Source organism: Leucopleurus acutus (genome assembly GCF_964270905.1).
Source record: "Leucopleurus acutus genome assembly, chromosome: 5".
NCBI classification, from domain to species: domain Eukaryota; kingdom Metazoa; phylum Chordata; class Mammalia; order Artiodactyla; family Delphinidae; genus Leucopleurus; species Leucopleurus acutus.
Window position 1 is genome coordinate 87,911,240 of NC_139147.1, and position 144,179 is coordinate 88,055,418.

The 144,179-nt window shown below is 36.0% G+C and overlaps 1 protein-coding gene across 1 annotated transcript; it reads right to left on the bottom strand.

Annotated features, from left to right (window-relative positions):
- Positions 1-6,134: 6,134 nt before the first annotated feature.
- PIK3CA (phosphatidylinositol-4,5-bisphosphate 3-kinase catalytic subunit alpha) lies at positions 6,135-116,823 on the bottom strand. Its single transcript, XM_082839010.1, has 21 exons — positions 116,504-116,823; positions 40,743-41,170; positions 39,997-40,206; positions 36,769-37,019; positions 34,797-35,042; positions 33,980-34,065; positions 29,051-29,156; positions 28,416-28,568; positions 28,185-28,319; positions 22,831-22,955; positions 21,972-22,053; positions 20,971-21,135; positions 20,650-20,753; positions 19,057-19,228; positions 16,768-16,874; positions 16,130-16,251; positions 15,213-15,291; positions 11,723-11,893; positions 11,001-11,118; positions 10,492-10,643; positions 6,135-9,682 (listed from the first exon to the last, which is right to left on the bottom strand). The coding sequence occupies exons 2-21, from the start codon at positions 41,092-41,094 to the stop codon at positions 9,412-9,414; spliced, it is 3,207 nt and encodes a 1,068-aa protein (XP_082695136.1). The 5' UTR covers positions 41,095-41,170; positions 116,504-116,823; the 3' UTR covers positions 6,135-9,411.
- Positions 116,824-144,179: the final 27,356 nt, after the last annotated feature.

The window sequence follows — 144,179 nt, forward strand, 5'->3', positions numbered from 1 at the left end:
CAGAGACAGTGCCCTCACCTTTCTTCCTCCTCCATATTCCTAGTGCTTCTATACACCTAAGTGCTACTGGGATAGAAATGATTTGCTCGACAGTGCTCTGAACATAAAGGAATTCTTTGATCACAAAATGGGACCCCCTTTTCATGCTTCCACACTCCAGACAGCCGATCCGAAGATGTCATTCTCATAAATAATATGACCAAATGGTTATCTTCCACTGTTTATTTTGGCCTTCATGACTGATAAATGGCGCCCTGATAGTTGGCATGGTGAGATTAACACAATACCTGTCCCTCTTATGTGAAAAATATAGCACTGCACTCAGAGACGAGGTAAGTGCAAAGTTCCTTACATGGCACAGCATCAATTTAAACTGTGGAGTGTTGGGAGGAGCAAAGGAAGGAGCAGAGAAATCTTAAGATGGCCAAAGTCCGGGCCTTCAGATACCTGCAATTTCTGCACTTGAGGACCTAATTATGCCTGCTTGCAAACTAACTGCGTAGAAGCAAGGTATGACATTTCATGTGGGAAAGAAAAATCTCATTAAAAAGTCTCATTAGGTATGTATTTATTCTATAAATACATATAAATTCACCATCTTTTTTTTACTCCAAATCTCTCCACATCAGCCGGGAAGCATTTTTTGTTTCCACAGGGCAAAATGAGCTCACAGTCATTGTGCTTCATCTAATATCAGCTCTAGCTAGAACTTGTCGTTGTGTAAATAAATGAGGAGGGTTTCTAAGCTATTGAGCACTGAACAGCCAGTCTAGTTCTATGCAACATAGTTCACATTAAAACATTTCTCAAGTCTTAGTGAAGAGCAGTTCATTCACTATAGAAGATAATAATCTGATAATTTCAGAAAATGTGGACCTACTGTTTTACCTCACCATCCATGAGAAAGGAGGAAAGCCACTGCCTAGGAAGTTCACTAAGCTTAGCCTTATTTGTACTTAACCTTGCCGTGTACCATGTGACTTTTCTTTGAGCGACAAGTTTTTCTAATTATGCTTTCCGTAAGCGCATTTTGTTCTTTGTGTACATTCTGGAGGGAGTGAGAGATAGCTAGAAATGTGTTATGAAGTAGGGAGAAGCTGTACTGGATGGAATTTAACATTCATCTCAGGTAATCCGCATCATAGAAAAGTCCCACATGGATAGTCAACAGTTGTCCGTACTTTAATTAATGAATCAACCATGGTTATTAAATACTGTCACAAGACTCTCCGAACAAGTGCTTTCCAGGTTAAGGTGAATATGAGTTGAAAACAGAGTTCGTTTTGAAACCAGTGTTCCTCAAAGTATCTTTACAATTTTACTAAAAATGTTGTACATCATGGACAATAGAAAGAATGACTTTTGAAACAACTTTTATACGTAGATGTAATCAAAACAGAAACTTTGACTCTAAGCCAATTTAATTCTTTTTAGCAAATAAGTGCAAGTCACACATTATTAAATAAAATGAATAATAGAGCACTATTGACTTCACCAGCAATGAACAATTTTGGTGTTTTCTCCTCTTTCTAGTGTGGAATAGTGGCGAGAACATGTATCTCAGAGTACAATTTTTTTGAATTTGTAGGCCATAATTACAACTTTTCAGATATGTATCCTTGGGCAATTCAGCTGAACTGTTTGAGCCACTCTTATCTATAAAATGGGGATGATCTCTTCTTTCATGAGGTTATCTTTAGAGAAGAAACAAGGAAGAGTATGTAAAACACCTAGCTTAGTTTCTGGTACGTAGCAGAGGTGCTCAAAAATGTTTGTTAGTAGAAAACAAAACTTTTGCTAAGTTTCAGTTTTCAGTCAGCCTTATCCCTCTTCTGGGTATATACCCAAAGGAAATGAAATCAGGATCTCCAAGAAATATCTGCATTCCCATGTTCACTGCAGCTCTATTCACAAGAGCCAAGATATGGAAACAACCTAAGTGTCCATCAACAGATGAATAAATTGTGATATATATATATATATGTATATATGTGTGTGTGTGTATATATATATATATATATATATGTGTGTGTGTGTGTGTGTATAAATACATGCAATGGAATATTTTTCAGCCTTAAAAAAAAGGAGATCCTGCCATTTGCAACAACATGGATGAACCTGGAGGGCATTGTGCTAAGTAAAATAATTCAGACACAGAAAAGAAAAAACTGCATTTCACTTATATGTAGAATCTAAAAAAGTCAAATACATAGAAAGCAGAGAGCAGAATGCTGGTTACCAGGGGTGGGGAGGTGGGGGAAATTGGGAGATGTTGGTTAAAGGGTACGAACTTTGTTATAAGATGAATACATCTCGAGATCTAATGTACAGCATGATGACTATAGTTAATAATACTGTATTGAATACTGGAAATTTGCTAAGAGAATAGAGTTTAGGTGCTCTCATCACGCACACACACAAAAGGTAACTATGTGAGGAGATGATACGTTAATTGGCTTGACTGTAGCAATCATTTCACTATGTATATCAAATCATCATATTGTAAAGCTTAAGTATACACAATTCTTATTAAAAATAAATTCAAGCGGTCTTGGTACCTTTTGTTGGACAGCTGGGTATAGGGGCTGGGGTAGGGAGCTGCAGGAAAGGATTCCTCCCCACCTTCTCTTGGATAAATATCATAGGCATTTAAGGTCCAGAACATGATGTTTAAAAAGGTCGTAATAAATTATTTTGTATGCCAAAGACTTCCCCATAATAAAATATAGGTATGCATACACACTTTAAATCATTCTGCAAATTGAGATTCTCTAGATTTCTTAAATTAAGGGCACATATCTATTCCATTTCTTAGTAAGTTTGACAACCATCTAACAATATGCAGTTCTTTGGATTTTTCTTCTAACAAATTCAAAACAGTCTGAAACCTGAAGTGCATGAAAGTGTGAAACCTAAAGTGTTTCAAATACTACAATTTTCCATTTATTTAGTGGCTACTTGGTCCATCTCAGGAAAGAGAGACATTATGCTTGAAGAACAAAGTCAGTTTACAACAATGTTAACTCAAAGTCACTCTAACCATTTGGAAAATAAACAAAATTTTAGCAATTATTTGCTGTGAATTGCTTAGAAGTACTAAATATCAATGCCCATGTGAATTACTGGTCCAAGAAAAGCCCAGACTTACCTTTTGCAAGGTTTATGATAGCTGAATGCAAAACCAGTTTGCTTCTAGCTGAACTTCACTTTTAGGTTCTAGTCATCAACTGACTTGGGAAAAAGTCTGTCCACACATACAAACACATTCATACATGTATGTGTACACATATATTTCTGCTTAAAATACAAGCACATAATTCTTCATGCTTAAAGGAAGTTAATATTTAAACAGGTATTTCTCTAATATTCATCACTTTACTGGGACAGAAAAATTGGCTTTTAAGGCATAATAGTTTCAGGTTTTTAGTCAACTATACTTAGTCATTATTGACAAGAACTCAAATTCAGCTAAATTTTGATTATTAGCAACACTGGTGTGCTGTTAAGTATTAAAAAGAAATGGCAAAATATAATTATCACAGTTTTTTGTTTAACATATAGTACACTAAGGACTGTTTGGACACAAGTCAAAGTAATATTTTTTTTAATAAACAGCGTGACGTTACAGACTGCAAAGTTAAAGTAAAGCAGACATTGACAGTTTCTGATGAGCATAAACAGTAAGTGCAGTCACAGGCCAAACTTCTTGCCAGGAACAGCAAGACTGGGGAGAGGTCTTAAATTTAGTGACACTGTATTATTCTATATTCTCAGTACAATAACACATGCACTTGCTGTGTCAAATACTTTTTGGGCCATCATTAAAAGAACATTTAAAAACATTTTCCTCGTAACTAATGCAGTATACCACAGGACTCCAACTCACTGAATGACAAAATGTAGTGAAATAGATTTGCTACAATAAATCGGGCCAAAGAGGGTGATGGGAACTCCTTTCTGAAGCTTCCAAAGTCAACAGTTGATGTATCAGTACTCTAATTTGGGTAGTGCCACATTCCCAAGATGTTACGTTCTAAAAGCATACATTCCTTTAGATTTTATTCAATCCAATAAAGTCTGAGGACTGAGTCACATTGAAACCATTAACTGCATTAGAAACTTTGGTTCCATAGCCAAAAACATTTCTACAAATCAGATGAAGGCCAAGCTGTCCAGTACTCTTAGGAACATAAATCTGATAAGAGGATTTTTCTTATGAAATCAGTGGATAGTGACCACATTTGGAAATTTATACTAGAATTAAGGAGTTTAGCCTTATTAAAGATATTCTGAGAAAATAATAAAACAGTGAAGGTTTTCTGCCTCCTTGCTATTCTAGGATTAACAAAAGAATGAATCACCTAAAAGTATACATGGCTCTTAGCATAACCACAAAATTATTGTAGTGAGAGATTAAATAATGTTTTAGATAGATTCATAAACTTAATTTAATGCTTACAAAATGCATTACCCTCCCCATACTTACCAACATGAGGACTGGAGTCTACTGTTGGTAGTGAAAATCAGCTACCAAACTACACTAATATGTACAGTGGACTGATTTTACTTTTTTCTTCCCTGCTAAAACTCTTAAATGTAGTTGTGTAAAAATTAAGTCGTTAAGATTTTCTTATGGCTCGTAACTATCACTTTATGCTACCTAGCATGGCTGAAATATGAACATATCTAAAACCAAGCAAAAGGAATGGCGCTGCATTGATAAAAAGTGCAAAACCTTACTCAAGTGGAGTACTTGAAGGAAATAAGCTTGTTTAAAAACTAACATCCCAACTTGGGAAACTCCTAATCAATTTTAAACTCTTCTGAGTTTTAGAACCTTGATGTTTACACCTTTTATAAAGGATGCCTCTTGACTAGGGCTAGCAAGCACTGTGTATACAAATAGAAATGTCTGCAAATATACACACACCAATTTCACTAATAATAAAGAAAACAAAACTAATTTCAAATGCCGAATTCAAGAAGCCAGTACCATGAACCTCCTGGCACTACTGCCTTTTCCTAATGGTTGGAGCAAAGATTAAATTTTAACACAAATTTTTTCTTAATGTCTCCAATGCCATTAAAAACAAGGCATGCCAACTCTGACTTTATAAATCTAAAATACAGTGCCCTGCAAATTTCTGTCGTATCAGAGCCGGAAGTACTGAATTATTGACTCATCTATTTTTTTTCCTTATTAACCTTCTGAGGTAGAGTTACCCATCCAATTTTATCAGGACCATAGTTATCGTAAGCTAAACACTATATTCTTTTCAGAAAGTGAAAATAACTTTGAAGAGAAAAGAAAAAAGGCTTCCCAGGCCATGGCACATAAGATACATTTACAATTTTTAATGTAATAATTAAAAAATAAAAATGGTTTGTCTTTATATTTTAAAAAACAGCCCAGCTGTATTATTCTCTGTCACCAAGAATTATTGATATTGTCTGAGGATTCTATCAGTGCTAAATTATATAGTTCAGCCTTCACAATCCCATCCTTGATGAAGAGTTAATTCCCTCATGTACGCACAATATACTCTCACAACTTGCAGCCATCTCTTAGTGCCCGATCTGAGCAGGATGGATATGAAGGATGTAATTCATTCAAGCAACTCCTCCCTCCACATTCCCCTCTTCTCAAAAACATCTGAAGTATGAAAGTTGTTTTTGAATGGTAGAAGCACCACAATCCATAACACCACATATGGTCTTTAAACTGAAGTATTTTAGTGATGTCTTGGACATCAAAATCAATTTTTAAGGTGGATTTTGAATGTGTGGGTCCAGCCCAGGTCTGCAGTTTGTGCAGATACAGAAACAAAAGGAACTTATAACATTCAGAAAAAGTTAACTTGCTGATTTTAAAATAATGCTGGAAATTAAATTTCTTCAAAAGTTGGCAAGCATGAGCTACTGGTCATGATATGAATTAAATGGATTTACAAATCATTAAGAAACCCAAGTTTATGTACTGTGAAATTTCCATGGTGCCTTTAAAATAGGCTGCTCATAATTTTTTTAATAAATGCCAAATCACTAGATTTTTGATGGAAAAAAAATACAGATGGACTGTGTTTTACCTATTTGAAAATCACCAATCCATTTAAAATAAAATCCAAGAGGGTATATACATTCTAATCAAGTAATTGATTATTTTCCTGATTAATAAGAACTACACTTTACACAAAATACTTTATCAGCAGCTGTTTTCTTCAAAAAACCAATAGTCATAGTTTCACAGTTGAAAAAGTTACACATTAAAATATTTTACAATTCATTGTATATTCACCAGGTTCCCATTTCCTAAAGGGCTTGTAATATAAAGCAGATTAGAAGGGAAAAACCTCAAAGTTGATTACTTTGACACTAAGTTTTACAGAGGACACTAAGAACCACAAAAAGCTTAGGTTCTATCGTAAAATAGTGACCAAATTCCATTCTTCTTTAAAAAACCCAATTAGAAACATCTTTTTAAAAAACCAAATTCCACAACATGAGTAACAGATTTTAAATTAACAGCATTCTAAAAATCTTCAAAATAAATGATTTTATATAGCTGAGAATGATAAAAAGTTAAAGCATGATTTTCAAATAGTTGATTATTTCTTGCTAGAATGTGTTTAAATTAGTTTTATTTTCTTTAAACCTGATTTTCTTCTTTTCTCCAAAATAGTCATTGAAGGAAATATTGCTCAAGTGACCAAATGAAATTGTTGAGCCAATACTCAGTTATACCACATTCAATGACAAGGATGGTCAGCCATAGAAACTGACCAACTGGAATTGATCTCTGATACTCAAGTACCTGGAAGTAGCTATATTATCACTGACTTGAAACATATCCTAGTCACCCCATGTAGCATTTAATTCAATTTCTGGTTCCTTGCCTTCTGGGTACTACCTATCCATTTTCCCTTATTTTTAAGGTTGTTTACATAAACTCTGCTTGGATTTGTTTGAAATGTACTTTGCATTTAGCTAGTTCATTTAATGTATATTCTTTATAGAATTTGTCTACATTTCTTCAAACGGAATTAATTTGGTTGTAATAACTTAAAAATAAACGTAAATGATAAAAGTTATGTGGCTTGTGTTTTAATGGTGGAGAGGTCCTAGGGGAAGGGGAACTATCTGGACTGATGTGAAAAATGCAAAAATTGTATAAACTTTGTGCAAGGAAGCTCAAAGCTTTTTTGGCACTCAGTAAAACACAGTTCTCTGTTAAAAACTTCAGATTCCACCATCAAAGCTTCAGATTTGTACCATTTCACTGAGTTTTCCTGTAATTAATCCCTGATATAGAAAATACTGGGATGTTAGTATGTATTAACTGAATAACTCTAAAAGACACTAATTGTTAATCATGAAATTTTAATGTTATGAAATCTGTATCTGCAAAAGAATCTATCTGGTCTCCTGCTTAAAACAAAGTTTAAATTCTTCTTAACTATTCTAAGACAGTTTAGGGAAGTAAGTTCCCTAAATAAGTTCCCAAATTTATTTTTCTTGCTGGCAATATTATGTACATGCTTTAGTGAGGTACCTAAATCTCCAGTAATTATGCCCTTTAGGGTTCTAAAATAGTCAAATATTAAGAGTATTTGTATTAGAGTCCCGTTCACTATTCAAGACTTCTACTATAGGTAACTAATTTCATAAATGAATATTTTTTAAGTGATGCTGTATAAAATGTGCAGTCTTCATAAAGTTGTACTCCAATAATATGCCTAGTCTAGAAAACTGTCAGTAAATTATTGCACTTTTTCTGGTGTGGCACCTGGACATTTGCTAAAGCTATGTCCTAGGGCATTAATCATTCATTTGAAATACTGAGTAAAATATCAGATTGTAGAGTGATAACTAGCCTTAGCCCCTACATCTTGGGTTAATGTTTTTCAAAATGTTTAAGAATGTATCCTGTGCTCAAATGCAATTTAATAAAGTTGGAGAGTGAGTCCTGACAACTCGGAAATGGGACATGATCTTAAAATGGTTTAAGGCCCTAATTTTCTTATGGAGATACTGAATAAATAGGCTAAAAAGGTAAAAAGTTCATGGTTTCTATTCCCCCTATTATAAAGTATTATTCATGAACATACCTTGGTAGAGGGGTTAAGCAATCAGGAAGATAGTCTAAATTGTGTTAATTTTGGTAACTAATTTCATATGGTTGAGGCATTCTCAACTATAAAAGAGGATGGAAGATGGGGGATTCAAGTGAAAACAGAAGAAAATAAAAGGAAAGAGGAGGAACTTTCATCTGTTTTCCTTAAGTAGTTATACACTAGTCATTGGTATAAATGGGATAGTGCCTGAGCCTCACCCACAGATCAAGAGAAACGCTGACCATGCTGCTACAAACAATAAAAAATTTGGGGTGCAAAACAATGCATGACTATGGGACAGATCATGTAAATAAAGAATATATATTAATGATAGTTTCTATAATATAAATAGCCTTTAATAAAAAAAATAATCTTTTTAATAACATTAATACTCACTTCTATTTTCTGGAAAACATGCATGAAAAATGTATTCAATTCATTGCAAAAGGAGAAAAAAAAATCTAAGGTGAATACTGTACAATTCTGGAGCAAGAATTATTCCTGCTCATTCTTTCTCTATGATGATTATTTACTTTGTGGGAGCCCAGAATTTCCCTGGGAAATAAGAATCAGATTCTTGTAAATACTGTCCAGAAAAAAAACCCCAAAACACCACCTTATAACAGGTCTCATTTGTGACTGCTTCCCAAACTTTGCAGATAAGACCCCAAATCATCAAAAGGTTTGATTTATTAAAAAGGAAAAGTCTCTGATGAAATCTCAAGAGTCCCTTACACCCCAAGCATTTTTCTTCATCAAACAAGGAGTCAAAAACCCACTTCAAACTATAAATTGAACAGCAATGGAAAAATAAAAATTTTCATTATTTTCCAATCTTAGTGTAATTTAACATCAAACTCCAGTTTACTTGGACCTAATGCAATAATAGATTTTGTTGTGTCCACATTTCAAAACATAAAACATTTGCAAGACAAAAAAAGAACATCATTCTTTTTCCTTCTCCATCATTTCTATATATTTTGGGTTTTTTTTTGTTTTGTTTTGTTTTTTAAAAAAAGATACAAACAATCTTTAAAGTTTACCTTTTTTGGACTTAAGGCATAACATGAAATTGCGCATTATTCTAAAGCTTAATTTTGAAATAAACTATTTTAGTGCTATCGAACCCTGTTTGCGTTTACATTATTTAAATTATATAGTATTTTATTTCTGTTCCTGTTGTAAATTCTAATGCTGTTCATGGATTGTGCAATTCCTATGCAATCAGTCTTTGCCTGTTGACAGTTATTAACAGTGCAGTATAGAATCCAGATACTGAGCTTTCAGTTTCTTAATCATTTCAGTTCAAAGCATGCTGCTTAATTGTGTGGAAGATCCAATCCATTTTTGTTGTCCAGCCACCATGATGTGCATCATTCATTTGTTTCATGAAATATTCCAAAGCCTCCTGCTCAGTTTTATCTAAAGCTAGGGTCTTTCGAATGTATGCAATATCATCAAAAGACTGTAGTTCTGGCATTCCAGAGCCAAGCATCATTGAGAAAAGATTTATGAAGAGATTGGCATGCTGCCGAATAGCTAGATAAGCCTTGTAACACATCTCCTGAAACCTACAAGTAATAAGAACAGTTTGGTTAGTATGGAGTAAAACGTGTTAATACCTTCGGGTCTCTGCTCAAATGTCACAAAGTTAGAGAGGCCTTCTTGGACAAAACTATAAAATACAGCATTCTTCTCCCTACTCCTCTTACCAACACTTTCTGTTCCCTTTACCTGACACCAGAATGTGAACTCTGAGTCCATAAGCACTTTGTTTACTGCTCTATCATCAGCCCCTAAAAGAATGCCTGGCACATTAGCAATTTAATAAGGATTTATTAAATGTATGAACTGGTCCATACTAAAGCCTCTAGGGATTAGGTTAGGGCCAGGACTGAGTTATAGATAAAAGAGAATTTTATAAAAGGTTTTTAAAAGTACTTTAAGGTTTAAGATAGACTAATGATACCCCATATGGTGGTTAAGAAAAATTATGAATAAACATGGTATTGATGGTTGACTGAATTCCTCAGATTGTATGACTAAAAAGTGTTGTTTGAAGCACTATACATGATTTGTTAATAAAGAGAAGGTGGAATCCAATTTTTAAACGGCAGTGAACAAAAACTTTTAATGTACTATGAAGTTTAAGGATCACTTTCTTTTTAGGCCTTAACTAAATCAATAAATTAAACTGGTTTTTCTTTCCATTTCCTTCACAGCATTACACAATAAATAAATAAAAATAAACACAATAAAATATCCAGTTTATGCTACAATGTTAATAAAACATTTATTTTTAAATTGCTTGAAAAATATCGATTGTTTTGGTAGAGCAGCAAGAATTCTTTATTTTGTGCTTTTGATGTCTTGAACTTACCTCTCAAATTCTCTTGTCTTTGTGCATTCTTGGGCTCCTTTACTAATCACTATTAAGAAATCTTGTGTCAAAACAAATGGCACACGCTCTCGTTTATAACCAAATTTTTTCTTCTTGTGATCCAAAAAGTGTCCAAAATCTATATGAAACAGCTTTCAAAAATAAGAAATTATGTTATAGTTTGACAAATGCAGAAATACAATGTCCTGAATTAGTAAATTTAAGAATGTCGAGGGACTTCCCTGGTGGTCCAGTGGCTAAGACTCCGTGCTCCTAATGCAGGGGACTCGGGTTTGATCCCTGGTCAAGGAACTAGATCCCACATGCCACAACTAAAAGATCCCTCATGCTGCAACTAAAGATCCTGCATGCCACAACTAAAAGATCCCACATGCCGCAACGAAGATCCCGCATGCCACAACTAAGACCCAGTGCAGCCAAATAAATAAGTAAAAAAATAAATATTAAAAAAAAAGAATGTTGACACATTTAAAAGAGGAAGCTATTACTTGTCCATCATCTTTAACCATGATGTTACTATTGTGACGATCTCCAATTCCCAAAATGAAGGTAGCAACACAATATCCAGCACATGAACGTGTAAATAGATCGATGGCTGCATCATATCTACAAAGAAGAAATAAACACCTTTGAGTTAGTATGGAAATACAGAATGATCCAGTCCAAACTGGGAAAAGATGGTCAAAGTTTTTAGTAAAGTCTGTATTAAAACAATGAAAACAATCACTGACATTAGGGGGAGGAAGTAATTATGTTTGAAGATCTGAGGAACTCTGGGATTCTCAAGTGTTCAAAGGTTTCTAAGAAAATTTCTAGATATTCTCTGACCAAAGCATAATTCTTATTATAGTGAAAAAATACTTATGTCATTAAAATAAATTTTTTCTAATCATTTTAACAATGAATTAGGAGTAAAATTTTTAATTTTAATTAATTTAACCTTAGCTTTTAAAAAAAGAATAAGCACTAAGAAAAACACATTTTAGATTCTTAAGGTGAATGTACAGGATTTCACCAAATTATAAGCAATTCTGATCATTTAAACTCAATAACCTCAAATATTTCAAAGGTTGAACATATCTTTTTCCAATGTAAATACAGTTTTTTTTTTTCTTTTCTGGTCTAACTCAAAGAAATATACACAACCATTAAAAATCTTGTCTATCAGATACAAACTTCTACTAGCATAGAAAGAAAAGAATAAACTCACATTTCTCCCTTGTTCTTGTCTTTGAGCCACTGATGTAGTGTGTGGCTGTTGAACTGCAGGGCACCTTTCAGGCCTCCTTTACACTGAATTTGCATAATAGTGTGAGAATTTCTCACCACCTCAATAAGTCCCACACAGTCACCAATGGACAGACAACCATAAGGTAACATTCTGAAAAAGGAACAAGACTGCAGTTAAATGATGGGATTTTAAAACAGCAAATATTTTATCTTTTTTTTAATGTGAAGATCTAATTGGTTTTATTAGGAGATTGATGAATCGAGCATCATTCCATCTAGCAACTCGAAGGGCGTTCCCTAAAATAGCAAGGCTAATACAGGAATATTCTATTTGCAAATTTTTCATGCATGACCTTTACTCCTTTAACCTAGTTTTACTTTTCTTTTATTACAACATGACAGATATTCCTAGAAAAATCAAATTATCTGCCATCATTTATTATAACCTCCAACTGTGAAAGCATTTAATTGTATATGAGAAAAGCATGAAGAAAATTATTGTGGCTATTCAAAGTTTATAAACATTTATGACTTTAAAAATAATGGGTGAATTTAAAGATGTTTAACTGACATCTAAACAATACCTTAGGGTAGCAGTTCTCAAGTTTTTGGTTTCAGGACTCCTTTAAACTCTTAAAAATTATCAAGGATACCAAAAAGCTTTTATTTATTTGGGTTATATCTATTGACATTAGACATTAAAATGGAGAAAATTTTAAAATTAAAATATTCATTAATTCATTTAAAGTAATATTTATACTTAGTTATATAAAAAATACTATCTTTTACAAAACAAAAACCCTAAAAACAAACAAAAAAAACTTAGAAGAGTGACATTGTTTCCCATGTTTTCAAATTTCTTTAATGTCTGGCTTAATAGTATGCAGCTGGCTTCTCATGAATGCTTTTGTATCCAATCTAATGCAATGTTTTGACTGAAGCATATGAAGAAAATCTGGCCTCGCACAGATATGTATTTGGAAAAGGGAGTAATAGCCTTTTTCAGATAATTGTACATATTTTTCTTTCCTACTGTTCCAAAACTTGACAAGAGATAGTTTCTTAAGTTGCAATGTGGAATGTGAAACCATAACAGTAAACTTTTCATACTCTGTTACATGAAGACCCATTTGTTTATCTTGCCTCTGAATGGAATTTCTACCCATATATGACTTTATAATATCCTATATTGGTCATTTGGAAGATATTAGTTCACTGAGTTATGGAGATCTTCCAAATGTTGATCTCCTTTTCATTATACCAACTAAAAAAAATCACAATTGTTAACATTATCACTGATCTCATCAGAAAAGTCTTTAATTTTGGGGAAGCTCATAGCAATAGATACAAGGTTTTCAAAATTCTAATTTTTACTTGAAAGCTTAAATTTGATTTTTGACAACAAATACTGTCAGTTGTTCTCCCTGAAGAGTCTCATATTGTTCATTTTCAAGAAAATGTTTACCAAATATCCATGTCTGAATAATCATAGCTTGTCTGTTAGTTATTCTTTAAGTAAAAATGATGTTCCATGATAAAAGCAGTTAGTTTAGCCCACAACTCAAATAACCCACCAATGATTTTTCCTTGATACAACCATACTTTGGTGTGCAGTTGAAGTGCTTTATGGGTATTTCCCATTCATCACATGTAATATTAAAAAGGACATGTAATCAAGGGTAGAGATGTGAGGATTTAAAGAGACAATGGAAAAAAAGCACCTAATATGCCCATTGGCACATAAGTACTGAAGTATGGTTTTTCTTGCTCTCCTGTTCTCATATGCTACTGTCCATTCTTTCCACCTTTCCTGTACTTCCTAAATTCCTAAAAGAGTAACAGTCTAAACTTATTTTTCTTTTCTCACTTAATTCCTTGTAGCTTAATTTCTATCACTCTACTGACTCAACTCTTCTTAAAGCTAACCATGAATCATCAAATCTAAGGCCTTTTTCATAGTTCTTATAACTCCTGAAGCACCTGATACTGTAAACTGTTTGTGAATCTCTCCCCTTTTCTGGGTTCTGTGAATCACTTACTCTGGTCTTCCTACCCTTTTGACCATTTTCCTTGTGGAATCTTTTCTTCTATCTGCTCTGGTAAATAAAGGAATTTCTTAAGGTGGTACTCCTGAGCATTTTCTCTTAATTTTATTACTGTTGAACATGCTCATAGTTTAAAGCGTTACATAGTCCTACAAGCTTATTATTAAAGATATTAAACTTTATAAAAATTTTAAATTTACTTAAGTTAAATTTACTTAAGTTTAAATTTAAATTTACTTAAGTTAAAATTTAATTTTTAAATTTATATTTAAATTTATATTAAATTTATATTTAATATTTATATTAAATATAAATTTAAATTTACTTAAGTTAAAAAACGTAACAACTTTCCAAAGATACAACTTACTTTCCAACGATCTAGCTCATTTAACTTTAGATACTTTTTTGTATAGCTCATTTAACTTTAGATACTTTTTTGTATAGCTACTAATTTACAATTAAATATTGTAATTACCAGAGTTACAGACAAAAGTACTTTTGAAGAGGGTGGACTTTGCCTGAATTTGCAAAGGGACAAGTAAAAGAAGGATAAAATATTAGACACAAAAATGACTAGGAGAAGATGTGGCAGGATAGAAAACTTGGAGATGATGCTGATAACTGGGAAGGTTGGGCAGAAACCAACAAAATGGCAGAAACTTTAAGATTAGTTGCTTTCATAAATTTTGCTGAAAAACTGACTCAAGATTAGAGAATTTATAAAGTTTTAGAATTAGAAAACTTATATAATGAAAGAAACCTTCTTTTAAACTCTTTATCTTCTGAATAAAAAATGGGGCCTTTTGTGTCTCTTGTCTCCTATGTCCTGTTCCTAAATACAGTTGGCCCTCTATAACTGAGGATTCTGGATACTTGGATTCAACCAACTGCAGATGGAAAACATTTGGGGAAAAAAATCCAGAAAGTTCCAAAAAGAAAAACTTGAATTTGCTGTGCCCTGGCAACTATTTCCATAGCCTTTACATTGCACTAGGCATTATAAGTAACCTAGAGATGACAAAGTATACAGGAGGATGTGCACAGCTTATATGCAAATACTACGCCATTTTATATAAGGGACTTGAGCATCCGTGGACTCTGGCATTGGCGGTGGTCCTGGAACCAATCTCCTGCAGATACCAAGGAAAGATTGTTAGTGACCAGTTGCAGAGTCTTTATCAGCTTATTGGAAATAGCTCTTCTTACCTAGCTGAATCTCATTAGCTATTCTAAGCCAAGGAAGAAGAGGACAAATAGAAAGTACCACAGTGTAATCAACTAGTGTTAATTATCACTCCATACATTTATTTATAGATATATGCCTCTATATTGTTTATAATTAATATATTTTACAATTAAAATTTACTAATGGTTTACTTTTTCAGGATAACTTTCAGCATACATGTTGTCTTATTGGTTACCTACCGAAGATCAAGACCTTGATTTTGCCATATATTTTCCATAATGCGAATAATCTGAAGTGTTAGCATATCTTGCCGTAAATCTGAAATTCAAAGAATATGTATACCAACACTTAATGCCACAAGCACAAATTTGAGTATCACTTCATCACAATGTTTTCAAACAGAAAATATACAGAACTATGTTTGCTCTTCAAAATAATCTGTAAGGAAGCAATAATCTTAGTCTTTAACCCATTTCTAAAGTATCTGCATAAACACATCTGTATAACAATGTAGGATAACGTGGCATGTATTTCATAAAAAAATTAAATTAAAATATTTAAATTACTTATTTTTCTGAATCCTTAAACTTGAACATGTTTATATTAAAATATTTGGATTAACAGAATTCAGCGCTGAAAGGTCATTTCCTAATGAAAACCCATCAATGATACATTTGTTTAGTATATAAAAATGTATTCCCCCACAGCCTGTTCTCCAAATAAATTAGGACCTTCTTTTATGATTCCTCAGCAGACTACACTTTTCCTTTGTACCAGGGTTGTAATTTTGTTTTTGTAGTTATTTGTTTAATGTCTCTTTTCCCTGCTAGACTGTAAACTCTATAAGAGGGCAGGGATTCTGTTTTGTGTATTCTTACAACTTCAGGGCCTAGCATGTCAAATATTTATGGAGTGAATGGATACACAGCTGAACAAAATGATTTTCAGGCCTTCTGATTCTAAACCTAGTACTTCTTTCCTTTTCAATAATTATAAATACATATTCTAAAGGTTAAGACATTTGCTTAATATTATATATTTTACCACATGCATATTCCTTAAATGGCTTTCAATAATCTTCAGGGTTCATAAATATCCTGTATATAAAAATATAACTAAATTCATGCATCATAAGTCCATTAATATTCTTCCTTACCATCCCCATTTTTAAAGATGATCTCATTGTTCTGAAAGAGTAATTCTGACATGATGTCTGGGTTCTCCCAATTCAACCACAGTGGCCTTTTTGCAGAGGACATAATTCGACACTCTTCAAGCCTTTAAAATAGTTGAAAAATTTACTAGGCACCTTAGCTTTGTTATTCTTTGTAGCCTCAATTTATTTTAAAATATATATACTATACAGCTTTTTGAAGTGTTATAACAATTTTAAACTTTCTCCTCAGTTTTATTTATGAATTAATTTCTGAGGTAGTATAAAGAAAAAATACATATTAAGCTTAAAAATTTCTTATAAATGGAATATGAATTTTCCACAAATATAGGGACATCTCATTTGTTTTACAGCTATTACATTCCATTTCTTATCCAATGATACCAGAAATTCTGGCCATAAAAAGTTTTAAATTCTATTATTAAAGTAGTAAAAACTCATTCTGAATAAATGCAGGTCTGAACTTAAGAAAATTTTACTACCCTTATTTTGCAGGGTAGGAAAAGGAGAGAGACAAGCATATATTATTGAACACAATGACATTCTGACTTTTTCAAGACGTTCTCCAGAGAAAGTACTTGTTTAAATGTATCAATAAAACTTCCAATAAAGTACCTTACCTGAGATTTCCCAGCTGATGAGCAGGGTTTAGAGGCGACAGAAAGCCCTGTAGAGCATCCATGAAATCTGGTCGCCGCATTTGCTCAACTAAAAATTTCATCTGTACCTGATAAATGAGCATAATCATGGTTAGAAGTTGATTTGATAAAGGTAAAACTAATTGCTAATCTCTTTTATACACTGGAACCTCATTATTGTGTAGTCTTTGAATCCATATCCTGGATTGGCTGCATTCTAATTAGAAGGGTTTCTATAACACAGAGCTGCACAACTCAGAGAGGTGAGAGTGACAGTACTGTGCACTTTCCTGTGACAAAAGCTCTGCATGCTGACCGAGGCAGTGTTCTGGCTCTAGAGCAGGGCTTGGTCAACTATGGCTTGTAAGTCAGTTGCCAGTTTTTGTAAGTCAAATTGCCTTAGAATATAGTCATGCCCATTCACTTAAATATTGGTGCTTTCACACTAGAATAGCAGAGCTGAGTAGTTACAACAAACTGCATGGTCTACCAAGTCTAAAATATTTACTATCTAGCTTTTTAAGAAAAAGTTTGCTGACCTTTGTTCTAGAGGAAAAACTGTGGAGATATCACATTAGCTTAATAACCTTACTTTTAAGCTTTGCAGAAAACACCACATTCTCTGTTCAATAAAAAAGGTCTAGTGAGTCTAAAAGAAATTGTTGGGAAAAGTCTCATTCTATACTCAAGGTTCTAGTGCATAAGTGGAAAGAAACATCCTTTTTTAATCACTTTTTTAATCCACTGTATCACAGCCAATCTGTGATATGAAAACTTCACTTTAGAAGAAATGCTTATATTTACAAATTTAACTAATATCTAATTTCTTTTTTCTTACCTTAGTTACAATATAATAAATTTTATTATTTCAAAGCAGTCTAATTTCTTCTTGCTCACAATTCCAGCAGCAGAAACAATACAATTATTTTCTAATAACCTGTATTTGAACTTACATACCACAATTTCAATAAAATCAACTCAGTCACATACTGTATGACATTTAGATTAATACAGTAACTTTCTTTTAAAGTTGTTTTTTTCTTCAAGCAACATTAATGAAAATGTTGAAAAAATGTATTCAGTACTACTAATTTACATTGTCTGTCCTTTGGGGACTCACTAATAAACTGGGATTTTCTTTTTTCATTTCACTAGAGGTGAGGAATGATCTCACTTTTTACTGTAGGGTGTGTTGGACTGAATAAAGGATAAGGAGTAGGAAAAGGTCATGAAAACCTTTACATTTCATGTTCCTCAGGTACACTAAGCAAGACTGCAGGTGACTCAAGTGTGTGATATATTTACTGTGTGACTAAGAGTCCATTTTAAACTTAGAAATATAGAAACTAATTTCTTTCCACTCATTTTCAGGGTCATTAGTAAAAGAAAAGAAATGACACAGAGTAAGAAAAAATCATTTTTAAGACTTAGGGCTGGGACTTCCCTGGTAGCGCAGTGGTTAAGAATCTGCCTGCCAATGCAAGGGTCACAGGTTCGAGCCCTGGTCCAGAAAGATCCCACATGCCACGGTAAAACTAAGCCCACGTGCCACGACTACTGAGCCTGCGTGCCTAGAACCCATGCTTCACAACAAGAGAAGCCACAGCAATGAGAAGCCCACACACCACAACGAAGAGTAGCCCCTGCTCGCCACAACTAGAGAAAGCCCGTGCGCAGCAACGAAGACCCAACACAGCCAAAAAAAAGACTTAGGGCTAAACAACAAGGTCCTAATGTATAGCACGGGAACTATATTCAATATCCTGTGATAAACCATAATGGAAAAGAATATAAAAAAAGAATATATATATGTATATAACTGAGTCACTTTGCTATACAGCAGAGATTAGCACAATATTGTAAATCAACTATACTTCAATAAAAAAAATAAAAAAAAAAGACTTAGGGCTATATAAAAGAGAAATGAAGGGAAAGAGGAGGGAACTAACATTTACTGGGCACCTCCCATGTTCTAGGGACTATGAGAGGTGCTTTGCATATCTTGTATGATTTAATTCTCACATCAACCCTATGAGGAAAGTATTATTCCCATTTTACAGATGAGGAAAATGAATCTCAAGAGACTAAATAATGTGTCTAACATTACATTGCTTGGATCCAAATCTTAATCTGCCTAATTCTAAGGCCCTGCATATATACTGGGCATATATACTGGGCTCTCATATACTGGGCTCATATATACTGGGCTCTCAAATAACCCTGCCCCACTGCAATGAAGGAGTCTGAAAAACAAACTGAAGAGTCACATACCTTTTGTGTTTCATCCTTCTTCTCTTGTTTGAGAATGTCAGTTAAGTTAATGAGCTTTTCCATAGCCTCAACCTGCCTATTCAGGTGCTTCAAATACATCCCACATGCACGGCAATAGGACTCCAAAAGCAGGCCAAACCTCTGACTAACTGTTTTATTGTGCATCTCAGATCTAAAAGGTCAGTGGGAGGGGGAGAGAGAGAGAGAGAGAGAGAGAGAGAGAGAGAGATTTTAATGAGTATACACATAACCTTTTTTAAGAAACCCATTTTCTAAATTCAAAAAATGTTATAATCATGTAACTAATACTAACTAATACAATCATACTAACGAATGACAGGTTTTAAATCATTTAAAACCTATCATTTAGAAGCAAAACAATTAAGAGTTTCAGGTAGTTCCTGGAAATATAAATTTTAAAAAAACTAGATTTTAGGTTTATTTCAACTACTTTTCATTTACTAATCTTAGCACAAAATACATAAACATGAAAAAAGGAAATTAGGCACAAAAATAATACAATGAATAGAGAGGGAGTGAAGAGCTCAGTGAACACTATTTGACTCTTCTGGCGTACATGTCCCTTTTCTGTACTGTGTCTGAATTTAAGTTATTCTTAAATTTATATTATTTATTTATTTTTGGCTGCATTGGGTCTTTGTTGCTGTGCACAGGCTTTCTCTAGTTGTGGAGAGCGGGGGCTACTCTTCATTGCAGTAGGCATGCTTCTCGTTGAGGTGGCTTCTCTTGTTGCAGAGCACGGGCTCTAGACGCATGGGTTTCAGTAGTTGTGGCACGAGAGCTCAGTAGTTGTGGCACGAGGACTCAGCAGTTGTGGCACGAGGGCTCTCGGGCTCTAGAGCGCAGGCTCAGTAGTTGTGGCACACGGGCTTAGTTGCTGCATGGCATGTGGGATCTTCCCGGAGCAGGGATCGAACTGGTGTCCCCTGCATTGGCAGGTGGATTCTTAATCACTGTGCCACCAGGGAAGTCCCTGAATTTAAGTTATTTTAAACCTAGTTTCTAGATTCCATTTTAAATTTATTTTAACATTTAAAAAATCATGTTAATTACAAATCTGTTTCTAAATTTATAAAAAAGTGCATGGTTTATGACCTCTCACTTTGTGTATTAGATATAGCATATTCTGCAAAATATTTTTTATTCTTAATTAGCTTATTTTCTAGTAAGAAACTTGGGATATTTGTCATTATTGTTCTGAATTCCAAGGCAAGATTTTTTGGGGGTGGGGGGATATCTTAATCCACACATATGGTGAAATCAATTGCAACATTAATCTGGACCTAGCAAATTTTACTTTGCTTAAAGTAGAATCAAAATCTTTAAAAATATTTCAGCTCTCATTCTTGTATAAAATTTAGTTTTAATTTTACTGCTTACTTAATGTTAAAGAGAAAAGGCTGAGGGAAGTTCATCACTGGTACAATATACTTTCAGTATGGAAAACTCTTCTAGACAAACAAAAACAACAGTATATAAGTAATACATATTTATACATCAACTGAGAATACAAGTTATATATATATATATATATATATATAAAGAATTAAATGGGAAAATAATTTGACTTACTTTAAATGCCAAAAGAAAAAGTGCCCAATCCTTTGATTAGTCAATGCTTTTTTGAGTAAAAACCTCACAAGTAGGTTATCCAAATACTGTTCATATTTTAGGACCTATGTGATTAAAAACAAACAAACAAACAAAAATAAAAACAACTCTACATCAATCAAGGTCAGTTTCTGCATGGTTGGATTTAAAGAAAAATTTTTTAGGAAGAAAACAGATACTACTGGTAATAAAACTGACTTTTAAAAATGCATAAACCCAGCTAATACAGTAGGTGTTGGAAGGTGCATGGATTTAGAATAAAACATTATTTTTCTATTTTACCTGTACTAGCTGAATTAGGTACTGAGAAAGTTTGTCATCTGTTAAATATTTTTCTAAGCATCGAACAGCAAAACCTCGAACCATAGGATCTGGGTAATTGCAGTCCAGAAGCTCCATAGCCTGTTCAGGTTTGATTGGAGGCCAATCTTTTACCAAGCAGTACATCTGTGTATGAGTGAGACAATAGATCATATTTAAAAACCAAAGATAGTTGTGAATGAACCCTCTTAAGACATTGTCTTAATTTCTTATTTTAAAATTAGATAAAAGCCCCCCTTATGAATTCAGTGCTTAAAATGTTTAGTTCTAATTGATTTTATCAGTGGAAGTTATGTAAACAGTATTTTTCTCTACTATACAGATCTTCCTCGACTTACAATGGGCTTATGTCTTGATAAGCCTATCATAAGTTGAAAATATTTCAAGTCAAAAATGCACTTAATACACATAATCTACTGAACATCATAGCTTAGCCTAGACTACTTTAAACATGCTCAGAACACTTACTTTAGTCCACAGCTGGGCAAAATCATTTAACACAAACCCTATTTTATAATAAAGTGTTGAATATCCCATGCAATTTGTTGAACACTGTACTGAAAGTGAAAAGGAGAATGGCTGTATGGGTACAGAATAGTTGTAAGGATACTGGTTGTTTACCCTCATGATCATCCGGCTGACTGGGAGCTCTGGCTCGCTACTGCTGCCCAGTATCAGGAGAGACTATTTTACCACATATTGCTAGCCTGAGAAAAGATCAAAATTCGAAATTTGAAGTATAGTTTCTACTGAATGCATCTCACTTTCTCACCATTGTAAAGTAATAATATCTTAAGGTGAACCATGGTAAGTCGAGGACCATCTGTATTATCATTATTAATTAATTTAAAACATAGTCTATTTAATTTCTTATACTTATGCAGACTTTCTGAGAAAAAACAATTTGAATGACATACCAAATTTGTGCAACAGTTATTCAGTAATCTCAAACATGCATTTACCTGAGCTACTTCATCTCTAGAATTCCATTTAACAGACAGAAGCAATTTGGGTAGAATTTCAGGGATAGTTACACAATAGTGTCTGTGTGGAAAAGACAAAACAAAACAAAACAAACATTCTTACATGTTATTCAAAAGGCCTAGATGTCTAAATTTGTGACTATGCAATCTTTAAGAAGTTCCAAACACTTTTAAAACTTCTTACCATTACTAGCCTTCTTTAAAATCAAAACAAACCTGTGTTTAACACTATAGCTGCACATATATGTACATAGATACAGTTATAATGGCATGGAAGACTAAAGGAAAACCCAAATGGAGGACAGGTATTTAGGGAAAATTATGAATTTATGTTATAACACTATATAGCCCCTATTATTCATCTACTTATTCGGCATGAACCATGAGAAGAGTTACCACTTCTACTGTGGTCACTGGACAAAATTTATGTTTAAATGAACTTTCTACAGAAATGCACTGCAACTGCCTTATTTAAATAAACCAGGGTACACTTACCAAGTTGCAGGATAATTTCTTCAGAAGTGAAAATAAGTATTACTTTAAGGAAGTGTAAGAAAAATGGAAGGAACTCCTAAAAATGAAAATATCTAGACCAATTAAATCACAACTAAATTGATCTAAAACTAAGGATTCAGAATTTTAAAAAAGCCTTCAATCTGCAAGGTTATTACCAATGCAGCATGATTTTCTAGAAATACTGATCGATACCCACAGTTCAAAAAAGGATAATGTTTGTAATTAAAAATCATGTAAATTATGCTTTATTTACTCTAATAGGTAATGGCAGAAGTTCTTTCTTCTGAAATAGAAGGAACAGAGACTCTATCTTAACACTTACCTGTGGCTCCACAGAAAATCTTTCTCTTGCTCAGTGATTTCAGATAGAGGATCTCGTGTACAAATTGCTCGGAGCTGTTCTTTATCATTTTCTCTTAATTCATTGTCTCTAGCTAGTCTGTTACTCTGTAAAATAAAGTAATATCTTATATAATTTTCTTTGCCATACCCCCCCTCGATTCATGAGTGATCTGCAAAAAAAGAAAACTAATTTTCAATAAACTTTACATTGCTTATTAACTGTTAAAAAACAGTTTATTCTCATTGCAAGACTTTATTTTCAGGGATGGGGAGAACAAACTTAAGACAGTTATTTGTGGAACAAATCCAATAATTTACTTGGTTAACATTACCACCAATCAAAGAACAGTTAAATGCCAAAATCAATCAGGGATAAGGCTAGATTTGGATACTAGGGGGTGGTAGTGAACAATTTACTTCTCTTCCTGATGAGGACCCTTCCTAGTATCCTATTAACTAATCTGCTAATGTTTCTGGAATAAGAGAGAAAATTAAAAAGTAAAATAATAAAATAAAAATATAAATTCTTTCATAATCCTTCCCTGAAAATATCCTTATAATCACTTGCAAGGCTTTCTAATTTTAAAAGTAAAAATAAGGGAAAAAAGGAGAAAAAAAAAACATTCACATTAAAACACTGCACATTGAATGTTTGGAAACGAAAAAGAAAATACCATAACTTTTGGTGTAATTCCAATATTCCAGGTAATGTATTTATTCCCTTTAAATATAAATTTATTAACTGCATAGTGAATAATTATGAATGCATATTAATGTATCATGCAAAACACACACCCCTTAGGATGAGTTACACATATTCCGATTGGCGAAAAATGAAAGCAGACATCCATGCTACTTGGTTTTTATACATTTAAATATTGTTAATTTATCCAACAGCATAAAGAAATATTACTGGCACATATTCACTCAACAAATCTTTATTAATACATGTACTGTGAACCTTGTCCTGTTCTTACTGTTGGGCTCAGAAAATAGTAAAACACCCTGTATTAACAGAGCCTCTATTATAGTGGGAAATTAAATGAACAAATAAAAATACTGGAGTAGATATAGATAAGATACTCTGGGTGTTGTGACAGAGAAGGACTGAGTGGCTACTTTAGACTGGGTGTTCAGGAATGGCCTTTGAGAAGGTAATATTAATTTGCGATCCAAATGACAAGAAAGAACCATCCACACTAAGACCAGGGAAAGACTACTGCAGATGAAGGAAACAGTGAAAGTGCCCCAAGGAAAGAATGAGTTTGGTGTGAAGGAGGAACAGGAAGAAGACCAGGGCATCTGAAGTCCAGTAGATGTGGGAGAGGAGTGACAGGAGGTCATGTTCAGAGAATGTAAAATTTGCAGGTCAGGGTAAAAGGTCTGGATTTTACTTTTAGCAAAGCTATTTCAAGGATGAATACTATTACTTGATTTACCTTTTATAAATATTATTCTGATTGCTTTGGGGAAAGCAGGAGACCAGTTAGGAGGCTAATGCAATAGTCCAGCTAAGAGAATACTTAACCCTCAACTCATCAGAAAAAGTAGTCATTAAAACTTATCATCTGGGTTCCAATGGACTCTTAGTTCTTTTACTTACTGATTTTTGTTTATATTTTTAATACAAAATAATTTAAAGAAGAATAAAGTGATGGTGAAAAACAATTTTATTAGACATCCTAATAAGAATATAAACACAGTAAAACCAAATTTATAATCCAAAATGGGCAACATACGTTGAATGCAACAAACTTGCTCATCAACTGTCATGTGTGAGCCTGAATATATCCATCTTGTGAATACTGATTCCAGATTTCAAATACATATCTAATAACTTCTAGTTTATCATTACTTCTGGTATTTCTTCTCACATTTGCATTGTCAAAATACTTTTGAAAACTTTGATGACTCATAATTTTATTGAAGAAAGGACAACCATCTTCTTTGCTTCATAACTGCAAAACATTTCTATTTTTTGTACTTACAGATATCAGAATAATCAATCCAAGGATTTAAAAAATTTCTACATCACCTTTTTCCTTCCAGTCATTTTTATACATAACTGCCTGCAGCATTTATCTACTTACTAAGTAAATTCTGATGCACATCATAAAAGATGGAAAGAATACTGCAAAAGATGAGGTGTGGGCTGGGTTCTTGCTAAGAAATACTGTGTGATAAAGTCATTCCTGCAGAATGACTAACTGATGTTAGTCATTTTTTGTCCTTGGAGATATACTGTTCACTCATCGTTTCCTGAGTTTGAGAAAAATTCATCTAGGATATTGTCATCTGATATTTCACTTACATGATCAATTTTAACATCATCATTCAAGCCTGGAATAGTGTGGTTCTCAACTGGGGTGATTCTGTCTCCTCTAAGAGGAACCTTTGATACTGTTTGGACACATTTTTGATCATCACAGCTTGTGGCGGTGGTGGTGCTGGCATCTAGAGGGTGGAGGCCAGGGACGCTGCTAAACATCCTGTAATGCACACAACAGGCCCTACAACAAAGGAGTTTTTGGCCCCAAATGTCAGCAATGTCAAGGCTGAGAAACTTTGCTTTAAAGTGCTATTATCTGTCTCTTTGTATTCATACTCTGATTTGCTAAGAATTATGAAATATTTTCCTCTGTCAATTTTCTTCTCTTTGGCATTATCAGTGGAAAGGGAAAAATTCTGAATTATTAACAGTATTCAATTATTTACCTAAAAAATAACAGCAACAAAACACTACAAAGATGGTGTTTGTAGACTTCTTTATACATCTGGAAAGATGATGCAAAACACTGGGCTATGCAATAAGAAGACTGAAGGATGATGTACTAGTGATGATTTATCTCACTACTGTATCATCCTTCTAGACTATTTTATCCTTTTATATTTTTATATTATTTTAGTCTTTTTTTTAGCATAGTTGGAATTAATGAATAATGATGAAATAGTAAAATGTTTTAAGATATTGGAAAACTAAGATCCTATTATTGTTTCTAAGAGTTATAAAAGTTTTCAATAGATCCAAAGGTAACTGAAAGATAGAGTCAGTTTTATTCTATTATAAAAATAAACAGGGACTTCCCTGGTGGTGCAGTGGTTATGAATCTGCCTGCCAATGCAGGGGACACGGGTTCGAGCCCTGGTCCGGGAGGATCCCACATGCCGTGGAGCAACTAAGCCTGTGTGCCACAACTACTGAGCCCGCATGCCACATCTACTGAAACCCACGTGCCTAGAGCCCGTGCTCCACAAGAGAAGCCACTGCAATGAGAAGCCCACGCACCGCAATGAAGAGTAGCCCCCGCTCACCGCAACTAGAGAAAGCCAGCACGCAGCAACAAAGACCCAACGCAGCCTAAATATAAATAAAATTAAAAAAAACAAAAACAATGGATAAGGGTTCCAATTTCTCCACATCCTCACCAACACTTGTTATTAAAAAAAAAAAAAGTTTTTCATTTTTCTTTTTGAAATAAAAAAAATTCTTCTAAGGAAGAAAAAGTCATAAAGTATCAATCCTTACAGAGTTAGAACTGCTCAAAAAGGAAACTCAAAAGCTAAAATTGGCTCCAACAAGCCCTGATGGCAAACTGAGTTCAATGGCTGAATGTATGAATAAAATAGGAAATAAATGAGTTTCCAAGTATGTGACTTGACTCTTGTAATTCAGTTAGTTTAAAGGTATAACTAATTGGATAGGGTTATGGACATTTTATGGAAATGCTCATCAGTATTTTACCCCCAATTTCAAAAGTAAGGAATTCCTGTCTAGTTAGAATGGTTAAGAGTAAAAGACTTAATACTAATTAAACAGTGACACTGGATAACTTATTTAAACTCCTTAAGCCTTTTCCTTACTGGTAAAATACGAATTATAATAGCACCTACCCTCATAGAGACTGCTTTTAAGATTAAATGAGGTAATACGTGAAAAGTAATTGGTATGGCATTTGGTATATGGTAAGCACTTAATAAATGTTAGGTATATTCAAAGAATTAAACTTACAGAGTAGGGTTTTTCAAGAAAGAGAATCCCTTTTTAACGTCAAAAAAGCTAATTGTTCCTTCCGTAAATGACAGAATTCAGTAATGATTTTAAATTAATTTCTACTTAACAAAATATCTTCTACATAGTTCTGAAAGTACACAAGCAGGAAGATTATTATTACTATTATTATTATTCTGTTTACAAAAGGGATTGGTAAACTCCTTACTGAGAATACAACTAATAAAGTTAAACTAATAAAGTTCCTAAGCATAGGATTCCAGGCTACCCCAGGGTGCTACTATTACTGTTACTGGGGGTAGGCCTATCTCAAGACCCACATTCATTGAATGGTCTATCTATAACCTTTAATTAGGCCAAAGAAAATGGTGATAAATTAGAAAACTGGGGAAAGAGACAGCAAAGAACAAAAATACCTCTTCTCTCAGTACTGACACTTTTGCCCTTGAGAAATAAGGGAGAGTTTATGATCTTATTTATTTTTTTAACATCTTTATTGGAGTAGCATTGCTTTACAATGGTGTGTTAGTTTCTGCTATATAACAAAGTGAATCAGCTATACATAAACATATATCCCCATATCTCCTCCCTCTTGTGTCTCCCTCCCACCGTCCCTATCCCAGCCCTCTAGGTGGACACAAAGCACCGAGGAGAGTTTATGATCTTTGAACGCAGTTATACTGCGGTTCAAAAGTTACAGCCAAGATCAGACAAATAGATCAATATTTAAACTCCATTTTATATATATTCTTTTCTAGCATGTCTGGACTATACTGGTATGCTATTTCCTCTGCTCCCTTGCTCAACTAACAACATACTTATACCTTGATTTCAAGTTCAAGGTTATTATCCCAGAGAGGTCTTTCCTGAACCCAAAATACATTAGCCTTTCTCCCCAAAGCCCTATGTTAGTCATTCTTGACACACTATTGTTTCCTTCATGGCACTCACCATGATTTATGATCTTATATTTCTGCTTTTACCAGTTTCAGGCCTATTTTCACCATTAGACTGTATAATCAGTGGAGGTCTCTTTAGGTCACAACTTTATTACCTGGTACCTATCGTATAATAAATATATACATATAGTCAGTATTCAATAAATATTTGTCAAATGAGGCAGGCTAAACTAAGAAATGGCAGAGCTGCAGTAAAAATATTAGCATACAGTATTTTATTTTATTGCAATACTGTTCTAGAGCCTGAAGTATCTATTCGAGTGTGACTAAAACACATGAAACCTTCTCTATACAAAGAGTAACAGTATGTAGCCAAAAGCACTGATTATGACTGATACTTAAGGAAGACTCAGTGATTTGCCTTACCAGTCCTGCATGGGAATAACTAAATCCTGCTTCTCGGGATACAGACCAATTGGCATGCTCTTCAATCACTGACATATCTGGAAACTTTACCACACTGCTGAACCAGTCAAACTCCAACTCTAAACATGGAGTTTCCTAAGAGATGGAATAAAAGTTATTATACATATTACATTTGACTGTCACACACACAAAAAAGAAAACAAATCTTATTTATGATAATAAAAAGCTTACTTTATTTGGATTTGATCCAGTAACACCAATAGGGTTCAGCAAATCTTCTAGTCCATGAGGTACTGGCCAAAGATTCAAAGCCATTTTTCCAGATACTAGAGTATCTGTGTAATCAAACAAGTTTATATTTCCCCAGGCCAATGGACAATGTTCCTTAACAAAACAGAAAAATGTTCACTACTCTGTAGATTAAATTATAAAATGCATTTCAAAATATTGGTACTCTTCTTTCCCAGAAAGGAGAAATCAACAACTGTCTTTTTCCTGGTATCTATAACAAGTCACATTAATTTTTTCAAAGTATAAATAGTTTCTTTCCTTTTTCCCATTTGAAATTACATGTATTTTTTAATTATAAATAGGAAATATGAACCAAAGCAAGCAAGACAGATATTTGTATGTAGTCACTCAGCAAGTTTAAAAATTTTATCAGTATGAACTCAGGACATATTCATCATAAAATAAATTCTGGAAGCTCTATCAAGCTATTCTTCTTTAAATAAATATATTATTTTAAAATGCTTATTAATTTTTTAAACAAAGAAAAAATAATATCCATTTCTTGAAAAAGTTCAATCAGCAGTATAATTAGGAGTTTTTAGAGGTGAATGATTGTTCCTTTTGAAATACTTTACCTCTTTAGCACCCTTTCGGCCTTTAACAGAACAAATAGAAAGGCAAAGTCGAGCAGCACGAGGAAGATCAGGAATGTATATATCGTAATTCAGCCATTCATTCCACCTATGAAAAATTAAGAAAAAAATAATTTACCAAAAAAGACTTTATCTAGAGTATATAAATGACCCCTACAAATCATCAAGAAAAAGATAAATCAAATGAAAACCAAGCCAGAGATTGACTGGAACAAAGACTTCACAAGGTCATATTTAAATGGCTAATACACATGAAAAAGTAGCCAGTATCAGGACTTCCCTGGTGATCCAGTGGTAAAGAATCTGCCTTACAATGCAGGGGACGTGGGTTTGAACCCTGGTCAGGGAACTAAGATCCCACATGCCGCAGGGCAACTAAGCCCGCAGCCACAACTACTGAACTCACGTGCCCTGAAGCCTGCGCGCCACAACTAGAGAAGAGAAAACCCTCACAACACAACTAGAGAGAAGCCTGTGCGCTACAACTAAGACCTGCAGCCAAAAATAAGTAAGTAAATAAATAAATGTTTTAAAAAAAGAAAGTAGTCAATATGTCATTCAAAAAATGCAAAATAAAAGATATCACTATAAAAAAGAATGGCTAAAACTATAAAGACTGATGATACTAAGGGGTGGTAAGGAGGTGCAGTAACAGGAAATCTCATACATGCTAGGGGAGGTGTAATTTGTACAACCAATTTGGAAAGCATAATCTATTAAAACTGAACCATGACTCAGCTCCACCTCTAGGTATAAAACCACAGAAATGTATGCATTTTTGCACAGAATGTTAATAGAATTAATTACAGTATCCCCAAACTTCAAAAAAATTCAAATGACCAACAGTAGAATAAATGGTAGTATATTCATATAATATATATGCCATATATAATGGCACACTATATTTCAACAGAAATGAACACCAGTTATTTACAATATGGATGAAATCTTACAAACATAATATTGAGTGAAAGAAGCTAGACACAAAAGAATATCTACTCCTTCAGTCCATTTATATAAAATTCAGGAACAACCAAAACTAACCAATAGTGTTAGAAATCAAGATAGTAGTTATCTTTGGGGAGGAGAGAAGATTAATGGATTGGGAAGTAGTGTGAGGAGGGGTTTTTGGAATGCTGGTAAATGTTCTAATTCTTGACCAGCACAGTGGCTATATAGGTATTCTCACCTTGTGATAATTCACTGAACTGTGCAATTATGATTTATGCATTTGTGCTATATTTCAGTAAAAATAAAAAACAAATTAGCTTATAGAAGAGGCAAAGAGAAAAGGGAAACTAAGTAAGATAAAATTAGATTTCCTATTATGATTAAAATTATATTTAATTACTTTTATATATGATGTAGTTTCATCCAGAAAAGCCCATTAATTTAAATAAGTCAGTATGTAAATAAAATAAAGGATACGTAAGGAGAAAGTATGTAAATTTTAGAGTAACTAACTACTTCACAAGAGGTAATAAAACTTGACATTCATAATAAGGAAAGCATAAGAAGCTACTACAACAAGTGATGATAAAAATTATTCAAATTTTTATGATAAATTCCCTTCAATTTATTGGATGTTACATGCGAAATTATGTCTATATTTGGTAAACATACTGGTAAAGAGCGAAGTATAATAAGTAGTAGTTTGTTTTTTTTTTAATTAAAATCATTATAGTAATGGCTAAAAGCTTGGACTCAGAAGTTAGACTACCTGGAGTAAAGTCTTGTTTCTACTATTTTACTATATGTGTAACCCTCACTTTGTGTAACCCTCGCTTTGTCTGTTTTTTCATGTGTGAAATGGGACTAATAATATTACTTACTCTCAAAGAGTTGTTTTGAAGATTAAATGAGATAACATAAGTAAAGCACTTAGAACAGTAACTGGTCCATGTTAAAAGCTCAAGTGCTAGATATTAACTTTGAAAACTTTTCAAATGGCTTCTTTATAATTCTGTTCTGTTTTCTGATTATAAATAAAACAAGACTTAATTAACAAAACAGTATAAGAATTCTACTTTTAATTAGTCAGACTAAGTTATAAAACCATCAGTAAAATAAGTTCTATTTATTCTAGTATCTTTGCTTGAGTGTGGTCAAAGATAAAAAGAAATATGTTGTCCTTTTATACAGAGAAGACATTTAAAATGCGGGAACTTAGCTAGAAGGAAATCGAAAGGGAAAGGAGACAACAAATGCAGGGAAAAGAAATACTGTGAGATTTGATAAGTCCACAGTAATTCAAGAAAAATTAGAAGATGTATCTCAAATGTACCTAGTACTTTTTACTACTCTGAAATTTTTAGAATTGCTCATAATTAGTGAGAAATTTTCTACACACTTTCTAAGAGAACTGTGTCTTATTAATGTAGTTCAGTATTATGTTAACCGAATAAAGCATGCTCCTTTCACACACACACCCCACCCATACCCAATTAGGTTCTTTATTTTGGCAATGGTTTTATATATATATTTCAAATTGATTTTGACATTGGGAGATAACTGGTAACATTTATAAGAAATTTATTTAGTATATAGAAAGAACAGATTTAGAACAATCACTTAATCTCAGTAAGAATTTTAAAGATTCTAATAACTTAATACACTTTTACCTCTGATCTTTTCTGTGAATGCAGAAAAGTTTTAAAATTTTTTTTTTGATTTTTGATTTTTTGATTTTTTTTTCATTTTAACATCTTTATTGGAGTATAATTGCTTTACAATGGTATGTTAGTTTCAGCTTCACAACAAAATGAATCAGTTATATATATACATATGTTCCCATATCTCTTCCCGCTTGCGTCTCCCTCCCTCCCACCCTCCCTATCCCACCCCTCCAGGCAGTCACAAAGCACCGAGCTGATCTCCCTGTGCTATGCGGCTGCTTCCGACTAGCTATCTACCTTACGTTTGGTAGTGTATATATGTCCATGCCTCTCTCTCGCTTTGTCACAGTTTACCCTTCCCCATCCCCATATCCTCAAGTCCATTCTCTAGTAAGTCTGTCTTTATTCCTGGTTCACCCCTAGGTTCTTCATGACATTTTTTTTTCTTAAATTCCATATATATGTGTTAGCATACGGTATTTGTCTCTCTCTTTCTGACTTACTTCACTCTGTATGACAGACTCTAGGTCTATCCACCTCATTACAAATAGCTCAATTTCGTTTCTTTTTATGACTGAGTAATATTCCATTGTATATATGTGCCACATCTTCTTTATCCATTCATCCGATGATGGACACTTAGGTTGTTTCCATCTCCAGGCTATTGTAAATAGAGCTGCAATGAACATTTTGGTACATGACTCTTTTGGAATTATGGTTTTCTCAGGGTATATGCCCAGTAATGGGATTGCTGGGTCATATGGTAGTTCTATTTGTAGTTTTTTAAGGAACCTCCATACTGTTCTATATAGCGGCTGTACCAACTCACATTCCCACCAGCAGTGCAAGAGTGTTCCCTTTTCTCCACATTCTCTCCAGTATTTATTGTTTCTAGATTTTTTGATGATGGCCATTCTGACTGGTAAAATTTACTTAAATCTTTATACTACTACCACAGGGATTTTACCTTACAGATATTCTTAAAGGAAAGACAATAAAATATAAGTCCTTTATGAATAGCTATTTTAAGATATTAAAATTTTAACAGTTTAATCTTATATTATTAAATAAATTTACCTTTTACTTTTCTAAAGCCTGTTTATTCTTGGTACTTGAAAGAACTAGGATAAATCTACCCAACTGTATTTTGTGGTCTTTGCTTGGGGCTTGTTGAATTCCTTAGATTGTTGGTTTTATAGTTTTCACCAAATTTGGAAAATTTTGGCTATAATTTCCTCAAATATTGTTTTTCTGCTCCTTGCACAACCACCCACCTAACCTGTGACAGATATGCTGTGTGAGTGGGAAATAAACATTTGTTGTTCTAACAAAAAATTCAGAAGATTCTGGTATGGTCTGTTGCCACAGCATAACTTCTAACCCGAATGATGTATTGATACTTTCTGACCTATAATGGTTCAGGCAGGGCAGGGAACTATTTCCCTTCCTCCTGGTAGAGAAGGCTACCATCTCTTTGAACTTTACGTAGGCTCTCTCACCTCTATCAATTTAATTACAACACCATAACTTTTTCTTGACTCTCCTAGAACTCAATCTGAATTGATTATGAAATTTACTTCTGGAAGATCCACTAGTTAGCTCTATTGCTAGTCTAAAAAATCCATCTTTAACATTTAATTCCAATTTGAGTTCTCTTAAAATATTACTATTAATTTCAAGAATAAACTTTTATCCCCAAATGATTCTATACAGAGAAGCAAAGAAATGGCAGGATGTCAAGCTGTTGAATTATACTACCTTTTATTTCTTCATTTTATCTAGGCAGTAATCATTTAAAAATGTTCCCAATAACATCCCCTCCCACTAAGAAACTGGTTTGTGCTCCAAGATTCTTTATTTGAATGTCATAAATATGTATTCTTGGGAGTACTGTAAAGAAAACTGCCTCAGAGTAGTCCAGCTCTAAAGTTGTTTGCCAACTCTCACTTCTTAATGGAAATGCAAATGGAGATAAAAAAGGAATAAAATGCTAGGTTTATGGATCTAATGTAAGGAATAATCAGCACAAAACTATAACCACATTCTGTTCTCTCCTTGACACAATGAGAAGAGAGGATCAGAAAAACCCTTCCGATAACGTTTTAGGGAGAATCAATAAAGTGATCCTGTGATTGATACTCATTAGACGGAATGTCCTCATGTTCTATATGTAAATGTCTGGTAATTATATATGACTTGTATAAAACTAATGATGTAAACTATACTACTTTTATTTATTATACTGCTAAACACTAATATGACTTTTGGAAATATAAACTCATATATACTTCCTTACCTGGGATTGGAACAAGGTACTCTTTGAGTGTTCACATTATCACATAAGGGTTCTCCTCCATGGTAGATACCTGTTCGAACATAGATCTAAGGAAAATAAAAAGTTATGTGTATACACATACATATATATATATATATATATATATATGTATATATACACACGCACACATACATACTAGACCAGACCAATATTAAACATTATCAAAACAATGTAACTGATATGAATGAGAGAATCAACTAAAGTTTCTGTTCAGATGTAGCTTTTCTTTTCTCTTTTTCTTCACATGTATAGTAAATTAATACTGATGCAGATTCTTCACCAAAATGTACTGCTGCCTTCAGGTGGACTTACACTATTAAAAATCAAGATAGGCCCACAATCCCTTTAGGCTAGGTATGTAATTCAGAGTTTTTCATATTTTAGAAAGATAAATTGGTACATATACTAAATATTACTTAGTACTCTTAGCAGTTAAAGCAGCACTCCATAAGGAAATTAATATTTCTGCAATAAAACATTTGGATATTTACACTAAGTGGGATAAATAAAGACTGTAAAAAACCTCGCTTCAGGTTAGGTCAGGTTTTCTTGCCAAATGAATTCTGTAAAAGTTTGGTTTTAAGAGCTTAGAATTATGGGTATTAGAATTATTAGAATTAGGGATATTAGAATTACAGAAAATGATTATAAGCTGAGGTAGATGTTTTCTAGCCAGCTGAAAACATACTGCAGGTCAACAGATTATTATATACTTCAATAAAAAAGATTTATATAAAATAATTTATATACAATAATAAACATCAACACTTGACCTTACCTTGTCAATGTCTCGAATATTTACATTCACATAGGTTGCACAAAGAATTTTTATCCTAAGTGCACTATTTATAACCCAAAGGGATTTTGTAGATGTTTCTCCATTCATATATGGTGTAGCTGTGGAGATGCGTCTGGAATAAGATGGCATTGTAAAACAGTCCATTGGCAGTTGAGAGTAGAGGCTTTCTTTAGCCATCAGCATCAAATTGGGCATCCTCCCAAGCATTATACAGCTTCTTATATACTGTAAGAGATTAAGGTGGGAGGAGAGAAGGCATTTCTTGTAAGGTTTTTCATTTTAAAGGCAACATATAAGAGTACTATGAGAATTTACATACTAATCTGCAAAGGTAATTAAAAAAATCAAACATTATAGACACATTTCTTAGCAGTTGCTATATTTATAACATTTTAAAAACTAACATTTGGGAGTTAGGTTTTAGCACAGATAAACCAAACACATCTTGGAATATAAATTGTATAAAAGAAAAGAAAAACAAAGGTCAGCTTTTTAGACTGTAGTTCTACCTTTAACTGGAAGGAAAAAGAAAGAAAAGAAAAAAGGAATTAAAAATAAGGATAAGAAGATACTCATTATGAAAACACTAGATATTAGAATTACAGAAAAGGACTATAAGCTGAGGTAGATGTTTTCTAGCCAACTGAAAACATACTGCAGGTGCTTGTTAAAGGAAAAGCAACATCATTTAGGAAGCCTCTGCCATTCAATCTATTAAGTCATACTGATGTCAAATCCAAGAGCTGCTGCCCACTTGTTCTTCTGTCCCAACATTTCTTGAGAAATATTTGTTTTGTTAAAAAAAAAAAACAGAACAAAAAAACCCAAAAACCACAAAGAGAGGAGACTAATAAAATTATGGAATATGTTTTAAAAAATATTAAAATGCATTGGTTTGAACTCTGAAATGGTAGTTAGGATAGATTTTCAAGCAACTGTACACATATTACAAAAACCTATTTTCTTACCCATAAGCCCTACTATACTGTAAGCAACCTAAAAGCCAGAACCATGTCTTGCTTGGTATTGTAAACCAGCACTTGACATATGCTTGGTACAAATACAGTTGCTTCTTATAGGTATTTATTTAATGAATAGAAATAGAGAGTAGGGAAGTATTTATAGTACACCTTAATTAACTATAGATCATGGATTTTTTGAAATGTTTATTTTAATTCCTTCTAGTGCCACTGCTTGGGAGGGGATAAAAATCATTAAATACCCCATATTTGGGGATTACTATAACTGCCAACTTTTTTTTTTTTTGACAAAGAACACATTTACCTTATTGCTTACACTGCCTATTCAAATGAACACAACAAACCCTTTTTAAAAAAAGTAAGGCACATGAAAAGCCTTTCGGGCAAGTTCCATGTTATTTAAAATTCCTATTGGCTATAAAAGTATTTCCACTATAGAACTGGACCTATCCAGAAAAGCACACGATGCATTTTTTGCATGTAGAATACCTGAAGCATTATTATATCTTACCTCATGGCACAATTAAACAGTCACCAAATCAAATGTTTGTATCTGAATAATGATATATCTATTGTTACAATTGTAAAACATTAATCAGCTTACCCATATATGTAGTCAGGTCCCCAAATATTAATTATATAAAATCTAAAAGAATAGCATCTGTCGTCTCAAATTCATCAGTCTCTCAAATTAAATATAGTGTAAAAAATAAACTTATTAATCTATTTACTAATATTAATTATTTAATTTTGGGAATTCCCTGGCAGTCCAGCGGTTAGGACTTGGCACTTTCACTGCTGGAGTGCGGGTTCAGTCCCTGATGGGGGAACTAAGATCCCGTAAGCTGTGCAGCACAGCCAAAAAAAATTTGTTTTTAATTTTCAAAAACTATGTCCTAAATACAGATACCAGTTCCCAATGTGATTACCTTTTAAATTTAAAAGTAAGATCTTTGAAACTTGTTACTCACCTTATACTGACTCAGAGGATATTTTTCTAGGAAGTATTCGTCACATCCACACACTTTTAAAATATACTTGCCCTGATATTCTAAAACACAGAGTTTTAGTTGTTCAGATGATAGCAACATACTTCGAGTTTTTTTCCTGATTGCTTCAGCAATTACTTGTTCTGGCACACAGTCATGGTTGATTTTCAGAGTATACTTCTGCTTGTCATTATTTGGAGAAACTATTACCCAAATCACCACTATTATTTGCCCTATAATAGGAAAATAATATTAGATGCAGTCACCACATATATTTCATTTTTCAAGAGACAAATTTCCAAAAGTATGCACTAACCATAATGACTTATAATCAACCTTAATTAAATACAGGTAAATATCAGGTAGAATGACCAAATCTTCAAATCTGATAGGGCTGCCAAACCATGCCCAAACCTCATGTTTTAAGGCAAGCACACAAAACTGTGACTACTGTGTGTCTCAATTACCTGAGACCAAGGTAATTTCCATTCTAAACTACATGACATACTTCACAGATACAACCCCTGTGAAGAGTGACTCATGATGGCATCAAAGGTTCAATAGTACCTTAAGTAGAAGAGTTTCTGGGAACTGTGGGAAAGAATCATGGAGACTTAAAGAAAGATGCTGAATCAGAATGAGAGAAAAGATGGGGGAGGAAGGGGAAAAAAATAAATTTTCTATTTTTTTTCCTTTTAAGAAGAATAATTAAGCTTTAAGCTGGGGGACCAAAAAAAAAAATGAAAATGAAAAGATTAAAACTATGTTAGAGTCGTGTAGGTATCCAGAGTAAAATTCTTTCAAACTTTCTATATGTTGGGAAATATTTCATAAATAGTGGGGAAAAATAAAAAGAGCATTCCATTTTAAAAAGTATGCTAAAGTAGAAATGAATTTTTAAAAAATTTCTTTATTTTCTTTATTTATTTTTGGCTGTGTTGGGTCTTTGCTCTGTGCACAGGCTTTCTCTAGTTGCGGCGAGTGGGGGCCACTCTTCGTTGTGGTGCGCGGGCCTCTCACTGCAGTGGCCCCTCTCATGGAGCACAGACTCCAGGCACACAGGCTTCAGCACTTGCAGCCTGTGGGGCTCAGCAGTTGTGGCCTGTGGGCTCCAGAGCACAGACTCAGCAGTTGTGGCACGTGGGCCCAGCCACTCTGCAGCATGTGGGATCTTCCCGGACCAGGGCTTGAACCCGTGTCCCCTGCATTGGCAGGCGGATTCTCAACCACGGCACCACCAAGGAAGCCCAGAAATGAACTTTTAATGAAGACCTTATGTTATACAAGCATTAAACTACTTTGAAAAATATGTCTAAAATAGTGATAAGATGTCTTAATTTATTCTGAGAGAATATTATATTTAATAGTGTATTAAGTTAACCTATTCTATAACTTTCAATTAAAAACTTCACTTTGTTATTCTGAAAAATACAAATATTTATCTGACACAATGATATTTTTATTTCTAAAACAATTAGTTTATATATTCTCATGTACACTTAATTCTAGAAATTGATATATTGTCAAAAGTCAACTTATATATTATCATTCACTATGATCAGAGTTAAATACTGCATCTAACATTAAGATTAGGAAATTTACTTTTTCTTTGCATATAGTAAGAATGTGTGACGTTTCCCCAAAATTTCATAAAATATTTCTATTTATACTTATTTTTATTTGTAAAAAGATAATCAGCTATAATTCTGTAACAGTGAATTTCAAACTCAATGCTTTTTTTTTTTTCAGTTTTATTCTGAGATAAACAATTCACCAAGGGATCAGCACCATATGCACACATTCATTCAATCAATCACTACTTACTGCACACAAGTTGTGTACCTGAAAAAAAAGACAACCCTCAGAATGGGAGAAAATATTTGCAAATGAATCAACGGACAAAGGATTAATCTCCAAAATATACAAACAGCTCATGTAGCTCAATATCAAAAAAGCAAACAACCCAATCTAAAAATGGGTGGAAGACCTAAATAGACATTTCACCAAAGAAGACATACAGATGGCCAAGAGGCACATGAAAAGATGCTCAACATCACTAATTATTAGAGAAATGCAAATCAAAACTACAATGAGCTATCACCTCACACTGGTTAGAATGGGCATCATCAGAAAATCAACAAACAATAAATGCTGGAGAGGGTGCAGAGAAAAGGGAATCCTCTTGCACTGTTGATACAGCTACTATGGAGAACAGTAGGAAGGTTCCTCAAAAAACTAAAGAAAGAATTACCATATGACCCAGCAATCCCACTACTGGACATATACCCAGAGAAAACAATAATTCAAAAAGACACACGTGCCCCAATGTTCATAGCAGCACTATTTACAATAGCCAGGTCATGGAAGCAACCTAAATGTCCATCGACAGACGAATGGATAAAGAAGATGTGGTATATATATACAATGGAATATTACTCAGCCATAAAAAGGAATGAAACTGGGTCATTTGTAGAGACCTGGATGGACCTAGAGACTGTCATACAGGGTGAAGTAAGTCAGAAAGAGAAAAACAAATATTGTATATTAATGCATATATGCAGAATCTAGAAAAATGGTACCGAAGAACCAGTTTGCAAGGCAGAAATAGAGACACAGATGTAGAGAACAAATGTATGGATGCCAAGGGGGGAAAGTGGGGGATGAGGGTGGGATGAACTGGGAGATTGGGATTGACATATATCCACTAATATGTATAAAATAGATAACTAATAAGAACCTGCTGTATAGCACAGGGAACTCCACTTCGCTGTACAGCAGAAACTAACACAACATTGTAAAACAACTATACCCCAATAAAAAATAAGTAAATAAATTCAATTATAAAGAAAATACAGCACACAAAGTATTACACATTTCATAAGGACACACACAAATAAAATAATTCAAGATTTAAAAAAAAAAAGTTGTGTACTTAGCACTCAGCTATATGTTGTCAGTAAAGCATTCCCTGCCTTCAAGAAGCTTATCATCTAGCTAGGATAAAAAGACTGTACAGGGATTCCCTGGTGGCGCAGTGGTTGAGAGTCCGCCTGCCCAAGCATGGGACATGGGTTCGTGCCCTGGTCCGGGAGGATCCCACATGCTGCGGAGCAGCTGGGCCCCCCCCAAAAAAAGACTGTACAAAGATATACGCACAGATAAAAGTTTTCACTACAGTGACCAATTATGGTAGATTTACAATTTTCTTACCTTTATCCAATTTATTATATATGTGCTTTGGCAGTTCTGGTGAAGATTCTACATTTGGAGGATAGACATACATTGCTCTACTATGCGGTGAATTGAGATCCCTAAGATCCACAGCTTCTTTACAAACATTGAGAATATTTCTTCGGAAGTCCTGTACTTCTGGATCTTTAACCATATCGAATTCACACACTGGCATGCCAATAGCAAAACCTTAAAAAAATTATATAGAGAATATAACATTCTGTTAAACACACAGTAAGACCATGTTTATTGTAAATAGGGAACTTGGTAGGTATGGAAGATCACAATAAAGAAGTTTCTCTTTGTTAATAAAATTTTTGATGAATACATATAGTAAGAATTGACAAGATCGCAAATACTTTTAATATATAAAATATGATCTGTTTGGCAATTTGGAGCAAAGGTTGCAAACATTATTCATATCAATTATTTTTTAAAAGACAAAACAAAACTGGGATATAACAAATATAAATCATCCCTACAAATGATACTTCTTAAAGAAAACTTTACAGAATAATACCAAGGTGTTAAAAACAGTTCCTCAGCCTAACAGTCAAAAAAACTTTAGATTTGTAATGATTTTTATTTTGAAATCTATTTATTTAAGATTACAAAGGTAATTAACCAGTTCAGACAAAATATTTTACTAATGAGAAAATAGTTAAGCTTCATAGTTATTTGCATTTAGAATAGAATGACAAGGCCATTTCAAAATTTTATCATACCAATTTCTCGATTGAGGATCTTTTCTTCACGGTTGCCTACTGGTTCAATTACTTTTAAAAAGGGTTGAAAAAGCCGAAGGTCACAAAGTCGTCTTGTTTCATCAAAAAATTCTTCCCTTTCTGCTTCTTGGGTAACACTTACGAAAATGTAAGAAGATTCATCTTGAAGAAGTTGATGGAGAGGGTATTTTCTCGCTTCTTTAAATAGTTCATGCTTTATAGTTATTAATGTAGCCTCACGGAGGCATTCTAAAGTCACTATCATCCCATTTGGTAGTAAACATTCTACTAGGATTCTTGGGGGCATCAAGTGGATGCCCCACAGTTCACCTGATGATGGTCTTGGAGGCATTGTTCTGATCCTTTACAAGTTTTACATATAAAAGTACTTTAAGGAATTAGATGGGTGGCTGTCCCAAAGCAGAAATCTAAACCAAAGAAAGAAAACATATGTTAAAAGAGAAACAACCATCAAAGAATACATTTATGGTATTACTAAATGCAAAAATTCATTTTCTGTAGTTTGAAATGATTAGGGTAAGTAATTACAATTCATCTTAGATTGCTGCTCCTAATTAGGCTAGAAGAACTGATTCCAAAGCAGAAATTAGAAAAAAAAATCACTTGTATTTAATAAATTCATTCAATAAGAAAAAGTTTTATTTGAATGGACTTTTAAAGTCAGTTCTTAACAAGACAGAGCTGGGGCTATGGAGAGAATAAATAGTAAGTTGCAACTGAAACCAAAATTCCCGTAATATATCATTCTTTTCTATTTTATGGAGCAACAGAATTTGGGCTGGAAAGGCTCTTTTAGATCATGGGTCCATTGTTTTTATTTTACAGATGAGTAAAGTAAAGGCTAGAGAAGTCAAATCCTTTTGCTTTTACACCCCTACTTCCACCCTATGGTAACTAGAATTTACATAGCTTAGTCTTTTTTTCTTTCTTAAGAAAGAAAAATCATTGTAATTTCCTTTTTTGTATTGATTATTGTCTAAGTGATATCTTAGACCATATCTAAGTTTTTTTTTTTGTTTTGGTTTTTTTCGGTACGCGGGCCTCTCACTGTTGTGGCCTCTACCGTTGCAGAGCATAGGTTCTGGACGCGCAGGTTCAGCGGCCATGGCTCACGGGCCCAGCCGCTCCGCGGCATGTGGGATCCTTCTGGACCGGGGCACGAACTGGTGTCCCCTGCATCGGCAGGCGGACTCCCAACCACTGCGCCACCAGGGAAGCCCTAAGTATTTTAAGTATAATTAAATTTACTTAAGTATAAAGCTTAAGTATAATAAGCTTTTAAGTATAATTTAGTTATATATTCACTATAAGGTAAAGTGTCATCAATGCATTTTCCTTGAGATATAATGATGAATTTGCAATGATCCATCCCTTTTATCAAATAACCCAGTCCTAATACTTCTGATTGAAATGAACTGATCTACATATCCAATGACTCTTTTTGTCAGTATAATGTTCCAACACACTGTGTTAAGCACTTATATTATTTGGAAAAATATTAAGTATTATTACAATCTGAAGCCCTCATTTATTTTAGATGTCAACAACCTTAGGGGTTCCTTTGGAAGATACTGTCAAAACCCACAAAACAAAATTTTATTTCTTGCTGTTTATATTTTCTTTTATTCAGTAAGCTAAACTGTAAAGATATAAGAAAAAATAAGGTCTGAAATATTAAGAAAATAAAGAAGAAATAAAAGTTAAGCAAGAGGAATGAATCAAAAAAGAGCCCAGATAACTTACGTATTCAATTACTCTATCAGGCACTGTAGACAATAGCTATAAATGACACTTTGTTTATTCACCAAAAATGTATTGATGTTGTCCCCAGGACCATGTTAGGTGCTGGGAATATGATGATAAGTAAGACAGGCATGGCCCTTGCCCTCACAAGACAAAGTCAAGAGTGTGAAGGTTATGTGTATATGGGTGTGGGGTAATAAATTCACAGGTACAAAACAGAAAAAAAATGTTCTCATGAAGTGCCAGGTGCTATAAAAGCACATAGCGTGGTCACCTAACTTAATGGAAGTTGGAGTGGGAAAGTTTTCCATAGGAGCTAACATATAAACTAAATTCTTTAGGGATAAGCTGGAGCTGAACAAACACAGTGAGAAAGAGGTGAGGAGCACGATATATCTAATCCAGAAACCTATCTCTGACTCCTTTATGTCATGCTCGCCAACAGCTAATCCATCAACCAATTCTGTTAATTCTATATCCTGAATCTCTTAGTACCTTGGGTCGGGCCACTACTATTTCTTGTCTGGACCACTGCAAAGGCCTAAATGTAAGTCTTACTACATCTACATTTGCCCCCTACAATCCATCTTTCTCCTCACAGCCAGTGCAACCTAGAGACAACAACAGAACCTATTTTGATCAGACATTTCTGCTGTACCCATTCTCAGTTGCAAACAAGTGTTTATGCTTCAGAGTTATAACATATGAAGGAGGTGAGGAGTGGAAATAGGAGAAATTTCAAGCCCTCTCCCTACCTCTGGAAATACAGAAATCAATTGAAAGACAATAAGAAATAAAAAATTATTTTTTAATACCTGAAAATATTTTCTTCAAATTTATAAAAGGGACTCACTGAAGTTATAGGATTTAAAATATAATTATCCTATTTTCTATACTTTTAAAAGAAAATTCATTGGCTAGCAAAAAGACCAGATGGATCAATCTGAGTGCATAATTATAAACTGACTTAAGCTAAGCTTTTTAAAAACATACAAAAAAATCTGAAGAATGCAAGGGAAAATGCCAAATGACTACTTTTAAATGATGATCTGCCTGCACAAAAAAGTTCAAACAAAAACAAAACCAAACCACAAACCACACTAAAACAGCAGCTGTGTTTATAGTTTTCTTTGTTGAATGGCACTAACTGATCTATGTTACGGAATCATGCGGGCAACTATTTTATATATAATAAATAACAACCCCCAGAGTCCCATATGTTTCCTAAGAATTAGCAAAAGAGAAGTCTAGTACAACAGGAGATCACTGATTCTAATCCTTATTCTACTATAGTATATTTATGGGCAATTAACAACTAGTAAATACTCAAGACATGCCGTTCTCATTAAGAGAATAAATGCAATCACAGCTATAAAACACTTGGCGATCCTGGAAGGCAGGCACTGGTCGACACTCTGGTAGTACTATACAGAAGAGAGAGGAAGCTAACTTTGTCTTCTTCTGCCAGGCCTTATTCTGTTCAAACCACTACCTCAGAGCTCACAAGAGCAGAAGTGTAGAAGAGGCAAATGGAGCTAACACTTAGTATTTAGTATGCATCTTGCACTTATGCAGGCAATAACCCTTTTGGTGTAGGTAATAACCATTTTACATATGAGAAAACCGAAGATCAGAGAAGTAAAGTTATTCACCACCAGTAAATGTTAGATACGGATTTTGAATCCAGGTCTAGATGATTTCAAAGTGTACATTATAACCATGCTGCTATTTGGGCTTCAGTTATGGCAGGAATATTCACTGGTGGTAAATAAGAGAATGGGCTCTGAAGTTACACTGGATTCACATTCTGTCTGCCTTAGTTAATAGTTGTATGGCCTTGAGCAGTTTAATTCATCTCATGGCACCTTATATCACTCCCCACCCCTGCCACCCACTGCCCCAATTTGTTATGTTGGGATAATGGCATATACTTCATCAGACTGTGGTATTAGATGAGGTAATATATGAAAAACATGTAAGCAAAGAGACTGGCACACTGTAAGCACTCAAAAATGTTAAATATTATTAATAAACCTGTTAAGTATACCCATATTATCTTTTCAAGCTATTATGAATTATTCAGGACGAGCATCAGTTAGGGATGGGAAAAAGGAGCTTGGGTTCTTTTACAGAGGGAAGCAAGTAAATAAGGAGCTTCAGCTTCATAAAGCAGCGCCAGTGTCAAGTGCTGAAACTTGAAGGTAGCACTGGTATTGCAAGGCTCACAGATGAGTTTAGAATGTGGCTCAGATGCTGGTACTTTTGCAGCTGCTTCTAGTTCCCCAAACCCCTAGTATCCCCATTTAATTGGTACAGCTATTTATGGCTTAGGTGTGAGGAATCCTCCTTTTTGGAGAAATACTTGCTTGTGCCAGGTTCTAGGTTAAATAGTATGAAAACAATGGTAAATAGATGCTTTCTCTTTGGCTGTTTAGTTTACTGGGGAAAGACAAGACACAGGAACAACTTTAACAATGGAAAATTGTTATAAGACAGAATATGAACTTTGGAAAAGTCACAGGAAATCTCCAACTGCCTGAGGAGGCTAGGGAAGGCATCACAGAGGTAAAGTCTGAGTATTACAGATTAGTAGGGATTTTGCAGAGAAGAGGTGGCTTGGACCTGGGAGAGCTAGACGAGGAGGGTGTTTTAGATTGCCACAAGAGTATGTGTGCAAAGTCACAGACCATGAAAGAATGCACCTTTTACCAGCAATACAAGCTGTTTTTATTACTTGAGTATGAAGTGCATGAGAATAGGTAGGATATGCGATAAAGAAGGAGGGGTGAGAGGTAGGCAGGGGCCAGAAAGGTGAGCAGACTCCATTTTAAGGAGTTTGAATTTTATGTAGTACACTCTAAGTAAAACGGAGTCTCTGAAGTATTTTGAACACAAGAATGACATGACATTTTTTTTCATGATTTTTAAATTCAGATTTCTTAAAAAAATTGTTTTTAAATATAGGATATAACCAAATAAACATTAAACCAAGGTGTAAAAACTTTATCTTCTCAATTTCCCAAATTTGGAGGAAAATCCCTAAAGTTAAGAAATCAGAGTACGTAACGTTTTAAATAAATGGCCTTTACACTACAGAAAAAATTAAATGTTGATAAAGAAGGTGGAATTATCCAAACTTAAGGGCATAACCTATTTACAAAGAAAAACTTATTTGAAAAGCAGTAGAGGGGGATAAATCACTCTAAGATTAATATTTAAAATATGAATCTATGCAATTTGGAGGTCTGAGGTGACAAAAATGTATTTGTTAAAAAGAAAACACTTTAAGAGTCAAGGAACTACTCTATTGGGCTTTGGAGTTCAGAATGCCAGGACTAAATAGTCACATATTGACAAATCACAATTATTCAGAACTGTTAGGAAATAAATTGGTTTTGCTTATCCTAATTATTTTTTAAATGTTATTTATTTATTTATTTTTGGCTGTGTTGGGTCTTCGTTTCTGTGCGTGGATTTTCTGTAGTTGCGGCAAGCGGGGGCCACCCTTCATCGCGGTGCACAGGCCTCTCACTGTCGCGGCCTCTCTTGTTGCAGAGCACAAGCTCCAGACGCGCAGGCTCAGCAGTTGTGGCTCAGGGGCCTAGTTGCTCCGCGGCACGTGGAATCCTCCCAGACCAGGGCTCGAACCCGTGTCCCCTGCATTGGCAGGCAGATTCTCAACCACTGCGCCACCAGAGAGGCCCTATCCTAATTTTTAAATATATCTAATAATGAGTTATTTCAACTGGGGCAGTTCTGTTTTCCTAAAAGAGTATATATAAATATATTTCACAACTTACCCTTTTCTTGATGAATTACAGTCCTCATTATAAAATGAACTACTGTGCTATACGAAAATACAAGATAGCAAAGCTTTTCAGTATTACTGAGGAGTCTGAGGGTATTTCTGACCCTAAAACCAATGATCCCAGGGTGGAGACTGATTTAAAAACGCTCTCATCCCCTGGTTTTCTGGCAGTCAATGGTCACTTCTCAGCTGTGGCCAGACTGCCTTATGAGAGTAGCCTCCTGTTCTTCTGTTATTCATTTCTACTCAGCATCCACATTTGACCATCGTTTTCTAACAGTCTATTAGCTAAAGGCCAACAGACCAAATGATGATATGAGAACCTCTGCTTTATGAGGTTAGAACAAAACATGTAACAGATACCTTGCTGATCAGGGACTTCTGTTTACTTCCTTGTTCTGGTATTAAAATTACTGTTAAAAATTACTGTGCTTGGGCAGGAGGCACTGAAAGTCTTTTTTGTTCTTAGAAGGACTGAACCTGCATTTATGTCTTGGTAGGGGTTGGGTCTGTCTGCATTAGCAGTCCATGCGGGAGGGATGATATTGCTCAGCAGGAGTAAACACACCTTTAAGGACAAAATATGCAGCAGAAATGAACAGTAGAAAATAGTCTCAGACTCTCCACTGTCACTTGACTTTTATAGTGAAAGGCTTCTTACTTCAATGGGCAATTCAGTATTTTGAACACTTAGTGTGCACTTTCAGCCCAAAAAGACAATGACATTTTGACAATTTGTTTTTAACTCCTAAATTGAAAGCCTTTCTCCATTTATATTAAAATGTTATTTCCAGATTTCATCATTTAAGGCAAGGGTTGTCAAACTATGGCCCACAGGCCAAATCCAACTCACCACCTGCTTTTGTAAATAAAGTTTAATTGGAACACAGCCAATAAACCATGTTTACGTATTGTCAACGATGCTTTTGCACTACAACAGTAGAGTTGAGCAGGTGCTACAGAGACCATGTGGCCTGCAAAACCTAAGATATTTACTATCTGGCTTTTTACAGAAAAAGTTTGCTACCTCTGAAAAGGTATCAGAATTACTTGATAGCAACTGGAGAATTTTCTAAATGCACAATGGCTAATAAGTCATCCCAACCCTACCTTTACAACCACAACCCTATACTTTCAATCTAAGTACTTTGAAAACAAAAACAAAGACATTAATTTTAAGCCAGTGAAGTTAAAATCTTGAAATGCTGAAGTATCTCATAAGTCACTTAAATATTTTCAGTGTTAGGAGCTCACTAACTGATGTAGAAGTTTTTGTGAAGCACTTCTAAAGTTATTCCTAAAGGTTGTTATTCCTAAACTTCTTTATTCCAACAGTTCTGCTTTCTCTATCTCTGAACATATTGACAGAGATTAGAATTTTCCCTAGGTCTTTTAATCCCAATCCCTTTAACCATAATTCAGGTGAGACAGTTTGTTGTCATCTTCTTTGCCATCACTGGATGTGTTCTTTTGCTAATAATATTCATCTCAAAATGCAGCAACCAAAATCTAGTACAATACTCTAGAGTCAATATCACCAAGGCAGAGTACAGAAAACTATTAGTTGACTGTGGATTATGAGTCTCTATAAACACTGGCTAAGACAGCAGAGACCTTTTCTAACTTGATTACTTTAAAATATACATAAAGCATATCTTATATATCTTTAATTCAGATTTTAATTTCAGAAGTATATTATGTTTAAAATAGTTGTTTCTAAAATATCAATATTACATCTGCATCAGAAAGTCATTAAAAATAAGAAAGCTATTTTTAAGCGTACACTTGCAAACTTAGGGGATATCTATATGGACTCGATTGCAGCTTAATCACCCCAAACAGCCACAATTTGCTAAAATAAGCACCTTGTATTTTCTAGATATATATGTCCCACAAATATAGAAGCTGCATAAATGTTGAATGACCAAAGGTTTTACAAACACCATTTTTTTATTTAACTGATACATTTAGCAAATGTTATCTGATTTCACTGACACATTTACAAATGTGTATCTGTTTAGACATATGTTGACAAGATATTTTCTACCCTCATTCTCAGATAGGTCAACAGGAAAACATTAAAGTAGTTTTGTGGCTAACTCAGTTGCCACCGCTGCATCCCAGCTGCATCTATTTGCTCATTAAAACTTTTCTGTTTTTTTAAAAACTTACAAATGAACCTTTAGTTTATTTAGAACAAGAGAACAAAAACTTGCCTCTACACTTACTACAGAAATAACATGATTTAAATCTCAATAATTCCATGGTTTGATTAATCTCTTTAATATTTGTTTCCAGAGTTAATTACTTCCTTTCTTAATGTTACCCAGCCTCTTATGTATTTCTATAACTGTACCTTAATACATTATTATTATATTATCTACATCCATGTTTGACTTCCTGATAGACTGTGAACTTTTCCAGGATAGGGTCTTTATTTGGGTCACTATAATCCTACAGCATAAATGAGTAAGTAGGAAAACTAATTTGTTGAAATTATCCCAGGGAAAATGTAACAAGGCCCTGAACAAAAGAGTGGTAGCAACAGTAATAAGCAAGAAAAGAGATAGACGAAGAAACCTTGTAAAGGAAAATCAAAAGCACTGAGAGATCAATTGGATTTAAGGGATAAGAAACCATTTTAAACAAATTTCACTGCAGTGGTTATGCATGGGAAGCAAGTGTCTTTCAGTACAATTATTCTGAGCCCCAGTTAGGGCCTCTAAAATTCTCTTCCTCTAAGAGTCACTGAGCTGTTGTTGGAGTGAGTCCAAACAGACAGCTGTAATATACACGAGCTCTGGAAGGATGCGTATTATCCATTTCTTTCAAAGTGCTGTCCTTCACTAACCTTTACAAGCAGATCATGAGAAAACAGATTTAACTCATTATTTTAGTGATTCAGACAGACCTTAACAACTTCGGGTTGGAAAATCAAGTTCTCATGACCAGGATATAGAAAATTTAAATTCCTTTAGAAGGTGATGCAATTCATTTTCACTATTAAATTTGTAGTGCTATAAAAAAGGTGTTATGAAAATACATTTCAGAGATTTAATGCATTATATAACATAAGCGTTCCCTAACATGAGGTCCATAGATGGGCTTAGGAAGGGTCTTGCTAATGGATTTTTAAAATAATGACAATTAAGGTCTAGGTCAGCAATGTTTATACTGATGGTTTTTTTAAAAAAATAAATTTATTTTTGGCTGTGTTGGGTTTTCGTTGCTGCACGCGGGCTTTCTCTAGTTGCAGAGAGCGGGGGTACTCTTTGTTGCGGTGCATGGGCTTCTCATTGCAGTGGCTTCTCCTGTTGCAGAGCATGGGCTTTAGGCATGCGGGCTTCAGTAGTTGTGGGACGCAGCCTCAGTAATTGTGGCTCTTGGGCTCAGCAGTTGTGGCTCGCAGGCTTTAGAGTTCAGACTCAGTAGTTGTGGTGCACGGACTTAGGTGCTCCGCGGCATGTGGGATCTTCCCGGACCAGGGCTCAAACCCGTGTCCCCTGCATTGGCAGGTGGATTCTTAACCACTGCACCACCAGGGAAGTCCCTCTACTGACAGATTTTTGATTATCAATAAATGTGAACAAATGTGTAGCAGAATCAAATGTGGTAAACAGGGACTTCCTTAGTGGTCCAACAGTTAAGAATCCACCTTCCAATGCAGGGGACATGGGTTCAATTCCTGGTCGGGGAACTAAGATCCCACATGCCATGGGGCAACTACTGCAACTACTGAGCCCGTGCACGCTAGAGCCTGCGCGCCACAACTAGAAGAGAAGCCTGAGCGCTGCAACGAAGAGCCCACGTGCCGCAACTAAGACCCGCCGCAGCCAAGTAAATAAATTAATAAAAAAACGCTTAACTAAAAAAAATGTGGGAAACAAAGTCATTAATAAGGTGAAATACAGATTAATAAATATTTGATCTTAGATTAAATTATAATTTTCATATTTTATATAGATACATAAAGAAAACATACCAAATCTCAAAATATAGTCACTAATTTTCCCAATTTGAGCTTATAAAAATTCAAATTTTACTGTGTGATAGGATAAATTAAAATTTCTTAAAATTTAAGCTCAAAGGAGCCTAAATATTAATAGAGGTGAAAATTGGAAGGACAGGATTATGAAGTAAATATAGTTAAACAATGTGGAAAATACAGTAGAGATATTTCATAGTAGCACACAATTTAATAGGACAAATGATTCCACACTGACAAAGTTTTCCAGAAAATATTTTTCTCATCTTTGTGAGGGAGTCAAGACAGATTATCACAGCTTCATGTAAAACAGGCAGCAGGCAGTCAGAAGTAAACTGTAAATCAGGTAACTCTAGAATTCCCATTCACTTAATGAATAATACTTCAAATAAAAAATACAATAGTTTGCCTTGTTTTTCTATTTGTAGAAAAGAGTAGTAAATTCCAATTCTTTGATTCCTCTTTATTAATCAGGCCACCTTGTGACTAATAGCAAGCATTGGTAACACAGGTGGACACGGTTAAGGGTGCCTCCTTCTGCCTAAAGAAACGAACAAAGCTAACCATTCCATAAAGAGAATCTAACCAGGTGACTTAAGCTTTAACATCTTAACACCTGTAACAAATGAATAACCAAGGAACCTGAAAATGTTTTAGAAACCTCTACGTTTTTTCAATTATGGTATTATTCAGTATTTAGTAGCATATATGAAAACAGTCTTATTTTAATGGCAGAGCAGAAATGGTCTAACCTGAGGGTTTTGCTTTGGTTCAGATCACTGCTCGCTCCATCACCCTCAGCTCTGCTGACCCTATGAAGAACTCTGCAATTATTAAGACTTCCCCAGGAGAGGAAATTTCAGTCAGTTTCTTTATTTGCACAAAGTGAAAAAAAAAGTTACTACCTCATAGTGATGTTATAAGAATTAAATGAGATAATACATGTAAAAAAATCCTTAGTATAGTGCTTGGAGCTTAAAAATTCAATAAAGGTTCCCTCTTCTTATCTATTGGATCAATGCTATCTAGATCCACGTGTCCAGAAAGGGACACAACTTTATTGTTTCAGGCCTATTGTAAGGAGATGAAAGATATTTTTTTAAATGATTTAAAAAATATTTTTGATGCAGAATATTTTATTGATATATTTGATATCTGTACAGATGTCTCTGTCCCCATCTTTGTATTTGTCTCTGTATTCTTACTGAAACATGAAATTCCTAAAGGATGAGGCCTGTTTAACTCAGTCCGTACATTCTCAGCAGAGCATAAGCATCAAATGGTCATCTAACATATTTCAATAATGATAAAACACAAGAGACATAAGACAAAAGCAGCTGGAAATACAGAAATTCTTATTTTAGAATTATGCTATACATAATTTGTAAAGTCTACTTCTTTAAGTTTACACATGAGATTCTACTGGTTTTTCTCATTTAAAGAAAAAGGAGGAAAATTGCAATGAATAATAGAAATAAAAATTCAAAGTCATGGTAACAAGTATTTTTGGTTCTTTGGACTGAAAAAAAATAATGACCAGTGAGGGAAAGCAAGAAGTAAAGGGGAATAAAATAGACCATACTACCGACTTTCTCTTCATGTTAAAATAAATGCCTTTTAATTATATCTGGATTGACTGGAAATAAGCAGTGATGACCGATGATCTTTTGGGGCTAAAAACCAACAACATAGCTCATGTACATTTAGTAAGATACTATTTAGTTCACAGAAGCAATACTTAAAGGAAATTTGGTATAATGTAAAGGGTAATTTTTTAATGAGAAAAAAGATACTTTCCTTGAAAAATGGTTACAAAGTAGTATCTTTTATATACAGAGAGAAACAACTCTATATTTAAGTTTAGCAGCTGTATTTACATTTAAGAATCAAGAGTATACTTCAACACAACAGTGAAAACAGAAGCCTAATTATGCACCTGATTGCCTCCATGAAAATTTAACCAATGTGAGATCAATGAAGAGAACAGCCCAGTAAGGAAGCATGGCCTACTACAAAGAAATGCAAAATATGGAGCAGTTCTTGAAATGTTACTCCAATTTCCTGGTAAGCAAAAATTTTAGCTCCCATGGAAGATGAAAAGAAAAGGTCCTGAAAGCTTAATCTCTTAGAAGTCAAAGTTTATAACCAAACTTATTACTGATGATAACCAAAAAATAGGCCTCACAGTCCTTTCTAATTCCCCTTTACAAATGAGACTCATGTCCCATATATTTCAGAAAGAAAGTCTATTTATTACTATTTATTACTTGGAGTTATATAGATGATGCTAACTACACACTGTTCCTTTCTTGATTGATGGGTTCATTTAAAAAAGTATAAAAGGGATCTACTTTCCAACTTAAAGTCAGTATCAAAATTAATTCTCCCCTCTTTTTCTTTCCAAAGTCTGGGGCTTCACAAAACATAACTTCACTCTTTTTTACACTAATGAAGCTAACACCTATCCGGGACTTGGATGTACTCCTTTGAATAGACAAAAGAGTACATCATCCAGGGCCCATCTAGATAAATTCATTAAAGAGTTTAAGAATATCTTCAGTAAACATCTTAATTAAATTAAAACATCTAGAAAAAGGTAACACTAGCAATGTGTCTTCTAGCTCACTTGACTTGATTCTTTTAAAGACCTGTAATAAGCTGAAGGCAAGATGTTTCCGTATCAGGAATGAGAACTTCTCTTCCTGAAGTTTACAAATGGCTTTTCCTCTTTTATTTTTGTTTCTTTCTGGTTTAGCATAATGCCCTCATAAGCCTTTCCATGGCTTTGAATATCTCAACAGTCATCTTTCAAGTTCTCCTGCTACTATGGGTGAGGGCAGATGAACTTTTGGAAAACATTTGCTTCACACTGTTCTTTGTCTTTTCTTCTCTTTATCAAGAATGAACAGCTACCTTATTTCCTTATGTCAGAGGATGAAGACATAATTTGGTCACTATTGGGACTTCTAGTCAATTACTATTCCTTCTGGTGGCACCTCTCTAGTGTCTAGATGTATTGAAACTTGTCTGCACCCCACTGATTAACCTTATGGTCTTTCCTGACAATGATGAAAAGATGAGTCCTGCATAACAAGTCTTAAGCTATCATTATAAACAAAGTGAAATTTGTGTCAGCTACAGATTTCTCAGTAAAATGAGTTGCTCTATCCTCCTTGTACAGAACAAGTAGTTAGTATCCATAGAGAAAGGAAAAAAACACCCTAAATACCAACACAGTAAATTTTCAGTCTAGTTTGTTCCAATAAAGTTGGAGCTAGCAACTCTGACTAGGGGTACTAGCAGACATAATATATTCACCTAATTGCATCCAGATACATTTCATAGAAAGTCTCTTTACTTTGGTAGTATTATTTTCATTTTTTTACCAACTTAACATTCCAAATTTTATAGATTCTACTATCTGTCACAAGGCCAAACTTATCTAGGAGAGAGAATGAGGGGCCAATCATAAAGCTTCATTATGGTCTACAGTTTCCAATGGATTTCTCTACTTCCTGAGTTTTATGCAGTGTCATTAAACTTAAGCTACAGTGTCTGTAATTATTATTACATACTACCACACACAAATAATGAACAAAGCATATATTTATATATCATTGCTGTAACTGGCTGCTGCAAGGACAATATTTTCAAAATTGAATGACAAGGTCTGGAATGTGCTGCAATGATCATGGTGGTGATTCTGGGAATACTCACAGGCTAAGAAGAAAGTACAACTGGACTCCACCAATTTCCTTTATGGCAGGAAAACAGCCTGCTGGTGAGTCAAATAAAAACATTAACTTAAAAATATGGAGTACTTCTTGAATGTGTGTATCAGCCTTACACAGGGACCATGCTAGTCTTCTGCTGTCATTCTAATTTTAGTATATTTTCTGTGGAAACAGGTACTATCCAATGAACTTTTACTAAAAATACCAGAAGGGCCTTACCTATAGCTTCATTCATCCTAAGGCATAGTCCCCAATGGCTGTATTACAAAATTAAGCATCAGTATAATACAGTGTCATGAAAATATATTTTAGTTTTTAATTTAGATTAGACTGGGGAAATCTGGCCGAAGATGTACTGCATAACCTTGGTTATCATATCAATACATAGGTCCCTGACATTTTTGTCTAGTTATTTATCTGCCCTTGCTATTAACCTTTAGTCCCAATATCACAATCTCACCCTTTTCCTTGAACTGGTTACCTTTCTTAGAGGCCATTATAGTCATCTCTTCAAGTATTCTTTCTTTTATGTCATATCTATTGATATATTACTGGCATTCTACGGATACAAAGCATAGAATGCATAGGGCACTCACATTTTACTTCATTAAATTTCACTTAAGATGATCATATAATGTCTATTTTTAATATGCTTATTTCACATGCCAAATTTATTGGCCAAAACAAGCAGTCCCTAGTTTTACTGAACTTAATCAAATAAACCTATAGAGAGCTACTTGAAAATATGTTCCATTTTCTTCAAACTATACTCTAATAAATGTAAGATATTGTATTAGTTGTTCAATGAGTGCCACCCAAGTCTATCTACAGGTAACAATACAGTTCAAGAGGGATGCTACAACACTGGATGAAAGACATGAAATACAGTAGAAACTTGATTTAAAAATTTTGCTTTTTCAACGATAAAGACCAAACAGTAATATTATATTCTGATGTAACTCCTTGCCATCTGCTCCATTTTCTGGCAATAACAGAATACTTTAGTATTATACTAGTAATAGTGAAAAACTCCCCTGCAAGCAATTATTGACCATATTTAATAGTGATTTATCATACTTCAGTATTTGATATCTGGTAAAAAGGGCTACTTCACTAAAGCAAAATTTGGAGTAATACAGGATAGCTGTCTGGCAAGCAAAGGAATGCAGATCTCCCAGAAGCGCAATCAGAGAGAGGGTAGCTTAACCGCAGCACAAACATCACCTAGTCAAGATGTGAAGAGAAGCAGTCCTACGAATGATAACAACAACGTGTAGTCATGTAAGCATAGGTATTTTTTTAAAAACTCAATTTTTTAGCCAACACAATATGGGTAAGATACTTTAGAATCCATTTAATGATGGAAGAGAAATATTAGTAGATGGGTTTCACTTTGCCTTTTCAAACACTATTCATGTATACTTGATATAGTACAATGTACCAAGTATCTGGGAAATCATGGTTACTATACCTTAACATGAGAGCAATGAGAATGACAAACTGAAATGGGTGTAACTGTGTATAAACAGCAAAATAAGTGATCAGTAAGTAGAATATTTCCATTTTATCCACTGCTGCTTAATATGTCATCAGTTGATCACCTAAGGCATAAAGTTAAACAATAAATTACCTTATAATTCAATAAGTTAAAGTGCTTCTTTAATACGTATCAACTGACAGAAACTTTAAAACTGGTTACTGAATGTAAGTCATTAAATTATTATCCCAACAACTGCTTCACACATTATGATTCATTAGTTAATTTTGCTGAAATTAAAATAAATGCACAGAGGGAGCCATAAGAAAGTTTGAAAAAGGGAACTTAAAGAGCTAAAATTCTAAACCTTCACTAGGGAGTAGTATCTCAAGAAAGAGAACGATTGCAAAGATTAAAGTGAAGAGATACGGGACAGTTCCTAGGTTGAAGAGAGACACTGTGGGGGACATTAACAGAGACTTTTGCGTATGTGCTCAATAATGGTTATTACAGGAATGGACACATTGGAGAATCCTGATGTGGTGAAAATTCAGCATGAGAGCTTTTATTACGGCACATAAAGAGCACGTTTAAACCTCTATTTCTTAAATTGCAAGATTAAGATTAAACTAAAACTGGAACATAAACTTTTAACTTATCTAGTCAATACTAATAATCTCTATTATTTGATAGTTGCTTTATGGTCTATGTGATTATAATTTGATACTCTCATACCAATTTTCAGTGATATAAGAAAAGAATGCACAGAAGAAAATAAAGTATCTCCACTGTCTCTACTGGAAGTCAGAAATTTACCTTCTGTCACAAAGTCTTTAAAACAATGAAGTATTTTTTTTAAAAAAGATAAAAGTATGTTCTATTTTTATAGCATAATCAACAAAATCATGATAACTAGCTTATTAGTTTTTATTTTTAATCGACTTTTACATCTCTAGGAATCAGCTAATTAAAGCCTGTGCTTGGTTCCTTTGTTACAAGTGGCCTTACAATACTAGTGTTCTTACCCATCACTAGTCTACTCACAATAGTATCATTAACACTAAGATCCAAATAACAGTGTTGTATTTATGACTGCACTTTAGTTTCCACAAAAGCAAAACTCTGAGAAGAGCATGAGTCATTATCCCCAGGGTAAAAAAAAATGTTTCTTTGGTCAGAATATGAAACTTATTACTGAAACTAGTAATTTAGCCTAGAAATTCATTTTCTGAATAAAAGGAACAGAATGTTTCTTTTCTCTATTAGAACACTCCAAAACTAGCACAGCTGTCCATCTGTCTGCTTTTACTACTCTCCATATCTGCTGTGTGGTGACAGAAAAACAACCTTTACTCTAGCTATTTTCAATACTGTTCTTTTGTTCTTCTGTCCTGTCAGGATGTCATTTTCCCAGGACAAAATACAGACACATACACACATGTGTTCACTCACACATTCTCTACTTCTCTCTCGCTATTCAAGCATCTATTACAAAGTCACTACAATACAGTATACATAGAGAACATTCTAAAAGTGTATATTTCTACAATGGTAAATGTCAAAAAGTTCTCAGGTTCATATGTTATATCTCATGTTAAAATACCTTCAAAATTAAAAACTTAAAATTACAAAGGTAAGGAACTATTAATATTATAAATGATTTAAAGTTTTTCCCCAAAGTTTCCTCAATAAAAAGTCAAAATAATCTTTCTGTGGTATTTTTCTGGACTCCTTTAATTGTTTCTTTTGTTGGTACCTCTTACTCTGCTTATTACTCAAATGTGGGGATTTTTCATGACATCACCACTCTCTCAATCTCCAAGGTTAGAACCTTTGAAATTCTCAACTCCTCTTGCATGACGTCACTTCCATCCACTAAACTGCCCTCAAATTCATCTTTTTTTTTTTGGCCATCTTCTCTATCACTATTAGGCCTTAAAGAGTTCTCACATGGAACAATGACTTGTTTATAATTCAATGAGCATTCATTAAGCAATTGCTTTCTATAAGATGAAATGAAAAGGATTTCTGACAGGTACAGAGGGCACAGCAGGTTAAGTGGGCAGTATAAACTAAGGCAAAAAGCCCTGAAAACATACACTATTTAATTTTTCCCCTTCCCAATTCATTATCCACAGTGTCACTAGAAGTGGCTACCTAAAACACACATCTAATTATACCATTACTCAATTAAAATAATATGATGAATCTCTAGTATCTACAAAACAGCTCAAACTCAAAGCCTCATGAACCATTACAACAATGGTCTGCCTTTACTCTCCCCCTCCTGACCCACACTCCAAACTCTAATCCTATTGGATCAATCTTTTCTCTTCAGTCTTCTTTGCATTTGTAAATAGGGTCCATGATCTTTCTTCAATCTCCATTCCTATTCATTGCCATTTCAATCATTCTTTAAATTCAACCCAAATGCCTTCCCTCTAGTCCCTCACAGTCTCATTAAACTTGACTTTCAATTCCAGATGAACTTTAGAATCATTTTGTTAAGTTCAAAAACAGCTCAAAGCAAAACCTGGTCATATTTTGATTAAGAACACCTGATTTATGCTGAGATAGAACTGACATGTTTACAAAATAATCTTCCTATTCAAGTATGTATTTCCACATCTATTTTTCAATGTTCCTCAGTAGTTATTTTAAAATTGAATTATAATTAACATACGATGAACTGCTGATATCGTAAATGTTGTTTGATGATTTTTAATAGCTTTTTACACCTGTGTAACCACCACACAAGACACAGAACATTTCTATTACCCCAGAATGTCCCCTCATGCTCTTTTCCAGTTAACTTCTCTCTATGCCCCAATCACATTTTGATTTCTGTAATTATAGATTAGTATTTCTGGTTCTTGACTTCATGTAAATCAAATCACACAGTATATACTCTTTTGTACTTGGCTTCTTTTCCTTCATTATTTTTGAGATTTATCCATGTTGTTAATGTATCACTAATCAGTTCCTTTAAATCACCAAGTAGCATTCCAAAATATACTACAACTTGTTTATCTATTCTCCAGTTGTTGGAGCTATTCCCAGTTTTGGCTATGGACGTTCTTATATCAGTTTTTATTGTTTTTGTTTTAGTGGACATATACTTTTATTTCTCTTGGTGAATACTTAGGAGTGAAATGCTGGGTTCTACAGAGTATAGACTGACTGCTTATCCTTAAAAAGTTCTGCTTGCAAAGCTATCCCTTGGTTAGTGTCTGGGAATTTGGATGTTGGATACTGGGAGGATTTCCACTCCCTAACTGATAAGAGTGGCTCACTGTACCTGAACTGTTCATTGGAAACAATATGGTTTACTTCTAATGCCTGCTTTCCTTCTGAAATTTGGGTATGTGCTGGGCAGAGGGATCAGCCTCTAAAGCTATACTTGTGCAGCACTGAATCTCTAACAAGCTTTCCTGATTGGCTACATTTCACATGTTGTCACAACTCCTTGCTGGGGAAATTAAATGTACCTTGCGTGACTATACTGTGAGAGGACCCTTGGAAGCTTGCACCTGGTCTCCCCTGGGTTTCTCCCAATGAACCTTTTCCGTTTGCTGATTGAGCTTTGTATCCTTTGCTGTAATAAATCACAGCAATGAGTATGACTACATGCTGAGTCCTGTGAGTCCTCCTAGCAAACCATCAAACCTGGTTTTAGTAAACTGACACATAAGGTAAATGTTATGTTTAACTTTATAAGAAACTGTCTACCAGTTCTCCAAAGTGGTTGATCATTTTGTATTCCCACCAGCAATAAAACAGAGTTCCAGCTGGCCTACATCCTCATAACTATTTAGTGGTATCACTTTTTAATTTTAACTATTCTACTGGGTAGGTAGTGATAGCTCTACAAATTAAAACACTATTGTTTTAATTTGCATTTACTAATGACTAATGATGTTGAAAATCTTTTCATGTGTTATTAGCCATTTGTATATCTTCTGTGAAATGTCTATTTGTGTCTTTTACCCATTTTTATTTAGTAGTTGATTTTTTTTTTTTTTTTTTTGTGGTATGCGGGCCTCTCACTGTTGTGGCCTCTCCTGTTGCAGAGCACAGGCTCTGGACACATAGGCTCAGTGGCCATGGCTCACAGGCCTAGCCGCTCCGCGGCATGTGGGATCTTCCCAGACCGGGCACGAACCTGTGTCCCCTGCATCGGCAGGTGGACTCTCAACCACTGAGCCACCAGGGAAGCCCCATATAGTTGATTTTTTTAAATGTTGATTTCAGGTTCTTTATATATTCTGGAAATAAGTTTTTTTTGTCACTTGTAAGTACTAAGAATATTTTTTTCAATTCTGTGGCATGTCTACTCATCCTCCTGTTGTCTTTTGATGAGCAAAAAATGTTAACTTTGATAGTCCTATTTATCTAATTTTCTTTTATGATTAGTGCTTTTCGTATTCTGTTCAAGAAATTTTTGCCTTCTCAGTAGAATTTTAAAAGATTTCTTTATGTAAGTTCTGTTATGGCTTATTAACAGGTAACGGTTACAGATAACAGATAACTGTTTGCAGATAAGTGATCTTGTTAATTTTGTGAATGGGTTCTTCTTTTCCATTATATAATTGGTTATTGTTCATATAAAGGAAAACTATGGTTTATTTATATATTAATGCTACAATACTGAAAAGTCATACAGAAAAAGATAGAGAAATATGACTAAAAAGTCAAAGATTTTTTGGCAAAAGTACCATAAACCAAATTGTAAGACCATTGGCAAACTGGGAAGATATATTTGCAACATATATGACAAAGGGCTAATTTTTTTTTTTTTTTGTAATTTACAAATAGCTCAGACAGGGGAATAAAAAATGGTAAGTCAAGTAAGGAATATTAAATTTAACTGTCTATAGATAATAAGCAAGCCAATTCTCACAGAACCTCAGAAAGGTTCAGGACCAGGGAGGGGAGGAGTCAAGATGGCAGTGTGGAAAGACACAGAGTTCACATCTCCCGACAACTAGGGCACCTGCTGGATGCTGGTGGGTGACCCCGACGCCCAAGGAGATAGGAAGAACCCCCAAGCAAACCACCCATGCGGCTTGTGGGATCTTGGTTCACAAGCCAGTGGTCAGGCCGAAGCTCCTGCAGTGGGAGCTCTGAGTCTGAACCACTGGACTAACAGAGAACCTCAGACCCCAGGGAATAGTCATCATCTCAGCACCAAGACCCAGCTCTACCCAACAGCCTACAAACTGCAGTGTTGGAAGCCTCAGGCCAAACAACCAGTAAGACAGGAACACAATCGCACTCATTAAAAAAGGGGAAAAAAAAAATGAGATGGCAAAAAAATATGTCACAGATGAAGGAGCAGGGTAAAAACCTACAAGACCAAATAAATGAAGAGGAAATAGGCAATCTACCTGAAAAATAATTTAGAGTAATGAGAGTAAAGATGATCCAGAATCTCAGAAATAGAATGGAGGCATGGATTGAGAAAATACAAAAAATGTTTAACAAAGATCTAGAAGAACTAAAGAACAAAGAGACAGAGATGAACAGTACAATAACTGAAATGAAAACTACTCTAGAAGGAATCAGTGACATAATTAATGAGGCAGAAGAATGAATAAGTGAGCTGGAAGACAAAATGGTGGAAATAACTGTAAAAGAGCTGAATAAAGAAAAAAGAATGAAAAGAATTGAAGACAATCTCAGAGACCTATGGGACAACACTAAACGCACCAACATTCGAATTACAGGGGTCCCGGAAGCAGAAGAGAAAAAGAAGGGGTCTAAGAAAATATTTGAAGAGATTATAGTGGAAAACTTTTCTAACACAGGAAAGGAAAGAGTCATCCAAGTCCAGGAAGCATAGAGAGTCCCATACAGGATAAACCCTAGGAGAAACACACAAAGACACATATTAACCAAACTAACAAAAATTAAATTCCAAGAAAAAATATTAAAAGCAGCAAGGGAAAAGCAAAAAATAACATACAAAGGAAGCCCCATAAGGTTATCAACTGATTTTTCAGCAGAAACTCTGCAGGCCAGAAGGGAGTGGCAGGATATACTTAAAGTGATGAAAGAGAAAAACCTACAACCAAGATTACTCTACCTAGCAAGGAGCTCATTCAGATTTGAAGGAGAAATCAAAAGCTTTTCAGACAAACAAAAGTGATAAGAATTCAGCACCACCAAATCAGCTTTACAACAAATGCTAAAGAAACTTCTCTAGATGAGAAACACAAGAGAAGAAAAAGACCCACAAAAATAAAACAAAAACAATTAAGAAAATGGTAATAGGAACATACATGTCGATAATAACCTTGAATGTAAATGGATTAAATGCCACAACCAAAAGACACAGACTGCGGGAATGGATACAAAAACAAGACCCATATATATGCTGTCTACAAGAGACCCATGTCAGACCTAGGGACGCATACAGACTGAAATGAAGGGATGGAAAAAGATATTCCATGCAAATGGAAATCAAAAGAGAGCTAGAGTAGCAATAGTCATATCAGATAAAATAGACTTTCAAATAAAGACTGTTACAAAAGATAAGGAAGGACACTACATAATGATCAAGGCATCAATACAAGAAGAAGATATAACAATTACAAATGTTTATGCACCCAACATTGGAGCACCTCAATACATAAGGCAAATGCTAACAAACATGAAAGGGGAAATTGACAGTAACACAATCATAGTAGGGGACTTTAACACCCCACTTACACCAAAGGACAGATCATCCAAACAGAAAATAAATAAGGAAACACAAGCTTTAAATGACACAATAGACCAGATAGATTTAATTGATATTTATAGAACATTCCACCTGAAAGTGGCAGAATACACTTTCTTCTCAAGTGCACATGGAACATTCTCCAGGATAGATCACATCTTGGGTCACAAATCAAGCCTCGGAAAATTTAAGAAAATTGGAATTGTATCAAGCATCTTTTCTGACCACAACGTTATGAGACTGGAAATCAATTACAGGAAAAAAAAACTGTAAAAAAGACAAATACATGGAGGTTAAACAGTGTGCTACTAAATAACCAAGAGATCACTGAAGAAATCAAAGAAATTAAAAAATACATAGAAACAAATGACAAGGAAAACACAACGACCTAAAACATGTGATACAGCAAAAGCAGTTCTAAGAGGGAAGTTTACAGCAATCAATCTCACGTCAAGAAACAAGAAAAATCTCAAATAAACAATTTAACCCTACACCTAAAGCAACTAGAGAAAGAAGAAGAAAACCCAAAGTCAGTAGAAGGAAAAATATCATAAAGATCAGAGCAGAAATAAATGCAATAGTAATGAAGAAACAATAGCAAAGGTCAATAAAACTAAAAGCTGGTTTTTTGAGAAGATAAACAAAACTGGTAAACCCTTATCCAGACTCATCAAGAAAAAAAGGGAGAGGACGCAAATCAAGAAAATTAGAAATAAAAAAGGAGGAATCACAACTGACACCGCAGAAATACAAAGGATTATAAAAAACTACCAAAAACAACTATATGCCAATAAAATGGACAACCACGAAGAAAAGAACAAATCTCGGAAAGTTACAATTTTCCAAGACTGAACCAGGAGGAAGTAGAAAATATAAACAGACCTATCACAAGTAATGAAATTGAAACTGTAATTTAAAATCTTCCCAACAAACAGAAGTCCAGGACCAGATGGCTTCACAGGCAAATTCTACCAACCATTCTGAGAAGAGCTAACACCCACCCTTCTCAAACTCTTCCAAAAAATTGCAGAGGAAGGAACACCCCCAAATTCATTCTATGAAGCCACCATCACCCTGATACCAAAACCAGAAAAAATATCACAAAAAAGAAAATTATAGACCAATATCACTGATGAACATAGATGCAAAATTCCTAAACAAAATACCAGCAAACAGAATCCAACAGCATATTAAAAGGATCATATAGCATGATCAAGTGGGATTTCTCCCAGGGGTGCAAGGATTCTTCATGATACGCAAATCAATCAATGTGATACACCACATCAACAAATTAAGGAATAGAAACCATATATGATTATCTCAATAGACACAGGAAAAGTTTTTGACAAAATTCAACACCCATTTATGATAAAAACTCTCCAGAAATTGTGCATAGAGGGAACCTACCTCAACATAATAAAGGCCATATATGACAAACCCACCGCAAACATCATACTCAATGGTGAAAAACTGAAAGCATTTCCACTAAAATCAGGAACAAGACAAGGATGTCCACTCTCGCCACTCTTATTCAACATATTTCTGGGAAGTCTTAGCCATGGCAATCAGAGAAAAAAAAAATAAAAGGAATACAAATTGGAAAAGAAGAAGTAAAACTGTCCTGTTTGCAGATGACATGATACTATACATAGAAATTCCTAAAGATCCCACCAGAAAACTACTAGATCTAATCAATGAATTTGGTAAGGTTGCAAGATTCAAAATTAATCCCAGGAATCTCTGGCATTCCTATACCCTAACAACAAAAGATCAGAAACAGAAATTAAGGAAACAATCCCATTTACCATCACAACAAAAAGAATAAAATACCTAGGAATAAACCTACCTAAGGAGGTGAAAGACTTGTACTCAGAAAACTATAAAACACTGATGAAAGTAAGCAAAGATGATATAAACAGGTGGAGAAATATACCATGTTACTGGATTGGAAGAATCAATACTGTGAAAATGACTATACTACCCAAAGCAATCTACAGATTCAATACAATCCCTATCAAGCTACCAATGACATTCTTCACAGAATTAGAACAAAATATTTCACAATTCGTATGGAAACACAAAAGACCCCGAATAGCCAAAGCAATCTTGAGAAAGAAAAACGGAGCTGGAGGAATCAGGCTCCCCAACTTCAAACTATACTACAAAGCTACAGTAATCAAGACAGTATGGTACTGGCACAAAAACAGAAATACAGATCAATGGTACAGGATAGAAAACCCAGAGATAAACCCACACACATATGGTGATGTAATTTATGACAAAGGAGGCAAGGACATACAATGGAGAACAGACAGCCTCTTCAATAAGTGGTGCTGGGAAAACTGGACAGCTACATGTAAAAGAATGAAATTAGAAGACTCTCTAACACCATAAACAAAAATCAACTCAAAATGGATTAAAGACCTAAATGTAAGACCAGATACTGTAAAACTCTTAGAGGAAAAACACTCTTTGACATAAACCACAGCAAGATCTTTTTTGACCCACCTCCTAGAGTACTGGAAATAAAACAAAAAGAAACAAATGGGACCTAATTAAACTTCAAAGCTTTGGCACAGCAAAGGAAACCATAAACAAGACGAAAAGACAACCCTCAGAATGGGAGAAAATATTTGCAAATGAAACAATGGACAAAGGATTAATCTCCAAAATATACAAACAGCTCATGGAGCTCAATATAAAAAAAACAAACAATTCAATTAAGAAATGGGCAGAAGACCTAAATAGACATTTCACCGAGGAAGCCATACAGATGGCCAAGAGGCACATGAAAAGATGCTCAACATCACTAATTATTAGAGAACTGCAAATCAAAACTACAATAAGTTATCACCTCACACTGGTCAGAATGGCCATTATCAAAATATCTACAAACAATAAATGCTGGAAAGCATGTGGGGAAAAGGGAACCCTCTTGCACTGCTGGTGGGAATGTAAATTGATATAGCCACTAAGGAGAACAGTGTGGAGGTTCCTTAAAAAACTAAAAATAGAACTACCATACGACCCAGCAATCCCACTCCTGGGCATATATCCCGAGAAAACCATAATTCAAAAGGAGTCATGTACCACAATGTTCACTGCAGCTCTATTTACAATAGCCAGGACATGGAAGCAACCTAAGTGTCCATCGACAGAGGAATGGATAAAGAAGATGTGGCACATATATACAATGGAATATTACTCAGCCATAAAAAGAAACAAAACTGAGTTATTTGTAGTGAGGTGGATGGACCCAGAGACTGTGACACAGAGTGAAGTAAGTCAGAAAGAGGAAAACAAGTAATGTATGCTAACACATATATATGGAATTAAAAAAAGAAAAAGGTACTGATGAACCTAGTGGCAGGGCAGGAATAAAGATGTAGACATAGATAATGGACTTGAGGACACGGGGTGGGAGGGGGAAGCTGGAGTGAAATGAGAGTAGCATTGACATATATACACTACTGAATGTAAAACAGTTAGCTAGTGCGAAGCAGCAGCATAGCACAGAGAGATCAGCTTGGTGCTTTGTGATGACCTAGAAGGATGGGATAAGGAGGGTGGGAGGGAGGCTCAAGAGGGAGGGGATATGTGCATATATGTATGCATATGGCTGATTCACTTTGTTGTACAACAGAAACTAACACAGTACTGTGAGGCAATTATACTCCAATAAAGATCTATTAAAAAAAGAAAGAAAGAAAGGTTCAGGACAAGGAAATACCTGGAACTATTAGAACTTCAGATCTCCAACTCCTCTTAGTGTAGTCAATGGCTTCCCAATCCTTCGGAAATCAGAAGGCATAGTTTCTGGAAAAACTAAACCCCAAAGTCTTTGGACTTAAATAGACACAGAAATAGCTAAGGGTAAAGTTGTGACTAAAACCAGAGGATTATTTGAAAGTCTAATGAGATTCAAAGCCCCTTTCTTCAGTAAATCTCTAGAACATATAAGTAGCCCCACATAAGAGATGGTAGATTTTTCTCCAGAAAAGAAGCCAAAACTGACTAACATAGAGTAAGATCATGACATTTAAGGATTTCCTACAGCACAGTCCACTAACAGACAAGAGCTTTGCCCTCAAAGTCAGAGCTTTTTATCAGCTTTTAATACTTTTTAAATATGAATGACAGCCAAGGATCTTTATGCTTTTGAGGAAGCCTCCAATATTAAAGACAGAGACCAAAACAAAACAGGAGTGCTGAGAAACAAAGAGAATGATGGGACAGAAGAAAATGTCAAAGAAACTAATTAAAATATTCTCAGATAAGAGAAGATATTGCATCATTAACCAGAAGAGGAACCAGTAAGAAAAAAAGAATCAGAGAATAAGAGCTGAAAAAAAAATTCAATAAAAGTTTAAAGTCAAGGCAATTTTCCAGAAGGCAGAATAAAAAGAAAGAGATGAGTAACAGGGGGGAAAGGTAAAAAACTAGAAAGAGCAATTCAGGAAGTCTAATATCTGACTTGTAGGAATTCCAGAAACAACAATGAAAACAGAAGAGAGAAAATATCAAAAAAGAAAGGGAAGAAAATGTCCAAGAACTGAAAGATGTAAGTCTGCAGAAAGCAAGGACCTACTGAGTGCATAGCACAATAAAGGAAGAGACCCATACCAAGATACAGTGCCATAAAATTTCAGAACACCAGGCCTGAAGGGAAGATAATAATAACTTCTAAAGACACCCACCCAGCCCCCAACCCCCCACACAAGCCAAATAAAAGATCAGGAGCCAGAATGGCACTAGATCATGCAATAGCAAAACGGGAAGCCAGAAGATATTACAGCAGCAATACTTTAAACATTCTGAGTAAAAATGATTTTCAATCTAGAATTCTACACTCACCAAAAGTATCCACATAACTACAGGAGTAGACTATGACATTCAGGTATGTAAAATCTCAAACAATTTACCCCTCAGTTATCCCTTTTCAGGAAGCCACTAGAGAGTATGGTCTTGTAAATGAGAGGGTACACCATGAAGGTATGGGACATGGGAAATCAAGCCTCCAACACAGGAAGCAGGGGTAGGGAATTTCCAGGATAAGAGCAAAGAGAAGTCATAAGACAACAGCTGTGAAACAGACCTAAAGGGCAGTGAAGATTAAATCAGAAAAATTGAAGGCTCTAGGAAGGTATCTTAGGAAAATAACCAAACTAATTATCCTACAGGTGAAAGTTATTATTACAAAGATGGTTTGAAGCCTCTGGGAAGACAGACTCAGATGCAACCTTAACTAAGCAAAATTTTAAACTGACGTAATTATTTAATTGAAACAGCAGCAACAACAAAAGTTGTACAAGAAAAGACATAATCATATGCGCTGTTTGCTTCACTGTTGAACAATACTTTTATGGTCATAATAATGAAAGCACTAAGTATGGTTAATGAAAGCACTAAGTAATAGTTAAATACATCAGGATGACAAGATAAGGTGAAGGAAGGCATTGAGAGTTAAAATCATGTTATAAGAGGAAATCAGTGTATGTTAAATATTGGTGGGCCAAGAGACAGGAGTATATATACCCCATTATTATAAGGTGGTAAATAGAAAAAGTAGATAAAATAGTTGAAAATGGTTTTTCTGAAGAATGACATGGGACAAGACAGGTTAGGGGGACAGGACAGGAGAAACGAGGGGTGGTAAACTGCTGTTTTTATTAACTTTTCATAGTATTTTAAAAATACATGATTGTATTATTTTTATTTCAGCTTTATTTGAGGTATAACTTAAAATTCAATTCGAGGAGTCTTGGCAAATGTACACAGTTGCGAAAACTACCACCACAATCAAGTTAAAAACACTTCAATTACTCATCACGAAAAGTTTTCTTACTTTACAGTCCATCTCCACTCCTACCCCAGGTCCTCGGTAACTACTAACCTGGTTTCTGTCACAATAGCTTTGCTTATTCTAGAGATTTATATAAATGGAATCATACAGTATGGAATCTTTTGTGTCTAGCTTCTTTCACTTAGCATGATTATTTTTTTATCATTTATGTTTAGGTCTAGGATCCATTTCAAATAAATTTTGGGGTTTAGTGTTAAGAATTTAAAAAATTCCTCCATATGGATATCTAGTCATCCTAGCACCATTTTTTGAAAAGATTATTCCTTCCTCCTTGAATTACCTTGGTGTCTTTGTAAAAAATCAATTACATTAAGCATGGTTCTATTTCTAGACTCTCATTTTCCCCCCATCCATCTATATGTCAATCCTTATGCCGATACTGTACTATATTGACTACTGTAGCTTTACAGCAAGTCCAAAAAGTCAGGTACTGTTAAGTCCTCAGATTTCATACTTAAAAAAAATATTTTTTGGCTGCTTTATGTCCTTGCACTTCCATATAAATTTTGGAACCAGTTTTCAATTTCTATGAAAGACTGACAAGATTTTGATTCAAACTGCATTGACTCTATAGATCAATTTCATATCCATCCTAACAATATTCAGTCTTCCAATTCAAGAACATGATGTAACTCTCAATTAATTTAGATCTTCTTTAATTTCTGTCAGCAAAAATTTGTAGTGCACAGGCTTTGCATATCTTGTTAAATTTATTTCTAAGTAATTACATAATGCTAATGTGGTTTTGTTTTTTAATTTCACTTTTGGATTGTTCGTTACTGGTATATACGAATATAATTAATCCTTGTTAATTATCTTGTATCCTACAGCCTTGCTAAATTGATGCATTAGTTCTATAATTTTTTTAATGCAGATCCCTTAGAACTTTCTACACACATGCCAGCTGTGAATAAAACAGTTTTACTTCTTCCTTTCTATTCTGTATTGTCCTTTCGTTTCTTTTTCTTATCGCATCAGCTAGGACCTCTAGCATAATGTTGAATAAAAGTGGTGAGAGCAACATCCTTGCCTTGTTCTTGATCTTAATTGGAAAAACAAAATCATTCACCATGAGGTATGATTTTAGTTGTGTTTTCATAGATATTCTTTATCAAGTTGAAAAAGTTGCCTTCATCCCAGTTTGTGTTTGTGTTTATGTTGAATTTTGTCAAATACTTTTTCTGCATCCACTGAGATGATCATACAATTTTTCAACTTTATCTTATTAGCATTATGTATTACACTGAATTGATTTTTGGAAGTTAAACCAGTCTTTCATTGTTGGGATAAATCCCACATGGCCATGATGTATTATCCTTTTCATATATTGCTAGATTTAATATGCTAATATTTTGTTAAGGATTTCTGTGTCTATGTCCATGAGGAATATTCACTGCTAGTTTTCTTTTCTTGTGATGTCTTTCTTTGGCTTTGGTATCCAGGTAATACTGGCCTCATAAAATGAGTTGTGATGTTCTCCTTACGCCTATATTTTCCGAAAATTTGGGTAGGAATTATATTTTTTCTTTTTTCAGTGTTTGACAGAATTACCAATTACGCCACTGGCCTGAATTTTTTTGTTGTTGGAAGGTTTTTAATTACTAACTGAATTTCCTTATTCTATATAGGTCTATTTAGATTTTCTAGTTCTTCTTGAGTCAGTTTTTGGTCATTTATATTTTTCAGGGAATTTGTCCATTTCACCTAAGTTGTCAAACTGGTTGGTGTAAAGTTGTTCATAATATTCTTTTATTATCTTGTTAAGTATCTATGTATCTGTAATAACATCTTTTCTTTTATTCCTAATATTGTTAATTTACATCTTTTTTCTTAATTGTTCTAGTTAAAGGTTTATCAATTTTACTGAATTTTCTAAGAATGAGATTTTCATCTCATTGGCTTTCTCTGTTTTCCACTTACCTGAGTTCTGCTCTGATCTTTATTATTTCCTTTCTTCTATTTACTTTGGGCTTAACTTACTATTTCTTTTCTAGCTTTTTTTTTTTTTTTTTTTTTTTGCGATACTCGGGCCTCTCACTGCTGTGGCCCCTCCCGCCGCGGAGCAACAGGCTCCAGACACGCAAGCCCAGCAGCCATGGCCCACGGGCGCAGCCGCTCCGCGGCACGCGGGATCCTCCCAGACCGGGGCACGAACCCGTGTCCCCCGCATCGGCAGGTGGACCCCCAACCACTGCGCCACCAGGGAAGCCCTCTTTTCTAGCTTTTTAAGGCAAGAGCTTAGATAACTGATTTTACACCTTTCTTCTTTTCTAGTATATAAGTATTTAAAGCTATAAGTTAATTTCTTAGCACTGCTTTAGCTACATACCAAATACTTTGATATGCTGTATTTTTATTTTCATTCAGTTTAAAATATTTTCTTCATTCAGTTAAAAATATTTTCTAACTTCTGTGAATTCTTCTTTCACCCATAGCTTACTTAGAAACACATGATTCAATTTCCCCATATTTGGGAATTTTCCTTATTTCTTTCTGTATTGACTTTTAGTTTAATTCCTTTAATTTAATTCATACTGCATAATTTCAACACACTGTAATTTCAATCCTTTCATATTTACCAACAAATTTTATGTTTGTGGGCCATTATATGGCTCATCCTGATGAATGTTTCAAATGCACTTTGAATGTGTTGTTGGGTGTGGTATTCTGTAGATGTCAGTTAGGTAAAATTGGTTGATTGCCTTATTCAAGTCTTCTATGTATCCTGTTTTTCTGCCTACTTAATCTACCAATTGTTGAGAGAAGAGCACTGAAGCCTGCAACTCTAAATGTTTAACTGCCTATTTCTATTTTTGATTCTGGCAGTTTTTTACTTCATGGATTTTGTGTCTCTGTTGTCAAGTGCACATATATTTAGAATTTCATATTATGCTGCTGTGTTCATTTTATAATTTATCTCTAGTATTAGTCTTTGTTTTAAAATATATTGGCTGATATTAATACAGTTACTCCAGCATTCTTATACTTATTTTCTACGAAGGGGAATCACCTAACCTCTTCACACTGTCATTACTGGAAGATACATTTATTTTGATGATGAAAATTAAAAACTTAAAAGGGGAATACAGGGCTTCCCTGGTGGGGCAGTGGTTGAATAAAAGAATCCGCCTGCCAAGGCAGGGGACACGGGTTCAAGCCCTGGTCCAGGAAGATCCCACATGCGTGGAGCAACTAAGTCCATGCGCCACAACTACTGAGCCTGTGCTCTAGAGCCTGCGAGCCACAACTACTGAAGCCTGAGCACCTAGAGCCCATGCTCCGCAACAAGAGAAGCCACTGCAATGAGAAGCCCACACACCAAAACGAAGAGTAGCCCTCACTCACTGCAACTAGAGAAAGCCAGCGCACAACAATGAAAACCCAACACAGCCAAAAATAAAATAAATAAAAATAAATAAATAAATAAATAAGAGGGGAATACAATGACAGACTCAGAAGATATTTGAAAAAAGAATGTTGATTATAATTGTATACTAATAAAACTAAAAACCTGGATTAAAAAGTATTTTACATAAATATATATTCCTATATCCCCTCCCATGTCGCCCCCTAAAATTAACCACGTTATTAACATTGGCTACACTTTGAGGAGCAGGATATGAGTGGGCAGTGAGGACAGAAAGTAAAATTTGCAAATAATAATTTGTCTTCTCCTTTCATTATACTTGTTTTCTTTCCCTCATTTAACTGTACCAGTATTGTACACCAACACAAAAAATGGTGAGAAAATAGCTGATTGTTCTTTATGTTATTCATAACATGAATGGAATGTGACTCTTTCATTATTGAGCTTGAGCAAAGCTTCTGGCTTGGGACAGCTATTATTTAATACATCAAGGAACAGCTTTCTATTACTATTTTACTAAAGTGTGTGTGTGTGTGTGTGTGTGTGTGTGTGTGTGTGTGTGTGACAGAGAGAGAAAGAGAGAGAGAGAGAGAAAGAGAGGGAGGGAGGGAGAGAAAAGGAAAGAATATGTGTGTTTATAAGTGTTACAGATTTCCTAACATTAAAACGACGCCTGTATTTCTAGAATAAATGCATTTGATTGTGGGGTGTGAGTGCATGTGTACATGTATGTGTATGTTTTAACAAACTTTGAATCTGTTAGCTAATACTTTATTTAGAATAAATACTTGAAATGAGAATGGTCTGTAATTTTCTTTGTGTGTGTGTGTGTGTGTGTGTGTGTGGCTCCAGAACAGTTTAACAAATTTTACAATAGCTTTTAACATACTGAATATTTGAAAGAAGAATAATGAGAAGAGACTAGCCTTAATAGACATCAAAGCCTCAGTAACAAAAATAGTATATATAGTATGGGCCTATGTAGACCCAAGGAACAGAAATGAGTTCAGAAATGAACCCAAGTTATTGCTGCAATTTTGTACAGGAAAGAACCCAAAATCTCTAATTAGGGTACTAGGATAAATTACTTAATAAATGGTCCTGGTAGAAGTGACCAGACACTTGGAGGGAAAAAAAAAGTTGAATTTTTACTGCCTTACTTTAAGATATATAAAGAAAACTTTAAAATGTTCCTGAGAAACATAAAGGACTTGAAGAAATGGAAAAAAATACTACATACTTAGTAAAGAAGACTCAAATTCATAAAGATGTCAACTGTCGCTTAAATAATCTGTACACTGAACATGATACCAATAAAGTATCAATATGATTCATATGTATAGAATTAATCATGCTGACTATAATGTAAAAAAAATTAAAATAGCAGGAAACCCGGGAAAAATTAGGGGATGGGAAAAATCAGGGGGAGAGAAGGGTCTAGCCCTACCAGACATTAAAACATATAATAAAACTACAATAATTAAAATGGTAAGATACAGCTTATGAAGAGTCAGATTAATAGAATAGAACAGAAGGGACTTCCCTGGTGGTGCACTGGATAAGAATACACCTGCCAATGCAGGGGACCCAGGTTCAATCCCTGGTCCAGGAAGATCCCACATGCCACGAAGCAACTAAGCCTGTGCGCCACAACTACTGAGCCAGCACGCCACAACTACTGAAGCCTGCATGCCTAGAGCCCACGCTCTGCAACAAGAGAAACCACTGCAAGGAGAAGCCTGTGCACCGCAACAAAGATTAGCCCCTGCTTGCCACAACTAGAGAAAGCCCGCGTGCAGCAATGAAGACCCAACCCAGCCAAAAATAAATAAAATTAAAAAACAAAGAAGAGAAAATTTAAAAATAGACAAAGAATGTATTATACAATAAAGTTGTCACTTCAAATTAATAGGGAAAAGAATTTGGTACAAGTATCTGGAAACTTGAAAAAAAGTAAGAGTGGGTTCCCAATTTACAACTTACATTAAATAAATTCTACTTAGAATAACAAACATAATGTAAAAATAAAACCATAAAAGTACAAGAAAATATGAGATGATCATTTTTAATATGTGTAAGTTTCTTCTCAGTAAAATAGAGATGCCATAAAAAGAAAAGACTGATAAATGCAACTATATAAGAAACAAAAAATTCCTGTATGTAGGAAAAAAACACCAGAGGCAAAGACAAAAGAAAAAGTAGTAAAAACTATCTGCTATTCATATAACTGACAAAGGGAGAAATCCCTACTGTATAAATAAAACAATATAAAATGGACAAAAGATATGAACTGAGAGTTCATAGAAAAACAAACACAAACAGTTAATAAACTTATGAAAATTACTCATCTTTATTCATAATAAAATGTAAACTAAATGATAAAACACTGGAATTTCAAAATTAAAAAAAAACTGCTAGAACATACAGTGAAAAGACATACATTGAAAACAAGGGGTGGGGGGAGGGGGAAGACATGAGATGTCCAATAACCAAATACTTCTTATTTTAGAATAAGAGAAAATGGAAGAAAGGAAATTAAAGAAATAAAAGAAAAATATTTCTGGGCTGGAGAGACTTACATATTCAGATTAAAAGGGACCACTGAGCAGAATAGGTGTAAAAAAAAAAAAAACTATACTAGACAATAAAAGATAAAGATAAGAGCCTAAAGGCTTTCAGAGGGGGAAAAATAGGTAATATGGAAAGGAACGATTATCTGACTGACAACTCTTCTCATCAACAACAATAGGAGTGAAAAATTAGGCAGTAATTAGAATCTGTTGGAAAGTGTTTTGATCAGGAATTTTATACCCAGCAAATTATCATAGGTAAAGAAAATATAAAGTATTTCCATGGGTTTTACCTCCCATGAACCAATTCCAAGGCATGTGAGTTATTACTCAAGCCAACCAAAAATGGAGGTCAAGAAAGAGGAAGATATATGCTAGAGATGGCAGAATTGACTCAGAGGCCAAATCACATAAATAAATAAATCTTATTTATTATAAGAAAAACCAATCCTAGGGAAAGTTTTACATCAATCATAGAAAGTAATAAGCCCAAACCAGAATGAAATCTGTGTGGCCAAAGTAAAAAGTATTCAGAAAAAAGAATACAACAGCTTCTAAGCAGCAGATAAAGGAACTGAGGAGTCACGAAGTATTAATGGCATGCTGAATAATGTACATGCTTATTTTCACAACAGGAAAAAAAAAACAGGCAATTTGAAACTTTAGGGGAAAAAAACAACAAAAATGTATAATAAAATCATGCTCAAAATATGAAGCAAAACAGCACAATTTTCAGCAACTTGTGGAGTGTATAAAAAGAGTAACCATGTGATCTAAATGCTAAGAATATTCTCTGTGTGGTTCATGATGTTGAACATATAAAGAAATCTAATCCTAGCACTCTACATGGTCATGGAGTGAAACATTTTTAAATAATCGTATTAATGTAAATACTACTAGCATAAGCTATTAAAATCCTCCTATAGTCAAAACAGAAGAGGATTTAAGTATGGTCATACTGATAGAATAGAATGTAAAAGTTATCATTACTTGACAATATAAGTAACTGTATATATAACGTGCTGTGGAAGAGTGGGACAAAACTTAAAAGGAAAATAGGGTACTAATACCACTGTCTAATGGTGGGATATCAGGAATATTAAAAGTTGATGTGATAGAAAATGGACATTTGAGTATATTAAAAGCAGAAAGTAACGACAAAAACTAAAGAAAGAGAGAATGGAAGGATAGTGAGATGCTGATTAAACAGGTAACAAAATTAACAGTAGCAGGAAATTTTTTAAATGAAATTAAAATGCTCAAATTTACTTTAGTAATCTTCATGTCCAGTGACTATTAAGAAAGGCAATTCTTCAATTTCTCAAATGCTATTATTTACTAATGTATTGTATTTCAGTTTAATTTTGGAGGTTATTATACATTCTTCCTTTCTATAAAATGTTTTGAGACACTGACTGAGGAACTCGGAAATCTTTATAAGATATAACTGTTTTTCAAGTGTTTAGTGTATTTCAAAGTGTGGTACCCTAATTTCCATTTTCTTGATTTCAGTTCCAGAAATATTGGCAGAAAAAGTAAAAAGATGACAGCTGGGTGTAAGGATATTACAAGATGACTCTAATTATCTAAAATGTTTCTTTTAAAAGAACAGTTGCTACTAAATATTTCATTGCTAACATTTGGTTTAAGCCATAGCTAGATGTATTCTATGCCATACTGGATCTGAACTTTGCAGCTGGTCGTTGATTTCCATCAACACATCAAGACTGAAATCTATAGCAAGGCTAAACACAACTAAACTTTGGAAATTGAACTTTAAAAAATAAAACGCAAACCCACTTGAATACTTATCTATGTACTATATATGTGTGTATTTATTTATATAGTTTTTTGTCTTAATTACTGCAGAATAAAATGCTAACTACATAAATGTCAGCTGCATTTAATTAAACAATATTTGTGGACACCCCATTAGGTACTATAATATGGTTTCTGAAAGGGATACAAAGCATCACAAAGCAGAGGATAGGAGATTGGACGTAACACTGAGAGACAATAGCTTAATATCCAGTAATCAGTTCTTGCCCTAGAGGAATAGATATTATTTATAAATTGTGACATATGATGAAAAAGTTTATTAAAACACCTTCTCCCCCAAACATGATAAAAGATCAACTAATACATAAGCAGGAAAAAATGCTTAAAAGGTTGTGTGTGTGTATGTGTGTGTGTGTGTAATTTTACAGTGACAGTCTGTCTAACTTTCCTGTAAATACTAAAACCAGAAAAGCAGCCAAATATCTTGGGGGCAAATCTCAAGTCTATAGTACTAACAAGCTGGGTAACTAGAAGCAAATATTTAACTTCTTAAGACCTCATTTTTCTCACTGAAAAGTGGGACTAATCATTCCTCCCCTGCCTTCTTTACTGGACTGTTATTCACATGACAAACATTTATTAAGCAATTATGTGCCAGGCTTATGCTAGAGATACAAGATAAATAAAATGACATCCCTTTGGGACATCCCTGGTGGCGCAGTGGTTAAGAACCCACCTGCCAATGCACGGGATACGGGTTCGATCCCTGGTCCAGGAAGATCCCACAGGCCGTGGAGCAACTTAGCCCGTGTGCAACAACTACTGAGCCTGAGCTCTACAGCCCACAAGCCACAGCTACTGAGGCCATGCACCACAACTACTGAAGCCCACGTGCCCTAGAGCCTGTGCGCTACAACTACTGAGCCCACGTACCGCAACTACTGAAGCCTGCGTGCCTAGAGCCCGTGCTCTGCAGCAAGAAAAGCCACTGCAATGAGAAGCCTGCGCACCACGATGAAGAGTAGCCCCTGCTCGCCGCAACTAGAGAAAGCCCACGCACAGCAATGAAGACCCAATGCATCCAATAAATAAATAAATAAAATGACATCTCTGACCTCAAGAGGCTCATAGTCTATTGAGGAAGACAGATATGTAAATAAATAAGCATAACTTAATATGTGTGTGTTGCAATGAGTAGAGGCTATGGAAGTACAAAGGAGGGAGAGGTCTACTCTGCCTAGGAGTGTTGAGCCCAGGAATACTTTACACAGAAGCTGAAGAGAGTGTGCCAGGTCAACAAGTTATTGGGTAGAAGGAACCATAGCAAAAGGAGCTCTGAGTAGGAGGAACAGCATGAGAACAAGCACAGGAGTCCAGAAAGGCCTAGGTGACTCTGAGGCAGTTCAAAATGGCTAGATTGCAAGATGTTCACCAGGGACAGTGTAGAAAATGTGTATGAAAAGTGGGGTGGTGCCAAATTGTGAGAATTACAGTAAATGAATGAGACTGCACTTTATTTTGAGGTCAGCGTTCCTTAAAATCTTGTCTTGCGATCACATGCAGGAGGCTCAAGAGCAGAAATCCTTGTTAAAATGCATGTTCCCAGGCCCAGAGCTCCACCTAATCAGAATTTCTAAGCTTTGGGTAATTCATATTTTAACAAGTTCCCCCTGGTGATTCTAATATACCTAAAGGTCAAAAAGCAGCAATGTAGGTCACAAGGAATTACTACGCTTTAAGCAGATCAATTTTGTATTTTAGGGTGATATTTTGGCAGTGTCAATCTCTCCCCTGCTTACTTCCATAAAACCTATTTATTATAGCACATATACGAAATTCTGCTGATTATTTACATGTCTGATAATTCTGGCAGCAGTGTGGAAAGTAAAACAGAGAGGAGTAGAAAAGTGAAGAGACTTGTTGGGATACTTCAGTGACACAGGAAAGGACTAAACTAAGGCAGTGACTATGAGAACAGATAAAGATGAAATCAAGAGGCATTTCGAAGAAAAATATCCAAGATTTGGTGATCAGTTGGATTTGATAGGTCAGAGTCCAAGGTTAACAGAAATTTCTAGCTTAGGCAAGTAGTGATGTTATTAACAGAAAAGGATCACATAAAATAGAACCAGGTTCCTTTTTAGAACACTTCCCACACTCTCCTTAACTTAGATGTGGGTTGTATTCATATTTCTTTCAAAGTAAAAGTAACTCATGCTTATTATAGAAGTTCATTCACTTAAATACTGACTGAAGTGTCTATTAAGAACCTGAGACTGTGCTCGAACTACATACTCGAACTACAGTGGTACATGAATGAATGAGGAAAAAACAGTGAAAAATGTACCTAAGACAACTATTATTACCATTTTTCGATGTAGTCTCTTACAGATTTTTAATATGCATATTTTTAGTTTACTTCATTGGTTTATATAGTTGTGCTCATATGATTTTGTATCTTTTTTCACTTCAAAAAATTTCCTCAAATTTTTGTAAATTCTTCATAAACGATAACCTTCTGACTGCTCATTTCCATGAAAGATATAGCACAGCTTACTTGTATACGTCAGCTGTTTTTAAATTTACATTACTAAGAGACCTTCAAGATGGCGGAGGAGTAAGACCTGGATATCACCTTCCTCCCCACAAATACACCAGAAATACATCTACACATGGAACAACTCCTACAGAACACCTACTGAACGCAGGCAGAAGACCTCAGACTTCTCAAAAGGCAAGAAACTCCCCACGTACCTGGGTAGGGCAAAAGAAAAAAGGAAAAACAGAGACGAAAGAATATGCATGGGACCTGCATTTCTGGGAGGGAGCCATGAAGGAGGAAAAGTATCCACACACTAGGAAGCCCACTAGGAAGCCCCTTCACTGGTGGAGACAGCAGGTGGCATGGGGGGAAGCTCTGGAGTCATGAAGGAGAGGACGGCAACGGGTGCAGAGGGCAAAGCGGAGAGATTCCCTCACAGAGGATCAGTGCCGACCAGCACTCACCAGCCCAAGAGGCTTGTCTGCTCACCCGCCAGGGCGGGTGGGGGCTGGAAGCTGAGGCTCTGGCTTTGGAGGTCAGATCTCAAGGAGAGGACAGGGGTTGGCTGTATGAACATAGCCTGAAGGGGGCTAGTGCGCCACAGCTAGCCAGGAGGGAGTCCGGGAAAAAGTATGGACCTGCCTAAGAGGCAAGAGACCATTGTTTAGGGGTGCACAAGGAGAGGGGATTCAGAGCACTACCTAAACGAGCTCCACAGATGGGCACGAGCCACGGCTATCAGTGTGGACCCCAGAGACGGGCATGAAATACTAAGGCTGCTGCTGCTGCCACCAAGAAGCCTGTGTGCAAGCACAGGTCAATATCCACACCTCCCCTCCCGGGAGCCTGTGCGGCCCGCCACTGCCAGGGTCCCGTGATACAGGGACAACTTCCCCGGGAGAACGCACGGTGCGATTCAGGCTGGTGCAACATCATGCTGGCCTCTGCCGCCGCAGGCACACCCCGCATTCCGTACCCCTCGCTCCCCCAAGCCTGAGTGAGCCATAGCCCCCTAATCAGCTGCTACGTTAACCCCATCCTGTCTGAGTGGGAACAGACACCCTCAGGTGACCTACATGCAGAGGCGGGGCCAAATCCAAAGCTGAACCCCAGGAGCTGTGCAAACAAAGAAGAGAAAGGGAAATCTCTCCCAGCAGCCTCAGGAACAGCAGATTAAATCTAGACAATCAACTTGATGTACCCTGCATCTGTGGAATACCTGAATAGACAACGAATCATCCCAAAATTGAGGCAGGGGACATTGTGTGATTTTGTCTGCATAGCTTTGCTTTTACCATTTGTCCTATGGTTATGTCTGTCTGTTTTCTTAGTATAGTTTTTAGCACTCGTTATCATTGGTGGATTTGTTTTTTGGTTTGGTTGCTCTCTTCTTTCTTTTTTCTTTTATTACTTTCTAATTTTTTTATTTTAAATAATTTTTTAACTTCTTATCTTAATAACTTTATTATTTTTTCTTTCTTTTCTTCCTTCCTTCCTTCCGTTTTTTCCTTCTTTCCTTCTTTCTTTCTTCCTTTTCTTCTGAGCCATGTGGCTGACACACTCTTGGTGCTGCGGCCAGGTGTCAGGCCTCTGCTTATGAGGTGGGAGGGCCGAGTACAGGACATTGGACCAACAGAGACTTCTGGGCTCCACATAATATAAAATGGCAAAAGCTCTCCCAGAGATCTCCATCTCAACGCTAAGAGCCAGCTCCACTTAACGACCAGCAAGCTACAGTGCTGGACACCCTATGCCAAGCAACTACCAAGAAAGGAACACAATCCCACCCATTACCAGAGAGGCTGCCTAAAATCATAACAAGGTCACAGACACCCCAAAACACACCAACGGACGTGGTCCTGCCCACCAGAAAGACAAGATCCAGCCTCATCCACCGGAACACAGGAAACAGTCCCCTCCACCAGAAAGCCTACACAAGCCACTGAAACACACAACCTTAGCCACTGGGGCAGACACAAAAAACAATGGGAATTACGAACCTGAAGGCTGCAAAAAGGAGACCCCAAACACAGTAAGTTAAGCAAAATGAGAAGACAGAGAAACACAGAGCAGATGAAGGAGCAAGGTAAAAAACCACAAGACCAAACAAATGAAGAGGAAATAGACAGTCTACGTGAAAAAGAATTCAGAGTAATGATAGTAAAGATGATCCAAAACCGTGAAAACAGACTGGAGAAAATAGAAGAAACGTTTAACAAGAACCTAGAGGAACTAAACAGCAAACAAACAATGATGAACAACACAAAATATGAAATTAAAAATTCTCTAGGGCTTCCCTGGTGGCGCAATGGTTGAGAGTCCGCCTGCTGATGCAGGGGACACGGGTTCGTGCCCCAGTCCGGGAAGATCCCGCATGCTGCTGAGTGGCTGGGCCCATGAGCCATGGCTGCTGAGCCTGCACATCTGGAGCCTGTGCTCCGCAATGGGAGAGGCCACAACAGTGAGAGGCCCATGTACCGCAAAAAAAAAAAAAAAAAAAGAAAGAAAAAAAAATTCTCTAGAAGGAATCAATAGCAGAATACCTGAGGCAGAAGAACGGAAGAGTAACCGGGAAGATAAAATAGTGGAAAATAACTACAGCAAAGCAGAATATAGAAAAAAGAATGAAAAGAATTGAGGACAGTCTCAGAGACCTCTGGGACAACATAAAACGCACCAACATTCGTATTATAGGGGTCCCAGAAGAAGAAGAGAAAAAGAAACGGACTGAGAAAATATTTGAAGAGATTATCGTTGAAAACTTTCCTAATATGGGAAAGGAAATAGTAAATCAAGTCGAGGAAGTTCAGAGAGTTCCATACAGGATAAATCCAAGGAGAAACACGCCAAGACACATATTAATCAAACTATCAAAAATTAAATACAAAGAAAAAATATTAAAAGCCACAAGGGAAAAGCAACAAATAACATACATGGTAATCCCCATTAAGATTAACAGCAGATCTTTCAGCAGAAACTCTGCAAGCCAGAAGGGAGTGGCAGGACATATTTAAAGTGATGAAAGTGAAAAACCTACAACCAAGATTACTCTACCCAGCAAGGATCTCATTCAGATTCAACAGAGAAATAAAAACCTTTAGAGACAAGCAAAAGCTAAGAGAACTCAGCACCACCAAACCAGCTTTACAACAAATGCTAAAGGAACTTCTATAGACAGGAAACATAAGAGAAGGAAAAGACCTACAATAACAATCCCCAAACAATTAAGAAAATGGTAATACGATCATACATGTCGATAACTACCTTAAATGTAAATGGATTACATGCTCCAACCAAAAGACACCGATTGGCTGAATGGATACAAAAACAAGACCCTTATATATGCTGTCTACAAGAGACCCATTTCAGACCTAGAGACACATACAGACTGAAATTGAGGGGATGGAAAAACATATTCCATACAAATGGAAATCAAAAGAAAGCTGGAGTAGCAATTCTATCAAACAAAATACACTTTAAAATAGAGACTACGACGAGAGGCAAAGAAGGACACTACATAATGAGCAAGGGATCAACCCAAGAAAAAGAAATAACAATTGTAAATATTTATGCACCCAACATAGGAGCACCTGAATACATAAGGCAAATACTAATGACCATTAAAAAGGTAGATCGACAGTAACACAATCATAGTAGGGGACGCTAACACCCCACCTTCACCAATGGCCAGATCATCCAAAATGAAAATAAATAAGGAAACACAAGCTTTAAATGATACATTAAACAAGATGGACTTAATTGATATTTATAGGACATTCCATCCAAAAACCACAGAATACACTTTCGTAAGTGCTCATGGAATATTCTCCAGGATAGATCATATCTTGGGTCATAAATCAAGCCTTGGTAAATTTAAGAAAATTGAAATTGTATCAAGTATGTTTTCCGAACACAACGCTATGAGACTAGATATCAATTACAGGAAAAAATCAGTAAAAAATACAAACACATGGAGACTAAACAATATACTACTAAATAACCAAGAGATCACTGAACAAAAAGAAGAGAAAATCAAAAAATACCTACAGACAAATGACAATGAAAACATGATGACCAAAACCTATGGGATGCAGCAAAAGCAGTTCTAAGAGGGAAGTTTATAGCAATACAATCCTACCTCAAGAAACAAGAAACATCTCAAATAAACAAGCTAACCTTACACCTAAAGCAATTAAAGAAGAAAAAAAAAAAAACCCCAAAGTTAGCAGAAAGAAAACAATCAGATCAGAAATAAATGAAAAAGAAACGAAGGAAATGATAGCAAAAATCAATAAAACTAAAAGCTGGTTCTTTGAGAAGACTATCAAAATTGATAAACCATTAGCCAGACTCATCAAGAAAAAAAGGGAGAAGACTCAAATCAACAGAATTAGAAATGAAAGAGAAATAACTGACACTACAGAAATACAAAGGATCATGAGAGATTATTACAAGCAACTCTATGCCAATAAAATGGACAACCTGGAGGAAAGGGACAAATTCTTAAAAAAGCACAAACTTCTGAGACTGAACCAGAAAGCAATAGAAAATATAAACAGACCAATCACATGCACTGAAATTGAGACCATGATTAAAAATCTTCCAACAAACAAAAGCCCAGAACCAGATGGCTTCAGGGGGAATTCTACCAAACATTTAGAGAAGAACTAACACCTATCCATCTCAGACTCTTCCAAAATACAGCAGAGGGAGGAACACTCCCAAACTCATTATACGAGGCCACCATCACCCTGATACCAAAATAAGAAGAAAATGTCTCAAAGAAATAAAACTACAGGCCAACATAACTGATGAACACAGATGCAAAAATCCTCAACAAAATACTAGCAAACAGAATCTAAAAGCATACTAAGAGGATCATACACCATGATCAAGTGGAATTCATCCCAGGAATGCAAGGATTCTTCAATATATGCAAATCAATCAATGTGATAAAACATATTAACAAACTGAAGGAGAAAAATCCTATATGATCATCTCAATAGATGCAGAAAAAGCTTTTGACAAAATTCAACACCCATTGATGACAAAAACCCTCCAGAAAGTAGGCACAGAGGGAACTTACCTCACAGAATAAAGGCCATATATGACAAACCAACAGACAGTATCATTCGCAATGGTGGAAGACTGAAACCATTTCCTCGAAGATCAAGAACAAGACAAGGTGGTCCACTCTCACCACTATTATTCAACATACTTCTGGAAGTTCTAGCCACAGGAATCAGAGAAGAAAAAGAAATAAAAGGAATCCAAATCGGAAAAGAAGAAGTAAAGCTGTCACTGCAGATGATATGATACTATACATAGAGAATCCTAAAGATGCTACCAGAAAACTACTAGAGCTAATCAATGAATTCGATAAAGTAGCAAGATACAAAACTAATGCACAGAAATTTCTTGCATTCCTATACAGAAACAACGAAAAATCTGAAAGAGAAATTAAGGAAACACTCCCATTTACCCTTGCAAGAAAAAACCTAGGAATAAACCTACTAAGGAGACAAAAGACCTGTAAGCAGAAAACTATAAAACACTGATGAAATAAGTTAAAGATGATACAAATAGATGAAGAGATATACCATGTTTTTGGACGGGAAGAATCAACACTGTGAAAATGACTATACTACCCAAGGTAATCTTCAGATTCAATGCAATCTCTATCAAACTACCAATGGCATTTTTCACAGAACTAGAACAAAAAATTTCACAGTTTGTATGGAAACACAAAAGACCCCGAATAGCCAAAGCAATCTTGAGAAAGAAAAGCAGAGCTGGAGGAATCAGTCTCCTGGACTTCAGACTATACAACAAAGCTACAGTAATCAACACAGTATGGTACTGGCACAAGAACAGAAATATAGATCAATGGAACAGGATAGAAAGCCCAGAGATAAACCCATGCACATATGGTCATCTTATTTTTGATAAAGGAGCCAAGAATATACAATGGAGAACAGACAGCCTCTTCAATAAGTGGTGCTGGCAAAACTGGACAGCTACATGTAAAAGAGTGAAATTAGAACACTCCCTAACACCATACACAAAAATAAACTGAAAATGGATTAAAGGCCTAAATGTAAGGCCAGACACCATCAAACTCTTAGAGGAAAACATAGGCAGAACACTCTATGACATAAATCACAGCAAGATCCTTTGTGACCCACCTCCTAGAGAAATGGAAATAAAAACAAAAATAAACAAATGGGACCTAATGAAACTTAAAAGCCTTTGCACAGTAAAGGAAACCATAAACAAGACCAATAGACAACCCTCAGAATGGAAGAAAATATTTGCAATTGAAGCAACTGACAAAGGATTAATCTCCAAGATTTACAAGCAGCTCATGCAGCTCAATAACAAAAAACCAAACAACCCAATCCAAAAATGGGCAGAAGACCTAAACAGACATTTCTCCAAAGAAGATATACAGATTGCCAACAAACACATGAAAGAATGCTTAACATCATTAATCATTAGAGAAATGCAAATCAAAACTACAATGAGATATCATCTCACACCAGTCAGAAAAGCCATCATCAAAAAATCTAGAAACAATGCTGGAGAGGGTATGGAGAAAAGGAAACACTCTTGCACTGTTGGTGGGAATGTAAATTGATACAGCCACTATGGAGAACAGTATGGAGGTTCCTTAAAACACTAAAATTAGAACTACCGTACAACACAGCAATCCCACTCCTGGGCATATACCCTGAGAAAACTATAATTCAGAAAGAGACATGTACCAAAATGTTCATTGCAGCTCTATTTACAATAGCAAGGACATGGAAGCAACCTAAGTGTCCATCATCGTATGAATGGATAAAGAAGATGTGGCATATATATACAATGGAATATTACTCAGCCATAAAAAAAACGAAACTGAGATATTTGTAGTGAGGTGGATGGACCTAGAGTCTGTCATACAGAGTGAAGTAAGTCAGAAAGAGAATAACAAATACCGTATGCTAACACATATATATGGAATCTAAGAAAAAAAAAAGGGTCATGAAGAACCTAGGGGTAAGATGGGAATAAAGACACAGACCTACTAGAGAATGGACTTGAGGATATGGGGAGGGGGAAGGGTAAGCTGTGACAAAGTGAGAGAGTGGCATGGACATATATACACTACCAAACGTAAAATAGATAGCTAGTGGGAAGCAGCCGCATAGCACAGGGAGATCAGCTGGGTGCTTTGTGACCACCTAGAGGGGTGGGATAGGGAGGGTGGGAGGGAGACACAAGAGGGAGGAGATATGGGGATATATGTAAAGGTAACTCACTCTGTTATAAAGCAGAAACTCATGCACCATTGTAAAGCAATTATACTCCAATAAAGTTTTTTTAAAAAAATAAAAATAAAATTTATATTATTATTTTAATGACACAAATTTAATTAAGAGATCAAAAGGGATGTTAATTTTAATGGCAAGAAAAAAAAATCGCTGACTTGCTTTCCAGAAGGGTTGAATCAATTTCGACTGCCAATAAAAATACAGAAGCAAGGACATTTCACAGCACCTCAACCAGGAACAACGTGAGAAAAAATTTCTTGCTAATTCAGAAAGTAAAAATATATCACTGTATCTTTTAGTTTCACTTCTTTACCTTTCTGGGAAAAACATTTTCCCATATGTTTTTATTTTTTCTTTAGTTTTTTCAAGTTCTTTGCTCATTCATTTACATAGATCACGGTGTTTTTAGAAGTATTTGTATGAACACCTTAAAACTTAAACATCTCTATATTACATTTTTGCAAATTTATAATCCTGGTTTGCACATCTTTCAGTTTGTTCACTTGTATTGGGAAGTGGAGTAGGAGGGGAGGTGGGAGAAATAGACAGAATAAATGTCAATGTTTTATTTGAGAGTCAAATGTAATAAACTTTCCCCTGGCAATTCTTTTATGTTTGAAAGTTATTTCCCCATCCAGATAAATATATTTCTTAAATGAGATTAGCATAAGAATATTTACTCTATTCCACTTCACTCTTCAATTTATCCAGAATTTATTTTGGTACATAAGATGAGCTAAATATCAAATTGATTTTGTTTTTGTAACTATTTAATGCTCTCAAAAACATTTATTGACTGTCTTCCTTTCTCTAATGATTTTTGAACTCCTTTTTTATATTTAGAATGTCTGTTTCTGGGATCTCTATTTCCTTTTACCGACTTTCCTATGAATGCTTTTACCAGTATCCAACTCCTTGATTTACTATAATTTTATAGTATGTTCTGATATCTGATAGGGCTACAGGGTTAGCTCTCTAACACTGTTCTTGATTTTTCACTTAAAAGTTATCCCATTTTATCTGTTTAGTCTCTTGGACAAAATCAAGAATTATCTTGTTAATTTCTCAAACACATTTTTTAAAAGTTAGGACTATGTTAAATATGTAAGTTAACTTGAGAAAAACTGGTATTTGTAATAGTTGGACTTCTCTCATAGGAACATGACATTGTCCTCATTACACCTGTACCCTGTCCATATCCTAATAGTTTTTAGGTTTCTTCACATGGGTTCACACATTTCTTATGAACATAATTTAACCTTTTTCTGTACACTGTTAAAAATGATTTCTTTTCTATTATATTTGCTAAACAATTATTGCTAACATGAAGGAGAACCACTGATTTTAAACTATTTGTCTTAAATCTAGTTACTCTATATTCTTATTAATTCTAGTAATTTCTCAGTTGGTTTTCCTATGAATGCAATTATGTAACACTGAAAATGGGACTGTGCAGCTTCTTTTTCAGTATTTATTCCTCTTCTTTCTAATTCATGTCTTATTTTATTGGTCAGAACTTCCAGAACAATGCTATGTAGTAATATAGTGATAATGGTTTCCAATTTTTTAAAAACGGTTACTTTTTCACCATTAACCATTATTTTAGCTTTCAGTTTGATATACTTTTTAAGAAAATTCTCTTTGTTCCTGATTTTGAGACAAAAGGCAATTATTAATTTCTTTTCCATATTTACTGATATGATCTTTATTTCCCTTATTGGATTTATTGATCTATGCATTATAAAATTTCATATTAAGCCATCTTTGCATTCTTAGAATAGTTCCTACTTGGTAATCATAAAATAGACTTAATATGCTGTTGAATTACTCTTGCTCCTATTTTATTTAGAGTTGCTATTTTATTTGAATTCTACATTCTTATTTGAGTTCTACATTCTTAAAGTTTGTTTGCATAAGCTCATTTCTGGAACACAGTACCCTGGAAACATCTCTTTCAGTCACTAGCCATCCAGTATCAACTTTTCAGGCTTATAAAACGTAAGTGGCTCATTCAGTGTCACGTAGTTAGCAGGCAGGTTAGATATTCTGGTTCTGATCTAGAATTATAAGCAAATGACCTGTTTCACTGCATCAAACCTTTCCTCCCCCACCACATGGCAGCTCAGCTCTTTCCAGGGACCTAGGGGAAGTTCTCTTTCCCTACACAAATCAGATAGGAATTCAAAAAGTATTTGTACAAAGGGAATCAATATTACATAAGGAGGTTAGAATAACATGTAGATTTGTCACCTTATTTACATTTTTTATCCTTCAGTCTTTCCAGTTCTTTAGGTGAAAGAGCAAAAACCCATTCAGAGTTTTCATAAAATAAATTTTGCCTAGTATAATTGTATTTCCTTTAGCAAATCCATATACATATAAAAGAACAGAAAGGAGAAAGGAAAGAAACATAAATAACAGTAAGTCTAGTGGTCACATTAGGACCAAATGTGAGATAGTTGTTATTTCTAATATTCTATTTTCTGGATTGTTCTAATATGACTTAAGATTAATCCATCTGGGGAATAAAGCAGATGTTTCAAAAGTGCCTTCAAAATCTGGGCTTAGAAAATGTGATCACCATATATATATTTGTATTTTTTAAAAAATAGGTAGCTGAATGATTAAACTTATTTGCCCATTTATTCAATAAACCTTGTACTTGGTTACATGCTAGACTCTGGGTATATAGTGGCAAACAATACATACACAGTCTGCAGATTTACAGAGTCAACATTTTCCTTGAAAAGAATCTCTTAAATCCCCCATAAATTACAATGTACATTTTTTTACCACCTTGTATAGAAATATATTTTGTGTAAAGATATAATATATATACAGCAATCTAGAACACAATAAATTTATATATGGAATATATAAAATATATGTTGTATTTAAAATGGTGTGGATTTATGCAGGTGCAGGCATGTACCAGAGAGAACGCACATGCATAAATTCTTGTGGGCACAACTGCAAGGCCACCTTGGAAATCACCACAATTGCTCAACCAATATAAAACAGCAGTTTTTCTTCCAACACTGGAACAAATTGCTGTTTCTTTAGTTCAGCACTAGAGAATTGGTACTGGAGGCCATGTTGTATGAACATTACATATGTCTGAATAACAGAATCATACTCAACACAGTGAGTTCAGACCTACACACTGAGACCTGTTGAGGTGACAGCAAATTCACATCTTTAATCTCACATCTACTTTAAAGCAAACGCTCAGTAGTAGGATGTGATTGCAATATTTATGATTACTTTTGCCATGTTTTTACTTTTGGCTGAGTATATGTAACTGAATTCTTGTAAATTAAATGTGACGGGACTCCACTGTACTGAATACATGTGGAACTTCAATTTCCTAATCTGAGATGGAGAGGTGATGCGTATTGAAGTGTTACTGTGAAGATTAAGGGATATAACATATACAAAGTCCATAACCTTCCCCTTTCCCAGATTCGTGAGACTTAAAGTTTGGTTTTGAGGTAACTCAAAAAAAAAATATATATATATATATACACATACATATACACACACACACGCACACACACACTAACAGGTACACTTAGAAAATCAAGCAAATTTTCTCCCACGTTCTGTCAATAAATTCTTCGTCAGTTCAAGGGCAGTCCACTGTTGTGTTGTTTTGTTTTCATTATGAATATCATCCCCCCACCCAAAAGATACAAAATTCTATACAGTTTTACATGCATAAGAAATGTTTGGGGGCTTCCCTGGTGGCGCAGTGGTTGAGAATCCACCTGCCAATGCAGGGGACACGGGTTCAATCCCTGGTCTGGGAAGATCCCACATGCTGTGCAGCAATTAAGTCCGTGTGCCATAACTACTGAGCCTGCACTCTAGAGTCTGCAAGCCACAACCACAGAGCCCGTGCGCCACATCTACTGAAGCCCACGTGCCCTAGAGCCTGTGCTCCGCAACAAGAGAAGCCACTGCAATGAGAAGCCCGCGCACCTCAACGAAGAGTAGCCCCCGCTCTCCGCAACTAGAGAAAGCCTGTGGGTAGCAATGAAGACTCAATGCAGCCAAAAATTAAAATAATTAATTAATTAGTTAAAAAAAATGTTTCGCCATAGTTCAAAAAGAGACATGTACCACAATGTTCACTGCAGTACTATTTACAATAGACAGGACATGAAACCAACCTAAATGTCCAATGACAGATGAATGAATAAAGAAGATGTGGCACATATAATCAATGGAATATTACTCAGCCATAAAAAGAAACGAAATTGAGTTATTTGTAGTGAGGTGGATGGACCTAGAGTCTGTCATACAGAGTGAAGTAAGTCAGAAAGAGAAAAACAAATACCATATGCTAACACACAGCAGCAGCATAGCACAGGGAGATCATCTGGGTGCTTTGCGATGACCTAGAGACGTGAGATAGGGAGGGTGGGAGGGAGGCTCAAAAGGGAAGGGATATGCGGATATATGTATGCATATGGTTGATTCACTTTGTTGTACAACAGAAGCTAACACATTTTTGTGATGCAATTATACTCCAATGAAGATCTATTTAAAAAAATGTTGGGGAGTATGATAACAATTATTGAAAAGAAAGTAAAAATGAAAAATGTTGAACAATTATGCCAAAAATTCGATATTTTCTAAAGCAATCTCCATATAAATTAATTACAATAATATATGTATTTAAAAGAGTGTGGGGGAGAGGAGCTTCAAGATGGCAGAAAAGTAAGACAGGGAGATCACCTTCCTCCCCACAAATACATCAGAAATACATCTACATGTGGAACAATTCCTACAGAACACCTACTGAACACTGGCAGAAGTCCTCAGACCTCCCAAAAGGCAAGAAACTCCCCACGTACCTGGCTGTGTGGAGGACAGCCTCTTGGTGCTCCAGCCAGGCGCCAGGGCTGTGCCACTGAGGTGGGAGAGCCAAATTCAGGACACTGGTCCAAAAGAGACCTCCCAGGTCCACATAATATCAAATGGCAAAAATCTCCCAGAGATCTCCATCTCAACGCCAAGACCCAGCTCCACTCAATGACCAGCAAGCTACAGTGCTGGACATCCTATGCCAAACAACTAGCAAAACAGGAACACAACTCCATCCATTGGCACAGAGGCTGCCTAAGATCATAATAAGGCCAGAGACACCCCAAAACACACTACCAGACGTGGACTGCCCCACCAGAAAGACAAGATCCAGCCTCATCCACCAGAACACAGGCACTAGGCCCCTCCACCAGGAAGACTACACAACCCACTGAACCAATCTTAGCCACTGGGGACAGACACCAAAAACAACAGAAACTACAAACCTGCAGCCTGCGAAGAGGAGACCCCAAACACAGCAAGTTAAGCAAAATGAGAAGACAGAGAAAAACACAGCAGATGAAGGAGCAAGGCAAAAACCCACCAGACCTAACAAATAAAGAGGAAATAGGCAGTCTACCTGAAAAAGAATTCAAAATGAGAGTAAAAATGATCCAAAACCTTGGAAATAGAATGGAGAAAGTACAAGAAATGCTTAACAAGGACCTAGAGGAACTAAAGAGCAAAAAAACAGTGATGAACAACACAATAAATGAAATTAAAAATTCTCTAGAAGGGATCAATAGCAGAATAACTGAGGCAGAAAAACGGCTAAGTGACCTGGAAGATAAAATAGTGGAAATAACTGCTGCAGAGCAGAATTAAGAAAAAGAATGAAAAGAATTGAGGAGTCTCAGAGACCTCTGGGACAACATTAAACGCACCAACATTTGAATTATAGGGGTTCCAGAAGAAGAAGAGAAAAAGAAAGGGACTCAGAAAATATTTGAAGAAATTATAGTTGAAAACTTCCCTAATATGGGAAAGGAAATCGTTAATCAAGTCCAGGAAGCACAGAGAGTCCCATACAGGATAAATCCAAGGAGAAACATGCCAAGATACATATTAATCAAACTGTCAAAAATTAAATACAAAGAAAACATGTTAAAACTAGCAAGGGAAAAACAACAAATAACACACGAGGGAATCCCCATAAGGTTAACAGCTGTTCTTTAAGCAGAAACTCTGCAAGCCAGAAGGGACTGGCAGGACATATTTAAAGTGACAAAGGAGAAAAACCGACAACCAAGATTACTCTACCCAGTAATGATCTCATTCAGATTTGATAGAGAAATTAACATCTTTACAGCCAAGCAAAAGCTAAGAGAATTCAGCACCACCAAACCAGCTTTACAACACATGCTAAAGGAACTCCTCTAGGCAGCAAACATGAGAAGGAAAAGACCTACAATAATAAACCCAAAACAATTAAGAAAATGGTAATAGGAACATACATATTGATAATTACCTTAAATGTAAATGGATAAATGCTCCATCCAAAACACACAGACTGGCTGAATGGATACAAAAACAAGACCCATATATATGCTGTCTACAAGAGACCCACTTCAGACCTAGGGACACATACAGACTGAAAGTGAGGGAATGGAAAAAGATACTCCATGCAAATGGAAATCAAAAGAAAGCTGGAGTAGCAATTCTCATATCAGACAAAATAGACTTTAAAATAAAGACTACTACAAGAGACAAAGAAGGACACTACATAATGAGCAAGGGATCAATTCAAGAAGAAGATATAACAATTGTAAATATTTATGCACCCAACATAGGAGCACCTGAATACATAAGGCAAATACTAACAGCCATAAAGGGGAAATCGACAGTAACACAATCATAGTAGGGGACTTTAACCCCCCACTTTTACCAATGGACAGATCATAAAAAATGAAAATAAGGAAACACAAGCTTTAATTTAAATGACACATTAAACAAGATGGACTTAATATTTATAGGACATTCCATCCAAAAACAACATAATACACATTCTTCTCAAGTGCTTATGGAACATTCTCCAGGATAGATCATATCTTAGGTCACAAATTAAGCCTTGGTAAATTTAAGAAAATTGAAATTGTATCAAGTATCTTTTCTGACTACAGCACTATGAGACTAGATATCAATTACAGGAAAAAATCTGTAAGAAATACAAACACATGAAGACTAAACAACACACTACTTAATAACCAAGAGATCACTGAAGAAATCAAAGAGGAAATAAAAAAATACCTAGAAACAAATGACAATGAAAACACAACGACCCAACCTATGGGATGCAAAAAAAGCAGTTCTAAGACGGAAGTTATATAGCAATACAATCCTACCTTAAGAAACAGGAAACATCTCAAATAAACAAGCTAACCTTACACCTAAAGCAATTAGAGAAAGAAGAAGAAAAAACCCCGAAAGTTAGCAGAAGGGAAGAAAACATAAAGATCAGATCAGAAATAAATGAAAAAGAAATGAAGGAAATGAAAGCAAAGGTCAATAAAACTAAAAGCTGGTCCTTTGAGAAGATAAACAAAATTGATAAACCATTAGCCAGACTTATCAAGGAAAGAAGGGCGAAGACTCAATCAATAGAATTAGAAATGAAAAAGGGAAAAGTAACAACTGACACTGCAGAAATACAAAGGCTTATGAGAGATTATTACAAGCAAGTATATGCCAATAAAAGGGACAACCTGGAAGAAATGGAAAATTCTTAAAAAAGCACAACCTTCTGAGACTGAACCAGGAAGAAATAGAAAATATGAACCAACCCATCACAAGCACTGAAATTGAAACTGTGATTAAAAATCTTCCAACAAACAAAAGCCCAGGACCAGATGGCTTCACAGGCAAATTCTATCAAACATTTAGAGAAGAGCTAACACCTATCCTTCTCAAACTCTTCCAAAATATAGCAGAGGGAGTAACACTCCGAAACTCATTCTACGAGGCCACAATCACCGTGATACCAAAACCAGACAAGGATGTCACAAAGAAAGAAAACTACAGGCCAATACCACTGATGAACATAGATGCAAAGATCCTCAACAAAATACTAGCAAACAGACTCCAACAACACATTAAAAGGATCATACACTATGATCAAGTGGGGTTTATCCCAGGAATGCAAGGATTCTTCAATATACGCAAATCAATCAACGTGATACACCATATTAACAAACTGAAGGAGAAAAACCATATGATCATCTCAATGGATGCAGAGAAAGCTTTTGACAAATTCAACACCCATTTATGATAAAAACCCTCGAGAAAGTAGGCATAGAGGGAACTTTCCTCAACATAATAAAGGCCATATATGACACACCCACAGCCAACATCGTCCTCAATGGTGAAAAACTGAAAGCATTTCCACTGAGATCAGGAACAAGACAAGGTTGCCCACTCTCATCACTCTTATTCAACATAGTTTTGGAAGTTTTAGCCACAGCAGTCAGAGAAGAAAAGGAAATAAAAGGAATCCAAATCGGAAAAGAAGTAAAGCTGTCACTGTTTGCAGATGACATGATACTATACATAGAGAATCCTAAAGATGCTACCAGAAAACTACTAGAGCTAATCAATGAATTTGGTAAAGTAGCAGGATACAAAATTAATGCACAGAAATCTCTTGCATTCCTATACACTAATGATGAAAAATCTGAAAGTGAAATCAAGAAAACACTCCCATTTACCATTGCAACAAAAAATAAAATATCTAGGAAGAAACCTACCTAAGGAGACAAAAGACATTTATGCAGAAAATTATAAGACACTGATGAAAGAATTTAAACATGACACAAATAGAGAGATATACCATGTTCTTGGATTGGAAGAATCAACATTGTGAAAATGATTCTACTACCCAAAGCAATCTACAGACTCAATGCAGTCCCTATCAAATTACAAATGGCATTTTTCACAGAAGTAGAATACAAAATTTCACAATTTGAATGGAAACACAAAACACCCCGAATAGTCAAAGCAATCTTGAGAAAGAAAAACGGAGCTGGAGGAATCAGGCTCCCTGACTTCAAACTATACTACAAAGCTAAAGTAATCAAGACAGTATGGTACTGGCACAAAAACAGAAACATAGAACAATGGAACAGGATAGAAAGCCCAGAGATAAACCCATGCACATATGGTCACCTTATCTTTTATAAAAGAGGCAAGAGTATACAGTGGAGAAAAGACAGCCTCTTAAATAAGTGGTGCTGGGAAAACTGGACAGTTACATGTAAAAGAATGAAATTAGAACACTCCCTAACACCATACGCAAAAATAAATTCCGAATGGTTTATTAAAAGACCTAAATGTAAGGCTAGACACCATCAAACTCTTAGAGGAAAACATAGGCAGAACACTCTATGCCATAAATCACAGCAAGATCCTTTTTGACCCACCTCCTAGAGAAATGGAAATAAAACCAAAAAAAACCAAATGGGACTTAATGAAACTTCAAAGCTTTTGCACAGCTAAGGAAACCATAAACAAGACCAATAGACAAACCTCAGCATGGGAGAAAATATTTGCAAATGAAGCAACTGACAAAGGATTAATCTCCAAAACATACAAGCAACTCATGCAGCTCAATATCAAAAAAACAAACAACCCAATCCAAAAATGGGCAGAAGACCGAAATGGACATTTCTCCAAAGAACATATACAGATTGCCAACAAACGCATGAAAGAATGCTCAACATCATTAATCATTATAGAAATGCAAATGAAAACTACAATGAGATATCTTCCCACACCGGTCAGAATGGCCATCATCAAAAAATCTACAAACAATAAATGCTGGAGAGGGTGTGGAGAAAAGGGAACCCTCTTGCACTGTTGGTGGGAACGTAAATTGATACAGCCACTATGGAGAACAGTATAAAGGTTTCTTAAAAAACTAAAAATAGAAGTACCATACGACCCAGCAATCCCACTACTGGGCATATACCCTGAGAAAACCATAATTCAAAAAGAGTTATGTACCACAGTGTTCATTGCAGCTCTATTTACAATAGCCAGGACATGGAAGCAACCTAAGTGTCCATCAACAGATGAATGAATAAAGAAGATGTGGCACATGTATACAATGGAATATTTCTCAGCCATAAAAAGGAACGAAACTGAGTTATTTGTAGTGAAGTGGATGGACCTAGAGACTGTCATACAGAGTGAAGTAAATCAGAAACAGAAAAACAAATACCATACGTTAACACATATATATGGAATCTAAAAAAAAGAAAAGAAACGAAAATGTCAGAAGAACCTAGGGGCAAGACGGAAATAAAGATGCAGACCAACAAGGGAATGGACTTGAGGATACAGGGAGGGGGAAGTGTAAGCTGGGACTAACTGAGTGAGTGGCATGGACATATACACATTACCAAACGTAAAATAGATAGCTAATGGGAAGCAGCCGCATAGCACAGGGAGATCAGGTCGGTGCTTTGTGACCACCTGGAGGGGTGGGATAGGGAGGGTGGGATAGGGAGGGTGGGAGGGAGGGAGATGCAAGAGGGAAGAGATATGGGGACATATGTATATGTATAACTGATTCAATTTGTTTTAAAGCAGAAACTAACACACCATTGTGAAGCAATTATACTCCAATAAAGATGTTAAAAAAAACAGAAAAAAAGTGTGTGGGTTTTATTGTTATTATTAACCTGGTACATGAGAGAAATAGACTATGGGATCATCAACTTGAGAAAAATAAGTTACGTTGTATGACCATCAAGGGCAGTCTGGTGAAAACTGTTAAAAAGTAAGAGGTAAGAAAACATAAATTCACATATAGTTAGCAAAAACTTAAATATGAACTAATAGTCTCATTTATATAAGATGCCAACCACAGTACTGAAACCAGGTACAGTAAGTCCCCTATATACAAACAAGTTCTGTTCCGAGAGTAAGTCCAACAAAGTCAGCCTAGGTACCCAACTAACACAATCAGCTATATAGTATTGTACTGTATTAGGTTTATAATACTTTTCACACAAATAATATGTAAAAAACAAACAAAAAATGAAGAAAACATTTTTAATCTTACAGTACAGTACCTTGAAAAGTATAGTACCAGCTACATCACCGCTGCTTTTACACTTGCTTCCAGACATCCTGGGCTTGAAATAAAGATACCGTACTGCTGTACTCTATACAGTACTGTACAGTAAAGTACACAAAAGCACAACCACATGCACGTGACAATGTATGCCAGTCACGTGAACTAACTTATGTGATTGGACATGCGAATACACGTTCTCACATCTGAAAGTTTGCAACTTGAAGGTTCTTGTGTAGGGGACTTACTGTAGATGATGCCATAGAAACTTGCATCAATGATGCCACGTAGCATCATTAGTGATTAAGGCAAAGACTTAAGAGACTGAACTGATGAAAATATTCAGCATACATGGCTGATTTCCTTATTTTCACGTAACTTGTAAGGTTTACACAATGCCCAGTCAGTGTAAACTAGATAACAAATAGAATGATACACAAAAGAGTTAAATCTGTATTCATTAAGACTTCATAGCAGGTATAATAGAGAAGTGAAATAAAAGCAGCTTTAAAACATGACATGAGAATTCTACAAAAGCCATGTAACATAGCAACTATGTGACAATATGACACAATTACCACTTAGTGCATAAAGAAAGACAGGGAAAGGAAATACCCAGTAGCACGAAACAAGTACTGCTTCAATGGCAGAGTGCTATTAAGACAGCTGCTGGAGGCAAACAGAAGTCCAAGACCAGAGGGCTTCACAGAGGAATTCTACCAAACATATAAAGGAGAGCTAACACCCATCCTTCTCAGACTATTCCAAAAAATTGAAAAGGACAGAAAACCCTCAAATTAATTCTATAAGGCCACCATTACCCTGATACTAAAATCAGACAAAGACACTACAAAAAAAGAAAATTACAGGCCAATATCTCTGAATGAATATAGATGCAAAAATCCTTGACAAAATATTAGCAAACAATTCATCAATATATAAAAAGGATCATATACCATGATCAAGTGGGATTTATTCCAGGGATGCAAAGATGATTCAGTATCTGCAAATCAATGTGAAACACCACATTAACAAAAGGAAGGATAAAAACTACATGATCATCTCAATAGATGCAGAAAAAGCATTTGACAAAATTTGACATCCATTCATGATAAAAACCCTCAGTAAAGTTGGTATAGAGGGAACATATCTCAACATAATAAAGCCCATTTATGACAAACCCACAGCTAATATCATACTCAATGGTGAAATGCTGAAAGTTTTTCCTCTAAAACCAGGAACAAGACAAGGATGCCCACTCTTGCCACTTCTATTTAACACAGTACTGGAAATCCTAGCCACAGAAATCAGACAAGAGAAAGAAATAAAAGGCATCCAAATTAGAAGGGAAGAAGTAAAACTGTCACTATTCGCAGGTGATGTGATACTGTATATAGAAAACCCTAGTCTCCACACCCAAACTATTAGAACTAATAAATGAATTCAGGAAAGCTGCAGGATACAAGATTAGTTTACAGGAATCTGCTGCTTTTTTTATACACTAATAATGAACTACTAGAAACAGAAAGTAAGAAAACAATCCCATTTAAAATCACATCAAAAAGAATAAAATACCTAGGAATACACTTAACCAAGGATGTGAAAGACCTATACTCTGAAAACTCTAAAACACTGATGAAGAACATTTAAGATGACACAAAGGAATGGAAAGATATCTTGTATTCATGGACTAGAAGAATTAATATTGTTAAAATGTCCATACTATCCAAAGCAATCTACAGATTTAAGGCAATCCCTACCAAAATACCCATGACATCTTCCACAGAACTAGAACAAACAATCCTAAAATTTATATGGAAACACAAAAGACCTCAAATAGCCAAACAATCTTGAGAAAAAAGAATAAAGCTGGAGGTATCACATTCCCTGACTTCAGACTACACTACAAAGCTACAGATATCAAAACACTATGGCACTGGCACAAAAACAGATCTTTAGACAGAATAGAGAGCCCAGAAATAAACTCTTGTGCCTATGGTCAATTATTAATCTACAACAAAGAAGACAAGAATATACAATGGAGAAAAGACAGTCTCTTCAATAAGCGGTGCTGGGAAAACTGGACAGTTGCATGTAAAAGACTGGAATTAGAACATCTTCTCATACCATATACAAAAATAAACTCAAAATAAATTAAAGACCTAAGAAACTCCTAGAAGAAAAAATAAGCAGAACACTTTCTGACATAAATCTTAGCAATGTTTTTTTGGCTCTGTCTCCTAAGGCAAAGGAAACAGAAGCAAAAATAAACAAATGAGACCTAATTAAACTTAAAAGCTTTTACACAACAAAGGAAACCATCAAGAAAACGAAAAGACAACCTAAAGAATGGGAGAAAATATCAGCAAATGATATGACTGATATGGAGTAATATCCAAAATATATAAAGAGATCACACAACTAAACACCAAAAAAACAAACAACCCAATTAAAAAGTGTGCATTAGACTAAATAGACACTTTCCCAAAGAAGACATACAGACAGCCAACAGGCACACAAAAAGATACTCAAGCTTGCTAATCACCAGAGAAATGTGAATTAAAACCACAATGAGATGCCACCTCACTACTGGCAGAATGGCTATCATCAAAAAGACCATAAATAACAAAAGTTGGTGAGGATGTGGAGTAAAGGGAACCCTTGTACACTGTTGGTGGGAATGTTAACTGGTGCTGCCACTGTAGAAAACAGTATGGAGGTTCCTCAAAAAACTAAAAATAGAACTACCATATGATCCAACAATTCCACTCCTAGATATACAGCCAAAGAAAACAAAAACACTAGTTCAAAAAGATACAAGCACCCTAACGTTCATAGCAGCATTATTTACAATTGCCAAGATATGGAAGCAACCTAAGTGTCCACCAACAGATAAACAGATAAAGAAGATGTGGTATATATGTATACAATGGAATATTACTCAGCTATTAAAAAGAACGAAATTTTGCCATCTGCAGCAAAACTGATGAACCTCAAGAGTATTATGCTTAGTAAAATAAATCAGACAGAGAAAGACAAATACTGTATGTAATCACTTACATGTGGAATCTAAAAATTAAATGAGTGAATATAACAGAAAAAAACCCACACTCACAAATATTGAGAACAAACCAGTGGTTACCATCGGGGAGAGGGAAGTGGAGGGAAAATATAGAGGTGGGAGATTAAGAGGTACAAATTAATAAGTATAAAATAAATAGGCTACAAGGATATGTTGCACAGCATACGGGAGAAAACCAATATATATATATATTTTTACATCTTTAATGGAGTATAATTGCTTTACAATGGTGTGTTAGTTTCTGCTTTATAACAAAGTGAATCAGTTATACATATACATATGTTCGCATATCTCTTCCCTCTTGTGTCTCCCTCCCTCCCACCCTCCCTATCCCACCCCTCTAGGTGGTCACAAAGCACCAAGCTGATCTCCCTGTGCTATGTGGCTGCTTCCCACTAGCTATCTATTTTACGTTTGGTAGTGTCTATATGTCCATGCCACTCTCTCACTTTGTCACAGCTTACCCTTCCCCCTCCCCAAATCTTCAACTCCATTCTCTAGTAGGTCTGTGTCTTTATTCCTGTCTTACCTCTAGGTTCTTCATGACATTTTTTTTCTTAAATTCCATATATATATGTGTTAGCATACGGTATTTGTCTTTATGTTTCTGATTTACTTCACTCTGTATGACAGACTCTAGGCCCATCCACCTCATTACAAATAGCTCAATTTCATTTCTTTTTATGGCTGAGTAATATTCCATTGTATACATATGCCACACCTTCTTTATCCATTCATCTGATGGTGGACACTTAGGTTGTTTCCATCTCCAGGCTATTGTAAATAGAGCTGCAATGAACATTTTGGTACATGACTCTTTTTGAATTATGGTTTTCTCAGGGTATATGCCCAGTAGTGGGATTGCTGGGTCATATGGTAGTTCTATTTGTAGATTTTTAAGGAACCTCCATACTGTTCTCCATAGTGGCTGAACCAATTCACATTCCCACCAGCAGTGCAAGAGTGTTCCCTTTTCTCCACATTCTCTCCAGTATTTATTGTTTCTAGATCTTTTGATGATGGCCATTCTGACTGGTGTGAGATGATATCTCATTGTAGTTTTGATTTGCATTTCTCTAATGATTAATGATGTTGAGCATTCTTTCATGTGTTTGTTGGCAGTCCGTATATCTTCTTTGGAGAAATGTCTATTTATGTCTTCTGCCCATATATGGATTGGGTTGTTTGTTTTTTTTTGTTATAGAGCTACATGAGCTGCTTATAAAATTTGGAGATTAATCCTTTGTCAGTTGCTTCATTTGCAAATATTTTCTCCCATTCTAAGGGTTGTCTTTTGGTCTTGTCTATGGTTTCCTTTGCTGTGCAAAAGCTTTGGAGTTTCATTAGGTCCCATTTGTTTATTTTTGTTTTTATTTCCATTTCTCTAGGAGGTGGGTCAAAAAGGATCTTGCTGTGACTTATGTCATAGAGTGTTCTGCCTATGTTTTCCTCTAAGGGTTTGATAGTTTCTGGCCTTACATTTAGGTCTTTAATCCATTTTGAGCTTATTTTTGTGTATGGTGTTAGGGAGTGATCTAATCTCATTCTTTTACATGTAACTGTCCAGTTTTCCCAGCACCACTTATTGAAGAGGCTGTCCTTTCTCCACTGTACATTCCTGCCTTCTTTATCAAAGATAACGTGACCATATGTGTGTGGGTTTATCTCTGGGCCTCCTAACCTGTTCCATTGATCTGTATTTCTGTTTTCGTGACACTACCATACTGTCTTGATTACTTTAGCTTTGTAGTATAGTCTGAAGTCAGGGAGCCGGATTACTCCATCTCCGTTTTTCATTCTCATGATTGCTTTGACTATTCAGGGTCTTTTGTGTTTCCATACAAATTGTGAAATTTCTTGTTCTAGTTCTGTGAAAAATGCCAGTGGTAGTTTGATAGGGATTATATTGAATCTGTAGATTCCTTTGGGTAGTAGAATCATTTTCACAATGTTGATTCTTCCAATCCAAAAACATGGTATATCTCTCCATCTATTTGTATCACCTTTAATTTCTTTCATCAGTGTCTTATAATTTTCTGCATACAGGTCTTTTGTCTCCTTAGGTAGGTTTATTCCTAGGTATTTTATTCTTTTTGTTGCAGTGGTAAATGGGAGTGTTTCCTTAATTTCTCCTTCAGATTTTTCATCATCAGTGTATAGGAATGTGAGAGATTTCTGTGCATTTACTTTGTTTCCTGCTGCTTTACCAAATTCAATGATTAGCTCTAGCAGTTTTCTGGTAGCATCTTTAGGATTCTCTATGCATCATGTCATCTGCAAACAGTGACAATTTTACTTCTTCTTTTCCAATTTGGATTCCTTTTATTTCTTTATCTTCTCTGATTGATGTGGCTAAAACTTCCAAAACTATGTTGAATAATAGTGGTGAGTGTGGGCACCTTTGTCTTGTTCCTGATCTTAGAAGAAATGGTTTCAGTTTTTCACCATTGAGAACGATGATGTGGGTTTGTCATATATGGCCTTTATTATGTTGAGGTAAGTTCTCTCTATGCCTACTTTCTCGAGGGTTTTTATCATAAATGGGTGTTGAATTTTGTCAACAGCATTTTCTGCAACAATTGAGATGATCATATGGTTTTTCTCCTTCAATTTGTTAATATGGTTTTTCACACTGATTAATTTGAGTATATTGAAGTATCCTTGCATTCCTGGGATAAATCCCACTTGATCATGATGTATGATCCTTGTAATGTGCTGTTGAATTCTGTTTGCTAGTGTTTTACTGAGGATTTTTGCATCTATGTTCATCAGTGATATTGGCCTGTAGATTTCTTTCTTTGTGACATCCTTGTCTGGTTTTGGTATCACGGTGATTGTGGCCTCGTAGAATGAGTTTCGGAGTGTTCCTCCCTCTGCTATATTTTGGAAGAGTTTGAGAAGGATAGGTGTTAGTCTTCTCTAAATGTTGGATAGAATTTGCCTGTGAAGCCATCTGGTCCTGGGCTTTTGTTTGTTGGAAGATTTTTAATGACAGTTTCAATTTCAGTGCTTGTGACTGGTCTGTTCATATTTTCTATTTCTTCCAGATTCAGTCTTGGCAGGTTGTACATTTCTAATAATTTGTCCATTTCTTCCAGACTGTCCATTTTATTGGCATAGAGTTGCTTGTAGTAATCTCTCACGATCTTTTGTATTTCTGCAGTGTCATTGTTACTTCTCCTTTTTCATTTCTAATTCTATTGATTTGAGTCTTCTCCCTTTTTTTCTTGATAAGTCTGGCTAATGGTTTATCAACTTTGTTTATCTTCTCAAAGAACCAGTTTTTAGTTTTATTGATCTTTGCTATCATTTCCTTCATTTCTTTTTCATTTATTTCTGATCTGATTTTTATGATTTCTTTCATTCTGCTAACTTTGGGGGTTTTTTCTTCTTTCTTAAATTGCTTTAGGTGCAAGGTTAGGTTGTTTATTCGAGATGTTTCCTCTTTCTTAAGGTAGGATTGTATTGCTATGGAATTCCCTCTTAGAACTGGTTTTGCTGCACCCCATAGGTTTCGGGTTGTCGTGTCTCCATTGTCATTTGTTTCTAGGCATTTTTTGATTTCCTCTTTGATTTCTTCAGTGATCACTTCATTATTAAGTAGTGTATTGTTCAGCCTCCAGGTGTTTGTATTTTTTACAGATCTTTTCCTGTAATTGATATCTAGTCTCATAGCATTGTGGTTGGAAAAGATACTTGATACAATTTCAATTTTATTAAATTTAGCAAGGCTTGATTTGTGATCCAAAATATGATCTATCCTGGAGAATGTTCCAAGAGCACTTGAGAAAAATATGTATTCTGTTGTTTTTGGATGGAATGTCCTATAAATATCAATTAAGTCCATCTTGTTTAATGTATCATTTAAAGCTTGTGTTTCCTTATTTATTTTCATTTTGGATGATCTGGCCATTGGTGATAGTGGGGTGTTAAAGTCCCCTACTATGAATGTGTTACTGTCGATTTCTCCTTTTATGGCTGTTAGTATTTGCCTTATGTATTCAGGTGCTCCTATGTTGGGTGCATAAATATTTACAATTGTTGTATCTTCTTCTTGGATTGATCCCTTGATCATTATGTAGTGTCCTTCTTTGTCTCTTGTAATAGTCTTTATTTTAAAGTCTATTTTGTCTGATATAAGAATTGCTACTCCAGCTTTCTTCTGGTTTCCATTTGCATGGAATATCTTTTTCCGTCCCCTTACTTTCAGTCTGTATGTGTCTCTAGGTCTGAAGTGGGTCTCCTGTAGACAGCATATAAATGGGTCTTGTTTTTGTATCCATTCAGCCAATCTGTGTCTTTTGATGGGAGCATTTAGTCCATTTACATTTAAGGTAATTATCGATATGTATATTCCTCTTCCCATTTTCTTAATTGTTTTGGGTTCGTCATTGTAGGTGCTTTCCTTCTCTTGTGTTTCTTGCCTAGAGAAGTTCCTTTCACATTTGTTTTAAAGCTGGTTTGGTGGTGCTGAACTCTCTCAGCTTTTGCTTGTCTGTAAAGGTTTTAATTTCTCCATCAAATCTGAATGAGATCCTTGCTGGGTAGTGTAATCTTGGTTGCAGGTTTTTGTCGTTCATCACTTTAAATATGTCCTGCCAGTCCCTTCTGGCTTGCAGAGCTTCTGCTGAAAGATCAGCTGTTAACCTTATGGGGATTCCCTTGTGTGTTATTTGTTGTTTTTCCCTTGCTGCTTTTAATATGTTTTCTTTGTATTTAATTTTTGACAGTTTGATTAATATGTGTCTTGGCGTATTTCTCCTTGGCTCTATCCTGTATGGGAGTCTCTGTGCTTCCTCGACTTGATTAACTATTTCCTTTCCCATATTAGGGAAGTTTTCAACTATAATCTCTTCAAATATTTTCTCAGTCCCTTTCTTTTTCTCTTCTTCTTCTGGAACCCCTATAATTCGAATGTTGGTGCGTTTAATGTTGTCCCAGAGGTCTCTGAGACTGTCCTCAGTTCTTTTCATTCTTTTTTCTGCTCTACAGTAGTTATTTCCACTATTTTATCTTCCAGGTCACTTATCCGTTCTTCTGCCTCAGTGATTCTGCTATTGATCCCATCTAGAGTATTTTCAATTTCATTTATTTTGTTGTTCATCATTGCTTGTTTCATCTTTAGTTCTTCTAGGTCCTTGTTAAATGTTTCTTGCATTTTCTCTCTTCTATTTCCAAGATTTTGGATCATCTTTACTATTATTATTCTGAATGCTTTTTCAGGTAAACTGCCTATTTCCTCTTCATTTGTTAGGTCTGGTGGGTTTTTATCTTGCTCCTTCATCTGCTGTGTGTTTTTCTGTCTTCTCATTTTTCTTATCTTACTGTGTTTGGGGGTCTCCTTTTTGTAGGCTCCAGGTTTGTAGTTCCCGTTGTTTTTGGTGTCTGTCCCCAGTGGCTAAAGTTGGTTCAGTGGGTTGTGTAGGCTTCCTGGTGGAGGGGACTAGTGCCTGTGTTCTGGTGGATGAGGCTGGATCTTGTCTTTCTGGGGGGCAGGTCCACATCTGGTGGTGTGTTTTGGGGTGTCTGTGGACTTATTATGATTTTTTAGGCAGCCTCTCTGCTAATGGGTGGGGTTGTGTTCGTGTCTTGCTCGTTGTTTGGCATAGGGTGTCCAGCACTATAGCTTGCTGGTCGTTGAGTGAAGCTGGGTGCTGGTGTTGAGATGGAGATCTCTGGGAGATTTTCGCCATTTGATATTATGTGGAGCTGGCAGGTCTCTTGTGGACCAGTGTCCTGAAGTTGGCTCTCCCACCTCAGAGGCAAAGCGCTAACTGCTGGTTGCAGCACCAAGAGCCTTTCATCCACACGGCTCAGAATAAAAGGGAGAAAAAGTAGAAAGAAAGAAAGAAAAAGAAAGAAAGAAAGAAAGAAAGAAAGAAAGAAAGAAAGAAAGAAGAAGGAAGAAGGGAAAGAGGGAGGTAGTGAGGGAGGGAGGAAGGAAGGAAGGAAGGAAAGAAAGAAAAAGAAAAGATAAAATAAAGTAAGACAAAATAAAATAGAGATATTAAAATAAAAAGTAATTATTACGAAAAAAAATTTTTAAGGAAAAAAATAAAATAAAAAACGGATGGATAGAACCCTAGGACAAATGGTGGAAGCAAAGCTATACAGAAAAAATCTCACACAGAAGCATACACATACACATTCATAAAAAGAGGAAAAAGGGAAAAAATAATAAATCTTGCTCTCAAAATCCACCTCCTCAAATTGGGATGATTTGTTGTCTATTCATATATTCCACAGATTCAGGGTACATCAAGTTTATTGTGGAGCTTTAATCTGCTGCTTCTGAGGCTGCTGGGAGAGATTTCCCTTTCTCTTCTTTGTTCACACAGCTCCTTGGGGTCAGCTTTGGATTTGGCCCCGCCTCTGCGTGTAGGTCGCCGGAGGGCGTCTTTTCTTCGCTCAGACAGGGCGGGGTTAAAGGAGCAGCTGTTTCGGGGGCTCTGGCTCACTCAGGCCGGGGGGGAGGGAGGGGCACGGAGTGCCGGGGCGAGCCTGCGGCGGCAGAGGCCAGCAGGACGTTGCACCAGCCTGAGGCGCACCGTGCGTTCTCCCAGGGAAGTTGTCCCTGTATCACGGGACCCTGGCAGTGGCGCGCTGCACAGGCTCCCCGGAAGGGGGTGTGGATAGTGACCTGTGCTCGCACACAGGCTTCTTGGTGACGGCAGCAGCAGCCTTAGCGTCTCATGCCCGTCTCTGGGGTCCGCGCTTTTAGCCGCAGCTCACGCCTGTCTCTGGAGCTCCTTTAAGCGGTGCTCTTAATCCCCTCTCCTCGCGCACCAGGAAACAAAGAGGGAAGAAAAAGTCTCTTGCCTCTTCGGCAGGTCCAGACTTTTTCCCGGACTCCCTCCCGGCTAGCCGTGGTGCACTAACCCCCTGCAGGCTGCGTTCAAGCCGCCAACCCCAGTCGTCTCCCTGCGCTCCGACTGAAGCCCGAGCCTCAGCTCCCAGCCCCGCCCGCCCCAGCGGTTGAGCAGACAAGCCTCTCGGGCTGGTGAATGCCGGTCGGCACCGATCCTCGGTGCGGGAATCTCTCAGCTTTGCCCTCCGCACCCCTGTTGCTGTGCTCTCCTCTGTGGCTCCGAAGCTTTTCCCCTCTGCCACCCGCAGTCTCCGCCCACGAAAGGACTTCCTAGTGTGTGGAAACCTTTTCTCCTTCACAGCTCCCTCCCACTGGTGTAAGTCCCGTCCCTATCCTTTTGTCTCTGTTTATTCTTTTTTCTTTTGCCCTACCCAGGTACGTGGGGACTTCTTGCCTTTTGGGAGGTCTGAGGTCTTCTGCCAGCGTTCAGTAGGTGTTCTGTAGGAGTTGTTCCACTGTAGATGTATTTCTGGTGTATCTGTGGGGAGGAAGGTGATCTCCGCGTCTTACTCTTCCGCCATCTTCCCCGGTGACCTCCACCAATATTTTATTATAACTTTAAATGGGGTATAGTCTAGAAAAATACTGAATCACTATGTTGTATACCTGAAACTAATTTAATATCATAAATCAACCATACTTCAACAAAAAAGAAAAAGGACATCTGAGGATTCTGAGATTCCAGGAGTGGACAGGGAAAAACAATCCATAGGAAGCTCAGACTAGGTGTGAAAAATGTACGTCCATTTACTTAATTCCCTTCTGTCCACTAAACCTTCATTCCGATCATGCTAAATCCCTATATGCTAACTTCTCTTAGGACTAGGTATGAAATAGAATTCAAATTCCCAGAGTGAGAATGAAACTTTAAAAAGTTGTAATAGAACAAAAAGCAAGCAGTAATGTCAAGAACCTTGTTAGAAAGGAACCTTACCGTTCACTCTCCAGAGAAAGGATTCATTAGTAAATCCTCAAAATGTACAGGGTTCAATTCACTACAAAATGTTAAAGCCCCCAAATAAATCGATGAATATGACATGGTTAGTGCTCTCAAGTAGCATACAGATATTTATTAAGTGCTTACTATGTACTAGGCACTGTTCTAAATGCTTTCATGTATTCGGCATTTAACCTTCATTATAATATTATGATGTAGGTATTGCTATTATCCCTTTTCTACAAATGAGGAAATACGTATTAACCCAGAGAATATTTAACCCAGACAGGTTAAATAATTTGCCCTCAATTACAAAACTAGAAATTTTGACAGTCTTGCTTCAGAGCACATGCTCTTAGTCATTGTGACATATATTTAGGAAAAGAAAATTAAAGAAGCCTACATACACTGACCATATTTTGTGTATTTTCTAAGACTGTTCTGACTTCAAATATTCTGTACTGTTGTCAGATTACTTGCTCCCATTTTGGCTGGGGAAAAAAATTATTTGCAGGAGGAATGTACATAACAAATTTATATATCTGATATTTAGACTCAACAAAACACCATCACATGATACATTTAGCTGTGCTTCAGTCGTTGTTCATTACTACATCATTCAGCTGTATATTAGTAGTGTCTGTGAACAACACATGGCTGTAAAAAGAGCCATTTCACTGCATAGAAATAGTCAAAATTATTCACAGTGATTTTGAGGAAATCTTAAGTCCTACAATATCACTAAGAAATTTGAAAGTTGGTCACTTCTAGTGAAAACAAACTACCAGTCTCCGAACCATAAAATCACTAATATTATAAATTGCTTTGGATTTTACTACCATTGTAATTATCAAGACTAGTACAGAAACTGCTTTAATAAAGTCATGTTCAACTTTTACAACTGGTATATACTTAGAGAAAAAGAGTACGAATATCACTTTCATAAATACTTTAAGATGCTGCCTATCAAGGTCTCAACTGCAAATAATAGCCATTAGATTTTAAGGAAATCTTCATAGGAAAAATAACTTTAAAATGATGTTACTGCTAATACTTCAATAAGTATAAAAATGACAGTGTGAAAATACAATTTTTCCTTTCTTTGCGGTCATAGATGATTTGATTTCAGATCGACTTTATAGTTGTGCCTAATTTCAATCTTTTTCCTGACAATTTTTCCCATTAATGCTGCTTTACTTTTGATCACATGCCCCATAAATTTATATTCCAGAAAAGCAGCTTATTTAGCAGAAAACTCCAAGGTTTTTGTACTTGTCAAGAAGTTAACCTCCTAAGGAAAAACCAAAAACACACACACAATTCACTTGCTTTTAGGCTAAAGGCAGTCAATTGTTTCAAAATGCAATAGTACTTTCAGGTCTAGACCTGCAGTAAGTCCAACAGAAAAGTACTTGGAAAAGCATGATCTGTCAAAGAAAAGCCACAGAAATCTGCTTAGCTTGTTGAAAAATGAGTACATACTCAAAATAACTCTAAATAATATCTCATTACCTGAACAGTTTGCTGGTTAAAAACTATTCAAAAGTTGAAGGTAATTTGAACATTCATAGAAACAACAAATCAGTAGCATACACACTATTGCTTTCTGACAAGGACAATTATTTTTGTCATCTTTTCATATATCTGTATATATCTGCACAATAGAGGATACATCTAGAAAAAAGAGGGTTACTATGCCTCTGGAATTATGTTTCTAAGATTAGAACATATTTTCTGAAAACCATCTAGTGGGATGGGTTACCAAAGGAAAGTATGGAACATATTTTCCTAGAAGTCTTTAACTAAAGTAAAGATGGTTGCCAATGGCTATTAAGGGTGCTGTGACAGGTTTTCTGGCCTTCATAACCCTGGCAACTGGTGTGCAATGGATGATCTACTCTCAATGCCTGTCAGTTGCTTACTGGCAATGCCTTTGCCAGTAACCAAAATGGCCATGCCTGTACAACTTTGATCCTTCAAAGTCACTGAAGGTTTCAGAAAGAAAGAAAGAAAATCTTTCCAGTCCATTCTTTTCTGATGGCAGCTTTTCTCTGTCACAGAATTTCACAAAGGGCCTTCAAATATGTGCACATTTATAAAAAGGCAGAAAAAAAGATTTTTGCTTCCGAAGATACAACAAACTGAGATAGGACCATCTTCCCTCTAGGGAGTGGCTTAACTTACTCTTCCCTGAAATCAGAAATAGGCTTTAGGACTTCCCTGGTGGTGCAGTGGTTAAGAATCTGCCTGCCAATGCAGGGGACACGGGTTCAATCCCTGGTCCGGGAAGATCCCACATGCCACGGAGCAACTAAGCCCGTGCACCACATCTACTGAGCCTGTGCTCTAGAGCCCGCGATCGCAACTACTGAAGCCCATGCGCCTAGGGCCTGTGCTCCACAACAAAAGAAGCCACTGCAATGAGAAGCCCATGCACCACAACGAAGAGTAGCCCCTGCTCGCCGCAACTAGAGAAAGCCCATGTGCAGCAACAAAGACCCAACACAGCCAAAAAAATAAATTAAAAAATTAAAATAAAAAAAAGAAAGAGACTTTAAAATGCTAGGAATCTCATAGCATTTTGGAACTGTAAAGAACCTTAGAAATTTTGCAGGTAAAGAAAAGTGCTAAAAGGTAAAGATCTAACGCCAAAGAGCTAGTTAATAGTTCAATATAGAACCTAGATTTTCAGACTCTTGACCCAATGTTCTTTTAGGACACGGCTTCTCCTAATCTATCAATCTTTGTTAAAAATGTCTACAAACATCAGTAGAAATATGCACTAGTTAACAACTTATAGAAATGTGTTTCCTATCTACTTCAAATCTATATTCAGTAAATGATCAACTAAGACTGACACAGCAATTTATATACTTTTCAGATAGTTTAAAATATATAGCTACTAATTGATAGAAAGATATGAAAAGTGTTTTGATTCCCAATTATGATTATACTGCAAAAATATCACTTACTGATCACCTACTTTTGGGTACTATGCTACGTGCTGAGGATATAAGAATGAACACAAACATGGTCTCCTCCTGTTAAAAAATTTATGCTTAAAATTATCTTCATAATATTGCTTTAAATCTTTACAGTACTTTATAAGATGTATCTCTCCACTGAATCTTACTAACTCTTGGTGAGTATGGCAAGAGAGTATGATCAGAACAGAATGATTCTATCCTAATGTAGCTTTTTTCACATCACAACACTGACTTATTTGGCTTCCACTACACAAATATTTAAAATCTGAAGTGTAGCAGATAAGTATGGCCTGTAAAAATTCTTACTTTTTTTTTTCTTTTTAAATCCCACACTTATTTCAAATGGCAATGCTGGCCCTGATACAGAGACTCCTTTGTAACAATTCCAATTATATACTAAAAGTTACTAAAACTTAACCTCTTATAAATGAGTGCAATTTAGATAAACTGTCAAGCTAACTAGCAAAATGATACAGAAGAAATGAGTGTTTAATTGTCAGACCAAATATGAAGTATGTTATTCTTGTACTAGGTATAAATTTAAAATAATGATTAATATGTACACATTTTCCCATGAATAATTTTATGCAATTTGGATCATTTAAATTATGTCATTAATTATATGAATTATTAGCAAGCAACGTATTATAATTCCTATTGTATCATTGCAGAAAGAGAGGCAAAGATGTGATACAGTCTGCCTCCTCTCCCCCTTACACAAATACAAAGTAGCAGTTTAGGATTGGAATTTAGTTTTTCAGCCATCCAGACCACAGCACCATAATCCATACTAAAAACAGTTTCACTGTAAGAAATACTAAACTTGAAGAAAAAACTCTAAACCACCACTTTTACTATAACTTTATAAACGTTTTGTTGAAGCATTTTAACTTTAAACTCCCCAAACTGTATAGTTGAGGAGAGGGAGAGAGAACATCTAAAAATTCCTTAACCAGCATCAACTGATTCATGTTAATAAAGGATTAAATGTGAATAATATAAATGTCTATAAAACGTTATCAGTATATCTAAGGTTGAATAACCTTTCTGAATGATGGAAATCTCCAGCCTTTAAATCGAATCCTCAGACTCCACTGTGTGTTCCCTCATGCTTCTTTTTTTACACCCTTAAGACTTCAGTTTCTCCTACCCGCTATTTTTAATTTTTATTACAGTACTTTCTCTAAAAAGATAATAAAGTTCACTTTAAACATAAACTTAAGGGAGAACTCAGACAAGTCAATTTGCTTTATACAAAAATAAGACTTGTATCCAGAAACTTCAGCAGAGATACTATTACATTGTATGTAAGGTAACTCTATTACCAAATAAATGAAGGTTAAAATAACCATATAAAATTAAGATACATGGCTCCCAAATAGAGAAAGATATCAATAACTTCAGTCTGCTGATATCTGTAACCACTTCTGATATTGAGAACAATATTCTGAAATTGGTCCTGACCAGAGGTATACTCCCTGTATCTCCTAGAAATTACTAAATAAATGTTCCTGAATTTTAAGGTCTGGCAAACAGAGGTTTCACCAAAATCTCTGGGTCTTCTTTTGTAAATCATCCTTAGTTTTAATCTGTCCATTCTTTTGGAATGGTCAAATCTGATTTTACTTATCTTTGGAGATGGCATAAGGTCATCAGTTTAGATTCTTCCTTCCTCCATATTATGTATTATGGATGTATAGATAGCTTGACACTTGCTATCCTGTCATGGTTCAAACTTCTAGGTATAATTCTTTCCCAAGCAGGTTGACTAACACCTGGATGTTTTGACAGTGGAATAAGGTTCTAAGAAAATGAAACTAAAAGCCACGTGGTTTTTGGTCCCTAGTCATATCTGTAGAGCTAGCAGTCAGCAAAGTGGAAAACAGGATTTATTACATAAACTTTTTTCTTATCTCAGATAAGTCCAATCATGAGATCTAACACCTTTTAAGGGGAAAGGAAATGAACATGTTTTAAACATCAGATCCAGGACAAAAACTTTCTTGGATCTATATTATCTCATTTAATTCAACAACAACAACAACAAGTCTGTTGAGTAGTAATTACTCCCATTATACACATTAGGAAATCTGTCCAAAGTAATCCTGCCAGTAAGTATAGAAGCCAGGTTTTGATCCAAGCAGGTTCAGATTTTCCAAAGTCAATATTTTTAGTACTCATAGGATTTTAAGGCAAGATCACTGAGTACCATGTAGAACATTCAGTACAATTCCTCTATGTTACAGATGAGGAAACTGAGGCCCCAAAAGATTGAGACTTGCCCAAAGTCACACACTTGTGGTGAGGCTGGGATTTGAATTCATATCTCCTGATTTCCAGCACAGTTCTGTGTATAATTATTTGTGTGTGTGTGTGTGTGTGTGTGTGTGTGAGTGTGTTTGAGGTTGAGTATCACTCTTGATATAATTTATATGTAATTTAGAACATCTCAACTGTCTCCAAATAAAATTCATATGTGTGGCAGGTGCAGGGATGTACATATTTAGTGACCAAAAATAATAAATGTGTTTAGCAAGAATAAAAGCTTAATTGGCATTTATAAATTATTACATGTTGTAAAGAAGTCTGTTGTCAATATATTTATTTATTCAGTGAATAACTGCCTATTATGTACTGGCTACTGTGCTTGGCAATGAGAATACAACTGTATATAAGATAGAGACCCTATCCTTCTCATGATTTACATCTTGGTGGAGGATACCAACAAATAAATTGGCAATTACCAATGCAGTGAGTCAATGCTATGACAGAGGAGTACAAGATATTATGGGAACAGGAAGCAAGGGCACCTAACCCAGACTAGACTTTTCAAAGGAGTTGATATGAAAGAAGAGTAGGAGTCAGCCAGTTAAGGAAAGGGTATGAAATATGCAGATGTTTCAGGAAAAGCAAACAGCATTTGCACATGAAGCAGGAAAAGGCCAAGTGAGCTGTAGGAGGAGGAGGAAGAGATGAACCTAGAGAGAGAAGCAAGAAACAAATCATATAGGTCTTCGAAAGCAAGGGCTTTACAATCGTGTCTATTAGAATTACCTGGGGAACCTAAAAACAAATAAACAGATGTCTGGGGTCCCTTTCAGACCAATTAAATCAGAAACTCTAGGAATGAGACCCCAGCACTGATATTTTTAAAAAGCTAACTAGATGATTCTAATATGTGGCCAGGATCAAAAACCACTGTTTAAGCTATATGGGGAATTAAACATATACATTTATTACTGCAAATAAGGGAAAAGGTGATCTTAGTATCTCTGGGCCCTAGTTTCTTAACCTATTAAAAAGCAGGCTGGAGCAGGTTAGAGGTAGCATGATAAAATGAAAGAAGTCACAAAGCATTAGTTTTGTCAATGAGTTGTCACCTGACACCTGTCTGACCTTAGATTAAAATGTCATTTCTCAGAGACAGTAATACTGCCTTCTCTACAGGGCTGTTGTGTAGCTCAAGATAAATATATTTAATAAAATAGTTCAATAACTATGCTAATAAAATATATACCATAGTTTTCCAAGATTTATGCTTCTAAAGTTGCACAATTTTAAAGATTATAAATATTTTCACCAGAGATAAAATCCTTTATGATGCTTAAGAAACACATTTCATTTAAAGAATCACCCCTACCTTGAAGTTCAAGATATTTAAATAATAGAGAACTGATCCTTTTAATACTATTTTAGTTTCTAAAGAGATCAAACGGGATTAAGTTAGCCCTTTGCAAATAAAGAGATCAACAGAGCAAAATGCCCTTTAAATGGTAATAGCTAATGTTAAAAATTCTTTATTCAGTAAAGGGCACTAATAAGGAAAGTTATACACAAAGTAAACTGTTTTAGGAAATGTATGATCTACCTTATCATATATGTATTTAATTTATAAATTTACTTTTTTTTTTAAGGGAATACTTATTTGGGATGGAGAGGATCTTCCCCTGACAGGAAGGAAGCTCTGCCTCAAGAAGGGCTGTTCCATCCAGAGCCAGGCAAAGCCACTGCTCTTTTATAGTCTCACTTTCACATATATCTTGCCCATGAGAATATACACTTTCACGTGGTAATTTTGGGGTTTAAGTACAGCATTTGTATTTAGTGTTATCTCTTTAATGCTCTACCCAATTTACTTAAAATTGAAAAAAAAAACTTTAGACATATAAAAACACTGTTCTGCATTTATATGTGGTTCATTTTTAACTCTTCAACTGAAACTGATAGGAATGCCTTTCAAACTTTATATTCATAGTCAATGATAAACTATTAATATTCATTCACCTTCATTTCATGATGCTATTACTATTACGATCTGCTATCACTTCTTTCAATGACCTATTTTGTGATTTTAATAGGAAAGCACTCTATTTTACAATGATGAAAAACCCACAAGAAACTTTTGAAAAAAGTTATGGATGAAATTTAATTTTATCCAAAAACGTGAAATGAGAAAACTTAGAAAACAAAACAAAACACCAACACACACACACACACACACACACACACACACAGGGCCCTCTTCAGATAATTTTGGCTGATGACACTGCAGAACAGTTAATCTGATAATTAAAATTTTCCAGGACATGTGATGTTTAGATAGAGATCTATGCTGTCAACCAGAATTCAATGCTTCAGTTAAAAAATATTAAAACTTGAATACACAGACATATTAACAAATTCTTACACTGCAATTGCTTCTGGAGTCCATTAATAAAGACGTGTTCTGATTTATACAAATTAAATTAGCAACATGGTATCTTAAGTATTTTGCAGGTCTTTCCTTAACAACACGCAATCCAGCAAATAAACAAATTTTGTACGGTGCAATGTAAGCAAATACCCAGAGAACCCATCTTCTGAGCAGGAAAACATGCGATCAGTACTGCCCACAGTAGTTCAAATGTGGCCGCAGTTAACTACCGACGACTTGAGTTACCAGGAGTTCACCTACCCAAGTTTTCTAGGGGTTCTCCCAGGCCTCACAAACTACGATTCAAAACATCATCTCGCAAACCCATGTCCTGCATGTGCACAAAGGCGCAGTGCTGGAATGAGGAAGCTTCACCAAACAAAATCGCAACTCTACTTCACTAAAGAATATGTAGGCTGTTTTTACAGAGCCCCCTCTTGTTGCGCTCCCCTTACCCTTTATATAACTACGTAAACAGCTCCCCAATTACTGACATCCAAGAAAAGAGCTTTCGATTCCTAAGTCTAGTAACTAGCCACCATCACCACTATTCCTTTTGCATCCTAAAATAAACCCCTCAAACCGCGATCAAAACACACTGGCCGAACGTTTGGTGTTGACACAGCCCAATCCTGGGCGCTACCCTACCTTTCCGAGCCACTTAGGAGCTATGAAGCAGGCACCACATAATAGAATTAGTAAAGGCACAAATCACGAGACAACGTCTCAGATCTATGAATGAAAGATCCAATACGTTTGACTGTCTCGGTTAAGACGAAAACAACAACTTCGAGAGGAAGGGTGGGAGGGGAACAGCAGGGTGGGGGGAGGTTTTCCTTCCAAGCCCCAGCCGGGCGATTTAAACCCAGTATGAGGCAAACGCAGGGTCGCCGGGCTGGCAGGGCCGGAGTCCTCGGGCGTGACAGCCCCTCAGGAACAGCTCGCGGCTCGGCGCCGGAATCCCTCACGCCGCGGTGCTCGCGGGCCGGGTGGATGTGCAAGGGCGAGGGGGACCGAGCCACCGCGGCCGGGGCGGCGGCCCTGGGCGCACTTCCTCAGTCCTAGCCGCCCCATCCCCAAAAATGGGAGAGGAAGGAAACGAGGAGCGAGGCTGCGGCCAGAGGGAGAAAAGAGGGAGCGGCGAACCCTCGCCTCTGCATCTGGGTGAGGCCAGCAGCAGGCGGGGGAGAGGGAGCGGCGATCGCAGGCGAACTCCGATGCGGGCCGACGCTGAGAGAAACGACCGGCAGGCAGCCCCCGCCCAAGACGAGCACCCACCCGGCCCCATTCCGACCGCGCCCGCTCCCGGCCAGTCCGCGTTCTACTCACGCTTGGGGCTCCTCGAGGCTCCGCGGCTCTAACCGCATTGGGTCCCAGCCCCGCGGGCGGCGGCGGCGGCGGCGGCGGCGCCGGCGCCGAGGGAGAGGTAAGCGGGCGGCACAGCCCCCGCCTCCCGGCCCCTCTCCCCCGCCGCTCCGGAGCTGCCCGGCCGGGCCCGAGCCCTGCCTCGCCGGCAGCCCCAGCCCCAGCGGCCCGGCGGCAGCAGCCCAAGACCTCAGCGGCCGCAGCGGCGGCACCGGAACTGCCGCTTTCTCCTTCTCGTTGCCTCTCCTCGCTAGCCCCAGCCACACGCCCCCGCCCCCGTCTCCTTTCTCTGTCACCCCTGTTTTTTTCCTTTTGTTTCCAGAATAAACTTTATTGGTCTCTTTTTCCGCTCACATCGTGTAAACAAACAACGAACTCTTCCCCACCCCCTCGACTCCCCCCTCCTCGGGCAGAGGAGGGTAAGAGCTGAGGAGGGGCCGAGCCTACTATGCCCCGGAAGCAGATGAGCAAATGAAGGGAAGTGAAACTGCGGAGACCAGGAGTGGGAAGTGGGTAAATCGGGTAACAGTGTGCCAGTGCGCTTGCGCTTTGGTGTTGTTCCTGAAGGTGGGGTGGCGTTATGGGTGCTTTTCTGGCGCGCTGGTATTTAATGCTGTTGTCTTTTGCAGTAGTGAGGCTGTTTCGTCATCCTTTGGCGGCATATGTGTCGTACATCTGTTTCTACGAGCGAGAGATACAGAGAGGAGTATTGGGAGGAAGCGGGTCCATTCACTTTTACGCCCGTAGAGGAAATGAGATTTCCTCTAGTTTAGGGGCGAGGGAAGGGGATGTGGTGGCTAACCGCCTCTGTCAGTGGCTAACCAGAATTGGATATCAATACTAGAAACAAGGCCTTTTACAAAACGTTGCTACGCGTCCTTCTGCCAACGTAAGGTTAAGTTATAGCCCATCCGGAAAGAGGAATGCACTGCCACATCCCACCGCAATTCTTTGACTCACTCGGGGAGACCTTTTGCAAGGGAGACCTTTTGCAATGTCCTTTTTTCCCCCAGATTTGAGTCAGCTTGTAGGATTCATTTCTGACTATTCAGAATACGTGCTTTTTTCGCGTAGCGCCCACGGAGACTGCAGAAAAGCCATTTCGGTTGCAGATTAGATGCAAGGTGTTTTGGTACTGCGTACCATAGAAACCTCTCTTTGCTTGAGAGTAATAGGATCTGTTGCCTTTTGAGATCACAACTGATAAGGATGCGCTTTTCTGCGTGTTTCTCCCCCTAGTGGCCTTTCATTGTATTGAAAAGGCGTAGGAACGGTGATAGTAGAAATCTGTGATACAAGTCCTCAAACTAGGGCTCTCCCTTGAATTTTAAGGAGCAGAAGACTTGGAAGTGACCCACTCTAGAGATGTTACAGTCCAACTTGTCATCCAGAGCAAAAAGCTAACCAATAACCAGTTTTTGCTGGAGCACACATCCATACCCAATCTTAAATAAGATCCATTCCTATATGTGGTCATAGTTTCATTTGACTGTATTTCTGTATTTACTGTGCTTTCTTTTCTTAAGCTCTTGTTTTCATCTCACATTTCAGGGGTCTAAGTTTATAAATATTTTTCTTGAACCAGCGTTTTTCAGCACTTTCAGAACACTGTGTTACTCAAGAGCAGGGAATTAAAAAAAAAAAAAAAAAGCAAGCGTAAGGCAGCATTTCCCATATTGTGTTTCCAGGCCCAGAGTTTAGTGCGATATTAATAGATAGTCCTTAGTGAGGAAAAATTATGCTAGGTATATAATTTTTCTAAAATTAATTTTTAATAGAAAAATGCTAATTAAATGATTTTTGTTATGTGATAATCTGCCTTTAAGAAACCATGTGTCACAGCAGAAAATGCCATAACTGGTACTTGAATGTATGATTACTCAGAGGTGCAGGATTAGCATTTACTGCCCAATTCACGATTGATGTATTTGGTTTATTTGGTGACCATTGATCTGTCATGTGTTTTATCTTGCTTCCGAAGGTGTTTGCCCTGTAATTCAGTGTTTAGAATATGTTAGGCATCTGTATCAGCAGTCCCCAACCTTTTTGGCACCAGGGATGGGTTTCATGGAAGACAATCTTTCCATGGACTGGGGCAGGGGGGATGGTTTCAGGGTGATGCAAGTGCATAACATTTACTGTGCACTTTATTTCTATTATTATTACATTGCAATATATAATGAAATAATTATACAACTCACCATAATGCAGAATCAGTGGGAGGCTCTGAGCTTGTTTTCTTGCAACTAGATGGTCCCATCTGGGGGTGATGGGAGACAGTGACACCCGAAGTGTGTTGCTTATGTCCAGTCAACTCCATAATCTTGTTTTGGTTGCTGTCACTGCAGAAAACCCTGTTTCACAAATATAGAATGTTGGAAATGGAAGCAGGCTTTTCAGGCAGTCTCAGGCTATTCTGCCCTGACTTTAAGCCAGAAAGTATGGAAATTTGAAGTTGTCTCAAACATACATTTTTTTCTTTTAACATCTTTATTGGAGTATAATTGCTTTACAATGGTGTGTTAGTTTCTGCTTTATAACAAAGTGAATCAGCTATACATATACATATACCCCAATATCCCCTCCTTCTTGTGTCTCCCTTCCACCCTCCCTATCCCCCCCAAGGTGGTCACAAAGCACCGAGCTGATCTTCCTGTGCTATGTGGCTGCTTCCCATTAGCTATCTATTTTACATTTGGTAGTGTATATAAGTCCATACCACTCTCTCACTTCGTCCCAGCTTACCCTTCCCCCTCCCTGTGTCCTCAAGTACATTCTCTATGTCTGCATCTTTATTCCTGTCCTGCCTTTTTTTTTTTTTAAGATTCCATATATATGGGTTAGCATACAGTATTTGTTTTTCTCTTTCTGACTTACTTCACTCTATATGACAGTCTCTGGGTCCATCCACCTTGCTACAAATAACTCAATTTCGTTTCTTTTTATGGCTGAGTAATATTCCATTGTATATATGTGCCACATCTTCTTTATCCATTCCTCTGTCGATTGTCACCTAGGTTGCTTCCATGACCTAGCTATTGTAAATAGAGCTGCAATGAACATTTTGGTACATGACTCCTTTTGAATTATGGTTTTCTCAGCGTATATGCCCAGTAGTGGGATTGCTGGGTCATATGGTAGTTCTATTTGTAGTTTTTAAAGGAACCTCCATACTGTTCTCCATAGTGGCTGTATCAATTTACACTGCCACCAACATTGCAAGAGGGTTCCCTTTTCTCCACACCCTCTCCAGCATTTATTGTTTGTAGGTTTTTTGATGATGGCCATTCTGACTGCTGCGAGGTGATACCTCATTGTAGTTTTGATTTGCATTTCTCTAATGATTAGTGATGTTGAGCATCCTTTCATGTGTTTGTTGGCAATCTGTATATCTTCTTTGGAGAAATGTCTGTTTAGATCTTCTGCCCTTTTTTGGATTGGGTTTTTTTTTTTTTTTTTTTTTGATATTGAGCTGCATGAGCTGCTTGTGTATTTTGGAGATCAATCCTTTGTCAGTTGCTTCATTTGCAAATACTTCCCCCATTCTGAGGGTTGTCTTTTTGTCTTGTTTATGGTTTCCTTTGCTGTGCAAAAGCTTTGAAGTTTCATTAGGTCCCATTTGTTTATTTTTGGTTTTATTTCCATTTCTCTAGGAGGTGGGTCACAAAGGATCTTGCTGTGATTTATGTTATAGAGTGTTCTGCCTATGTTTTCCTCTAAGAGTTTGATGGTGTCTGGCCTTACATTTAGGTCTTTAATCCATTTTGAGTTTATTTTTGTGTTTGGTGTTTGAAGTGTTCTAATTTCATTGTTTTACATGTAGCTGTCCACTTTTCCCAGCACCACTTTTTGAAGAGGTTGTCTTTTCTCCATTGTATATTCTTGCCTCCTTTATCAAAGATAAGATGACCATATGTGTGTGGGTTTATTTCTGGGCTTTCTATCCTGTTCCATTGATCTATATTTCTGTTTTTATGCCAGTACCATATTCTCTTGACTACTGTAGCTTTGTAGTATAGTCAGGGAGCCAGACCTCCAGCTCCGTTTTTGTTTCTCAAGATCGCTTTGGCTATTCGGGGTCTTTTGTGTTTCCATACAAACTGTGAAACTTTTTGTTCTAGTTCTGTGAAAAATGCCATTGGTAGTTTGATAGGGATTGCATTGAATCTGAAGATTGCTTTGGGTAGTATAGTCATTTTCTCAGTGTTCTTTCTTCCAATCCAAGAACATGGTATATCTCTCCATCTGTTTGTATCATCTTTAATTTCTTTCATCAATGTCTTATAGTTTTCTGCATACAGGTCTTTTGTCTCCTTAGGTAGGTTTATTCCTAGGTATTTTATTCTATTTGTTACAATGGTAAATGGGAGTGTTTCCTTAATTTCTCTTACAGATTTTTCATCGTTAGTGTATAGGAATGCCAGAGATTTCTGTGCATTAATTTTGTATCCTGTTACTTTACCAAATTCATTGATTAGCTCTAGTAGTTTTCTGGTAGCATCTTTTGGATACTCTATGTGTAGTATCATGTCATCTGCAAACAGTGACAGCTTTACTTCTTTTCCAATTTGGATTCCTTTCATTTCTTTTTCTTCTCTGATTGCTATGGCTAAAACTTCCAAAACTATGTTGAGTAATAGGGGTGAGAGTGGACATCCTTTTCTTGTTCCTGATTTTAGAGGAAATGTTTTCAGTTTTTCACCATTGGCAATGATGTTGTCTGTGGGTTTGTCATATATGGCCTTTATTATGTTGAGGTAAGTTCCCTCTATGCCTACTTTCTGGATAGTTTTTATCATAAATGGGTGTTGAATTTTGTCAAAATATCTTTCTGGTGGGAGGGAAATGCAAGAGGGAGGCGATATGGGAATATATATATATATATGTATAGTTGATTCACTTTGTTATAATGCAGAAACTAACACACCATTGTAAAACAGTTATACTCCAATAAAGATGTTTTTTTAAAAAAAAAGCTTTTTCTGCATTTTTTGAGATGATCATATGGTTTTTCTCTTTCAATTTGTTAATATAGTTTATCACATTGATTGATTTGCATATATTGAAGAATCCTTGCATTCCTGGGATAAACCCCACTTGATCATGTTTTATGATCCTTTTAATGTGCTGGTGGATTCTGTTTGCTAGTATTTTGTTGAGGATTCTTGCATCTATGTTCTTCAGTGATGTTGGTCTGTAGTTTTCTTTTTTTGTGACCTCTTTGTCTAGTTTTGGTATCGGTGATGCTGGCCTTGTAGAATGAGTTTGGGAGAATTCCTCCCTCTGCTATATTTTGGAAGAGTTTGAGAAGGATAGGTGTTAGCTCTTCTCTAAATGTTTGATAGAATTCGTGGCAGGCAGATTCTTAACCAGTGTGCCACCAGGTAAGTCCCAGGAAACATACTTTAAAGATTTCAGTTCTTTTCCATTTGTTAAGGTTTATTTTGCCCCAGAATATCTTGGTAAATGTCCTATGTGCCCCTATAATACAACATTTCATGTGTGTTATTGGGTGGAATGTTCTATGTTAATCATATGAAGTTGCTTGATAATGTTAGATCTTCTGTATCCTTACTGGTTTTCTCCAGTAGTTCTGTCAGTTTCTGGGAGAGGAGCATTGGTATCTCCAACTATAATTGTGGACTTGTCTATATTTCCTTTCATTCCTGTGTAATTTTGCTTTACGTATCTTGAAGCTCTCTTGTTAGCTGTAAACACATTTAGAGTTATGTGTTTTTGATGAATTGCCTCTTTTTATCATTATGTACTGTCTTTGTCCCTTGTAATATCCCTGTTCTGGAATCTATTTTTTCTAATATTAATGTAGTTACTCCACCTTTCTTTAATTAGTATTTGTATGATATATATTTTCCTATCTTTTTATCTATCTATATTGTTATATTTAAAATGGGTTACTTGTAGACAATACTTAGGTCTCTCTTTTTTATTTTTAAATTTTTATTTACTTATTTATTTACTTATTTTTGGCGGCATCGGGTCTTAGTTGTGGCGCATAGGCTCTTCATTGCGGCATGCGAGCTTCTCTATAGTTGTGGTGTGCAGACTCAGTAGTTGCAGCGTGCGGTCTTGGTTGCCCTGCTGCATGTGGGATCTTAGTTCCCCGACCAGGGATTGAACCCACTTCCCCTGCATTGGAAGGCGAATTCTTAACCACTGGACCACCGGGGAAGTCCGAGGTCTCTGTTTTCTAATCCAATCTGATGTTCTCTTTTTTTAATCACTGTGTTTAGATTATTTACGTTTAATGTAATTATTGATATGATTGCCTTTAGGCCTACTATTTTATTAGTTATTTTCTGTTTGTTCCCTATGTTTAAAAAAAATTTTTTTTTGTTCCTACTTTCCTGCCTTCTTGCAGATTATTTGAGTAGTTTAATATTACATTTTAATTAATTTATGTATTATCTTTTTGGTTATATCTTTGTATTTTTTTATAGTTGCTCTATGGCTTACAATATATATACATAAACTTTCACAGTCTACTGAGTGTATTACATCACTTCAAGTAAAATGTGGAAAGACACCTTGCAGACATATAGGTCCCTCTCCCCGAAACTCACTGACCTTTATGGTATAGTTGGTATATGTATTATATTGATATATATGGAAACCCCATTAGACAATTTTATAATTTTTGCTTTCAACAGTTATACAGGCATACCTTATTTTATCATGTTTCACTTTATTGCACTTTGCAGACATTTCATTCTTTTTGCAGATTGAAGGTTTGTGACAACCCTGAGTCAAACACGTATATTGGTGCCATTTTTACAACAGCTTTTGCTTACTTCATGTCTCTGCATCACATTTTGGTAATTCTCATGATATTTCAAACTTTTTCAGTATTATTATATTTGCTCTGGTGATCTGTGATAAGTGATCTTTCTTGTTGCTACTATGACTTGTTGAAGGCTCAAATAATGGTTAGCATCTTTTAGCAATAAAGTATTTTAAAATTAAGTTATTTACATTTTTGACATAATGCTATTGCACATTTAATGTACTACAATATAGTGTAAACATAACTTTTATATGCACTGGGAAACCAAAAAAATTATTTGACTTGCTTTATTGTGGTATTTGCTTTATTGAGGTGGTCTGTAACTGAATCTGCAATATCTCTAAGGTATTCCTGTACATATTTTAGAGAACCTAAGTGGAAAAATCTAATATTTAAAATTTACTCATCCATTTTCCATTTCCATTTCTCTTCTTTCATACCTGAAAACCCATGTTTCCTTCTGGTATCATTTCCTTTTAGCCTATAGACTTTCAATTAGTATTTCTTTTAGAGCAAGTCTGCTGTTGACACATTCTCTTAGTTTTCCTTCATTTGAGAATATTTTTATTTTGTTTTTATTCCTAAGGGATATATTCACTGGTCATAGAATTCTGAGTTAACAGGGTTTTTCCCCTATGGCTTTAAAGATGTTCTACTCTCTTCCCTATCTATGACCATTCAAATAGTTTTTTCCCTGTATGTAATTTGTCTTGAAAATTCTCTAGATTATTTCAAGTTTTGACATTTTTTGTTCCAATGGTTTGATTATGTGTTGAGGGTTTTTTGTTTGTTTGTTTGTTTTGTTTTTCTTTGAATTTATTCTGTTTGGGTTTGCTGAGGGCCTGAATTTGAAAACTTATGTAATTCACTAAATTTGGGAAGTTTTCAGCAGTTGTTTCTTCATGTATTTTCCTACCCAATTTCCTTCTCCTTTTCTGGGAATCCAATGACGAGAATGTTAAGACATTTTGATATTGTCCTCCATCTCTCTAAGGCTCTGTTCATTGTTTCAATCTTTTTTCTCTCTCTTGTTTGTATTGGATAATTTCTATTGATCTGTCTTCCATTTCACTTACTTTTATCTTTTATATCCATTTCTGCTTTTGAGCCCACCAAGGGAATTTTAAAATTTCAGATATTGTATTTTTCAATTTTTAATTTTCTAATTGGCTCTTTTTTATGGTTTCTATTTCTCTGCTAAGAACCTGTATTTTCCCATTCATTTCAAATTTTTATCTTTACCTCAGGGAGCATTAGCTACTAATATACCTTGCAGGTATTTTTATGAAGTTCAATTGGGAGAAACAGCTCTTAAGGGAAAAATAATCAGTTTTACTGCATTTTAAAAAATTCAACATTGTTAAAAAAAATTTGCATGTAGACCACAAGAAAGAACAATTTTCTTATACTCAGTAGCTATGGGTAAAACTAATTCTATGGTTGCCAAATATATTTTCAGTGCCGTTGTATAGTCTAAGGATTTACATACCATTTTGTTAAAATATTTCTGCCTAAGAAACAACAGGAATATTTGTGTTTGGAACCCCTTATATTAAATATCAGGGTGTTAAAAGTGTAGGATCATGAGGTTCTAATAGAAGGGACATTTCAATGTTGGGTAAAACAAATCTTTTAATATAGCTAAGTGATTTTCAGTGCACCCTAACTCAGGGATACCTGAATGTTGAAAAAGATGTAGTTCATTTTCTTCTTCACTTTGGTGTACAATTCTCATGTGAAACAAAAATTTTACATTGTGCTGCAATAAAAACAAATTGTAGAAGGAGATTTGATTTTGTAGTAAGAGTATCCATTTCAGTGACATCATCCCAATAGTTAGTGGGTGTTATATGATAATAAGGCAAAAACTACTGTTCTCATTTAAATGTGGGCAAATGTAATTTTATAACAGCTGCTTCACTCAAATGTTATTTTTACTCTTTAAAAATAATACATGACAATAGGACTTCCCTGGCGGTCCAGTGGTTAAGACTCTGCACTTCGACTGCAGGGGGCACGGGTTTGATCCCTGGTCTGGGCACTAAGATCCCACATGCCTGCCGTGTGGCATGGCCAAAAACCAAATAAACAAACAAACAAAAATGACATTAAAGAAATGTTTAAAGGAAAAAAAGTCTCCCCAAAGGTAAATGATGGTTATTTTTACTTTGGTGTATATCTTCTAGTCTTTTTTCCCTGATATATATACACACAAAAATTATTTTACAAAATAGTCAAAAATTACAACTACCTTAGATGTCCTTCAATAAATGAATAGTTAAAGAAACTGGTACACCCATGACATATAATACTACTCAGCAGGAAAAAAGAACAAACTGCTGATACACACAACTTGGATGAAGATTGAGATTCATTTTCTTTAGTAAATGACTTATTCTATGTCTTTGCCATTTTTCTAGTCTCTTCACTTACTTGAAATGCCATATTTATCATGTAATAGATTCCTATATACCTCTGAATCTATTTCTGAACTTTACTCGGTTCCATTAATCTCTCTGACTATGCTAGCATGGCAGTATTTGAATCATGGTAGCTTTATTATTCATTTTGATATCTGATAGATCAATTTTGCTCTCATTATTCTCTTCAGAAATGTATTGGCTAGGGACTTCCCTGGTGTCACAGTGGTTAAGACTCCATGCTCCCAATGCAGGGGGCTGGGGTTCGATCCCTGGTCAGGGAACTAGATCCCACATGCATGCCGCAACTAAGGAGCCCACCTGCCGCAACTAAGACCTGGTACAACCAAATAAATAAATAAATAATTTTAAAAAATGTATCAGCTAATCTTTTTGAGAAATTTTAAATTCAGAAAAGTACAAAAAATTATATAACACCCATTTTCCTTATACCCAGAATTAACAATTATCTAGCAGTCTGTTATGTCTGAGTGAAATTTATTGTTTCACATCAAATAAATAAACTTTTGCAGTAAAGCTAAGTATTATCTGACCCCATACCCAAGCTGCATTCTAATTCTTTCTTCCCCAGAACCAACCACTATTTTTGATTTGGTATTTTTCCTTCTTAGTTTTATTCTAAAGTTCTGCATTTTCATACTTTACCTACCTATATCTAGGAACAAGAAGTAGTATTATTATTTTAAAATTATTTTAAAAAGTAGTGTTTTGGTACATTTTTTTACTCAGCTTTATCTTTTTGAGATCTATCTATGTTGGTATATGTTGATCTAGGTTATTTATTTTAAAGGCCTGGCACACTGTTCTCTCCACTCCCAACTCCTGTATTCACTTGACTTGCTTGCTTACTTCTTTCAAGTCTTTATTCAAATGTCAGTATGGATTTCCCTGACCATCCTTTTAAAAATCACACACACACACTCTCTCCCAGGGCTCCTGTTAGCCCTTCCCAGCTTTGTTTTTCTCCATAGTTCCTATTACCATCAAACATACTATGAACTTCTTTGTTTGTTTATTCTATATCTCCTTCTACAAGAATGTAAACTACATGAAGGCAAGGATTTTTGTGTGTATTAGTAACTGCTATGTTTTCAGTTGTCAGAACAGTGCTTGGCACATAGCAGCCACTCAATAAATATTTATTGAATGAACCAATGCATTTTAGTGATATGCCAATCAATGGTCAGGTTATTTTCAATTTTTCCAGACTACAAGCAATACTGCATCGGATATCCTTGTATGGCTCATGCATGAATGTGAATTTCTAGGTAGTAGCGTGCCCATGTTTTCAATTTTGTTGAACTGCTAAATTGCTTTCCCCAGTTGCTATTCCAATTTACCATCCTACCAGTTGTGACTTTCCCCTTATCTTTTGTAACAATTTATCACGTAAGAATTTTTAACTTTTCTAGTCTGTTGAGTAAAAACTGACATTCCGGGCTTCCCTGGTGACGCAGTGGTTGAGAATTTGCCTGCCAATGCAAGGGACACGGGTTCGAGCCCTGGTCTGGGAAGATCCCACATGCCGCGGAGCAACTAGGCCCGTGAGCCACAACTACTGAGCCTGCGCGTCTGGAGCCTGTACTCTGCAACAAGAGAGGCCACGATAGTGAGAGGCCCACGCACGGCAATGAAGAGTGGCCCCCGCTTGCCACAACTGGAGAAAGCCCTCGCACAGAAACGAAGACCCAACACAGTCATAAATAAATAAATAAATAAATAAATAAATGAATATGAATATCTGGTAAAAACAAAACCTGACATTCCATTATCAATTTATTTTAACAGTATTACTCATGTGCTTCCTTTTGCTCTTTTTTTAAAAATTTTAACACAGTTAATACATGCACATAGTTAAAAAATATAATACTGAAAAGATTATATAGAAAGCAGTAGTTCCCCATTCCTTCTATCCTATAATTTGTATTAAAGCTCTATTTTGCAATTTCTTGATTTAGCTCTTTTACATAGACACATATACACCCTTGCTTCCCCTCCTTTTATAGTCTCAGTGTAATTATAATTTTCAGTTAAGGATCAGTATTTACATTATGACTACATTAATATTGTTAACTTCATAGCCAAGTAGTGTGTGCTTTTCTGTCTTGAAAAGCTTTTAATTTTCCTTAAGAAAATAATTGCATCATGTATCAAATGTGTATTTTTCTATGTACCTATTCTTACTATTTTTTCCAATTATATATCAATTCTGTCATGTGCCTAATACTACTTCTCTTCATCCAATGCTCAGAAATATCAGCTAGTCTATTAATTCCACTTGTTTTTTCTCAGAGACCCTCATCCTGGAGCCCTTCATCCTCCTGTTCCAGTCCAGAATGGTTACTTCCTAGGCTCCTGCAGTCTGTCGTCTGGGACATCCCTCCGCTATTCCCTATTTTAGAGTCGTTTTCTGGATCCTGTGCTTTCCTCTTCCTTGATTACCTCCTCATTTCAGAGGAGTACTCCTCCAGTAGCTTCCTGAGAAAGGGTGAATGGGAAGTAAATTCTTTGAGATCTTGTATATCTGAAAAGGTTTTCATTGTATTCAAATGGTTTTCAACCCTGGTTGCATATTGGAATTACATGGGAGAGACTTAAAAGCAAAAACAAAAGCAAAATCTTCTCAGACCCTGCCTCAAACCGACTAAATGAGAATTCTGATACCAGGATTTAATAGTTCTCCAGGAGATTCTAATGTGGTACTGGGGTTGAAAACCAGATTTTCTCAAACTCAAAGGTTTAGCTGGATGTGGCAGGCCAAATTCTAACATGGTCCTCAAGATTTCCTTTCCCTGATGCATAATACACTTCTGTTAAGTGTGGATGGTACTAGTACATATGATGGGGTATCATTCCATGAATAACTTACTAATAAGTTGACTCTGAGTTAATAAAAAGAGGGATTATCCTGACTGGCTCTTAACGTTATTAGGTGAATCCTTCAAGAGAAGGTGAAACCTCAGAGAGATGTTCTCCTGTTGGCCTTGAAGACGAAGCAAATTGCTATGTTGGGAGAAGAGGGAGCCATATGGCAATGACATGAGGGGAAGCCATTAGGAGCTGAGATCAGTCCCAGGCTGACAGCAAGAAAACAAGGTCTTCTGTCATATAGCTTCAAGGAACTGACTTCTGCCAACAACTCAGATGAGATTGGAAGAGGACTTTAAGTTCCAGATGACAGCACAGCTTTAGCTGACACTGCAGCTTTGTAAGACCCTGAACAAAAATCCCAACTACTCTGTGCTCAGACTTCTAACCCACAGAAACTATGAGATAATAAATGGGTGACTGAGATTATGGTAATTTGCTCTATAGCAATAGAAAACTGATAATACAGCTGAGTATAGTATTCTGGGAGGGAAATCATGTTCCCTATGAACTTTAGGAGCATTGCTCCATTGGCTTGTAACTATGTTGCTATCATGAAATTAGATACCATTCTAATCCCCTTCTTTCTGGAGCCATTTGTGAGTAAATTTCACAGAACACATCCCTTTACCATTAAATATTCAAGTGTGTATTTCATAAGAACAAAGACATTCACTTAAATAACAACAGTGAAATTATAAAAATCTGGAAATTTAACTTTGTTATAATACTTTTATCCACAGATTTTATTAAAAGTTCACCATTTATCCTAATAATGTCCATTTAAAAAATGACCAGGATCCAATCCAGGGTCACGCACTGCATTCAGTTTCCAAGTTTTTATGTCTCTGTAATATTGAACAGTTCCTCAGACTTTCTTTGTCTTGTATGATATTGACATTTTTGAAAAAAACAGGCCAGTTATTTTGTAGAATGTCCCTCAATTTGGGATTGTCTGATGTTTTGTCATGCTTAGATTCAGGTTATACATTTTTGGCAGGAATACTGCATAAATGTTTTTGTGTTCTTTTCAATACATTTTATCAGGAGGTACATGATGTCAATTTGCCCTATTATTTGTGATATTAACTTTTTTATTGAAGTATAGTTGATCTACAATGTGTTAATTACTGCTGAACAGCAGTGATTCAGTTATACATACATACATATATATACACATTCTTTTTTTATATTCTTTTCCATTATGGTTTATCTTAGGATATTGAGTATAGTTCTCTGTGCTATACAGTAGGACCTTGTTGTTTATCCATTCTCTATATAAAAGCTCACATCTGCTAACCCCAGCCTCCCACTCCATCCCTCCCCCAACCCCCACCTCCCCTTGGCAACCACCATGTAATACTAACTTCGATCACTTGGTTAAAATGGTATCTGTCAAACTGCTCCACTATAACTTACTATTTTTCCTTTTATAGTTAATAAATAAAGTATGTGGAAATTCTTGACTATATAATTATTCTGTTCTCAAATTACTTCACCTACCAGTTTTAGAATTTTTGTCGATTCTTGCCTGACTCAATTGTCACCATTTTAAAATGATCTAAATTAATTGTTGCATTTACTTTTAAAAAATTAATTAATTAACTTTTGGCTGAGTTGGGACTTGTTGCCGCGCGCGGGCTTTCTCTAATTGCGGCGAGTGGGGGCTACTCTGTTGCGGTACGCGGGCTTCTCATTGCAGTGGCTTCTCTTGTTGTGGCTCGCAGGCTCTAGGCGCGTGGGCTTCAGTAGTTGTGGCACACGGGCTTAGTTGCTCTGAGGCATGTGGGATCTTCCCGGACCAGGGCTCGAACCCATGTCACCTGCATTGGCAGGTGGATTCTTAACCACTGCACCACCAGGAAGTCCACATTTACTTTTAAGTGATCTGTTTTTCTCTCTGAGAGTTCTAAACTCTCTATTCTAAGTGTACCATAATTTTATGATTTTTGGTACTAGGGTTTAATGATACTGGTGTAGTTTTTCTTTATCCATATTCCTGGGTACTCAGTAGATTCTTTTAATCCGAGAATTCTTGTCCTTTGGAAAAACTTACTTTGATTGTTTTCTTTCTTCCATTTTCTTCTTTTGGAATTCTTTTTAGTCATATATTTATACCTCCTGTATCATTCTTCTTTTGGTTTTTGTTAATATTATCTGCACTATAGTCTGTCTCTTTAACCTTTCCTTTGCTGTACCATCTGGAACATATCAATCTGATCCCTCTATTGAATTTTTAGTTTTTATGATTATGTTCCAAAATTTCCAGAGCTATTTCTTATCCTCTGATTGTTACTTAAAATAAAATCCTGTCCTTAAAAAAAAATGTTGTCCCTGTACCCAGCCAATGAGCATAACAAAATGTCTGGATGTTTTCATTTGTATATTTTCTTCCTTCTGGATTGGGGTTCCTTCCCCCTCACTCACTCTCCACCCCTGTTTTGTTTGTTTCAGTATTAAATGTTAGAGACTTTCCTCAAATGTTTGGTGACCCAGACTATCCATTTATATTTTAAAATGAGATACTAAAAAGGCTTCACGTTAGGGTGATTCAGCTGTTAGAATCCCTAGACATTAGTATTAGATGCTAGTATGTAATTGTCCCAGAGCCGCTCAGTTTCTTTTTAAAAAAGGATCATCTAGTCTTCTGCTTGTGAGATATGTGTCTGATCATTGGGATTCCTAGGATGAAGGAAGGATCCTGGCTCCTCACTACTCAGAATTCAGGTTTTTACAACGTACTTCTCTCCTACTCTTTGCTGTGCCTGTTTTGTCTAAGCATAGAGCCTTTCTGATTTCAGTTTCTTCAAAGAGGATAGTGATTTGGCTGTGCTGAATTGAGGAGAGAACCTGTTATTCCAGTCATTTTGCATACAAATTTCTCTGTTTTCATCGCTGCCTCTCATCCTCACAACTAGGGTTTGACTCACCCATACTTTGAGCTTGTCAGGGATTCAGTGAGGTAAATCAACATGCTTCTCTTTGATAGGCATCTTACCTTATTGCATCCTCTTGTTTTCTGTTATCATTTCTATTTGTTTTCCATCTTCCCAAAATTTGCTGATATAATTTGCCATTGTCCTCCTTTTCCCTGGGAGTTTATTTATCTCTTTCAAGAATCCATTTAATGTCATTTTTAGGTGGGACTGGAAGAAGAGGAACTAAACATCTACGATCAATGTGCAATCCATTTCTGTCCATTTTAATGTATTTATTCTTCCTGATGAACTTATAATCAGTTTCCATGTTATACTAACTCACCTACCCATCCACACATGGAAATTTATATAAAATTACATTGAATCCATAGGTTAATTTGAGAGGAACTGCTATTTCTACAATACTGAATCTTCCATTCTCCATTTATTCAAGGGTTCTTTGATATGTTTCAGTAAATTACTCTCAGGTTCTTCTTATAAAGCTTGTATGTGTCCTGTTTCCTCTAATTGTACTGATAGATATTTCAGTTTTTGATTGCTCTATGGAATAACTCCCTACTCCAGCTACCCCCATCACATTTCTAATTGATTATAGAACAGATTTGTATCTTGTACTGATCACTTGGATGAACTGCAAGTTCTGAAAAAGTATAGTTGATATTTTTATGTAAGTGTGTATAAATGTAATTAATAAATGTGTATCATTTTATAACAATATGAAATGAAAGCTGTTTTATTAAGCTTGGTAAATTTTGTTAATAATTATTACTTTTTATTTTCTTGTAGCAGTTAATCTGTGAGACTTTTTTTCTGTTTTCTTTTTATGCAAATAAGCATTATATGTTAGAAGTTCCCTTGATGGAGACCTATTCACAAACTTTCATTTGAGAAGTATTCCATGATCAAATAAATTTGAAAAATGCTGTCTTAAAATACCCGCCAACACTTAGCACAGTGCCAGACACTTAGTAGTAGTTCAACAAGAACTTACTGAGTAAACAAATATATTTAATCTTCCCAACCATCTTCTTTTCTTCAGGCTTATTCTCTAAACTCAGACAGATGGGAAACATTTTCTAAAAACTCTCCAAGGTGAATATTTCATAACATCCCTAGAAACCCATGTTAGTGTTTGACAAATCTCAATGTCAGGAAACTTCCTTACCCTAAGGCTATTTTGCTGTAGTTTAAGTCATTTCCTTTTATTCTTTCTTTAATGCTGTTAGAAAATAGGTTTCCATTCCTTGTGTATAAATCTGAGAAGGTTACATGGAACTAAAATTTAGTTTGAGGTGTGCTTTAGAAATTCTTTTTTCCTCTTTCCACTATGATTCTATAAAATGAGGATAATTCTGCCACCCACAAAAAAAAAGTGGATTTATTTATTTTGTTTATTTACGTATTTATTTTTGGCTGCGTTGGGTCTTCGTTGCTGCGCGCGGGTTTTCTCTAGTTGCGGTGAGCGGGGGCTACTCTTCGTTGTGGTGTGTGGGCTTCTCATTGCAGTGGTTTCTCTTGTTGTGGAGCACAGGCTCTAGGCTTGCGGGCTCAGTAGTTGTGGCTCATGGGCTCTAGACTGCAGGCTCAGTAGTTGTGATGCACGGGCTTAGTTGCTCTGCGGCATGTGGGACCTTTCCAGACCAGGGCTCAAACCCGTGTCCCCTGCATTGGCAGGTGAATCCTTAACCACTGCACCCCAAAAAAGTGAATTTATTTATAGCAGAATATTGGAAAAATATGTCCAACAATTTTAGAAAAGTGATACTTCAATATGAAAATGTTTACCTCGCTCTCCTCAGAACTCTTTAAACCAATGGTTTCCAAACTTGACTAATTTTTATTTTTTATAAATTTATTTATTTTATTTATTTATTTTTGGCTGCTTTGGGTCTTCATTGCTGCACGTGGGCTTTCTCTAGTTGCGGCGAGTGGGGGCTACTGTTCGTTGCGGTGTGTGGGCTTCTCATAGTGGTGGCTTCTCTTGTTGCAGAGCACGGGATCTAGGCACGCGGCTTCAGTAGTTGTGTCATACAGCCTTCAGTAGTTGTGGCACGCAGCTTCAGTAGTTGTGGCTCACGGGCTTCAGTAGTTGTGGCTCGTGGGCTCTAGAGCACAGGCTCAGTAGTTGTGGAGCACGGGTTTAGTTGCCCCACAGCATGTAGGATCTTCCTGGATCAGGGCTCGAACCTGTGTCCCCTGAATTGGCAGGCAGATTCTCAACCACTACGCCACCAGGGAAGTCCCTTCACTAAGTTTTAAAAACACTTGGGGAACTAAATAGATATAAAGATTTTTGGTCCCATGCAAATGTATTGAATTTGATTACCAGAAGGGTAGTGCTTGGAAACTTGTAATTAAAAAAAAAAAATCCACTCTGGAAGCTTTTAGGATCTCCTTTTTATTTCTAGTGTTATCATGTTTTGGTTTGGGTCATTTTTCACTCTTTGTGCTAGGCAGTGGGGAAGTTCTTTTAAGAAGTTAGAGATGTGTCCTTCAATTCGGGGAAAATTTTTAATTTAATTATCCTCCCTTTTATTTTCTTTGTTTTCTCTTCTTGAAATTCCAATTATTTGGGAATTTGAGCATCTGGATTAAAACTGTGTTTTTCTTACCATTTTTCTGAGAGTAACCATCTCTGACTTTTTAACTTTACCTTTTAATGTGCCTACTAAATTTTTATTTTGATGGTCATGCTTTGACCATATTTATAATTTCCTAGAGCTATTTTTCTTCTTGTGTGGTGGGTTAAAGTATTTCCACAAATTCTTTAATGCACCCATCTAAAAGTAAAGCCTAATAATCCTCCCTTTGAGTATGGGCTAGACTTAGTGACTTGCTTCTAATGATTATAAAAGAAAGTACAACTGAGAGTGTGTGATTTTTGCATACCAGGTCATAAAGGGCAATGTGGCTTTCTTATTGCTCTTTCTTTGGATTACTTGCTCTGGGGGAAGCCAGTTGCCATGTTGTGAGAACACACAATAGTGTTACAGACAGTTCCATGTAGTAAGAAACTAAGGTCTCCTGCCAACAGCTATGTAATAAGTCATGTGAAGGAAGATCTTCCAGCCCCTGTCAAGTCTTCAGAAAACTGCAGCCCCAGCTGACAGCTTGACTGCAATCTCATGAGAGACGCTGAGCCAGACCATGCTGCTAATTTCCTCCCAGATTCATGACCCACAGAAACTGTGTAAGATAGTAAATGTTTGTTGTAAGTTGCTTAGTTGGGGGATAATTTGTCATGCAGCAATAGATAACTAACGTATCTTGCCTCTGAATGTTTCTTTTTATAGCATCCTGTTCTTGTTTCTGATGCCCTATCTTCTGTCATTTCAGAGGACATTAGTAATCTTTATTTGCTTATTTTAAGTTTTCTTTTCCTCACTACATTTCCTCTAATTCCTTTGAATTTTTTTTTTTTTTTTTTTGGACTCAGGATAGTTGACAAAATACCCAAAGAGATGGAAGGGGGTACAGATTCTGGACATGAGGTCATGGGAGAGGAGGCAAACAGACAGCTAACATCTGCTACAGGAATCAAGAAAAACAAAGTAAAAGGAAAAACTTAAATAGCCAGTAAGAGAAAGAATGTATAAATATATTTTAGAGGTGTTTGTTTGTTTTGCTCTTTGTTTGTTTTGCTCACAATATCATTAACTATCATCAGTACTCAGATTCCTTAATCCACAGCATCTTTGGCAAAGATTTCTAATATAGTGTAGGTGAGAAGTACTCAGTGGTGCCTCTTTACTGTTTTACTTGAATTGAATTCTTCTATTCCTAAAGCTATATGATAGGTAAACCAAGGTGTTATAAGGCTGTGTTAAGAAAACCTGCATATTGTTTGTATAACTAGTGGATTGAGTGTTGAGTTAGTCTGATGGTAGGTTTCAGACAAAACTAAAGGTCAATGGAATCATTGTAGACTCCATCACCTACTGTCTGTCACCTTGAGTATGTTTTTCAAATGTTAAGAGCCTCTTTTGTCAAATGGGAATAATAATAGACACTACCCTGGGGTATTATAAAGATTTAATGAGATAAGTTGCTTAGAAGAGCACTTGGCACCCTGTTCCCTTTTTTCCTCTTATTCTCCATCTGCTTCCCCTTCTTCTCTCCTTTCTTCTTTTCTCATTCTTTTCTTCCTTTTCTGCTTCTCTTTCTCCACCTCATATTTCTCCTTATTACAGGCACATATCATTTTATTGCACTTTGCAGACATTGCATTTTTTACAAATTGAAGATTTGTGGCAACTCTGTGTCGAGCAAGTCTATTGGCGCTATTTTTCCAATAACATTGGCTCACTCCATGTCTCTGTGTCATATTTTGGTAATTTTTACAATATTTCAGAATTTATTATTATTATTATATTTGTTGTGGTGATCTGTGATCAGTGATCTTTGATGTTACTACTGTAATTGTTTTGGGGCACCACGAACATATAAGACAGCAAACTTAAGGGATAAATGTTGTATGTACGCTGACTGTTCCATGGACTGGCAATTCCCTAGTCTCTCTCCCTCTCCTCAGGCCTCTCTATTCCCTAAGACACAATAATATTGAAATTAGGCCAATTAATAACCCTACAATGACCTCTAAGTGTTCAAGTGAAAGGAAGAGTTGTATGTTTCTCACTCTATATCAAAAGCTAGAAATGATTAAGCTTAGCGAGAGAGGCATGTTTATAGTCAGGATAGGCCAAAAGCTAGGCCTCTTGTGCCAGTTAGCCAAGTCGTGAAAAAGTTCTTGAAGGAAGTTAAAAGTGCTACTCCGGTGACAACATGCATGATAAGAAAGTAAAGCAGTCTTATTGCTGATATGCGGAAAGTTTTAGCAGTCTGGATAGAAGATCAAACCAGCCACAACATTCCCTTAAGCCAAAGCTTAATCCAGAGAAAGGCCCTAACTCTCTTCAATTCTATGAAGGCTGAGAGAGGTAAGGAAGCTGCAAAAGAAAAGTTTGAATGTAGAAGAGGTTTAAGGATCCACCTCCATAACATAAAAGTGCAAGGTGAAGCCTCAAGTGCTGATGCAGAAGCTGTAGCAAGTTATCCAGAAGATCCATGAAGGTGGCTATTCTAAACAGATTTTCAATGTAGATAAAACAGCTTTATATTGGAAGACTATGCCATTTAGGACTTTCATAGCTTGAGAGGAGAAGTCAATGCCTGGCTTCAAAGCTTCAAAGAACACAGTGATTCTCTTGTTAGAGGCTATGCAGCTGGTAACTTTAAGTTGAAGCCAATGCTTATTTACCATTCCCTAAATCCTAGGGCCCTTAAGAATTATGATAAATATACTCTGCCTGTGCTCTATATGTAGAACAACAAAGCCTGGATGACAGCACATCTGTTTACAACATGGTTTACTGAATATTTTAAGACCACTGTTGTAAACTGCTCTTCAGAAAAAAAGATTTCTTTCAAAATAATACTGCTCATTGACAATGCACCTGATCACCCAAGAGCTCCAATGTAGATATGCAACAGAGTAATGTTTCCATGTCTGCTAACACAGCATCCATTCTGCAGCCCATGGATTAAGGAGTAATTTCAGCTTATTATTATTTTTTGAAATAAATTTATGTACATAATTTTGGCTGTGTTGGGTCTCCGTTGCTGTGTGCGGGCTTTCTTTAGTTGTGGCAAGTGGGGGCCACTCTTCGTTGACGGTGCGTGGGCTTCTCACTGCGGTGGCTTCTCTTGTTGTGGAGCATGGGCTCTAGGTGCGCGGGCTTTAGTAGTTGTGGTGGTCAGGCTTCAGTAGTTGTGGCTCGCAGGCTCTAGAGCTCAGGCTCAGTAGTTGTGGTGCATGGGCTTAGTTGCTCTGCAGCATGTAGTATCTTCCCAGACCAGGGCTTGAACCCGTGTTCCCTGCATTGGCAGGCAGATTCTTAACCACTGTGCCACCAGGGAAGCGCCCAAGTCTTATTATTTAAGAAATATATTTTTCAGGGACTTCCCTGGTGGCACAGTGGTTAAGAATCTGCTTGCCAATGCAGGGGACATGGGTTTGATCCCTGGTCCAGGAAGGTCCCACATGTCTTGGAGCAACTAAGCCCATGCACCACAACTACTGAGCCTGTGCTCTAGAGCCTGCGAGCCACAACTACTGAGCCCACCCACCGCAATTACTGAAGCCCATGGGCTCAAGGGCCCACATGCCTCAACTACTGAGCCTGTGTGCTGCAACTACTGAAACCTGCGTCTAGAGCCCATGCTCCGCAACAAGAGAAGCCACCACAATGAGAAGCCCACGCACCGCCAATGAAGAGTAGCCCCCCACTTACCACAACTAGAGAAAGCCTGCGTGCACAAACGAAGACCCAACGCAGCCAAAAATAAATAAATAAATCTTTAAAAAAAAGAAATATATTTTTTAAAGACTATAGCTGCCATAGATAGTGATTCCTTTGATGGATCTGAGCAAAGTAAATAGGAAATCTTCTGGAAAGGATTTATCATTCTAGATACCATTAAGAACATTTGAGATTCAATGGAAGAGGTCAACATATCAACAGTAGCAGGAGTTCGGAAGAAGTTGATTCTGATCCGTATGGACAACTTTGAGGAGTTCAATACTTTAGAGGAGGATTTAATTGCAAATGTGGTGAAAATAGTGAGAAAACTAGAATTAGAAGTGGAGCCTAATAATGTGACTGCATTGCTGCAACGTCATGATAAAACTTTAAGCTTGAGGAGCTGCCTTTTATGGATAAGCAAAGAAAGTGGTTTCTTGAGATGGAATCTACTCCGGGTGAAAATGCCGAGAAGATTGTTGAAATGACAACAAAGAATTTAGAATATTACATAAATTTAGTTGATAAAGCAGTGGCAGGCTTTGAAAGGATTGTCCAAATTTGAAAGAAGCTCTACTGTGGGTAAAATGCTATCAAACAGCACTTCATGCTACAGAGAAATCATTTGTGAAAGGAAGAGTCAATAGACCTGGCACACTTCACTGTTGTCTTATTTTAAGAAATGCCCCAGCCACCCCAAACTTCAGCGATCACCACCCTGATCAGTCAGCAGCCATCAAAACATCAAGGCAAGACCCTCCACCAGCAAAAAGATTACTACTCACTGAAGGCTCAGATGATGCTTACCAATTTTTAGCAATAAAGTATTTTTAAATTAAGATATATATGCTTTTTTAGACATAATGCTATTGCACTCGTAATATAGCATTACATGTAAACTAAACTTTTATATGTACTGGGAAACCAAGAAGTTCATGTGACTCGCTTTATTGAGATGGTGTAGAACCAAACGTGCAATATCTCGGACATGTGCCTGTATTGGTATTATGTAACAATGTGTCATCATGAACCTTAAATCTGTTTTGGAGGGAATTCTGGTCTATTGACCACTTTTACAAGTCTTATCCATATGGTACCACAATAAATTATAAGATATTGGCACTTACATTTGTTAGTCATAAGCAGATCTCTAACACAGAAGCTTGATTTTCTGTAACACAGCTAAATCACTCAACAAAATTTTACAGAAGGCCTCCTCTGTAAGAGAAGCTGTGCTGGGTGGTGACTATATAAAAATGTGACACACTGCTCATAGTCTAGTGGGGAAGACAGTCAAATATAACACAGAACTCCCCACTATTGTAGGCATTCTTAGGATGCTGTGGGAACTTGGAAGAGTGAGCTCTGATATGCTTATGATAGTCACTGAAGGTCAGGCAAAGAGAAAGCACTTGAAAGGGGTGGTGTGTGTGTGTGTGTGTGTGTGTGTGGTGGGGAGTTGGGCATAATTCCAGATATAGAGAACAACATATGAAAAACTACAGAGGTATGAGAGTGCATTTTGTGACTGGAAACTAGTAAGTAACTGAATGTAAAATCTGAGAACCTACTATGTATCAAAGTTATACAGTAAATGGGGAGTCTTCATACACCAAAACATAGCTCTTTGTACAAGAGCAACAAAGTAAGTCCTCGTGTGGTATCTAAGAATTATAGAATCTGCATAGAGGAAGTACTCCCATAGTACTTTGTAGTAGTCTAAATTTTTGTTTAATAATTTGTTAATGTTTGTTGAATGAAGGAATAAATAAATGATAAATCTTAAAGAATGTTTATGAGTCAGCCAGGTTTTGTTTTTCTTTCTCAAATATTACCATTATGTCTCTACTCACTCCAGCGCTTCAATATTTATGTGATACTCAAATGTTTTATTTGGCCCTTCTAATTATTTGCTGCCATCTAGTGTAATAAAGTTGATGTTGTAATTTTTCCCCCAGTTTTATTGAAAACTAATGGACATACATCAGTGTTTAAGTTTAAGGCATATAGCATGATGGTTTAATCTAAAATATTGTGAAATAATTACCACAATAAGTTCAGCTAACATCCATCTTCCCATATAAATACAATAAAAAGGAAAGAAAGAAGAAAAAAATCTGCTGTGATGAGAACTCTTAGGATTTATTGTCTAAACAACAGTCTTATTTATTGAACAGCAGTGTTAGCTATAGTCATCCTGTTGTATATTACATCCCTAGAACTTATTTGTCTTACAACTGGAAGTTTGTACATGTTGACCACCTTCCTCCAATTCCCCTTCCCCATACCCTCCGCCTATGGTTATCAAAGTCTGATCTCTTTTTCTAGGAGTTTGGGTTTTTCGTTTGTTTGTTTTTTGAAGATACCACATATAAGTGAGATTGTACAGTATTTGTCTTTCTCTCTCTGACATTTTTCACTTAGTATAATGCCTTCATGGTTCATGCATGTTGTCACAAATTGTAGGATTTCCTCGTTACATATCTCACAACTTCTTTATCCATTCATCCATCAGTGGACACTTAGGCTGTTTCCACATCTTGGCTGTTGTAAATAATGCTGCTATGAATGTGGGGGGGGCAGGTATCTTTTTGAATTAGTGTCTTTTGTTTTCTTTGGATGTATTCCCAGGAGTGGAATTGCTGGATCATATGGTAGTTCTATTTTTAATTTTTTGAAGGTCCTCCATACTGTTTTGCATAGTGGCTGTCTCAATTTGCAATACCACCAACAGTGGGATGAAAGCTAAGTCAGTGAAAGAACCTGATATAAAATTCAAGGAATTGTGGGTACAAAAGGTAACTCATATAATTTTAAAATTAACACTATGAGGTAGTGCAGTGGAATGTGGTGCAATTTGGAATACCCTCTGTCCAAGGTTGCTCTCTCCTGCGTTCATGTACTCCACCTGCTGAAAGTTCATTAATGTTTTCCTCTAGATGATTTTTAATGTTTAAAATGATGTGTATCTTATCATTTCTTGATAATTAAAAAAAAACCCTAAGTAAATTAAGGTCAGAAAATGCCATTTAATTTATTCTCTGGCTTTAATTTGTCATATGCCTATTACAGTGTCATTCTCTCTTTCTCCCTCCACCCCATCCCCTTTCTTTTTTATTCTGTGCAGAGGAAAATACTGCTTTGGTTTTTATTTCATTTTTAGGAAACTTGTGGTCCTGAAGGAGAGTTGGCTGGGTAGGTCAGCCATGACATCATCACTAGACTTTCAAGGCAAGTGTAAAATTAAGTTGTTTTTGAAGCCAGTACTTGCTGTGATGGAAGAGACTCCAGAAGGAGAACTTCCTGCCCTTCCAGGCTTAGGGGCCCTTGAAGTTTCCTCTGAGAAGTACCAAATTAGAATTGGAATGATTTATTAGAATATTTTATCTTTCTCCTTTTCCCCAATTCTCTATCCAGTTGTACCATCAACACCATGAATTCCTAAATAGAAGAAACTCTAAGCCGATGCCAGGAGACCTGAATTCTAATTCTAGCTCCTGTTGGAAGTGGTGGTGTGACATGAATCAGGACACATGGCCCTTACTGTCCTCTTTTATAAATTCGAGGCTTGAGTTTAGATTTTTGTTTTGTTTTTATCTTTCAGTCTCTAAGATACAGTGATTTTTCTTGCTATTTACTTTGCTGAGCTTTGTTTATTCTCCAGTTTTGAGGGGAATGCAAACCTTGCTTAGAAAACAGTTCCTGAAGGGTGGGGGATTATAGTGAAAGAATTTTTGGAGCAATAAGGAAAGTTAACTGGTTGCCGTTCTTCTTTTAAGTCCATCTGCTAAAGGGTAGCAAAATAGTTTCAGACATATCCTCATCCTCACAATTAAAAAAAAATCCAGAAGATTAAGTCTGAACATGTTTCTATAATTAAAAGGATTCAATATCCAGTATTGGGAAAGATGTATGTTTATAATATGCAGTTTATCACAAAGAAACCTAAAGCTGGGGGCAGAGAAAACGGAATGGAAGGTACAGTAAGTACTGGAAGCATGTTTAAATATTCAAAGCACATAGGAGATGCAGAATATCTTGACTCTTCTATGACAAGTTGCAGGCTGTAGCCATCTACTTATATTACTTGTGGAAACTGGAGCTCTTTTTTATGAAGAAATTACTGATTTTCTAAGGTAGTTTATGGAATTGGTCTTATTATTATCTCATAAATAGGATATTAGACTTGAACACATTCTTCAGATAATCTGAAAAAAGAAAGAATTTCACCTTTTTTTAAAAGTGAGGCAATTTTACTTCATTTGGCGATAGCAGCAAGGAACCACTTAACCTTATGAAGAAAAAAAAAGTTATGTGTCAGATTGAGAGTTTATCACTGTTAAAAACTTTTCCCAGGAGCTTGTATTATGGGAAAGAAGATTCAAGCACTTCTTTCTTTTCTATATTCTGCTTTCAAGCCCCTCTAACCTATTCAAAAACATTTGTTTAGCACCAGTTTCCCACTTTGCAAGGGCCCTTTGTTAAAAACATAAAAAAATTTATTATGCCCATCTTATTGAAATTATATTTTTGTATCTAGTAATTAGAAGATGACACATATATAAAAACCTGCCATAAATTTAGACCACTTTTAATAGAATTTGATTAGTTATGCCTAGCAGTTCTATGCATTTGAAACATAGTACAACAAGTCCCCTACAAGTTGCAAACTTTGAAAGATGCGAACGTGCCTTTTCACGTCCAGTCACATAAGTTAGTTCACATGTCTGGCGTACATTGTCACGTGCATGCATCCTCTGCAAGTGGTTGTGCTTTTGTGTACTTAGGTTGTGCAGCTTACTAATGAAGACCTGATGGAATTGGAGGCCCAGAGAAAGGACAAAGAGAGACAAGAGGAAGAAGTAACTGAAGAACCAAAGAGATTCACGATGCAGGAAATGGCAAGGGGATTTTCTTTATCTGAGGAGGCACTGTTAGTTTTTGAGGCACAGGACCGAAGCATAGAACAGTACACAAAGTTTGTAGCAGTCATTCAGAATACAATCCAGTGCTACCATGTCATCTACAACGAGAAAAGGAGCTACTACCCAGACGTCACGGGATCGTTTTTTCAAGAGGGTAGATAGAATTGAATCCAGCAAGGAACCAGAACCTGTGCCATCAACGTCAGGCGTGACTGAAAGTGCAGCTCGCCCTCCGTCTCCTATTGCTGACGATCCTTCAGCTCTACCATCTCCCACCTCCTCTCCCTCCTCCAGTCAGTAACTCTTCTTGCCTGCTCACTCGATGCCAGCCCCTGTATGCCAGTTGTTGTGCTGTACTACTGTACTTTTCAAAGTACTGTACTGTAAGATTAAAAATGATTTCTTTATTTTTGTGTGTTTGTTTTTTATGTGTTATTTGTGTGAAAAGCATTGTAAGCCTATTACAGTACAGTACTATATAGCCGATTGTGTTAGTTGGGTACCTAGGCTAACTTTGTTGGACTTACATCAAATTGGGCTTACAAACGTGCTCTTGGAATGGAACTCATTCATATGTAGGGGACTTACTGTACATATATTATCTGTAGACATTCTTCAGAATGTAGGTAATGTTAAGTGAGCAAAAGTGTTGTATAATCTCTTGTATTATCTCCAGGGGGAGGGCCTGAGGTGCACGTTGGTTGAGCTCTCTTGTCTGGAGTTCGTGTTATGAAAACAAAGTGTATAGTGAAAGTATGTATGTTTTTGTCCCTCAAACATGGCCTTGCCTTGAGATCTGTGCACTGCCCTGCCACTTCCACCACCATCCTTCAATACTTCTCTAGGAGCAGTGGTTTCTGCATTTAGTGGTTTCATGCACAGGGAACATTTAATAAGATACAACCAAACAAAATCACATAAATATTGGGAGAAATGGGGAAATTGTGTGATTAAAAACATTTAAAAAACCCCACAATACACTATCATTACCATATTCTAAAAGAAGATACATCAAGATTAGAAAGAACATAATCTCAATATAAACAGCCAAATTTAAGTTAAATAAATTTAATTTAATGGAAAATTGACTGCATTGCCCTTATTTTTCTTATTTTCTAGCAGACTGGTGAAATTATCTTTGTGGACTAGTGGTTCCGAATCACTACTCAGAGGATAAAAGCATAACATTCATTTCAAATAGCTTATACTTCTGTTGAATATTTTTATTTTTTCCTATCTAGAACTTACATTCAAATCTTTAAGAAAGCCTCAGATAATAGCTTTGTTTCTTCCATGTTGAAGAAAGCTTTAAACTTAGGTATAGCATGGAATAGTAACTTCTTAACTTACATCTTGTTATCCTCCT

Coding starts and splice junctions, on each gene's coding strand:
- PIK3CA (XM_082839010.1), bottom strand. CDS start 41,094: ATGCCTCCAAGACCATCATCAGGTGAACTGTGGGGCATCCACTTGATG. Junction 40,207..40,742: donor GATCCTCAATCGAGAAATTG/GTATGATAAAAT, acceptor AATTTTTTTAAG/GTTTTGCTATTGGCATGCCA. Junction 15,292..16,129: donor CATCTTTAAAAATGGGGATG/GTAAGGAAGAAT, acceptor TTTGAATTTCAG/ATTTACGGCAAGATATGCTA.